This window comes from Meles meles, chromosome 15 (assembly GCF_922984935.1).
Source record: "Meles meles chromosome 15, mMelMel3.1 paternal haplotype, whole genome shotgun sequence".
In the NCBI taxonomy this organism is placed as follows: domain Eukaryota; kingdom Metazoa; phylum Chordata; class Mammalia; order Carnivora; family Mustelidae; genus Meles; species Meles meles.
In genome coordinates, this window is record NC_060080.1 from 25,118,169 (window position 1) to 25,262,347 (window position 144,179).

The 144,179-nt window shown below is 45.5% G+C and overlaps 1 protein-coding gene and 1 pseudogene across 2 annotated transcripts; both read right to left on the minus strand.

The window, feature by feature from the left end:
• Positions 1-11,825: 11,825 nt before the first annotated feature.
• Positions 11,826-76,178, minus strand: XDH (xanthine dehydrogenase). Of its 2 annotated transcripts, none has more exons than XM_045979360.1 (36): positions 76,023-76,178; positions 69,798-69,855; positions 64,066-64,162; positions 62,771-62,879; positions 58,865-58,991; positions 58,646-58,707; positions 55,088-55,156; positions 54,678-54,764; positions 53,485-53,626; positions 50,828-50,920; positions 50,109-50,260; positions 49,031-49,124; positions 47,364-47,473; positions 45,123-45,307; positions 43,463-43,637; positions 41,658-41,741; positions 40,017-40,186; positions 36,243-36,366; positions 34,164-34,283; positions 33,403-33,499; positions 32,505-32,629; positions 32,045-32,178; positions 31,547-31,634; positions 30,270-30,356; positions 25,387-25,578; positions 25,050-25,195; positions 24,166-24,247; positions 23,519-23,614; positions 22,041-22,169; positions 21,299-21,373; positions 19,640-19,692; positions 17,825-17,939; positions 16,981-17,046; positions 16,122-16,310; positions 14,616-14,792; positions 11,826-12,964 (listed from the first exon to the last, which is right to left on the minus strand). In XM_045979360.1, the coding sequence occupies exons 1-36, from the start codon at positions 76,062-76,064 to the stop codon at positions 12,914-12,916; spliced, it is 4,002 nt and encodes a 1,333-aa protein (XP_045835316.1). In that variant the 5' UTR covers positions 76,065-76,178; the 3' UTR covers positions 11,826-12,913. The 2 variants fall into 2 exon arrangements, with proteins under 2 accessions (XP_045835316.1, XP_045835315.1); XM_045979359.1 differs by having other exon boundaries at positions 54,678-54,767.
• Positions 76,179-80,781: 4,603 nt separating this feature from the next.
• Positions 80,782-81,942, minus strand: LOC123925849 (annotated as a pseudogene).
• Positions 81,943-144,179: the final 62,237 nt, after the last annotated feature.

Consider the following 144,179-nt stretch of genomic DNA (forward strand, 5'->3'; position numbering starts at 1 on the left):
GTCCCCAGAAGAGCCCTCCAGGGCAGCTGGATCGAGGGAATGACAAACACACCTGGAGACAGCCAAGAGCCCCGGATGAAGAAACTGGGCAAGGGGCCATGCACCCTAGCAGCTGGGACTGCACCCAGGCCCCCCTCTGCAGACCCGCGGAGGGTCTCATGACATCCTATGCCACGTGTCCTTACAAACCACCCTTGTTGTGTTCATCTCAGAGCTGTTTATGATAGTAAAACAGCTAGGCCCCGAGCCAAATGTCAACATCGGGGGACTCCTTAAATAAACCACCGTGCCACCCATACAATAGCAGACCACCTAGCCAGTAAAAATATCATCGAGGGAGACTATTAACAGACCTGGAAAGCTGGGTGCACATATCGCCAACTTTTAAGGGCATCTCTCAAAACAACATAGCGTTTACAGTTCTGTCTGAGTGCTCGGGTGATGGGTGCTTGTCACATCCTTCTGACTGCCAGGACTTTGGGCAACAGATATGTAATAATACATAAAAGGTGCCCAGCTTTACGCTCTTCAGTCACGAGGAACAAAGCCTATGCAGGAAGCATAGAGATGCTACAACAGCAATTTCACCCCAGGGCTGAGGGGACGGCCCCCTGCACTCCCCAGGCCCTCGGGGCAGGGCCACCGGATGCTCATTCGGAAGGTCTTAATCTGCCCAAGAGCCTGCATGTATCTCATCATTTGGAAGAAACTGGCCCGTTTGCACCCGAGAAAAAGCCAGCTGTGCTCACTGCTCCGTGCACGTGGTCTCCGGCCTCCTTGGCCTGAGAGTTCTGGCATGGCCCAACATAGGTAAATTCTACCCTCCCGAGGCAGGCCTGTAATGGCCCGCCCAAGATGCCCACGCCCTCATCCCGGATCCCGTAAGTACATTCCTTTGCAAGGTGAAAGGGAGCCTGCACATGGAGGGCAGACTCCAGACCCAGAAACAGGGAGTCTAGCCTGGCTTCTCCAGGTGGGCCGAGGAGAATCCCAGGAGCCCTTAAAAGCAGAGAGCGTGCTCCAGCTGGGGTCCGCAGAGATGCGGCAAGCGAAGTCGGAAAAATCCACAGCACGAGAGGCGCTCGCCTCCCGCTGCTGGAGGTGACCGCATGCAAAGCATAAAGGGGAGTGGGATGGTCTCTGGGAGCAAAGACAGGCCCCCAGCTGACAGCCAGCAGGGAGACAGGACCTCGGTCTTGCCACCACAAGAAACTAAACAACTTGAATGAGCTTGGGGGTAGATTCCTCCCCAGAGACCCTGAGAAGGAATGCAGCCCTGCCAACACCCTGATTTTGACTTTGTGAAACAAAGCAACGGACCCAGCAGAGCCATGCTGTACTCACACTTTGTTGGGGCTTACAGAGCTGTGGGGCACTCAGTCTCAGCAGCTTTCAAATAGGCGAGACGGTATTGCTACCTCCAGTCCCAGGCTGTACCTTACAAGGTGTTGTCTCAATGCACTAAACTTGTGGGCAACAACAGAAAATGAACAAACGATCCTTCAGCTCCAGTACAAAATGCCACTTCCATGAAGCCTTCTCTGATTTCTCCAGGGACAGGTGAGGTCTGCTCTGAATTCTCAAAGCATTCTGCTCCTGAGTTTCTTCAGCCATTACCATGGTCTGTCTGTGTCGGGGGAATATTTCTCCCACCAGACTGCATGCTGCTCGGGGCAGTAGCTGAGGATTCTTCATCTTTATTTTCCTTCCAGGGCAGAGCACATACATCATATGTAGTCAGTGTTAAATCTTTGTTGGAAGGATGTCTCCTAACCTATATGGGTGGTTATTGTTTAATAAAATGAACTGCTGTGGTGATGGACCTGAGAAGTGTTTGCAAATATACGAAGGTATAGCTGACTGATGATGGGAACTGACAGCGTAAGAAAAGCCAGAACGTGCAGAAGTAGGATATGGTAATTTTCGGATGCCTGGAATCTGAGCACTCTGGCAGTTGGCTCTGAGATGTAAATTCATACACAAAATAAACAGGATTGAAAGCTGGGATTGAAAATGTTTTAGAATATAACTTCTTAAAACATTCAACTTCTGGCACCATGAAGTTTTAATTAAATGAATGTTCCTCTTCTGCTTCAAATGGTTAGAAATTTTGTCGAATGGGTAAAATGATGGAACACCCAGCTGAGCTCAAAAGAAGGAAAGGGAAACCCCCAAGTTCCAGAGAAGAAGAGGGAACTCAGAGTCCGAATGTCCAGAGCACGAGCTCCCGAAAGAGCTCCTGTCCTTGTCGGGCAACTGCTACCAGAGGAGGGAGCCTCGGCTAGCCTTGGTCCCTGAGTGACTGTTTCAAGGACCCCCCACCACCCCATCCTTCGATGTCCGCACAGGAATGAAGAAGCAAGTGGATCCCAAGCTTAATCAATTAAAAGTTTCTCCATACCTTAAAAATAAAATACTTTCACAGAAGAAAAGCAGCTGCTGAGACAGAAGTTATGTTACTCACAACGGAATGGCTGTTGGACTGACATCAGAAAGCTATGGTCCCAGGACGGGGAGAAACCAGCTGCCACCTACCGTTCCACACCCAGAGAAACCATCCTCTGAGGAGGAGGGGAAAGTAAAAACGTTTTGACAAAAGCCAGAGCTGACCATTCACAAATTCTGACTGGAAAACTGCTAACAGATATGTTTCTGATTGAAGGAAATTGAACCCAGAAGGAAGAAGGGGGTTATAAAAGCACAGATGAGAAAAACAAAGGTAAACATTTGAGTATAACTAAGTACGCGGCTGCACAGGCATCACACGACCGACGACTCCCGGGAGCCTTACCCCGGTGCGCAGGGTTGAAGGCAGAGCTCGGAGTGCATGCCGTCCAGGGCTCTTCCCCTGTGTGGTGAGAGCATGTAAACGTTAAATAAACGCAGGCTTTGCTAAATACAGTGGGCAGGTGGAAAATGTACTAATGACCGTTATGGAGTAGAAAGGAAATGCAGATCTTCCAAACTAGCAGAGAGAACACAGGGAGGAACGGGCAGAGAAAGCTCGATGCCAATGGAAGTCCGTGAGCAAAAGAGAACGTGGTCAGTAGAGAAACACCAAATGGTGTTGTTTGTAATCAGGAAAGACTGGAAATAGCATGAACATCCCTTAGCAGAGGGATGAAAAAATATATTTTGACAACTACGTTTAAGAAAACACAATGTTGGGGCGCCTGGGTGGCTCAGTGGGTTAAGGCCTCTGCCTTCGGCTCAGGTCATGATCCCAGGGTCCTGGGATCGAGCCCCGCATTGGGCTCTCTTCTCCGCGGGGAGCCTGCTTCCTCCTCTCTCTCTGCCTGCTTCTCTGCCTAGTTGTGATTTCTCTCTGTCAAATAAATAAAATATTAAAAAAAAATTAACTTTAAAAAAGAAAACACAATGTTACCGATAAATGACTGAACCAGATGGAAGGGGCCAAGATGGCTACATATCAAAAGAGTAATAATGTTGAGGGGCGCCTGGGTGGTTCAGTGAGTTAAGCCAGTTGACTCTTGATTTCAGCTCAGGTCATGATCTCAGGGTTGTGAGATCGAACCCCGCATGGGGCTCCGTGCTGGGCATGGACTCTGCTTGGGGTTCTCTCTTTTTCTCCCCTTGCCCCTCCCCCAACAAATGCACATGCACCATGCACTCTCTCTCTTGAAAGCGGGGCGGGGGGGTAATGTTGAATAGAAACTCCAGTTGGAGGAAGCTATCATCATACGATATCATGGACATAGTTCACGATAGTTCATGAAAGCGTACAAACTGTAATGGACTGGTGAGTTTTCACAAAGTGACTGACCCTTGTACCCAGCACCCAGATTAAGACCTACCACATTCCCAAGCATCCTAGAAAGGCACCCTCACTCTCCTCCAGGTACTAGCCCCCTCCAAAGATAACTACTACCATAACCCCCTAGGTTAGTTTTGCCTAGTTTTGAATTTATACACATGGGCTCATGCACAGAAGAAGTCTGTACTCTGTGTCTCGCCTCTTTCCTTCCATATTATGGGTGTGAGTTACGTCATTACCGAAGCACGAAGCTACACCTTAGTCACTCTTGCCTGGGCTCAGGTCCCCTGCATGGATACACCACCATTAATTTATGAACTCCATTATGATCTACCCTTGGGGAGTTTCAGTTTGGGACGTGACAAGCCACGCTGCTGTGATCAATCTGGGACTTCTCTTCTGCTGCCCATGTGCATGCGTTTCCCTTGGAAATGGGAAATGACCCCTTGCTGGGCCAGCGGGCATGTGTGCTTTCCACTTCTGCACAGACTCCTAGTTCTCCAAAGTGGTTTTACCAATTTACTTCCTTAACATAATATGAGAGTTCCAGGGAATCTGTGCCTTATTTACACTTGAGTTTTTAGTCTTTCAAACGTGTGCTATTCTGGTGGTTAATGGGTGGGAATTTTAAAACACACTCATATCCAAGTACTGTACCTTGCCCGTGAATATATGCATATATAGACTAAAAATATAAAAACATGAACGGGGAGGATAGACACCAACCTTAGGATACTGATTACCTCAAAGGAGAGAGGAAAGCCTGAGGCTGGGAGATGCATTGAAAGGTTTCAACTGTACTTATAACGTTAATTTTTTAAGTATGGGAAACAAATATGGGCAAACAAACATTTTTACAACTGGGTGGGAATCATATATTTGTCTTTAATTTTTCTCGACATTACTTATGTTTGATATATACTATAATTAATTAATTTAAGACAAAAGTTCTTAAAGGAAAAAATAGACAAATTCACAGTGTATCTGTAAAATATAACACTTGAAACTTGACTAATAGACCAGACATTCCCCCATTCCTGTTATGGATAGATACAGATATAGATATAGATATGAGATACAGATGTATATATAGATCTATTTACCTATATTTTGCAGGGAGAGTAGTTCCTCGTGCTGAGCGGATACCTCTTCAGTGTCCATTTAGAAATAAGAACTTCTTGTTATGCTCTTGTACTAGGAGGTTTCCATTCTACAAGATTATTGTCACACGCTTGCTACATAGAACTGAAGCCATAACACACAGAGACAGCAGGTCTGTAGAAAGAAGAAGCCAGGTTTTAAGTCTGTCACTGCCCCCTCCAGAGCCCTTAGTCACCTCCCTAACCCTAACCCTTTATCAAGGTGATCAGATGGACCGAGGTTTCTCAACTTCAGCAATGTTGACATTTGGGTGTAAGTAATTCTTGGCTTCAGGGGGCTTGAGGGAGCTGCCCTGGGCATTGCAGGATGTTAGTAGCACCCTTGGACTCTACCCACCAGATGCCAGGGTTCAACACCCACTCCCTGGTGGTGGCAACCAAAGAGGTCTCCGTATATTGCCAAATGTCCCCTGAGGGACTAATCCCTCCCACGTGAAGACCATGTGAACATATAAGGAACCAACCATGGCAAGGCAGAGAGCCCTGGTCACTTTTGTGTGAAACTCATCTGCTGTCTTAGGAAAAGAGGACGATTCAGTGAACGTTAGAGGAAATTGATGATGCTTTGACCAGAGGACATTTTTGTGAGAATGGGGCAAGCGGCCCTGGTTCGTGACAGAGACTCAGGAGAGACTCAAGGAAGTGTTAAGATCAACCAAGCACACACACACCTGATCTCGTTTGACTGACTGACTCTAAGCTCCCATAAGCTGGGAATTCCCAGCCACACATTATCTCGCAAGACAGGTGAGGATTCCCAACCATACAACACCCAGAGGGCAGGGATGCAAGTATGTAAATAGGTTTTTAAATGATGGAAGTAGAAAACAACATATGACCTGTCCTATGGTGGGTTCCCAAGAAGCAAGATTTAGAAGACATTGATTGCAGTGATTTGGGGGGACGGGGAAGGGAGCTGCTCTCAGGACAAAGAGAATGAGTGTCTTCAGGGGGCAGGGGAAGGTGCAAAGCAAGGCAGGGGACTCAGCAGGAGTCTAAATTCAGCCTTGTCCCCTAGACAGCAGCAGCAGGAATTGCACCACCAGGACAGGTGGCCAAATCTTGAGGCAAAAGCGCCCATTCTTGTGCAGCTGCTGACAGTCAGTGCTTGTCTGTGAGCTGCCCTCAGGGGTGGGCGTGCAGAGGGCTTCTCCCCTCCCAGGTGAGGCCGCTGCTGTTCTAGCTGAGAGCAGCTCTCCAGGTAACAGGCCGCAGATTCCAGCCACCGGCAGCCAGCACTTAGAGAAGCTGGGAACTCACAGCCTAGCAAGAGGATTTCCAACAGCGTCTACTACAAGGACACAGTAGAAACACGTTAGCCACTGAACTTACATGTCGTCCAGAGGCTGGGCGCGTCTTGCAACAGCAATGGGCTGACTGTACGGAGCAGCCAAGCAGGGGCCAAGAGCAGCGCTGGGCGCTTTTACAGCTGACCTCACTGAGTGTCAAAATACTGACAGCGGATCCTGCTACCCTCCTTTTCTCAGTGAGGGAGACTGAGGCTCAGAGGGTGGGTCACTGACCCAGAGAAAAGAGAGCTCAGATGCTGACCCAGGGCCCACCCCCAACCTGGCCATTAGGAAACACAGTGCGCATGCCCCAAGCAAGGAGCCCACGTGGGATATCTGCAGATGGGGGCGGAGCTCCGCGCAAGCCAGTGATCTCATCAGCCAAGGGAGGGTGGGGACCCCAGCTCCCAGAGAGGTGGCACTCCCGGACCCCAGGGCAGGGTGGGAGTGAGCACGGGGGAGGCAGCCTGTTGCCAGATTTGATAGGAAAGTACAAGTACAAAGATTTGAGCAATTTGCTCAAGCTCACCCAGCAGCTAAGTGGGAGACCCAAGATGGGACCGTATCTGCGGAGGTCACAGCTAGTGCTCTTGACGGCACCGCCACCTTCTTGCCTTGAGCCTCGGCTTTCTCATCGGTAAAATGGGTATGATTGTAACACACACCTGGTAGGTTTGAGGCAAGAGCTCCATTACATAATAAAAAGTCAAGTGCCTTGCAAATCGCTTTAAGAATGTAAGTTGTCATGGGGCGCCTGGGTGGCTCAGTGGATTAAGCCGCTGCCTTCGGCTCAGGTCATGATCTCAGGGTCCTGGGATCGAGCCCCGCATCGGGCTCTCTGCTCCGCGGGGAGCCTGCTTCCTCCTCTCTCTCTCTGCCTGCCTCTCTGCCTACTTGTGATCTCTCTCTCTGTCAAATAAATAAATAAAAAAAAATCTTAAAAAAAAAAAAAGAATGTAAGTTGTCATTATCAGACACGATTAAATGGCAGAGATAACAGAGGTGAAGGACTGTCTCCTTCCAGCCTTTTGATAAAGGCCTGGGAAGAGGCCAGACGTGCTCCGCCCCCACTCTCTCTTAGCCCTCCACTTTAGGCGCCTGGGCACGGAAAGTCCCGTCTGTGTGAAAAGCTGAGACAGGCGAATCAATCATTTTTGTCATTTGCGCCAAAATATAATGACACGAAACGCTCTAACTTGCTTTAAGACCACAGCCATCTGGGTGCTGGCGGTTCCCCCTCAGCCCACACCTCGTTATGGTCAGGAGTTTGACCTGACTCATTCCTGCAACCTCCCTCACACCCGTGTTTCAGAAAGCTCACACAGGATCCTCCAGCAGTCTGTCCCCTTTAAGGTGTGCTCAAGGCCTAGACAATACACCCGTGCACTCTTCGAACTGCTTTCTAGTCCATTCCCTCTTTCATGGCACAACAGCACAGCAGAGGAGGTATGATAATCCATGCCCATCGCATGGATGGGAAGACTGAGGTTCCAAGGAGCTAAGCGAGTTGCCTAAGAGAGAAGAGGGAAGAGAAGCAAAGGGTTTCAGCCCCCGTGTGTTATATATAGCTCCTACCTAACCCAGCGTGCGCCCAGGCACGCAGCCTGTCACCGCCCCAGGGCAGAAACTCAGTCCAGCCTAGGCGGGAAGCGAGGAATGGCGGTGCCCCACAAGGCCCGCATGCAGCAAGGAGGAACCCTGGACCACCTTATGGGAGGAAGAACACAGGGAAATACGTGGGCCAGTTCGGTATTTGTCAAAAGTTCGAAGGTTAGGACAATTGGTGGCACAGGGGAAGGGACCAGGGCTCCCCCACAGGTAGGATGTGTGGGAGTTGGGGAGGTAGGGGAGGGAGGGAGGTATATGCTGCTCTCAGACTCTTAGCAACATGCTCTGAGCTCCCCAGGCTGAGGCAGGAGCCCATCAGAACGATGGACACTGCCTGGGCCCAGCCTCCTTATGCTTCCTACTCCCAACATTCAGGGCTAAAGGTGAGGAAAGGGGACCTTGGTCTTATTCTCGGGCTGTCACCGAGGCACAGGACAGAGCTCTGCTACCTTCCTTCCTGCAAAAAGGCCTGCGTGTGGTGGGGCTGGGTGGGGGCAGGGGTATTAGAGGGCGGCTGGAGGGATGTCTGGCTGGATGGGGGAGGCTGGGCTAGGGGGTATGAGTACTTGCCGTGGGCCATACCAGAGAAAGCTCAGCCGAGGCCATTTTGAGCCCTGGGCATAAGACTCTCCCACCCTCTCCAGGCAGTCCTCCTGGGTGACATCCAGTGGGGCCTTGACACTGGAGAATGTGGGGCTCACTCATGCTCCCTTCCCATCACTCTCCTGTGGCCTCTGGCTCATTCAGCTGCAGCTTCTCCGGCAACTTTCATGGCTTGGGTCTCTGAGTGGTCCCTTTGATGCTCCCTCTCCAATGGCCTGGCCAGGAAGACCTTCCCCCCAGAATACAATCTCTCTTTCTCTGTCTCCTCCTTAGCCGAGTGGACGTACAGCTTGCTATCTTCAGAGAAATCCTCTCTAATTTTTCAAACGCCATGTCAACCCTTTATTTCCTTGGGGTAGGGCATGAGTTGCAGGTGGCCCAGTTCCCAGCGACACCCTCTACGACCCTTGCATAGACGACTTAGCATCTCTGTCTGGGATGAGGGGGTGTTTTCCACTTACTGTTTTGTTCCCGTGGGTGGGGCTTAAGAAAGCCCATTGCAGGATCCTGCCCTAGGACTTTAGGCCACAGTGAGGCATACGCCCCCTTGGCCACAATGTTCGTATCGGGCCCTGAGATCTCTATCTTCTTCCCAACCAGCATAACTAGATTTCTGTCAGATCCCCCCAGCAATCTGACCCAATTGCCTAAGAGAAGGCCCACCATGATTTACAGAGGCTGGACTTGGAGTCAGGCATCCTTGTCTTAAGCCTGCCCCTCTCACTGAAGGGCTGTGGGACCCTAAACAAGTCAGGAACCCTCTCTGGGCTTAGGTTTCTTGGCTCTGAAACAAACCGCTTGAGCTGGATGATCTCCACGGTCCAGAATACTGAGTCTTGGGGAATGTAAAGCGCCAGGGCTAGGCCAGTTCCAGGGCAAAGCCTAACATTTGCTCTCCCATTGGTGGGCTGCTTTGTTCCAGGTGACAAGCTTGTCATACGATCTGTCTCCTGCCTTAGGGGAACGCATTTCTGCAGTTCAGAATAGAGACAGAACAAAGGGGCAGGCCCCCGGGATCTGGGGGCCCCACTGCGATATCCAGCCTCAGCCAAGGAAGCCACAGGTTCCAAATAGCCTTATCCCAGGATCTAAAATAGGCAGCCTATGGTTTCCAGGCTCCCCTCCACTAAAGATAAAAATATCTTGGGCTCAGGGACTTCCCAGTCATAAATCAATAAGCTAGGACTATTTCTGTCCTCATCCTTTGCCTGGGGTTTCTCCTGCACCCTCCATCCATCCTGTCCTCCCCATCCTGGCCTTCCAGTCACCCCAGCTCTGGAGGAGGATGGCAGTCCTCAGCTGCCTTCAGACAGCAGTTGGGCAGACTGGCCACGCCAACGTTAGAACCCAGCCCTGCCTGCAGGTGGATAGACAGCATTCCGGGGCCTCCCACAGCCTCTGGGAGTCTGCTCAGCCCCAGTGCACTCTGGCAGGCTGGTCAGCTCCTGGTCTACACCAGCTTCCTGACTGCTCTCCAAGAGTAAACACCACCGGCCGAGGAAGTCCTCTGTGTTGCTGTGGGTCGGTCTTCTCCTTCATGTGGCTGCAGAGATTAAATGAATACCTCTTAGGGCCACAGGGCGGGTCAAATGACACCCTGTAGGTAAGGCACTAAATGTGGCACCTGGCCATTACAGACACTCACAAAAGAAGACGCGCCCTCCCCGCTCCCCACACAAGCCGTTCCTCAAGAGCTCAGGCTGTCATGGCTGACCCACATCCTCTAAGGGCTCTTCTGAGATTTTGTCATTCTGAAATCCTAAGTCAGCTCTAAGTCCAGCTCGTGGAGAGGGCTTTGGAGACACGCTGTCTACACTGAGATCCTCAGTCAGTTTCCTGGAAACTAACCCCAGATGCAGTGCAGCTGGGCCGGTTGAGGTTTTGGTCTCATGTCCAGTCTTCCACCGCCCTCTGCAGGTCTCAGTGGGTACTGCAGGCAGTGTTGGCCCCATTTCTTGTGCAATACCAGGAAGACCAAGCACCCTACCCTTGTGGACTCCAGATTGTTTATTTTTTTAAAGCTTTTATTTATTTTAGTTTGACAGAGACAGAAAGAAATCACAAGCATCAAATTACCGGCATCAAAGGGAGAAGCAGACTTCCCACTGAGCAGGGAACCTGATGACTCTGGGATCATTACCTGAGCCTAAGGCAGGTGTTCAACCGACTGAGCCATCCAGACTCCAGACAGTTCACAGATTAAGATGGCAGGGGGAGGCCAGCTGTCTGAGAAAACAGCCCGTCAGCATAACACAGTGATGGATTTCCATAACCATTCTGCCTGGCCTCTCTTCCTAAGCTCAGAAGAAAATTCACACAGCCATCGTTCAGTCCTTGCAGGCTCACTAATGACAGTGGACACATCTCAGTCTTGGGTTAGTGTCCTAATATCCTAGAACATTCTAGAAAGCCAATGAAATGGATGTGCATGGATCTCCATGTAAGTATCAGTTCAATTTCTAATGTTCTCTACCCTTCCTATGCTACAAAGCAGCTGGCATATCCAGAATACTCTGATGAAGAGAATTTTGTAAGGAAGTGTGTGGGACACCTGGGTGGCCCAGTTGGGTAAGCGTCTGACTCTCTCTTTTTTTTTTAAGATTTTATGTATTTATTTGACAGAGAGAGACACAGAGAGGAAACACAAAGAGGGGGAGTAGGAGAGTGAGAAGCAGGCTTCTCCACTGAGCAGGGAGCCCCATGCGGGACTCAATCCCAGGATCCTGGGATCATGAGCCAAGCTGAAGGCACATACCTAACAACTGAGCCACCCAGGCACCCTAAACATCCGACTCTTGATTTTGGTTCAGGGTCGTGAGACAGAGCCCCAAATTGGACTCTGCACTGGGCGTGAAGCCTGCTGAAGATTTTCTCCCTTTCCCTCTGCCCCTCTCTCTTCAAAGAAAGTGCACACGTGTGTGTATATGTGCATAGATGAGTGTTTAGTGTGTGAGTTCTCTAGCAATGAAGTCTGGCTATGATATGGCAGGTATTAGCGCTCGTTGAGGTTACAATGAGTAATAAGCATTTCTCACAGGCAAAGCAGCTGACTGCTTCATTGCTCAGTGCCATCAAACACCAGGCTCAGGTGCATGGCCTCCACTATTCTCTTTCCGTAGAACTACAGCCCCATCGGGCAGAAGGTTGGGTGTTTGAAACAGTGAAGGCACAAGACAATGCCACATCGTGCACCCCTCACCATACAGTGATGAAATCACCTGTTGGAGTAACTAGAGGGATGTTTGCTCCTCTCCTGTTCTCCTGAACAACCTCAGGAGCTTGGGAGGAACTAAGCAGGATTCTGGAATCCCAGAAAGTACATCTCAGTAAGGAAGCCAGGCCTCTGATAGCTGCAGACCCCTTATATAACTGGAGTTTTCAGGTCATCTATTTATAGACTTCTAGAGCTGGAGAAGGCCGTAGAGACTATTCCAGTCCAATCCCTCCATTCTGCAGTAAAATAAAGCACAGAAAAGAGAAATGACAGACCAAGGTTGCACAGATAGACACACAGCTGGCAGGAGAACCCAGGCTCCTTGACTGCTATCCCTCTGGCTGATCTTGATTTTGGCAGCATGATTTCTAGATGGAAGTTACTCTGCTATCCAATGAAGATTTTTCAACCTGATTTTTTTAAAGGTTTTATTTATTTGTTAGGGTGAGCAGGATAGAGAGAGGCAGGCAGAGGAAGAAACAGACTTCCCCACTGAGCAGGGAGCCTGATGCAGGGCTTGATCCCAGGACCCTGGGAGCATGACCTGAGCCGAAGGCAGAGGCTTTAACCCACTGAGCCACCCAGGCACCCTACCTGATTTTTTTTTTTAACATACAAAGGAGAAGAGAAAGAAACCTAGCACATTGTGGGTGCTCAATCATCAGGTTGATTGGTTTTGGATGGTATAGGATAATTTATTTTCTGCCACTTCACAAGATTAGATTCAATTATCCTTGAATTTGTTTCATTGTTCATTCTGTTCAGTGACCCAAAGGCAGTTAGAGGTTTGAATCTCACCCCACTGTCCCACTGCAAATTGGAGTATGCACCTGAGGTTACAATGGGATGTTCATTGGTTTGACGGGGAGGCTTTCTGAGGAAGGCACGTGGATTTAGAATTTAAGCTTCCGGAGGATTGCGGACACCCTCCTTGAGGGACAGAGACAGTCAGCCCCTGAGGTTATACAGCCTGTGAGTTAGGATATGGTACAAATACTTCTCAACCCTATTGTAAATACATGATTAAAGCAGACATATAAAAGATTCCAATACCATATCAGTTACATGAATTGGCTTATCATTAAGTTTGTGAAGCAGGTCTTTATCCACGTCTTCCAATGGATTCAGTGTTCTTCCAAACACCGTCCTGATGAGTCAGGCAGGGTCATCCACGACATGGGCAGACTCATGTTCTGCGGAGCATGTCCCACACTCCACGGAAGCTCCGGGGTTACGTAGGACAGCTCTGCTGGGGGCCTTCTCTTCAGACCCTCACAGACCAGGGCTTGCAGTTTTCGGGTACGCCAGTGACACACTAGGAAGGAAGGAAAGGAGCACTCATTGCCGGGGTCTCCCCACAGCACAGGACGCGTGGCCCCCTCTGACGCACACGCCACCTCCCACCGCTGCCAACCACCCTTCCGAGACCAAACACCCTTCTGCAGTCCCAGCTGTTGGGCACACCTCCAGGGCAGGACCCCTTAATCTCCCAATCATTCATGTATTTATGCGAAGCACTCAGTGTGGTGGGCACTCTAGGCTCTGAAGGCACGCGGATGTCCAGATACAGAAGTGGTCCCTTCGCAGATGCTACTCACAGTCCTGGAAAGCATGACTGGTCCCTAGAATCAGCTACATGTGCAAAACCACGGCAGGGGTGTTAAATCACTAGTTTGTTATAACAGAGTAAAGGGGCTTGGATCGGAATCTTTGCTTTGGGTATGAGGACCTGGAGGGGCTCATTAAATCAATGAGTTCTGCGTCAGACTGTTGGCAAGGAGCTAACCTGCAACCTGTGTAACCTTACGGGAAGCCACGCAACACCTCGCCTCCCAGGGAATGGAGTTTGGGGAACTTGTCAGTGTCGTGGCCATGGTGGGAAGGTTCTGGGCTGTGGGAAAGTCACTGTGGAGCCGTGGGCATGCCTCACTGTCTGGAAGCTCCACACAGACTGGTGGTCTTTACCCCATAGCTAAAGCTATTGGCAGAGGAGGGTGGCCTGCCTGGGGTCCCGTCGGCCCCCCGCCCCCTCGGTGCTGAGACCTGGGACGGCAGATCTGTCTGCTCTGGAGACTGCTGGGCCCTCCCCGTCCCTGGAACGCGTTGGGTCCTTCAGTAGCCATTTCACCTCTAAACCCAAACCCCGAAAGGCCTATCAAATCTCCTGTCACATGCCCAGGGGGAAATCCAGCTTGGGCCAGCAGGAAGAACCGGGTCCTACTAAGTCAACAGAGGCTGCTGTCGTAAAGGCCGCTGGAGAGTCCCGTGTGGGCGGCACCCACCGGAGCTCAACCCAGAGGTGACAGCGGGGGAAACTGTCCTTGCGTGGTCTCCTTTTGCTAGGCATTGTCCACTATAAGTATCTTCTAGGGGTTTCCCAAAATGATTCCAATGACCACAGAACCCCAGCTACACTCTGCTACGCACACGAGGTAGTAACCCATGACGCTGTAATGCGCTCATCTGGTTTCCTGAAAGATCGCCCAGTCTTTACACATACCCACGCGTGCCCACATCTGCACACAGCAATCAGAGAACAAACGTGCTGCCTCTAATTAATTCATTAACACCCATTTCTGTCCCTGACTCCGCAGTCCTCACACAGCGGCCTTCACAAAGAAAGGTCTCAAATGTGCCAGGGATGGACACGAGAGATTAGGCTCTTGGGGACTTTTATCCAACACACCCTCATCTTCTTGGCAAACAATGAAATCTGTGCATGATACTGGGCACTGAGGAGTCCTCTTCTCTCAAAGAAGGCCCAGCTGTAAGCTGCAGCTTGAAGGGGATTTCTTCCTGTTTTCCAGCAAGTTCGAGGGGCCGCCTCAATGGTAGAAGGAAGGCAGCCCGGACCCAAGGCTGCCCAGTGGAGAGAGAGAGCCTGCCATCCCACTGTCCTTTCTGTAGTGCTCAGGCCTCTGCCCCAGCCTCCCCCAGACTGAGTGGGCACTCGAGGGGCCTCCTACCAGGGTGGTGAACTTGTCCACACAGGCATTGCGGATCCTCTCCGGGGTGGCAGGGCTGTCGAGCCGGAAAAGCTTCTCCATCTTAAAATCTGGGTTCCTAGCTCGAGCTGCACTGATGGCGTCTTTGATGGCAAAGAAGATAGAGGCTGCCAGAAAGAGGGGCGGCTCCCCGACGGCCTGGACAGACAGAGCACAAGACAGGGAATCAGGCAACGAGACCCCAGCCTCCACACCCGGAGGGCCGGTGACACCTGGAACCCCAGCTGGCCCCAGCAGGTTGCTCCCAGTAAGGCAGGGAGGATGGTCAGAATCCTTCAGGAGCCGAGAACAAGCAACCCGAGGAAATGACTCAACCTCATTGGCATATTTCTTTTAACTCTCACTACGTGATTTTCTCTGATGCCATCATGCAAATAAAAGGTACCATTAAAAGTCGTATTAAATAATTATATTTTAGGGGCATCTGGATTGGCTCAGTCAGTTAAGTGTCTGCCTTCGGCCCAAGTCATGATCCCAGAGTTCTGAGGTCGAGTCCCACTTTGGGCTCCTTGCTCAGCGGGGAGTCTGCTTCTCCCTCTGCCTCTGCCTGCCACTCTGCCTGTTTGTATGCGCTCTCTCTCTCTCTCTCTTGGATAAATTAATTGATTAATTAGGTTGTTCTGTTTTGTCCCCCAAAGCATAGATCAGAAACTTCCTGCATCAAAATCCCTGGGACACTTGTTAAAAATGCACATTCCAGGGCCCTACTGCAGACCTACTGAATCAAAATTTCTAGGGATGGGCCCCACAGAAATGCATTTTTGTCATGCATCCTCAGTGAGCCCGATGCGTGTCAAACCGTGAAAGTCAATGGCAAGGATCACAGAGCGTCCAGACTCAACCACAGTAAAGTAAACCATGAGATGAGCAAATGAGTGTGTTTCACTGGTTACAAGTGATCATCTGTCTTCCTTCTTTGATCTAGGACTGTATCGGTCAGCTTACTTGATTTGACCATTTTTCCATCCTTACTGGGGACGGCAAGGAAATAGAGGATGGCTAGAATCTTTCAGGCATGCAGATCAAGTTTAAGGTCAGGTGCCAGCCACTGAAGGGGGCAAAGGGTTGGCACAGAGGTGTTGCCCAATCTGCAACGAATAGGCTATTCTTGTGAGATAATGGCGGGGGGGGGGGGTGGGTATCTGTGCAATCGTCTTTAGGACCAAGCATCACAATGCACACGTGAGACATGGGTGGAGGTCAGGCTTTGACCTATAGGACCGGATTAAGGAATCCTTCTGAGTGCTGCCAAAGGAGCTAGCTTTGCCCACACAGAAGTAGTGTGATCCTAGCTCTGTTTTCTTGGGCAGGGACTGCCCACCCTTCTGCCATCCTCACCAAAGCTAGCGTCAAGCCCTCTGGTCCTTCCAGACCAACCACCAGCAGACCTGTGGTGGAGTCCCTCCTTGCCCCCAGAGCCTCCCACCGTGCAGACCAGAAGGCAGTACAGACCCAGGGCAACGGTACCTTGGATGCATAGATGGCCTTCTTGTTGGGACAGTCACGGAGGAGGGACACCCTGAACTCAATGGGGATGCTGCCAAATGCAGGGATCTTGTAGGTGCTGGGGCCACGGGTGTGTAGGCTCCCCTCTGGGGAGTAGTGCAGCTCCTCCAAGGTGAAGAGGCCGAGGCCCTGCACAAAGGCCCCTTCTACCTGCAAGGCAGACAGAAAGCACCGTCACTCTGTTTCCCCCTCCCCCGCCAAGAACATATACAGCTTGCCCCACCAGGCACCAAGCCTGATGGAAAGGAGTAGAAAACATCCCTCCACAGCCTACCTGGCCCCCGCCCAGCCTGGGATCACCCCTCTGGGCCTTCGCCAGGCACTGAGGTAGGCAGGGAGAAGACATCAACACTAGAGATTAGTTTTAGAACTTGTCAGTGATTCCAGAAGACTCATACCATAGTAGGCAGAATTTTTTCATTAAAATCTGCCACAGAGTGGGTGGAGCTGTTCCCCCAGCGCTGTCACTGGGGAAATAGCAACTCGGAGCTGAGAACCAGGCTCCCAGGCTGATGGTTGCTGCGTGTCCCTCGGGGGCCCCATGTGACTCCCATGTGCCAAGTGGGACCATGCGCTTGCAGGCAGCCCCGCAAGACAGGAGGAATTTCTGGGATGGTGGATTTAGGCTTTGTGAACTCCCAGCCCTGCCTGGCTCTAGGAGAAGCAGTGACCCCGCTGGGGCTTATGGATTTCTCAGAGGGCACCTGCCACACTCTGCGGGCCCACACGTCTGTTCTCCCAGCCGCCCTGCTCACAGCGGAACTCGGGGGTCACACCCGCGGCCGAGCCCATCACCCCCTGGGTCACCACGGTGCCTTACCTGTCCAATATCAATGGCAGGGTTCAGACTGGAACCGACATCCATGACAATGTCGGTGCGGAGGTTCTGGAGTGGGGGGCGGGGGGAGAACAAAACGCAGTGTGAGAAGAAAGGAAGGTGTGGGATGACAGATGGGGCTTGGGGACCCTTGAATCACTGCATCAGCCAAATGGCACTTTCAGAAGCAGAGGACCCTGGGCGTGCTCAGGCAGGGTGTTCGTGGCCCTGCCGGTCCGCACTGGCATCGTGATGCTCAGGTTTGAGTTGGGACAGGCTGGGCAGGGGATGGCGGCGGCTATGCTCGGCTGTGATCAGGAGTCACGTGCGCACACCTCCGAGTGAGTGGGAAGGCCGATTCCCAGGTCCCTGGGCTCTGAACCCGAGTCTGGGTGGATCGTGTCAGGAAGGGGACAACAAACTACGTTCCATGGGCTGATTCCAGCCTGAGCCCCGTTTTGGGGGGAACTGTGAGCCAATAATAGTGTCTGCCTTTTTAAGGGACTGACAAAAATAAAAGGAATATGGTGTGACACGTGACAATTATGTGAAATTCACAGTCAAGTGTGCACAAACCGCCTCCTAGGAGAACACGGCCATGCCCGTTCCTTTGCGTTCGTCTGTGGCTGTTCTGCTTCCGTGATGGGGGGCAGAAGAGGTGAACCAGAGTCTTTGGGGGCCCAAAAAAACCTCAAATATTTTCTTGCTGGTCCTTTCTAGGAAGTCTGCCAGGCTGTGATGTCAGACATTATTTTCCAAGCCAGAAAGTGCGTTCTTAGTGTTTGCAAGTCACTCGTTTCTCCTCCCTTCCCCCTAACTTAGTACAAAGGTTTTGCAACCCCCTTACTTTGTGATCCCCTGTTAAGCAGTCGATTTCCACTTCGGAGCAAGCCACCCCATAGGAGAAGTAGTGGAAGGGGTTCCCTGAATTTGTCTCAAAGCTGTAGCCAAGGTTGGGTGTCCTGGGAGAGAGAGGAGAAATCATTACACACGCACACGTGCTAAGATGAGCATTGCCCCTCACCACACACACACACACATACACACACACACACACACACACACACCCCTTTATCCACAAAATCCTAAGACTCCAAAGGTTTTTTTAATTCAGCTGTTCTTCATAAAAGCCCATGTACTTTTAATATTTTGAACCTGTTAATGAAATCCGGGTGTTCCAGAGCTTCCCGCCTCCTGTCTGCTCAGTTGTGCCCAAGGCTCTTATGAGAATCATTCTGCACAGCTGAGCGGCATATAGATCAGTGTGCTGGCCTCTACATGGTAGAAACGGGACACACTTGCCCAAGCTCACGAAAAACACGAAGGCTGCACTCCCAAAGGATCTGCTGAGCTGGTATTCCGGGTCTCGGAACCAGAGAGCCGGCCTGTGCTGAATCCTGGGCCGCTCACCTTTCTCCAGGTGAGAGCTGAGGTCAGCAGCTCCCGCAGCCTGGGTGCACACGGAACCACTTGCCTGCATGACTCCTTGGCTATGGGCCCCTTCTTGGTTCCAACAAAGAATCCGAGGAAAGTGTTACCGATAAAAGCAGATGCTTTCTTATATTTTTTCTTCTTCTTTAATCTTGGGTATCTTACCCAATTCCAATTTCACATGAGTCATACGTGTGTGTGTGCGTCTTCTCACACCTGGAGTTTATAGTCTCCTGCACCCGTGTTTTTTTTATTCATGACACAGAAAATCGTGAGTGATGGGATCGGAGTCTGCGTGAGCACAAAACCAGTACCGAGTTGAGGGGAAACGATTCCCCCAGGAGAACCTGCCACCTTCTCTGACCTCAGATTTCACCTTCTTCACTTGGGTGTTCCTTTATATTACCCAGTTTTATCAACCTTGAAAACGAAGCAAGAACGTCTGAGAAAACCCGCACGTGTGCATGTTTGCGCGAGTCAAGTATCACGAAACCCGGGGGGCACTGGCAAAATGTTTGTTTGCCATATTGAACTTTTTCTCCAAACCCGTTGATGTGCAAAAGAAGAAGTCCTAGTTAGACTTCCCAGAGAAAGCTGGAACATCACGGCCGGTAGGAAATACCGTCGCATCTTTTTACAGCCTTGGAATCAAATCGGCGAGGTCTCTAGCTCTTCGTGTTGCTACTGAATTTCAAAGCAGCAGAAGGTATGTGCTCTTTTCTGAATCTCACTTTCAGCACCACTGACGTCTGCATTTTGAAACCAGACCACGCACTCTAACTCCTCCCCTGGTTCTTTCCGAGGAAAGCCTCCATGCAGAAATCTGACGCATGGTACAGAGGAAGGGACACGGGTAACTCGGCCCCAGGTTCTAGGAGAACCCCAAGGGAGGGGTGGCTGGGGATGGTCCCACTAGGTTGTTAATGAGGAAACAGGCCCAGCAAGATCCCCGATCTCTCCAAGCGCAAGAAGACGCTTCCAGACCAGAACCAGAGCACAGGTCTTCGGATACGAAGGCTCGTGCTTCTGCCTCCTTGGCACACAGATTGGCGATGCCGGGCACTTTAGAGCATCTTCAGAGTGAAATGAGCCGCAGTCCATTGAAGAGATTAGAGTTTCAGGGGAACTGCTCTCTCCCGACCGAAGGCCGGGAGCACCCGGTGCTGGGGGGCACTTCAGAGGTTAGGATGAGAACACATGGTGAGGCGGGTGAGACCAGCTCCATACTTACTTATAAAACCCGGTCGCAGACAAGCTCACTGCGTCAAAGTAGGCAGCTAAGACCTGAGGAGAGGAGAGAGACAACGGGAAGGGCTTAGCATGGTTTCCAGGAACGCTGCCCCAGCACTGAGGTTTCCCGGGTTCACCCTCCTCAGACCAGGTCTATGTACCAGCTCTCCCCAACCCCCCCAAAACTTTGCCTCACGTGCTCCTGCGTGAGGAGAGGGCACAGGACGCCTGTGCTACGGCAGCCTTTGAGCTGGTCTTTGCCCTTCGAGGAGCCTCCCCAGGCTACTGGGGAGCCCAGCCCAACCACAGTGAGCATCTCAACCTACTGCCCACGTCACTCCCCAGCTCTAGAGCTTAGTCCCCCCATCATCTCCAAAGAACATGCTTGACATTCAGGACCCCAAGGTTCTCTCTGCCGTCAGGTCTCACACACATCCACGCCAGCCAGACTGGAGGGGCAGCTCTCTCCCAGCCCCTCCGTGTCCCCACAGCTCTACACACTTGTTCACGCAGTTCCTCCACTGTATCTGCCCAAATCCTTTCCCTCCCTCAACGCCCAGCTCAAGCTTGCCTCTCCGTGTCTCCATGTGGAAATCCAAACTACCCAGATCAACCTAGTTCCATGTGGTATTAACATGTGTGGTATCTGTGAGGGTGGGAAGGGAAGTGGATGGGGTCTGAGAGAAATAGCTTGTTTTCTTGGGGTCTCTAGAGGGAAGCGTATGCTATCTGACTTGGGTCATGCAGGGCTCACTCTGTACGTTACTGTTGTGCCCACTTTTCCCACCCCAGCGCTGGGAGATAATAAAGCGAGGCTGCCATGGAGGTGCCCGCTTGTTGGAAGAGATGAAGTCTCCCTCCAGGGAGAAACCTCCCCGCGGCTTCCCGCCGAGGGTCCCCGACACACACGCCTCCAAACCAAAACCCAGAGAACTGGGCTCCTTCTTATTATGAGTGCTTGCCTGTCACTTCTAAAAACCACAGGAATGATATAAACTCTTGGGAAATATCTTTTTCCCCCACTCCTTCACAGATGGAGCCTCGGTGGACTCCAGAGCTGGAAGGGGAAGGGCAGCTAGGGGTAGCCCTCCCACAGCAGGAGGTTTGAAGAAAACCAGGCTCATCAAGACTGAGAATGAGGGGCACCTGGGTGGCTCAGTGGGTTAAAGCCTCTGCCTTCGGCTCGGGTCGTGATCTCAGGGTCCTGAGATCGAGCCCCGCATCGGGCTCTCTGCTCAGCGGACAGCCTGTCTCCTCCTCTCTCTCTCTGCCTGCCTCTCTGCCTACTTGTGATCTCTGTCTGTCAAAAAAAAAAAAAAAAAGACTGAGAATGATTGGGGTGTGGAACCAGACCCAGAGTCAGGCCCATTCAGCAGTCACCCTACTTTCCAAGGCTCAGGGCAGCCCATCTCCCAGTCCTCACAGGGTTGTCAAATCCTGGATCAAACTTTTTCCTCAAGTGACTTCCCTCAACTATGAAAACCACAAAGAAAGGGGCCCAGCAAGGTGGAGCCTTTATTTGTCCTGTGAAACCATACCCACCACTTCAGCTTCTCTGCCTGTGACTAGATCTTGACCCTATTCCTGCTGCAGAAGGGACAGAGAGCCTGCCTTCAATGTCTCTCATTTTCAAAAGCAACTTGGACCAGCTCAGACTTACCCAGTCTTCCCAGGTGCCAGTAGGATTCTTTTTCTTGAAGGGTTCCAGCCTTTTCAGGATGGTCTGACAAGCTTCCTAAGAACACATCCACCGCATACCAGACACATTAATCTTCTGCATCTCCTGGTCCAGGCAAAAGCCCAAGGGCCTCAGCAAGGCCACCTCCAAGTAATGCTGTGCCCACGGTGCCCTTCTGACAGCATTTCCACCCTCTCAGGAATGACTGAGGCCCAGGATAGAAGCCATAGGACCCCATCGAAGAGACCAGCATTGGCCTTTGTGGGAGAACACCCAGTTCTTAGGCTACAGATGAAATATTTGAGGGATCCCAAAGGAGATGACTTCTCCCATCAAAACGCTTTTCTTAATTACATCTTCCACATGGAAACAGAAGCCAGTGGGTCTGACCTGGCCAACCCCCAAATCCAATTCCAACCTTGTCCATAGTCTTTTGACCAGTTCTAACACTGGGGGGTGTATCTTTCCAGAATGCTCCTTGTGACCCTCCAAATCTCCTCCCCATCCTACACTCAACCTTCTTGGCTCTGATGGAAGGGATTTCGGCTATTAAGCCTCTCTTTCAGCTTGGTGTCAGGAGGAGTCCCTGGATAAGAGAGCCAAGGCATGGCCACAGCCAAAGAGCCAACAAGGACCATTCCAGCTCCCACCCCAGGGGGCTCTCTGGGCCCAAAACCCTGGGCTGGCCCTCAGCTCTGGGGGCTGGGCTGCCCAGGCTCCTCACATAGACAGCCTGTCCGTTGAGGTCAGCGCTGACGGAAGCAGCCGTGGGAGAGGTGTTTGGCACGGTGTTAGTGCTCGTCTCGCTGATGTAAATCTTAGAAGTGGGGATTTTCAGAGCTTTGCTGGCCACCTGGGAAAAGAGACAACATCACTTTCTCAAGGAGGGGTTAGCATGGGGCTTGGCTGCCTTCTCCCCAAGACAGACTCAGGTTCACTCTTGTAGGCAACAAAATAATTTTATAAACTATAGTCCTATTGAAACTGGGATGTTCTCATGCCTATCTCAGTTTGAAGCAGAACTTTATGGAGTGACTTTGTTGGATGAAATAAGTCAAGCAGAGGGAGTCAATTATATGGTTTCATTTACTTGAGGAGCATAAGGAATAACACAGAAGACATTAAGAGATGGAGAGAAGTGAGTTGGGGGAAATCAGAGTGGGGAGACAAACCATGAGAGACTGTGGACTCAGAAACAAACTGAGGGTTTTGGAGGGGAGGGGAGTGGGGGGTTGGGTGAGCCTGGTGGTGGGTATTATGGAGGACATGTATTGCATGGAGCACTGGGTGCGGTGCATAAACAACAAATTTTAGAACTTGAAAAAAAATAAATAAAAATCTGTAAACCCAATGGTGACTCACAGTGCTTTTTGAAGCTAAACTTGGCTTTTTTTTTTTTTTTTTTTAAATTCAGTTTGGGCAGTCGGTGAGCCAAGCAGGTGTGCCAACTCTAATCCAGTTCCAATATCTGAGCTCCACTGCGTGGGGGAAACTGGTTACCTTCATACCCACAACACACCCACTTATTCACAGTTGGGCGAGGGCACATCCAAAAGATGTGACCCCCAGCTGACCCTTGAGCCCGACCTGGTGGACTGGAGGCTCCTCACCCCTCCCCTGTCCTTGGAATATGGGTCCCACTTGCCTTTCCTACTCCCAAAGTCTGCTCCAAGGTCATGACCTCCAAGGATGATGACGTGGCATTGAGAACACCTGCACATGACCTTGACCAAACCCAGTTAAGGCCTCTCTCTCTATAAACTCTTAAGATTCGGTGGAGATCATTCATCTTGCCGCCTCCCAAGGCAAGCCTCTTACGTAAGTTCCCTTTGCTTATGAAAACTGTAACCTGCCAACCTATGCCTCGTTTTTCTGTCTCTGGGTAGAGGGACCCGTGTCCGATCGCTCCTGGGAAGCTCCCTCAGGAGCTTGCAAACCAACACAGTCACAGAGCCCTAGAATGTTGGCAACGGAAGTGACCTCGGGGGTCACCTGGCCAAGCCCTTTGCACAGATGAGGAAACAGAGGCCAGGAGAGGAGAAGACTTGCCCGAGACCACATGTAAACAGAAGGCAGAGCCTGGCCAGAGCTGGGGCCTCTTCTGCTTGTGCGGTGCACTGCCTCTCAGCATCTCACCACACCCTCCCCCACCACCCGGGCACTGCGGGGCCAGAGAGGGCTCCCAGTGTCCACGCTGCTCACCTGGACCATCTTGGTGTGCAGGCCTTGGCCCATCTCCATGCCCCCATGGGTCAGCAGCACGGAGCCATCTGTGTACACATGAATCAGGGCTCCTGCCTAAGGGAAGGATACCAAACACGAAATTCAGTAAATTCAACCCCGACTTGAGGCTTGGGACCAATGGGGCTGGATCCCAGGAGAAAGAAAACCAGAGGCAGCATTTCAGTTAGAAACCTTACATAAAACCTGCAGCGGTTGTCAATCTCGTGATTTAATGATGTAGCCCTTCAACAGTTTGCCAACATTTTCTGATTCCTCTACATGTCTCCTGTCCTCAGAAAGAAGGAGGTCAGATAAATGTCTTTGTGTTCACTCTACAGAGGAAGCCAAGGATCAGAAAGGCAGAGTAGCTCTCTGTAGCCCTACAACCAGGAAGAGGAAGAACTAGGACTTGACCCCAGATCTCTGAGTCCCATGCTGCCCTCACTGACCTGTGACATTCTGGACAAACAGGAATATGCAAGTTCAACTTCCTTTAAACAGCGGAAAGCCCCTCCACTCAGCTTTGTTACCAGTGACAATGGCCCTTCCTTTGCATTACAGCAGACAGAGGGGGAAATTGGGGCCCCAGCCCAGTGCAGAGGGACAAAATTATATAAAGCAATTACCTGGTTCAGAAAAGGAAGAGTGAAGCTTATTCCAAACTTGGTAGGAATGATGCATAATCCTCTCTTCTTCCAACAATTCTCCCTGGAGAAAAAGAAAGATTCTCATAGAACTTTCTCTACCATGTTTGTGCCAGCTCAGACATGGTGTCAGACAACAATTTTGCAAAATTGGAACAAGGCATTCTTGAAACAAGGTGAACACATAGTGTTCACCATAACTGAGTTGTGCCTCAGTTGGGTAAGCCAAATAAGAAAGGTCAGATCTGGGTTCTGGGTCCTTCTGTGCAGCTGAAGCAGGGCCCACCCCCGAGAGCCTGGACTTAGAAGTATTGTCACTTCCCCTCAGAGTGGAGTTCAGATGGGGTCAGGGTGCCCCGGTGATCTTGGACTATGACTGTCCCAGGGATGAACTGCGTCACACCTTGGTGATGATCCTGGTAACACCTTCCCTGTGCTTTCTATTTGGTTTTCTGGGTAACTCGGTAAGGAAACAGAGTCAGTGTAATTATCCCCACTTTACAGATGTTGAAACTGAGGCCCAAGTGATGGAGTGATGGCAAGGTCCTGTTTATAGATTCACGTCGGAGGCAGGCGTGTAACTGTGGTGTTCGGGGTTCTGGACTGGGGTTCCCCTAAGGTGGGCGAACGTGGAGACGGACCATACTGATGGGCTAGGATGCTGAGGGCCGGCTGTAAGCCCATCTGCCCCCAGGCTCAACATCATTTCAGGATCTTAAAGAGATGGCCACGAAAGGGGCCCCAAACTCAGCCCTCCCGCGAGTTATCTGTTATTAGCCTGGTATTCTGAGTTCAGCCAAGAGGCTGCAGAAAATGAGACCCGAGAGATCCCCAGAACATCGGACTCCTCCCCTCCCTGTGCTTACTCATTGAACTTGTCAATTTCGCTCCTCCGGGCATGATACTGAGAGCTGGCTAGGCATTCATCCCAGCACCTGGACAAGGTGAACCCCTCAAGCTTCTGGTTGAAGTGTGTCAAGTCCCCTTCCTTATACAGGTTTTTCCTCCTCACCTTTGCAAAGAGAGAGACATTGAGGGTTCGCTGGTGGCAATGGATGAAGGGGTACAACCTCGAGGTAAGCTTCCGACCCCCTCCACAGCACGTGCCTCTCCTCTGCCCCCACCGGGAGATGCCCAAGACACAAAGCCACTGTCCCCTCAAAGCAGGGGTGACCAGCGCCACCAAACTCCCAGCTGACTTACTTCCTCTGCCGGCAGCCCGCAGGTCAGAGCGACTTCACTCATCCAGTACTCAGCAATGAGCATCCCCTGAGGCCCCCCAAAGCCCCGGAAGGCTGTGTTGGAGGCCAGGTTGGTCTTGCAGAGCCGCCCAGTGCCCAGGATGTTGGGGATTTTGTAACAGTTGTCCATGTGGAACAGGGCTCGTTCCATTATCTGCAGCAGAAGACGCCAAAATGGGAGAGAAGAGTGCGCCCATGGCATTGGCACTTCAAAAAAGGGACTTCAAGGGCTGCACGCCCTCTGCCTTTCCCAGCCCCCCTGGGTCCTCAGGCCCAAGTTATTTCTTGCATACCAGAGGGTATGCAACACAGGACTCCTTCCTGGGCTCCCGGCGTCTGTGTCTCTCCACCCTCTCACCTAACCCTCAAACAAAAATACACGGTCCTTTCGGGTCAACCACTTGCTTTAAAAAGCCACTTACTCTCTTTGGAGTGAAATCTGTATATCCTTCAGCATGGAATTCAAGACTCTTTACAACCTTCTCCAGGCATATTTTTTATCCTCTCTGCTGACTGTATGTTCCCTTTACCTGATATGCCTCTCCTCAACTCACCCACCTACTAACATCCCCACTCAGCTCCTCCCTGGGGAAGCCCTTCCCGGACTCTCCAGTTTGGACTGGTCTCTTGCCTCTTCAAAAAAAATAGATGATCTTATGATGAACTGATTTTACGTAGTTTGTGTTCCCATTAGAGTTGTATGGTAAACAGCTTAAAGAGTCAAATATTTCTGTAAGTTTGTGTTGTGCAGAATGGCAGCCCTCCCTGTCCTCCCTTCTACTTCACGTAGAGTTCTCCCAGCTCATTCGATCAGCTCTTACATGCTAACTTCCACATCTCTAATAATGCCTGACACTGAAACTTTTTTTTTTAAAGATTTCACTTATTTTTGAGAGAGAGAGAGAAAGTGAGAGAGAGAGGATAAGAAGGGAGAGGGTCAGAGGGAGAAACAGACTCCCTGCTGAGCAGGGAGCCCGATGTGGGACTCGATCCCAGGACTCCAGGATCATGACCTGAGCCGAAGGCAGTTGCTTAACCAACTGTGCCACCCAGGTGCCCCTACACTGAAACTTCTTGATGCGTTCAGTTATAGACTCTTATATTGTTTTCTTGTTATAGAAAATGGGGGTATCATTCTCGCCTAACCCCTATTCCTGAAATCACATCACCTTCCTGTCCCCCATCCTCCCCATATAGTCATATTTTGACCTGACCGATAGGCAGTTTGATATCATCCTGTAAACATTACTGACAGCTGAATCACCTGGTTACACTGTGATTACTTCTGTCTTTCTTGATAGCAACCCCCCCCCCCCCCGGAGCTAATGATTATCTTCACTTTTTCATTTTCTTAGTTTTCTTTTTTTTTTTTTTTAAGATTTTACTTATTTATTTGACAGACAGAGATCACAAGTAGGCAGAGAGGAAGGGAAACAGGCTCCCTGCTGAGCAGAGAGCCTGATGCAGGGCTCGATCCCAGGACCCTGGAATCATGACCAGAGCTAAAGGCAGAGGCTTTAACCCACTGAGCCACCCAGGTACCCCTCATTTTCTTAGTTTTCTATGCAATTATTACTAAGTCAACTTAAAGTTTTCCCCAGTGCTATAAATCTGCTCTCAGTATGTTGGAACACTTTAGACTTTCTAGTAGCCTTATCTTTTAGAAGAAATTATTCCTGGATACTTCTGGCTAACTGCAATTTCAACAGGGAGCCCATTGAGTCCCTGCGCCGCTGTTACCTTGGGATGTTCCCGCACATTCATCCCAGATTCTCTTTGCCTCTCTCCATATTAAATCTCCCTTTCCTGGAACCCATTTCTTCCCCTTCCCTAGTTTTACACCTTCATATTGTTGGAGTACATTCTTGAATATCTTCTCAAAAAAAATTAAAGGAGGAGCACCCGGGTGGCTCAGTGGTTTAAAGCCTCTGCCTTCGGCTCAGGTCATGATCTCAGGATCCTGGGATCCAGCCCCATATCGGGCTCTCTGCTCAGCAGGGAACCTGCTTCCTCCTCTCTCTCTCTCTCTCTCGCTCTCTCTCGCTCTGCCTGCCTCTCGGCCTACTTGTGATCTGTCTGTCAAATAAATAAATAAAAATTTAAACAAATAAAAAAATAAGAGGAGTATATAGAGAAGAGCATTTTTGAGACTTGCCTGCCTGAAATGTCTTTCTTATACTCTCATCCTTAATTAATGATTCGGCCATATATAGGATTCTAGGTTGGAAACAGGTTTTCCATTTTCTCTCAGCATTCTGAAGGCATTTTACTGGCAAATGCAATCAGGTGTCTTTCAATTCTTGGAAACAGTTCTGTTTTTCTCCTTCCTAAAAATTCTAAAATCTTCTTTACCCCCAGGTTTCTCCAAGTTTGCAGTGATGCAAAACTTAGCATAGGTCTATTTTCCTTCATTGTGCTGCTTACTGGAAAGCCTCTTTCAATCTCAAACTGTATGCCCATCAGTTTGGGGGGATCTCCCAAGTCACTGCTTGATAGCTTCCATTCTTTCTCTCTGAAACTTTGATTATTTGGATCTCCTGGATGAGTCCTTGAATTTTGTTGTATCTTCTCTCAGATTTTTTCTGTATTTTTTTCTTTACTTAGAGAGATTTGCTCAAGTTTCTTCCAACCCTTCTGCTTTCAGAGTTTTAATTCAGCAGAGTTCATTTTTATTCTCTGACTGCTCCATTTTTATGGCATCCTATTCTTCCTTGAAGGTATAATAACTCATCTCTCTGAGGAGACCAATGGCAACTTTTATTTGTTTGTTTCGTTTGGGATTTGGTTTACTTCCCCATGTATAGTCTCTCTTTCCCACAGGTTGCTTTTTGTGTCTTTGGTTATTTCAGTCTTAGTCATCCTAGATGCTTTTAGTATGTCTCAATTAATTCCATTTTTGCTTTCCCTGAGCACTCTATCAACTTGTACTTCTATTTTATTTTGTCTTTTATTATCTGTCTCCCCCACCACACTGGGAACTTCCTGAGGGCAGAAACAAAGCCGTATATTCTTCTTTACGTTGCCACTCTAGGCACTCAATAAATGTTTGCTGAATTGAATTTAAAAGCTTCTAAGATCTCTGGGGACAGGCACTGTATCTTTTTCAACCTGATTTTCCCTACAACACCAAAAGGCATGTGTTGCAAATGGTGAGAATGCTAAATGTGGGTTTTTTGAGACGTTTTCACACTAGATCTGAAGTGTGAAGTTTTCTAATTGAGTCAGTTAGCCCCTAGCAAAGAGGAGAAACACAGGCGGTGGGGATTCATGGGAACTTCTGTTTTTCCCTGAAATGTGACTTATTTTTACAAGAAGAATCTATGTGTATATAACTAATATGGTTATAAAATTAAGATTCTAAAAATTATAAAGAGTAGTATCACAAAAATAACTGTTAACTTCCAGAATTAACAAAATACATGTCTACATTAGACTTATAGGAGGGGTGCCTGTGCGGCTCAGTTGGTTAAGCATCTGTCTTCTGCTCTGGTCATGCTCCCAGGGTCCTGGGATCAAGCCCCACGTTGGGCACCGCAGCTCAGCAGGGAGCCTGCTTCTCTCTCTCTCTCCACTGCTCATGATTTCTCTCTCACACTCAAAAATAAATAAATAAAGTCTTTAAAAAACAAAACAAACAGAAAAGACTCATAGGAGAATGTTCAGAGTAGCATTATCCATACTGGCTAAACACTGGAAACGACTCAAATGTTCATTAAGTGGTGAATGGAAAACAAACCATGGTCTATCCATATGATGAAATACTGTCAACAGAAAAGAATGAAGGACAATTGCGTACTATAACAGGGGTGAACCTAAAAACATTAATCTGGGGCACCTGAGTGGCTCAGTGGGTTAAAGCCCCTGCCTTCTGCTCAGGTCATGATCTCAGGGTCTTGGGCAGCTCAGCGGGGAGCCTGCTTCCTCCTCTCTCTCTCTCTCTCTCTCTGCCTGCCTCTCTGCCTACTTGTGATCTCTCTCTGTCAAATAAATAAATAAAATCTTAAAAAAAAACTTAATCTGGAGATAAAAAGCCAGACACAAAATATGATGTAGTACATGAGTCTATTTACATGCATCGACTACAAGAGGCAAATCTATAAAGACAGAAGGTAGATGGTGGGTGTCTAGGCCTGGGGGTGGGGCGGTGAGAACAGGGGCAGCTGTGAGAGATGACTTTGGGGCCATGAAAATGTTTGAAAACTAGAGTATGATAATGGTTGCATGACTCTTTAAATTGACTAAAAACCATTAAACTATATACTTCAAATGGGTGAATTTTATGGTGTGTAAACTATACTTCAATGAAACGGTTACTAAAAAAAAGAATAAATTCAATTTATTCCTTAAAATTCAAACATCACAAAAATGTGTTATATAGGAAATGACAGTGAGTGCCCCCCCTTGTCCCACCCAATCACTGTTTAGCATATATTCTTTTGGGATTTTCCATGCACATCATTATATCTATTGTATGTACATATATACATATGTGTGTATATATATGTGTTTATGTGTGTGTGTGTATATATATATTATAAAGGCATACATTAATTTTAATTACATATACATGTGATGTCACTAGACCGTGCATCCAGTTTTGTAACTAACTTTGCTTGCTTGGCAAAGTATCTGGAAAAAGCAGGGTTTCCAATCAGGAAAGTAATATGATGATCTTTGTGCTTTGGAGATGAACGAAGGGTGGGGACCCGTGGGGAGGCTACCACCATGGTAACAGGCAGGAACTGAGGAGGCCCATGCCAGGGTGGCTGTGGGGCCTGCCCTTGACCCCCCAGTCACCCCCCACCCTACCCCCTCCCCCAGGATGCAGGGGTACCTCACACTTACGCTCTGGGACAGATCCATGGTGTTCCCTGCGTTGCTGTAGTGCTCCACCTTCAAAGCCACCACCTTCCCATTCTTCATGAAGCCGACCTGATGAGGAGAGGGAATTCTCACCAGTGCTCTTCCTCTACTAACCCGAGTCCTCCCCTCCCACCTAGGCTACCTGAAGGAAAGCGGACAGAACAAGACATCACACCATGAAAATGAGGTCACCAGAGCTTCACAGGTGAAGCAGAGAGGAACTAACTTCTTTCCAGTGACGTTCCATGTTCCTCAACCCTGCACACACCTTCTCCCCACACCCCTCCTTCTTCCTACCTACTCCTGGCTTCCAGTTGTGTGAGAGGAAGTGAGGAGGCAGAGAGGGGAGGGCCGGGCAGAAAAACTGAGGAAGATACTGGAGACGTCCCTTACAGCGTCTGGCCAGCAGACACCACGTTACATCCCCCACAAGCAGGAGTGTGCTTTCACATCCTTGACCTTATGTAGCCATCCATAAGTGAGGAACTGGGATTCGGAAGACCAAGTTACTTTCTTTGTAACCAAAGAAAGTAACCAAGTTATTTTCTTTGGGCCCACAAGAATTTGGGAATAAGGGAAAGAGGATCCCTTTGGGGGAATTCAATCGTGAAACAAAAATTAGAAGAGGTCAAAGTGGAGATACGCAAAGCCAGCTCATGGAGAGAAGGGCTCCCAGACTGGGATCTGGCAGGGTATACTCATGTTTAGGGGGACAGGATCCACGGTTATTCACAGGGACCCAGAAAAGGGGTGGTCTCACAGAGGAAGTGGCAGTGACCAGTCACACACAATCTGACGGAGCAGGTGCCCACCCTAACAACTGGGGCCTGTCCAGGCCCCGGGCAGTTTCCTTTCTCATTGTAAATTACTAAACTCTAAACAGCCATTCTGGTCTTTACCCCAGGCAGTGAACACATTAACATTAGGACATTCTGCAGGATGGATTTACCCCGGAGCTGCTGAAAAGTGATGCCATTCAGCCTGAGTGGACAAAGATCAGATATAGACCAGAGTAAACTCGCAAAAGGCATAAAAACCATGCTGGGACATCACTTGGGAGGTGGCCGGCCAGCATCACCCCTCTATGTTGCTGTCGGCCAATTTGAATTTTTCTCACGGCTATTTCTTCTTTGAACTCCTACAGGTAGTCATGAAAAATGTTCAGAGTACATCCCAGGATTCCTGGATCTACATCCCCAGCTTTCCCAATGAGACGGCACTGTCCCTCCCATCCCGGCATAGCCCCCAACATCTGGAACCTTGTATTTGGCCAAGAAGGGATGTCTGCCGCCGGTTATCAGCATGTCCTCATCGCGATCCAGCATGCAGCGCACAGGGCGGCCAGTCCTGAGGGAGGCATCAGAGGCTTAGAACCCCAGGGACTTCGGCAACCGCCCGTTCCTGTCAGTCCCAGGGATAAAAACAGCACAGGACACTCCTCTTTCCACCAGGACATGGAGACCTGTGCTGGGCTGCCTCACTGTCTAGCTATCTATGCACTGCGCTGGACAAGACGGGGAATAGAGGATGTAGTGTGGCCCTCAAAGCCAGGCAGGGGAGACAAGACACGAATCCATGTGTGGAACACAGAGGAACAGGTGGTATTACCCTCACCCCAATGCCCAAGAGTTCTAAAAACAGAAGGCTGGGAAAATTCAAAGCAAAGGGAATCTACTTCTAAAAGGGGGAAATCTAGAAAGCCTTCCTGGCAGAAGCAGCCTTATTCTCCTTCCCAGGAGCTGGCAGGGAGGACTCACTTGTATGCAGCCAGGGCCACTGCTGTGGACACCACAGTGCTCCGGGTCTCTTTCCCTCCAAAGCCTCCTCCGATTCTCTTCACTCGGACCAAAATCCGGTTTGCTGGAACTCCCAGCATCTTTGCAACAAAGCTCTGTGGATTAAAAAAAAAAAAATTACTTACACTTGAATGTATCATCTGGACTTACTTCAAGCCTGAGCTAGAGCCTGCCCAACATCCATGAGCCTAATTACTGCTGTGACTGTGGAGACATTCCTTGATTCCAGAAGCCCCCTATCCCCCACCTATCCAGGCAGCCCTTAAACTGGCAGTGCTGGGGTCCAGTACTCCAGACCCTTAAATCCCCTCCTGGACCAGCCCAGATCTCCCTTTCCCATGTCCCACACAGCCACGCCTGGTCTGCCTGACACTCCCCAGCGTCCTCCCTGGGCCCTGGAGCTGACCCACAGGATGCCTACCTGGGTCTTCATGGTGTTCTGCGTAGACACAAAAAGCTCCATCTCCCCCTGCTCGCCTTTCGGGACAGCGATGGTGCAGTGAGTCTCCAGGTAGAAGTGCTCTTGGCCACCAATGTACACCTCGCCTGGGGGAGCAACAAGACCCCCACAGTGACCCCAACTTCATTTAAGGAGAGTGCACGTGCCCTGAGCCCTGGGCAGGAACCAACCGCTCACAGATAACCTCCAGGTTCCCAGCATGGGTGGAAAGTGGCTCAAAGCCTTAGCCATCTGGGAGCCGAATCCCCCACCCCAAAAAAAGAAACCAGAATGATACCTAATGCATCGGGTATGTTAAACTAGTATTGTAAAATTTTGGAAAAGGTAAAGAAGGAATTAACAGATGTGAATGCAAAGCTGAAAGTGAAAACATCTTCTGAAACTGAAGGTATCCGGCCAGCTGGAGAGCTCACCAGTGACTTAGTGCATGAGGGACAGTGTAGGTAACAACTCCAAAAGGTCTGGTCAGCAGCCCTGCACCGTGTAGGAGCTATGGCGGGTGGGTGAGGAGGAGAGGAGCGGGAGCACCCTGGCTATGGATGGGTGAGGACTGACTGCGGGCCCACAGTTGGGGGCCAGGATCTGTGGCTGCTACCTTCCCTGCAGTCTTCCAAATTCGACACACCCCCAGCTCCCGAGAATCACTTAAGTCTAATCTAGCCTCAAGACAGAAGGGCAGAGATGAAGATGACAAGCGTCTTTCCCTGCCAACTGTCTATTATTTGGTTTCAAATGTCAGGAGGACTCTTCTGGTAAAAATTCACTCCCCTGCTCCAGGACCCAAAGTCCAGCCCTTGAATTTAATTCATACCCCAGGGCCAGCCCGTGCCCAGGACCCCATGGTAGGTACCAGCTGTACCTGAAACAACATTGTCTGCTTCTGAAAATCCCTTCATGAGGTCTCCTTTCCCCATCTTCAGCTCAGATCCATAAAAGGAGTTGTTTTTTATAGCATCCTGAGGACCAGAAAGAAGCTTCAGTGACTGGACTTTCAGGGAAGGAAGGTCCAGGAAGAGAAGTTCCTGGAACTCCCTCTCTCTTCTCACAAAGACATCTCTACAAACATCTGACACAGATTTAAAGTAAGCTTGCCTGTGACCTGGGGGCTTGCATTCCTCTGTTTTCTCAGAGACTAGGGGACAAACTTGGATCTTGAGGAAAAGTAGGGTCCCTCAGGGAACCAATGGGAGCTGGTACTGGGAAGGAGGAATCTCGTTTGGCCCCTGGTGGACTGAGTCTGAGACCATGATGGGGAAGGTGTTAGAAGATCACACAATCCCAGGATCAGAAGTCATTTAAAAATCCTCCCCAGGGTGCCTGGGTGGCTCAGTTGATTAACCAACTGCCTTCAGCTCAGGTCACGATCCTGGAGTCCCAGGATCAAGTCCCACATCAGGTTCCCTGCTCAGTGGGGAGTCTGCTTCTCCCTCTGAACTCTCACTTCTCATGCTCTCTCTCTCTCATTCTCTTTCTCTCTCAAATAAATAAAATATTTTTTAAATAAATAAATAAACAAATAATTAAAAATTAAAAAATAAAAATCCTCCCCAAAGGATCCCAATAAAATTTCCTCCAGGGACAGGGAGTTCACCCTTTTCTACGCCACCCTTTCTCAGTTACCTCAATTGTGATAATGGCTGGAAGTTCTTCATAGGTGATTTTCACCCCTAGAGCGGCTCTCTGTGCATGTTCTCGGGTGTCGGTGACCACAGCACCAATGATATGCCCAACACAAGTCACCTGGGAACAGAGCCAGACCATTAAAGGATATCATGTCTGCCTCACAAAACAAATTATTTTGGATTGCTCAAAAGGCAAAGCAAGTCTTTGCCCCCACAGTTTCCTTAAGGTACATTTTAGGAATGCCCTGGTGCCTTTCCATGTCTTTTCCTACTATGTGGGATTATGTGCTTCTTCATAAGTGTTTAGAATCAGTGGAACTGGAATAGGACTTGGTGATCACTAGTGTCAGGTTGGCACACTCACTTCATCTCAAAGACCAATTCTGATGATTTACTACTGGCAGTTTGCTGGGATAGAATGTGGCACTTGATTACTCATGTCTGCTGAGAACAGAAGTTGCTCAGGATAGAATGTGGCAATTGATTATTCATGTCTGCCGTGAGCAGCACAATGGGCTGTATGGCAGCACAAAGTCTCTCTGTTGACTCAGATCCATTCCAACACCCTTGTTCTTCAGGTGAAGAGATGCAGACACAGAAGGCAAGGCACATTCATTGCTACACCACGATCAAATCTCAGCACTGACTTCCAGTTTCATTTTCTTCTGCCACCTCACTCCCTTTAATCTTGTTTCCAGATTTACATCCAGAAGTTTCTCAAAAGGCAGCAATCATGTCTTATACTTCATCTAGATGCCCAGAACCAGCAGTTCCCAAATGCTGGTTCTTAGACTGGATGACCCATAAACCAGTTTTTTGTTAGATTTATAGAATAAGGATTGTCATTTTCTCATTACTTAATGATTCCATTCCTTCACAGGTAATCTTCCAACATCCCCCAAAACATAAACCAAAAATAAAATAAAATAAAAAATAAAATAAAATTGTCCAAGACCTCACTTTGGAATATGAGGTTTCTGACACTAAAAACCCATACTATCTCTAATCATTATCTCTTGAGGACCCAGTTAGGTTGTTGACTTAATTGATTAGTGCTCTGGTGGTTATACTGGCTGATTCTCACTACCCATTACGCTAGCAGGGGTCTTAGAGGTTCTTGAAGATTGTCAAAGTAATTTGTTCTTCTGTCGAACAGAGTCCTCATGTCTCATGGTGGTAGCTATGGTTGCTCTTCTTCACTTGTACATTAATACAAGTGAAGTGTATTACTTGTGTATTACAAAGTGAATTTGACCTTCAGCAACAGCTCACTCATCTCCAATTTGCATTTGATCTGTATTGGAATTGTAAAGTGACTGAGAACTATCCTAAAAGTATATTTTTGGGGCACCTAGGTGGCACAGAGGGTTAAACCTCTGCCTTCAGCTCAGGTCATGATCTCAGGGTCCTGGGATGGAGCCCCGCATTGGGATCTCTGTTCAGCAGGGAGCCTGCTTCCCCCTTTCTCTCTGCCTGCCTCTCTGCCTACTTGTGATCTCTCTCTATATATATATCAAATAAATAAATAAAATCTTTTTTTTAAAGTATATGGATTTTTGTAGCCACCCTCTTGAATGTTTGTAAAGTGTGTGTGTGTGTGTGTGTGTGTGTGTGTGTGTGTGTGTAACTCCATATATCAGTAGATGAATTTTTATAGAAGTGAATTATCAATACACATAGCAATGGTATTGTGATTTCTACTCTGGTTAGCTTGTTTGCCATATTTTTATTTTCTTTAATAAAGGAGCTTAACATCATATCCTTAAGAACATAACTGGCAGTTCAAAAACAATCACCAGTCTTGTTTAACTGCCCCTTTGGCAGGGAGTCATCCTACTGTGTGCAATTAGCAACCCTCAGTTAAAAAAACAAGTAAACACTAAGCAAAAGTTTAAAGTGCCACCAAACAGACTCTGTCCCTTTACTGGTTGTTCTGCACTCTGGTCAGTTGCATGATGACCACAGTAGGTGAAAATATGGAGTCTTTTCAAGTTTAGGGATCTGGAGGCGTGAGCATAAATTAAAGCTCAAGCATTCATTCCATTAACTTCATGTCTAAAAAAAATCCAAGACCTACCTCATCCTTTGCAAAGACCATTTCATCATCAAAAATTCCTGTTTTATTACTCCCAGGAACATCATCAGCAGAGATAAAGCAGACGAACCCTGGCACCTTCTGAGCTTCTGAAATATCTATGGACCTGCAAGAATGAGCACAGTGAGGGCCACAGGCAGGAAACCAAAGCAGAAGACCCACCAGCCTCCTCTGTCCTCATACTAACATTCCTCCCTTCTCCACCTCCTTGTCTATTCTAGTCTATCCTAGCCTATATTCTATATCCTATCTTATCCTATCCTATTCCACTCTGCAAAAACTGATTAAATGCCTAACCTGTGAAGACTACCATGTTGAGTGCTGTGGGGAAGAGAAGATGAGCAGGACAGCCAATCCCCATGGACCTTCTACTAGAGAACCAAATCGCAGTGAGTAGCATTGACTTTTTTTTTTAATTTTTTATTAACATTTAATGTATTATTTGCTGCAGGGCTACAGGTCTGTGAATCATCAGTCTTACACAATTCACAGCACTCACCATAGCACATACCCTCCCCAATGTTCATCCCGCAGCCACCCTATTCTTCCCCCTCCCACCCCAACCAGCAGTCCTTAGTTTGATTCCTGAGATTAAACCCAGTCTCATCTTGTTTCATTTTTCCTCCCTTCCCCCCACCCTGCCTCTCAAATTCCTCATATCAGTGAGATCATATGATAATTGTCTTTTTCTGATTGACTTATTTGACTTAGCATAATACCCTCTAGTTCCATCCATGTTGTTGCAAATGACAAGATTTCGTGGGGGTTTTTGATGGCTGCATAATATTTCATTGTATATACATACCACATCTTTTTTTTTAAAGATTTTATTTATTTATTTGACAGAGAGAGATCACAAGTAGGCAGAGAGGCAAGCAGAGAGAGTGAGAGGGAAGCAGGCTCCCTGCCGAGCAGAGAGCCCGATGCGGGACTCGATCCCAGGACCCTGAGATCATGACCTGAGCCGAAGGCAGTGGCCTAAACCACTGAGCCACCCAGGCGCCCCAATACCACATCTTCTTTATCTATTCATCTGTTGATGGACATCTAGGTTCTTTCCATAGTTTGGCTATTGTGGACACTGAGCAGCATTGCCTCTTAAAAGCTCAGGCTCAAACCCACATCACAGCTAATTTCCATACAGACTCAGCACATTGGGGCCCTTGCTGTACCACAAACCGAATGGCCCTGACTATCGTCACATGGCCAGCTTTCTCTCCCCACCTTCATGGAGCTATTCCAGAATGGCGGGACACCCTGGCCCCCAGGTCTCCCAGGGAGAATGTCTGAAGACTATCACTTATAACAACCTCAACCACGTACAGCTCACTCTGGCCCAGGCCTCCATGGGGAAACTGCCCCGAGACACCTCAGAGAAAAGTATGGAAACTATTCTGAGTACCAACCAACTTCCAAACAGGCAATCCACGTAAGAACGCCCCAAAAATCATTGTCATTATTCCCAGGTTAATTTGGGGAAACTCAGTGTGAGGGAATTGAGTGGCTTGTCCAAAGTCACCCGGCCAGAGAGCAGCACTGCTGGGGTGAGGGGAGAGATTAGGTTGCGAGAAGCCCAAGCCAGGTCCACTTCCATTGTACCTCCCTGCCTTCCCCACATAGGCAGCCCAGAAAGCCTGGACCTTTGCAGTTACTACAGAATCCCCTATCCTCCTACTATAATCACTCACACGTTGCTCGGATGGAGCCAAGTTCTCTGAATATAGCTACAATGTGGGTCACAGTCAATGCAGTCAGTATGCACTCAAGACATGGGCAGAAAATATGAACAGACACTTCTCCAAAGAAGACATACAAATGGGTAGCAGACGCATGAAAAATGTTCATCATCACTAGCCATCAGGGAGATTCAAATCAAAACCACTTTGAGATACCACCTCACACCAGTTAGAATGGCCAAAATCAACAAGACAGTAAACACCAAGTGTTGGAGAGGATGCAGAGAAAGGGGAACCCTCTTACACTGTTGGTGGGAATGCAAGTTGGTGCAGACACTTTGGAGAACAGTGTGGAGATTCCTTAAGAAATTAAAAATAGAGCTTCCCTATGACCCTGCAATTGCACTACTGGGTATTTACCCCAAAGATACAGATGTAGGGAAAAGAAGGGCCATCTGTACCCCAATGTTCATAGCAGCAATGGCCACAGTTTCCAAACTGTGGAAAGAACCAAGATACCCTTCAACGGACAAATGGATAAGGAATATATGGTCCATATACACAATGGAGTATTATGCCTCCATCAGAAAGGATGAATACCCAACTTTTGTAGCAACATGGACAGGTCTGGAAGAGATTATGCTGAGTGAAATAAGTCAAGCAGAGAGAGTCAATTATCATATGGTTTTGCTTATTTGTGGAGCATAAGGAAACACGGAGGACATGGGGAGATGGAGAGGAAAAGTGAGTTGGGGGAAACTGGAGGGGAAGATGAACCATGAGAGACTGTGGATTCTGAGAAACAAACTGAGCATTTGGAGGGGAGGGAGTGGGGAGTGGGATGAGCCTGGTGGTGGGTATTAAGGAGGGCATGTATTACATGGAGCACTGGGTGTGGTGCATAAATAAAGAATTCTGGAACACTGAAAAGAAATAATAAAAAAAAAAAGACAAGGACAAAGGCAAATGAATTTACCCTAGAGCAAACAACCGTATCATCCTAAACGAACTTTTTTTTTTTTTTTTTTTTGCCAGAGAGCTGGAGGGGTTTACGTATTTAGTATTTACGTTATCTGTTAGCTTGTATCTGTGTCCGTGTTCCTTTTCCCTGAGACTGTCTCCAGGTGGCTGGGAGCAGCAGAGGAAAACCCAATGATGAGGAGACTGGGTCGCTAGTCCCTGCAGTGGCAGCACCCAAGGAGTCTTTCCCTGCTCAGCAGGCTCTGCGTCTAATGCCCACCCGCAAATCACAGTCAGCCTCTGGCCTGAACATCCGGAGGTCATACACCCTGCTGGCCGAGGCTGCCTGGCTTCAAACCCTGGCTTTGCTGCCGACTCTGGCTTTGCCAGCTCTGGGATCTGAGACAAGTAACTGACCGTGTCTGTGCCTGTCTCCTCGTCTGGAACAGGGGGATAACAGGACCTGCCGGGAGGGTTGCTGAGAGGAGTCAATGCGCCAATCTATGCAAAACGCTTTAAACCAAGCTGCACTGATACTAAGTGCCACATGAGCATTGGGAATTATTATTATGATTATAGAGGTGGCCATCCTTTTCATCTGGGCTCTCCAAGTTCAACAAACAGGTATGAGTAACTATTCTCTGCTAGGTCCTTTGCAGACTCTATCACTGAGCCTCAGGAAAACATCCTGTGATGAATGGGGAAACTGAGAGCTTAAGCCTGCCTGCCAAGCTCTCGGTGGCAAAGCACTGGAGTGGCGACACAATCTCTAAGGCCGTGCTCTTCCCCTAATACTGACTCAGGTGCTCCTGGAACTCTGCGATGAAATTTAGCCCAACAACAAAGTGCAGGTCTAACCTGTTGCTGTTAAAAGCTCCTCGATGCTTTTCAAGCCACATGTAATCTCCCGGTTCAGCATCCAAGGCTTCCCTCCTTGGGCCCCTACCTACACGCCCAATGTCAACCCCTCACTCACCCTGACACCACTGAGCCCCTGACGCCTCCAGCTCCTCCCCCGGCTGGTTTTAAGAGGAATCCCCATGTTCCTCTCCGGACGGGAAGGCTCTGGGGGAGCCTCCCAGGAGCCCCCCCCGCCATGGGGTCTATTTCTTATACTCACGTGATCTTGGCATGGGCCTTGGTGCTGGTGACCAGGCGGAGGGACAGCTCGTTCTCGTAGCAGGGGATGTCATCACAGTATAGAGCCTCCCCAGAAGCCTGCATGGCCGCAGACAGGTGGGGCAGAGGCCGGCCCACCATGTCCTCCTCAGACTGACCCTCTGGCACCTCCTGGAACAACACGGTCACCAGTCAAGCTGAGCTGCGGAGGACACTGTTTCCCTATAGGCCCGGAGAAGCGCAGAGAGCTTCAGGCCGAAGCAGACGTGAGCAGTGAGGATGGAGGAGGCAGGAGGAGCAGGGAACAGAAAGGCAGATAAGAAGTCACTGAGAAGGGAGCTCATAGTATCACTCCAGGCAGGAACAAAAAATATATAACTAAAGAGGAACCTCTACGTCCATTCATTGTGGGGCAGGGCAGTAAAACAAATTCTGCCATATGCATACAATGGAAAAGTATGCAACTGTTAAGACAGACTTTTAAAGAATTTTAATGAGAAGGAAAGAATGCTCATGTGAAGTGTTGAAACAGGACATAAAACATTGTGTGTATGATCATTTGAATTCTGTAGGAAAAAATATGCATGTTATAAACGTCGTATATACATGTTTCTATATATGCATGGGAAAAAATGGAGAGAAGTAAACAAAAATATAATGATTTTCTCTTGGAGCTAGGATCTTGGGTGACTTTTGTTTTCTTCTTCATATCTTTCTGTTCTTTCCAAAATGTTCTAAAATGTATTTATAATAAAATCCTGGGTTTTGTGTTTTTCAAAGTAATAATAAAAATAATGGCTGATATTTTATTTGAGTGTTTAATATATGCCAGGAGCTATCTAAGTTATGTCCTTGTACTAACACATTTAATCCTCAGAGCCATCCTATGAAACAGATGCCAACATTCTGTATACTTGTAGGTAGGCATAGTTAACTTGCCCAAAAGGTACAGAGAGGAAATGACCTGTCCCAGGTTATAGTTATGACATGGCAGAGTCTGGTTTTAAATCTTGGCAGTCAGACCCCAGAGTTCACACTTTGGATCACCATACTCTAGTGCAGGGGTCCACAAATCGTGGCCTGTGGGTCAGATCTGACTCAGTGGCTGTGTTTATAAATAAAGCTTTATTGGTACACACACACACACACACACACACACACACACACACACACACATTCATTTATGTAATGTCTCTGGCTGCAACAAAGTTGAGAGACTATATGGCCTACAAAATCCAAAATGTTTATGGGAAAAGCTGATCCTTTACCTACTGCTTGTCAAAAAGTTGCTGTTGATAGAGAGTTGTTGTTTTGTTCTGTTTACATCATCAGGAGAAATCCTGGTTTTGCACATCAGCCCCACGGAGGAACCAGAAAAGACAAAGTGGAAAAAAAAAAAATTGTCTTTCCAGAGAGGTGAAGATAAGAGCAACACCAAGAGAGAAATTTAAGTAGGGAAGGGGGGAAATAGCTTCACTGACATTAACACGATTCCCATTTTCTTCACTTTCTATTTATGCAAAGCTTATGAGAAGTTTTGAGCACCTACATCCAATCCGAGTCGGACATTTGCCCATGGTTAGTGTCATCGGAAATGCCCTGCAAGGGCCCGTGATATTAGCCACACACCGTGTTTACTCACTTGGAAGAGCTGGATGCTGGCTGGAGGGTCTTTCTGAAAGAGGACAGTGGCACTGGCATCGGTGGGTTCGAGCTTCGCACAGTTCTGTGGAGGCACGACAACCATGGTGATCATGACGGTTTCTATCATTGATCCCACCCTTGGCTGTCCCCAGCGGTAAAAGAAACAGCTGTTCTAGGGGCGCCCGGGTGGCTCAGTGGGTTAAAGCCTCTGCTTTCAGCTCAGGTCATGATTCCAGTGTCCTGGGATCAAGCCCCGCATCGGGCTCTCTGCTCAGTGGGGAGCCTGCTTCCTCCTCTCTCTCTGCCTGCCTCTCTGCCTACTTGTGATCTCTGTCTGTCAAATAAATAAATAAATAAACTCTTTTTTTAAAAAGTTACAACTGTTTCCATCATCTCCTCATTTTGCATTCCTTCTAGATCTGGCTGGATTGATGTCGACATCAGCGTGAGGGCTCGAGAGCTCAGTACTTAATCACAGCCTCAACTCCTCTCCTACCCTTGCAGCCTGAACGAGGAATGGTTCGTTCTTTCTCCGACACACCAAATGGCTTCCCTCCCTCCTGCATTTATGCACTCCGCTCTTTCTTCTCCAGCCCTGCTGGAAAAGGCTTCTTCCTCCTCATCTCTGTGGGAAATATTTAATGATATGGGAAATGCACACGATATCATCTCAGTAGAATCAAGGGGGGCACAAAACTCTATATGCAGCCTGCCTGAACCTGTTTAGAAAAATGATATATTCCAGATCAAAAGCTAGGAAGACGGCAGTTCTATAGAGAGGTGGATGGAAGGAGAGATCGAGGGAGAGAGAGGAAAGAGAATGACAGACAGATAGACAGATAAATGTAGGGAAAAAAAGAGAAATAAGCAAAAATAGTAGCACTGGTTTTCTATTGGATCTGAGAGAAGAGTAATTTTAATTTTAAAAAAAGTTAATTTTAAAAAACTTTTTAAATTTAATTTCTTTAATTCAAAAAATTTAATTTTTTCCTTTCAATTTAAATTTTTAACACATTTCTGTGTTTTTAAAGTTTTCCACAATAAGTTTATTGCTTTTATTAATCAGAAGAAAATAAGTATTATGAATGTTTTTCAGAGGGGGATTTCAGTTAGCTTTCCCCACATCTGTGGAGCCTTCTCTCCTTTGTGCTCTCCACACCATCTTCTCAGTTGTCACTCTAGGCTGGCCTTTATTGACCAGGTTCTCTCCCACATGAGGCTATCCCTTGGTGCCTAGTCCAATGCTATACAAAAAAGGTACAAAATAAACACTTGGTGAACCCATGTGGAGAGGTGGGCTCCTGCTCAGCCACACCCCTTCCAGAGGACACACCCTCGCAGTGACCCCCGGCCCCTGGCTATGGCAGCCCCACCTCACAATCTCATTCCACAGTCTACCTTCTTGACTCACTCCACATTCTCATTCTAACTACAAAACCACAGTGTGTCAGCTAGCCCCTGGAAGGATCTTCTGGTCTACCTACCCCCTTTTGCAGATTTCGCATCGGAGAGTTCGAGAGACCTATTCAGGTTCTCAGGTGAGGTAATGACCCAGCCAGAGCCAGAACCCATGTCACTGATGCCCAGCCCGGTGCTCTGCCTCTCAGCCACCCTGTGGGCTCCCATCTCCATGTGGCTCCCTAGCTATGCATTTTTGGTCCTTTCTCCTCTGCCCTTGGGCATCAGAAGGGACAAGCAAATTTACCACCTGGTCCACAGGACTCCGCACTCACATTGGCTTCTTAAATCCTCAAACAAGAGTCCTGCAGGGAGTCTCTATCTTGTCCCCACCTCCACACTCACATTTTCCAAGTTTCCTTTGCCCAGTTTCTGAAGCACCGTCAGGTAGAACTTGAAGAAGAAGCTGAGGGTGAGGGTCCGCCGGAAATCCACCATGCCTCCCGGGGCATCAGGGGACAGGTGCAGCTCCTCCGCCAGGCCCGCACACACGTCCTGCAGCAGCTCCTCATTCCAGAAACTGCCAGAGAGCAGATGGTGGGAAAGTGCTCCTATCCAGCCCTCAGAATCATTCGTGTAGGGTGGTAGGTGCAGGGTGACAGTCATAGAAATCTTGGTTCCCAACTTGGCTCAGATACGTATCGTTTTGTAACTTTAGGCAAGTTACTTGCCTGAGCCTCAGTGTCCTCATCTTTAAAAAGAGACACAATAAGAAAAAGGCCACAAAAATCATAATAAAATCTATTGAGTCCTAGGGGTGCCTGGGTGGCTCAGTGGGTTAAAGTCTCTGCCTTCGGCTCGGGTCATGATCCCAGGGTCCCACATCGGGCTCTCTGCTCAGTGGGGAGCCTGCTTTCTCCTCTCTCTCTGTCTGCCTCTCTGCCTACTTGTGATCTCTGTCAAATAAATAAATAAAATATTTTTTAAAAAATCTATTGAGTCCTTATCATGTGCACTAGGCAATGTCCTAAGTGCCTTATATGAAACATTACTTTTCATTACAATTTAAAAGTGTAGCAGGGAAAATGTCTATACTCATTTTACCAGTGAGAAAACTGAAGCAATAGGAAGATTAAGTAACTTGACTTCTACAACCCAGCTGGTAAGTGTTGGAGCCAGGAACTGGAACCAAGGAGCCAAACGCCGTTGGTAAGCTTTAATTTATCCACATCATATGGACTACAGAGGACCGTCCCAGTGAGGTGCTTGGGTCAGCTGCTCCCCTACCCTAGCCGCGGTCATAGCAGTAGCCACTCTAGTTCCACAGCAGTAGTAACGGCCAGAAGCCACAGCAATAGTAGTGGAACTAATACTAGCAGGGGCAGACGCAGTCGTAGGAGTAGTGGAAGCAACAGCAATGGTAGTAGCAAAAGCAGAAGTAATAGTAGAATGAGCAGCAGTAGCAACAGGACCACCAGCAACACAGCAACAGCAGCAGCGATCCTACGATTAGTTGTAGCGGTAGTCACAGTCACGGTAGCAACCACAGTGGTAGCAATGGCGTTAACGGTGGCAGCCGCGGTCATACAATCAGTAGTAACAGCAGGAGTAGCAGCAGTACTAGTAACACGGGCAGTACAAGAGACCGCAGTACTGGTACCAGCAGTACTAGTAGCGGTTAGCCACGGCGGGAACGCTAGTCAGAGTAGTGATGGTCGTAGGAAGAGCAGGAGTCATAGCACGGGCGCTAGTAAGAGTAGGAGCAGGAACCGGAGGAGTAGCACTCGCTGTGGTAATTGTAGTAACAGTAGCACTACCGTTACTGGAGTAATAGCACCAGTAACCGTCGCTGTGGCTATAGTCGTGGCGGTAACAGTGGTCGTAACGGTAGTAACAGCAGAGCAGCAATGGTAAGACCAGCGCAGCGACGGCGATGCCATGAGGAACCGTGCCACAAGGAGCCATGGTAACCATGGCAACAGCAGGCACAGCACCGTGGTCGCAGCAGCAGTGGGACTACTAGCCGTGGGAGCGGCGGTGGTTTTCTTTGGCTGGTAGCTCTTACTTGGCCGTCTGCTTCTGCGTGGTCTTGAGGGCTGAGATGGTCCTGTCGGCCATTCCGCCATAGCACAGGGCCAGCTCCTTCACCTGCGCGGTTCCCGGCTGGAACAGGACCCTCATGCCGCAGGTCACCTTGGCTATGTCATCTTCTCTCCGAGAGGCCTGCTTGAATGCTGAGAAATACTCACCCTAAAAGAGAACAGAAGGGCTCTTGCTGCCCACTTTGTTTGGTGGGGCCCGCAGAGGGCGAAGCTGGAGCACGGGGACAGGGGGCCGGCTGAAGGGACAACGCCATTGCAAACCCGCAATGCCTGGTGTGAGGATTCAGATATCCAGGCAGAACTGACTCTCACATTCCTGGGAGAGGTTCCAGGTAAGATTCCCAGAAGCTGGGGAGGGTTGGCATTTCTCTCTGGCAGTCAGGAAGATTGAAAGTCAAGGACAAAGGAGAAATGGGTGCTCTCAGAGAGACCCCCAGCATCCACACCTTCCCATCCTGGTGCCCAGCATCCGAGCCCAGCCTGCCTCTCAGGGGTGACCTGATTGCCTCTCAAGCTGGTCCAGTGAGATGCCAGAGGGTGTCTGAAGCAGCCCTTCAGCAGGCCGCCTACGCACCTGCTCTCTCTAACTTGTGCCTCCCACTGTCTATTGTCTACAGTTAGAGACCTTGCTTCCCGAAAGAATGATTCACACTAGAAAGCAGGAGCCACCTTGGTGCTTTGAATATCTGTTTCCCTCTAGGTTCAAGCCAGGCTTTCTCTTTCCAGATAGGAGGAGAGAGTGAGTAACTTTCCAGGTAAGAACCATCTGATATCCAGCTCTTTGGCGGCCAAGTTCTGCTCGAGGTCTGAACTCTCCACAAATTCCAATTAGCATGAGAGGAAGAAGTTTAAGGGAAGGCTTATTAGAGAAAGCACAATGAGGCCCATTGTGGAGGTCCAAAGTGGCCACAGGCTTCTGTTCCAAGAAACCACAGGGACTCCTGCTGATCATAAAGCTAATCCAGATTCCTGATGTCAAACATGGCCCTGGGGCAGTGAGCCCAGAGCCTGAGCTTGGCTGTGGAACAGAGTTTCTAGCTGCTCACTTCCAGGACCGTACCAGTCCGTGGGGACATTTCCGCTGGGGTACCACGAAATGCCGGTGGCATATTGGCAGCTGTTCTTTCTTGAGAAGTCCTTCCTAATTCTGGGTATGAGGATCTCCTTTCTTTTATGAAATGTTTTTGTCATCAATGTTCCTATCTGGCAAAATAAAACTGGACAGTGCTATGCCTGTTTCCTCCTTTTCCCTTAACTCATAACTAAGCAAAAGAAAAATATCCTGGTCCAGGAAATACAAAACTTCTGGGAATCACTGCTCAAAACGGTCTGTAGGGACAAGCTAGGAAGTCACAAAGAAATCACCTCAGGGATGGAATTGCTCTAATTGCATTAGCATTCTCATTAAAGAGGCCAAAGTTAGCAAGAGCAAACATGCCTTGGAACACTCGTTCGAGCACTAGCTGGGGTGAGATCCATGATGCTCTCCATGATGGCTGGGTTCCCGGTCTCACAAAAATCACTTTTCTGTGAGGCCCATTACAGAATGTGTGGCTGCCGAGGGAGGAGAGAGCCATACCGGGTGAAGACACACGGCCCCACGGAACAACACAGCAAGGCAGCCAGAAATGCCCAGACCTGCCTGAACAGGGCAGGAAAACTGCCCATGAAGCAGAAATCCACCAAGCCAAACCAGAGCAAAGTCAGTGAACACCTCGTCAGCGCGTGAGGCCCTGACTCACAGGGAGTGTCTCCGCTCAGCATGCAAACCCTCTCCTCCAACCACCACAGCTGGATGTGTTTTTTGCAAAACCGTGTGGTTAGCTATTGGCTGTAGATCCCTACTGGCTCCCAGACATCTGCCTGGAACCTTATGAATTCTTGATATCAATCTTCACAGTAACCTGCACACTGGGTAACACTGTGCCCACTTTACAGAAGAAGAAATTGAGACTCAGAAAGAGGACTCGATTTGCTCAGGATCCTCTGGCCTAGCTGTTGGTTTCACAGTCCAGGGCACGCCTTCTGCCCCCTACCCTGAAACGCCTCATTGTGCAGAGAGAAATAGGGTTGGTCAGAGGCAATGTTCATAGACCATGTCAAAGCTGAGTGATGCTAAGTTTGGTCCCCAAGGCCGACTCTGGTCTCCTTGTCTGGAGTCTAGCCAGGGTAAGGGTAATTCGGAATGCTCCTGAGCAGCTCACCTCCCTGCTGTAGGGGATCTCGATGGAAAGCAGGATCTCCTCTGGAGCGAGCAGGGTCTTCCTGTAGCCAGGGAAGAAGGTGTGATCCATCCGAACCGTTCTCTTGGTGCCTAAATGGAGGCCAGAGGCAAAGCGGAGAAAGCAGTGTGAGAAAGCAAAGAACGATCCACCAGTGACTCCCCACCCTGGTCTCTGGCGCCCATGGTCGGGGAGATGGGGGTCACTGCTACAGCTGGGGCCAAGGTCTTCCGTCTGAAATCCTAACTCAAGGATGTGCTAGTGTGTGTCTAATAAGGGATGGTCAAGGGGCGGGCCCAGACTTGGGAGGATTTGCTAATTTCTACAGCATCCATACTCCTGCTGCTAATTTCAAGCTACCAGAGTGACATCAGTGAACATGAAGTTGGAAAGAGGGTAGCAAAGAATTGACCCAGAAGGCCGGCCATCCTCCGAAAGTCCTGCTTACAAGGTTGGCCGGGGGCTCTCCTCTGCGAACTTGGATTTCAGCAGACTTCCCACCATTCCCTGGTGAGAATGACTCAGCCTGTCTAAGCTGTTTATACAAATAGTATGGTTTATGCCGAATGGCTGCTTTCCTTGTGGGTGTCTGGGCTTTGGTTCGCGCCAGGCAGAGCTCCGTAACCACCCCCAACAGAAGCCCTGGCACTCAATCTCCACAGGGCTGCCCTGGCGGAGAGTACTGCACAGGCATTATCTTGGTGCAACTTGTTGCTGAGGGAATGAAGGGCGTCCCGTGTGACTCTCCCAGGAGAAGGCTCTGGAAGTCTGTGCCTGGTTTCCTCCAGATGGTGCCCCATGGCCTTCTGTACTTTGCTGACTTTGCTTTGTATCCTCCCACTTGTAAGTCAGAGCCATGAGTACGACAATATGCTGAGTCCTGTGAGTCCTCCTTGACCTCCTATGAGTCTTCCCTGAGCTCCTGTGAGTCACCAAAGCTGGCGGTGGTCTTGGGGACCCTTAGACAAGGGGTATATGGCAGCATACCATTATATCGCATTTCCAACCCACAGATAGAACAGATGGGAAGAACCATAAGAGCATGGGCAATAGTGAAATATTCAAATAATTAGGAAGGGATGAATTTTGAGTATTTAGTACCTTTCTTTTAATGTAATTTATTCTCTTGTAAGTTTATATAATTCAATTTTTAACAGGGGCCATGTTTAACAAACACTCACAGACTCCCTAAAACCACGGCTGTGGGCTGCAGCAAGCCCGTGCCTCCCAGCTCCAGCACACCAATAAATAAAGATCTGCATAACAGATCCTGTTGTGAATTCCTTATAAAGAAATGGTCCAGGGGCGCCTGGGTGGCTCAGTGGGTTAAAACCTCTGCCTTCGGCTCAGGTCATGATCCCAGGGTCCTGGGATCGAGCCCTGGGAGCCTGCCTCTCTGCCTACTTGTGATCTCTGTCAAATAAATAAATAAAATCTTTAAAAAAAAAAAAGAAAGAAAGAAAGAAATGGTCCAGCTCTCCTGGCCCCCAACTGGGTCCATCTCCATTGCAGTTTCCAGGGATCCAAACCCTAGGACAGCAGAGTCACTGAATTTTGGGCTGGCTCTGTCTCCCCAGAAAGTGATCTATCTTGTGAGACTTCTCCCCACCTGACCCTCTGTTCCAACTTTGACATGACGTTGCTCTCACCTGTGGACATGATGGTCAGCTTGGCTCCACTGGCCATGAGCACAGGGTTGAGGTCAGAGATGGGGCTGGCGGTGATGATGTTCCCTCCAATGGACTAGAACAAGCAGAGAGTGTGTGAGAGCCCAGCCCACCCAAGAAACCTTGCTCTCACAGCTGCCTCCCAAGCTGCCTCCCAACCACAGGACACAGGGGTGACACCTGCTGAAGGCACAAGACCAGCCTCACTTGGGCTTCTAGAACAACATGCAAAACTTGGGATCCTAACACTTGGGATTGGGTCTCAGCTCTGAAATTTAGCAGACAGTCGTGTGGGTCAGAGCCTTTAAATTTGTTCGATTTCACCCAAATTTTTCTGAAAGAACTGAGGTTGTTTATTACACAGTGAAGGCAAATGTCTCTGAGTTTCTGCCTCCTCATTCACAATCAGAGGTGGCAGGGGCTTGGGGTAGGGGGAGGAACCGGGAGTGGGCTGGTAGCTTTGGGTTGTGTTCTAACTGAAAACATCAACAACAAAATGGAATGGAAGGGTGGCTTTCTGCCCAGCACCATCAGCCATCGTGAGCCCCCAATGGCCCTGGGTGTGTGAACATGGTTAGCAAACAGGGAACTTGGGACTAGTCTGAAGTCTGGCTGTGAACAGTCAACGGCTGGGCCTCTACCTTCCTCTCGGAGGGATCTACCTCTCATTCTCCCCCAGTTCTGAGAGGCAGTTCCCGTCCCGATTTGGCTTCTCCCCAACTTATCTCTAATCCATTTGCTGATAGCCTCGTCAAGTCCAGGAAGAAACACGCCAGCCTCAGGTGTCAAGACTGAGTCACCAGCACATGCTTCCCAGAGCAACCCACAGGCCGCCTTCCTCAGCAGAACCTTCAGGCTCCCTCCCAGCCCCACTGAGTCAGAATCTCTGGGAGTAGGGCCTAGGAACCTGCATTTTAACAAGCACCCCAGCCAGTTCTAAGCACTGACAGTTGAGGCCTGCTGGGTCTTCAGCAGAAGCCACACTAGACCCCTCCGCCCTCCGCCTTGTGACAAAAGGCCTTATGCCCTGAGCCTTGAGGGCCCCTGAATAGGGACTCACCGCCACGGACTTGACCTGTATCCCAGCAAACCAGCGCAGCTGCTCCAGGACACCTCTGAACACCTCTGTTTTGTATTCAGGAAGTTTGTCAACCGCTTCACGCAGTGTCTTTTCCACAGAGCTCAGGGGGCACGAGGCTCCAAAGGAGATACCTGGAAACACAAGCTCAGAATAACAGCGAATCCCCTCATAGCTCAGAAAACACCTTCATATACAGCCCCTAGGGCACTTTACTAGTCCCTGAGGAGGGCTGAACCAGATCGCATGTCCTTATATGGATGAGGAATTAACGCCCAGAGAGGTCAAGTGACTTGGCCAATGCCACACAGCTAATATAAGAGCTAGGACTCAATCACAGGTCCCTTAGTCCTACAACCAGAATGCACTGCTCTCTCAACCAGTGGTTCTCAATGCAATAAAATCAGGTCTCTGAGGGTGAAGTCCTGGCTTTTTTTTTTAAAGCCCCCAAGACCTCTCCACACTGACTCCGTGCCCCATGAGTGATTCTAACATGTAGGCAGGATTGAGAATGAATATTGAAAAATCACACAGCCTCCCCTCACCCCCTGCACCCCACCATGGATACTCAGTGAATGAAGGCAATGAGGGGACCCCCTCTCCCCATCCAGGGAGGCTTTCCTGGCACCCAGCATCCCATGGGACCCATCCCCAGCAGCCCAGCCCCTCCCTCCGGGGGCTCCAGGCACACCTCCCCTTACCCTCGGGTCCATGCTCCACTGAATTCAGCTCAGGGATCCAGGCTGGGCAGACGATCATAGGAAACAGTTTGTTCTTGAACTTCATCTCAATGCCTTGAGAGAAACAAGAAACCTGAAGTTAGAGGCTCCCGCCAGAGCAGGCCTTGGCACTTTCCTGCCGCTCACACAGGATCTGTGACATGTTCACAACAGCATCACTCTCCCTGGTGGGGTCGGGGTGGGGGCGTCTCAGGATTAGCAGACACAGGGGACAAGATAGGGGGCTCCATGTGGTTTCCACACGATCAGTCTGAGCACCATGTCTTTCTCCCCCTCCCAAAAAAAGCTCTATCAGAATTCAAATGAGATGAACTCTTTTTTTGTTGGACCTTTGATTTTTTTTTTTATTACTCAAAAAAGCTTCATTTTTTCTCACTTAGCCTGCTGAATCTGTGCTTGTGCCTTCGACACCGTCCCAACAATTTCTGCTCACTTGATCCTGTCACAAACACAGCACACGCGGAACCACCACAGATCTCGCTGAGGTGACTTTTGGTTTTAAATAAGATGAACCTGGGCGCCTGGGTGGCTCAGTGGGTTAAAGCCTCTGCCTTCGGTTCAAGTCATGATCCCAGGGTCCTGGGATCGAGCCCCCCATGGGGCTCTCTGCTCAGCGGGGAGCCTGCTTCCTCCTCTCTCTCTACCTGCCTCTCTGCCTACTTGTGATCTCTGTGTGTCTGTGTGTCAAATAAGTAAATAAAATCTTTAAAAAATAAATAAATAAACGAGATGAACCTGAATTATGTGTGTGTGTCTGTGTGTATGTGCGTGGGTGTGTGTGCACGCGTGGGTGTGTGGCAGGGGAGGAGGAGATAATATAGGAAGGCACAGCATACTAACATATGTCAGGAGCCCACTGAAACACCTCACGTATTTTAACTCACTATATCCTCACAATCGCCTTGTGAGATATTGTGATTTTCTGTTTGTAGATGAAGCGGCTGAGGCACAGGAAAGTTAGGCACTTGCCCAAATTACGCAGCTAAGAACAGGCATGTTTCGGTCTGTGCGCAATTCTTACAAGTCGGTGTATCATAGTAACAATAGCGTGAACATCTAGCACTCAGACAAAAAGGAAAACTGTCTCACAGAGAAAACATCAAGTCTGCCTCCCCGTCCCCAGCATCCGCTTGCACCCTTCCAGGTGCGTGGCTCTGTGGGGCCGCACGTCTGTGTCCAGTTTCTGGTCTCGGCGAGTCTAGGGAAAGGGCTCCGTGAACAGTCTCAACCCTGGTCCTCAGGCCCCGTTCCACTCGGCACCTCTCCCAGCCCGTCCCACAGAGCTCCAGATGGGAAGGTTCAAAAAGAAGAGTCTATGCATCCTCCCACTTCTCGTGTGCTGTGGAGAGTCTCAGAAGTGTGGTCGGGGCTTTGAGGAGTCTGGCCTGTTTGTGTGCGGGCTCCAGGGACAAAGAATGCAGGTGGAAGGCAGAGGTGGGCCAGTCTTCTCAAGGCTCTCTCTCTGCTCAGCTTCCCCCAAATCCCTCTTGGGTGTATATATAAGGGAGAAGGGGTGAGCCGGATGAAGTCATCTTCAGAAGTTATTTCTAACTTGAAGCTTATAAAATATTTGTGGATTCATTCCCTTCCATTAGAGTCTAATTGTGTCCAGGATGTTATGTTATGAACAGGATGTTATGTTATGTTATGTTATGAACATGTCATGTGACTGGTTTTCCAAACAGTCATTCTTTACTTTAACTCATGCCACCCTGGACCCCAGGGCCATGGCCACACAGGCTAGCAGGGTCACATTACAGGAGGCAGAGCTCCTAGGCCACCTGGCCACCCTGGTGTGTCACGTTTCTGCAGCTGGAGTCTCGGTCGCACACCTGTGTTCATGAGGGCAGGGCCTACTCTGTCCCCTGCCAGCACGAAATCAATCAGACCCTCCTCTCTGTGTCTACAGATCCAGCAAGAATCCAGAGCTCAGGGGTTCCTTCCAGAACCAGAGCCAAGAGCCCTCCACAGGACTGTCTGGGGCTGCTTAAAACCATGTCAAGCCCCCCCCCCCCCACACACACACCAGAGGTCCTCTAAGGGAGACCTCAGCTACACCGCGATCCTTTCTTCAGAGCCTCTCTGGGCTTGGAACCCAGCAAAGTGGAAACGGGTCAATCCAGCTCCAGAAATTCATGGATTTCTGTCCCTTCGAGCACCGGGGAGTAGAGCAACACAACGTGAGTCTCCCGGGCTTATTTGCATATGGTGAGCCTCACGTCCCAGGTGCTGGCACCAACAGGGTCGGTGGCCACATCACCCCAGAAAAGGGGAGGGGCAAGAGAATGACAGTGCTGGATCCCCTGATGTCTCTCAGGCACCGGCCTAGACACGTGATCCCCTTCGCTTCCTCCTGAGACGGGGAGGTACTCTGGGGAAGGAACAGTGACAAGGGATCTTGGTACCTGAGCTCCTCCCATAGCACCTGGCACAGAGCCGGCGTGCGATGTGCCTATGGAGAGTCAGCAAGCATCTCCTTAGGACCCCTTGAGGAGCTACTAACCCCTCCCCCCAATAGGTGAAATGGGAAATGAGGGCAGGGCAGGGGAAGCCAGTGTTCTGAGGACACACGGCCAGCGAGGGGCCACCCCCGGGCACACTGTCTGCCCCGCTCTCACCGATCTCCGTGTTCCCCACCACCAGCTTGGCCTCGGGGTACTGGGCTTTGAGATCCAGCAGCTCGGTCAGGGTGGAGGCCTGGATCCAGGTCACGCGCTCGCCTTCAAAACGCAGCTGTTTCTGAGGAACATCCTTCAGCCTCTGGAAAATGTGGCTCCTTACCGCACTGTCTCCTGTCCACTGCAGCTCCCTGATACGCTGAGGTCTGGGATGGGATCACCTCTCCCACCAGTTTGTTGAATACGGAATTCGGGATGAAGAGTCAGGTCGGGGAACGGAGGGGAACGTCCTCGTGTTGAGGCAGGGTGTGTGTTGCAGCTCTTAGACACATTATCTTCCCTAGTCCTTAGGGGACCAGGAGGTGATGGGACCTTCACCTGCCACAAGGGGACCTGAACTGTCCTGACCAAAAGCCCGGGTTTCGAGCAGTGCCCCACCCCCCACCAACGCTACTGTCTCCCAGAGGGGCAGGGGACAAGCTGCGGGGGGGTGGGGGCAGAGGTGGCAAGGGAAGGGTGTCAGGAGAGAATGCAACAGAGGCCGGTTCTAGCATGTGAGAGGTGACATGGGACTGGGAGAGAAAACCCCCAGATCAGACTGACAGTGTTCTCAAGGTTGCACCATCCAGGGAAAGGTATGCCGGTGGCCTGCTGCCATGCCGTTCTTTCGGGCCCGCTGGACTCACTAGGCTGTCCTCATGTGCTCAGCACCCCCCAGAATCTGCACCTGAAGCCTCGGAGTGAGGCTTGATTCTTCCCCTGCCATAAATGTTGCAGCGAAGGAGCAGGATCCCAGTGCGAGGGTGGGTGTGGGCGGGTCCTCAAACAGAGCAGCACTCCCCCGGAGTGTGCCCTTGGAGCACAGCTTGGTTTCTTTGTTAAACAAAGGGACTGCTTACAGAGAGAGAATGGGTTGCTTGGGGGTTCTACTTTAGATCTAGCCAGGAGGTCGGGAGATGCTTCTGGAACACTCTACATGGAGTAAAGTGCCAGGGAGATCCTCTCTCAGTGCTCAGAGGGACATGTGTGAGGGAAGTGTGGGTCCCTTTGGAATATGTGACAGAGGAACTTGACCTCTGGGTGTCAGAAAAAGGACAAGGTCACAAAGGTCCCAGTTGGTATGAAATAGAGCAGGCCTCCAGAGGCTCATGGCACAGAGACTGAGTCGGGCCTCTCCCTGGGGCATCACCTACCAGCAACTCCGGGGGGAAGATGGGCTCCTGGGTGGGATCCAGGGGCATGAACTCCTCGGGGTTGAATAAAGGTGGTGAGAGAGTGACCTGCTGGAAAAGGGGACAGTTGGGTGATACCATATCTCCTCCTTTAAAATGTCCTGTAGGATCTACCCAGGCCCTTGCCCAAGCAAGCCTGTTTGCAGCCCCCATCCGGCTTGGTGGAGGGCCAGGAAGCTCCTGGAAGGCAGGATAAAGAGGTCTTGCCAGAGGACCCAGGGCTAACTTGCACATTCATCACCCTCACGGTCTGGGCATAACCATTTCCTCTTCCGGCCACACTGCCGGGAGTGTGAAAAGAATCTATTGCCTCCTTTCATCTGAGACTGGCCCCCAGGCTTCCATGGAGAGGAGGACGAGGACCCACTCACCTTGGAGTCTGTCTTCTGGTTCATGCAACAGTTCGGGCTGTCGCCACTTCCTCCGCAACACCCGCCATCCTAGAGAGATGACAAATACACAAAAAATATTTGCAAAGAGCTTTCCCAGAAGCTTTAACAAACCTGGGTCACTAATATCCAATGAAATCTAGCTCTGCTCCTACCCCAGCACCAGGGGAAACAGCTCCCCATCCCACTCACGTCTGCATGGACATAAGAACACTTTAACCACTTCCCCTTTCTTGGTTGATGGAAACTAAGAAACTCATGCAAGAGAAGCAGGAGGAAATTTTAATTTTAAGAAAATTTCTCTCCAGGGGCACCCGGCTCAGTCAATTAACCATCAGACTCGATTTTGGCTCAGGTCATGATCTCAGCGTTATGAAATGGAGCCCTGAATCAGGCTCGGTGCTGGGTGTGGAACCTGCTTAGGATTCTCTCTCTCTCTCTCTCACTCTGTGCCCCTCCCAGCCCCTTTCATGTGCTTTCTCTCTCACTCTCTCTCTCTTTCTAAAAAAAGAAAATTTCTCTATAAAAGTTAAGTCCTATTTTATCAAAACATATCTTTATGCCCGTTTTCGCTTCCTCCTTAGGAAACCTCTCTGAAAGGAATCCCCATGGGTGCTCTCGGCACTCGAGAGCCTCTGCTTGGGCATCGGTCAAGTTCTAGGAGGCCTGGCTGGGCTCCTTCCAGGCCCCGGTCTCTGTGGGGCTCCTTCCAAGCAGGTCCGAGACCAGCGCTGGCTTCAGAGAGGTGTCCAGCCAGTGTGCCCGATGACCCCACCACTGCATATCAGGTCCTTCTTGCCAGAAAGCTAAACACTCCTCCTTCCTCACTGAGACCCTGTGCTAAAGGGAGGGTACAGGTCCGATGACCCACCACCCCTGGGCAAGAACTGACTCCGCACCGCTCTGGGTGCCAATGGCAGAGCAGGGAGTAGGGTTCGGATCGCTGCCTCCCAGAACCGAGGCGCTGAGGATGGGGAAGGGTGTGTTCTCCTGACTGATGTGTGCCAAGAAGGCGGCAGTCTCTGCTCAGGGTCTGGGAGACACTCCAGAATCCCGGAGATATGCTGAGAGGCAAAGGTGGGAGCAACTCCCAGGCATGGCTCCAAGCCCATGTCCAAGGCGGTCAGCTCCTGCAGAAGCAGGTCTGGGGCAGCCCTTCTGCCTCTGAGTCACGGGAGACACATTGCCCAAGGGATGAATCACACCGTGATGACTGTGACCAGGAAAGCCCTCAAAGGGCCCGGAGGCTGACAGGATGGCCTCAGAGCATCTGAAAACACCGTCAGCCCCGTCCTCAGGAGAGGAGCCTCGGCTCCCTCGGCCTCCTGCCCACGTCGCCCCGTGGGCTGACCCCAGCCCCCTCCTGCACCCACAGCCCTGCTGCCGGATCTCCGAGCACTCTACTTTGGACCTTCTCACCATGGCCTTGGCCTTCTCCTCTGTGTTTAGACAAAAAAGAAGAGGGAAATAAAGTTCCCCTAGTGTCTCTTCTCATCTTTCTTCTTGGAGACGGTGACCCAGGGGACTCGCCAGACCCCACCTGAAGGGAGGGAGGCCGCGTCCAGCCAGCCATCAGCCTCACTCACCCAATCCTTGTGGGGAAGGACATACTTCACAGAAGTACATTTTCCAGATAAAGTATTGGCACAGTCTTCCTTAGATCTTTTTACTTGATACTTTATGGACGTGGCCATGACACAAATTACTGTGATGTACAATAACGTGCCACTGCCCTCCATACCCACTGAGCTTGGATAAAGCTGGGTTGTTTTTTTTTTTTACCCCCCCTGGAGAGATTTCTCCTTTTCTCAGCAGGCTGGACAGCCAGGCTCATGCTCATTTTTACAGTTCCTCCATGCCCTTCTTTGCTGCCAACCGGACATCATCATTTCTTGCTGTGAACAGCGTGCCCCCTTCTAGGAAACATACCCCACTTTCCTAATGTGCACGGCGGGCTTAAGAATGAGCTAAGCAGGTTCGTTAGAGCTGTATGTGAACTCAGAATGCAGAGGCTCCAAATAAGGCCTTGGGTTGGGGGGTGTGTCTCCAGGGAGTAAGGTGCATGATCTCTGAGCACACTCTCTGTCCCAGTCACTTAGGGGGCTCTGCTCTGCTCCTCGAGGCCCAGCAGCTTGATCCAGGGAGGCAAGGCCAGCACAATGGAATCGGGAGCCCTTTCAATGATGATCAAACTCCAGCCCGGCAAAGAACCATACCATCCATGGATTACATCCACAAGCCCTTCTCTTTTCAGAAAATAGGAGGGCTGGTAAAATTGTCTCTCTCGAGAAGCCTCTTCAGAAATAAATACATGGACAAGATGAACAATCCTCTATTCTCAGGAAGCCTGAGCAATTGATGAAAGTCAAATAGCGAGAAATGGAAGAAACATACCAGCATCGTAATTTAGAGTTGCCGTGTATCTAATACTCAAGATGTGCCAGTGTTTTAAGGGCTTTAGGAGGGAGAAGTACTTCCCACAAACACCATAAGAATAATTGTAGGTATTATTACAATTCTGTGATATTATTATAATTACGTATATTTTATTACAGTTATAGATGTATTAATATAACATTGTAATATTGTATTATTATAATCCCATTTTAGAAACAAGGGAATATACCCGAGGTCATGCATCGGTTCAGTGAAAGGATGAGATTTGAACCCGGGTCTGCACACTCCAGGTCTGTGCTTTTGGTCATTTTCCCTTAAATCCACACCTCCTCATTCTTTGTCATCAAAAGCATTCAGCAGGATGGGGTGCCTTCCCTCCCTGTAGACCCCATCCCTGTGGCCACCCTCTGGGGTCATCTGGATACAACGCTCCTTTTCAGAATGGAGCAACCCTCAAGGTCCGTGAAAGGAACAGGTGTCTGTGACTCTCCCTCTCAACCCAGAATCAAACTGAGAAGAGATGATTTGATTAGAGTCAAGGTTAACTTGCCCCAGTTGGAGAATCAGACGAAATCTGGGGAGATAAGCCAAGAAGGGAGAGGCCAGCCCTCTGTCCTCCCTGAGGGATGGCAGGCGTGTGTCGGTGTGAGTGTGATCAGGACCTGCGCGCCCAGGCTGTGGCTTCTCCCCCAGAGGTATACAAACACGGCAGGGAGGCGCCAACTGACTGGAGATCTAATTAGCAGTTTCACAAGCCTCACGGAGTGCCACTTGCAGACTGCGGCGGCTCGGAGCTCAGGTGCTGTGGCTGTTGTTATTTAACACCAGGCTCAGCATCTGGGCCACCGGAGCGCATCAGACCCGAATGCCCGGAGGCAGTTAGCTCTGGGACTACATGCCTCTTCCAGGAGCCAGCCTTCCCTGGAAGGAGGCTTTCGGCACTCCTGCTATTGCCAAGAACCCTCTGAACAAGAGACAGAGTCCAGTGCCCGCTCCAGGTACCAACAGAGGGACAAACCGGCCAGGTGGCCCTGCTGTCCTTCTCCTCTTTCTTCCAGAGGCCCTTGGCATCCCTCCCACTGTGATTCCTGAGTGTTGCTCCTTTAGGAGCAGGGCCGCAGCCGCCCCGGGGCCCCCACTTACCCTGGCAAAGGTCCGGAAGCCCTGAAGGATGGGTCTGTAGCCTGTGCAGCGGCACAGGTTTCCTGGGGGCAGAGGAAAAAAGGGTAGTCTGAGCCTTTCCTCCGGAGGGCAGTGCCTCGCTCTCTTAGCCCATTCCCGACTTGGGCTCTGGCCCTGCCCTAACTCCCACCACACCCCGTTTGCTATGCCCCCTCCTAGGCGGCGCCTGAAGGCCCCTACCTTGGAAGCCATTCTCGATCTCCTCAATGGTGGGCTCAGGCTGGTTCCGAAGCAGCGTGTACATGCTCATGACGATGCCGGGGGTGCAGAACCCACACTGGGAGCCATGGCTTTTGGAGATTCTCTCCTAAAAGGGACAGATGACATAGACCCACATGCTGGCAGAAGCTCTCTCAGGCTCTCTGGATGACCCACGGGAAGCCCGAGCATGCCAGCAGGGAGGGTCGGTGAGCAGTCCCTGCATGAAGTCGGTCCTAGGCCCAGTGGTGGCCTTGGCCAGCCACCAAGCCTCTCCGGGGCCATGGGTACCTCACCTGTACGATGAGGTCCACCCTAGTACTTATCTCTGGAGCTGGGGTAAGGATTTAGAGAGATAAGTCACGTTAAACTCCTAACATTATTATACCTGACACATAGTAGGTGGTCAACCAACGTTGGTCATTCGTAGGAAAGTCTCGTCGAAGAATAGTGACCATTAAAACCAGAAGGGCTTCTCACCCTCCATTCTCTGCACTGAACAGAGGAGGAAGGAGGCCCAGAGCTTTAAGAGATTTAACCAAAACCACACACAGTGAATGGAAGAGCAGACTCACGTTCTTTTCATACTCTAGCCTGCAATCCTGCAAACCAGCATTTATTAAGAACTAAATGAACTTTTTTCCCCCCAAACTAGAATATCACTACATTCTTTTTTTTTTTAAGATTTTATTTATTTATTTGACAGATAGAGATCACAAGTAGGGAGAGAGGCAGGCAGAGAGAGAGAGAGAGGAGGAAGCAGGCTCCCCGCCAAGCGGAGAGCCCGATGCGGGGCTCAATCCCAGGACCCTGGGATCATGACCTGAGCGAAAGGCAGAGGCTTTAACCCACTGAGCCACCCAGGCGCCCCTAGAATATCACTACATTCTTAAATGAAGGCAATGCCAGGAATCCATGGGAACATAAGAATCTGGAAATATGCCATAGAGAATTTGCTATATGCATCGAATGTCATAGAATTCTCATTCGAACTCTGCCAGATTTTTTTTTAAAGATTTTATTTATTTACTTGTCAGAGAGAGAGAGAGCAAGCACAGGCAGACAGAGTGGCAGAGGGAGAAGCAGGCTCCCCGCGGAGCAAGGAGCCCGATGTGGGACTCATCCCAGGATGCTGGGATCATGACCTGAGCCGAAGGCAGCTGCTTAACCAACTGAGCTACCCAGGCGTCCCTCTGCCAGATTTTTAGTACCAGGATATTCACCATGTCCGCATTACTATTATTATTGTTATTATTACCATTATTTTGTCTCCTGGGAGTCTCTCTTGGTACTTAAGTAAAATTGCTGAAGTACTGTATTTCCAGTGCCTAGGATATACAAATGTTCCTCCACTTATAAATATTTACTGAGAACTTATTCTGTGCAATGACTGGTAAGGTCACTGGAAACAGAGCAATGAAGAAGAGAGACAAGAAAAATACATTATATGTTTATAAAAAAATAAGAAATAAATAGAAAATTAAAAAAAAAAAAAGAAGAGAGACAAGATCACCAGTCTCGTGAAGTTAGTAGGGGAAATACTGACAAAAGAAACAGGAAAATTCCAGGTGGAGATAAATGCCGTGTAGAGATTTAGTACAGGCTGATGGGCCCTGGAGCGACCAGCGGCCCTTTGGGAGTGCTCCGAAACAGCCTCTCTGAAGAGGTGCCTTTTAAGTTGAATTTAATAACATGACTTGAACCAGGGAAGAGTATATATGATCTAATTATGTTAGTTAAGAATCACCCCAGGCAAGGCCTGGGTGGCTCGGTGGGTTGAGAGTCCCACTCCTGATTTTGACTCAAGTCACAATCTCAGGGTCATGAGATAGAGCCCGATGTCAGGCTCTGTGCTGAGCACGAAGCCTACTTAATATTCTCATTCTCCCTTTCCCTCTGCCCCTGCCCTGCTCTCTCTCCTTCTCCCTCTCTGCCTCTGATTCTCTTTCTCCTTCTCTCTCTGCCTGATTCTCTCTCTCCCTCTCTCTCTCTACCTCTGATTCTCTCTCTCCCTCTGCCCCTGCCCTGCTCTCTCTCTCTCTTAAAAAAATTTAAGTTACTCCAGCTGTGGGTAGGGAATGAATAGGTTACAGGGGACAGAGTAGAAATGGGGACCAGGACACAGTGGTCCATGTAAGAGCAGAGGGTGGCTCAGACCAAGCAGTAAGAGGGTAAAGGAAATGAAGCCTTCGCCGTAGGGTTGGAAATAAGGTAGACAGCGCTTCTGGATGGATTGGGTGTGGTGCAGGAGAGAAAGAACCAAAGGTGACTCCCAGATATTTATCTCGAGCAACTGGGCAGATGCTTTTGCCATTGACTCAGATGGAGGAAGACTGGGGAAAAAGGGCAAAAATAGGGTTTGTGAAGTCTGAGATGAACCATCCATATAGTGATGTCAAGGAGGCAGTTGGAATTATGAATCCAAGCTCTGAGGAGAGGTCAAAGCTGAAGACGTAAATGGGAGTGCCGTTGGCCCATAGATGGTACTGAACTCGCCTGGGCATGGGGGTTGTGCAGAAGGCGAGGGGAAGGGGCCTGGCTGGAGCCCTGGGATGCTGCAGCAGTTAGGAATTTGGCAGGCCTAGAGCCAGCCCCAAGGACCAGCCTGGAGGGAGGAACGTGAGTAAAGTGTAGTGTCCTAGAAACCCCAAGGGAAAAAACCAATGGACAAGGAGAGGTGGAATCTGGCTCGACAGCTAACTCAGGGTCCAATAAGCACATGGGGATTATGAATCTGCACCACTGGAAAGGGAGGGGTTTGGTGGATTATTCAGATACGGTCCCTGTGTTTAAACTCTTCCGTCTTTCATCTGCTTGTTTCCAATTACAAGCCCGAATTCACCCTCTCACCTCTCCTGCAGGTTGGACAAGTTTAGTAATTTCCCCTTTTGCTGCCTAAGAAATGAAGCACTATGGGTGCTGTGATCTCATGTGACTCGTGCCAGCTGCCCTGCCCCTCCCCCGAGAACAAGCAGCTCGCTCAGCCCTAGGCCCTAGCCCAGCACCCACATCAGGTGCCCAAAAAGGCATGATCTGAGCAGTGGGTCTCCTCAAGTGGCCAACAGGTCTGCCTCTGGCACCTTCTCTGACTGTAACGTCTGGAAGACCCACGCCTCAGTTTCCCCATACGAGAAGCACTGGAAACGATGGCCTTTCCTTAGCACAGTACTCTGCTCCTGTATGTTGCCATGTTGCCTAAGAATATCCTGATTCTTTCCACAAAACCTCCCAGATTACTGTCCGCTCTTGGTTCCTAATTTCAATCCATTGCCGGGCAGCCTGATACCATCAGAAAAAAAAACCCTCAGTCCGACACTCAGACGCCTCTATTCTCTCATTAAGCCCTTACTAACCTCCCTGTTAGTGGGGGTAGAGGCCTAGCAGCCCACATCTATATCCCCTGCAGGGGGCCGTTGAGAGGAGTCATGGGATTACCATTCCAGCAAGCAGGGAGTAGGTGGGCTTTTAATCAAGGGCACAGAGCATCTGGAACCTTGAACCCGGGACAGCGGGGGTTTCCTAAGCACACGCGGGGGTGGGGGTGGCGGGTGGGTGAGGCGCTCCCTTGCCCTCCTCCCTCCAGGTCTGGCATAGGCAGCCTGCCCGGGCCACCCAGTCAGGCTGACCTCGCGGTTCCCTAAGGGTCATGCCATGTCACACCCACGGTGGCCACAGGAGGGAGCTGCAGGCCTGGGGCCCATCTTTCCGCCTCACAGCCCCCCCCCCACTCCCCCTCCCTCCCCACCCCGCCGCTCCCTGCCCCGCCCCAGGAGAAGGAGATGAGGGTGCGGCCAGGCCACAGTGCCTTCTGCCCGGGCAGTGACTCTCCGCCTCACAGCCCAGATCAAGTCCGCGGCCCTGGCTTGAGCCTCCCTGGCCTCCGGTTACCTGCACGGGATGCAGCCTCGACTTCGTGCTTCCGATTCCTTCCACCGTCGTCACAGCAACATGATGCAAAGAGCAGATGGGGGCCAGGCAGGCGTTGGCAGAAAAGTGGCTGGAGCCCCAGATTAAGGTCATTCCGTTGTCCACTCGGGCCACCGGAGACTTAGAGGGGCTTTGTCTGACCCCTCCCTCTACATTACATTCTGGGCTCTTCCCTGGGTGTCCTCGCCTCTCTACCCTGGCCTCTGGGCTAGCAACAAAGGAGGCTCCCCCCACCCCGGTGAAGCATGAGCCCCTGCAGGGTCCTGCGGGGCACTGGGCCTCCAAGTTGGAACACGAGGGTCATCCTCAGTCACCTCAGTCACCTCCACCCTGGAGGCTGAGTCAAGAGGAAATTTCTGGCAGGTTCCAGGCCCAGTGTTTGCTCCTCTGCCTGCAAGACCCTTCCTTAGCCTCTTCAATTTCAGAACCTCCAGGCATGTTTACCCCCCTGATCTCACCCCCTTGTCTCCCATCCTCTGTGGGGGAAAAAAGAGGAGGCGATCCCCAGGAAATATGAGACACCAGCCCCTTAAACAGAGCTTCTTGATGTCCATTTTTTCTATTCACCATTCATCCATTTATACAAGCAGCATCAGTTTCTGAGGGCCAGTCACATGCCAGGCACTCTGCTGAGGGCCAAGGAAACAAAGGTGAGTGAGATGTTCTTCAATAGCCCACGGACAACCCAGGAAAATGTGTGAAGCCATTGTGAAGGTGCAATTTAAACAGCTTATGGGAAGTGTTTCAGGAGGGCTGAGCATAGAACACTGTAGGACCAGCACAGACATGGGGTACCTAACCCAGTCTTGGGAGGTCAAGGAAGGCTTCCCGGAGGAGGTGTTATTTTGCCCAGTCCTAAAGAGCTAGCAAGAGCTGGCCAGGTGGAGAAGTCCTAGAAGAAAGGACATTCAAGACCTGGACAACAGCTTAGGCAAAGACCGAGAAATGAGTAGGCCAAGAGTGTCAATAGTCCACAGTTGTCCCTGCAAGGATGGAGTGCTGGGCCCATAGGGAGAGATACCTGGAGAGGAAACATGGGACATACTGTGAGGGGCTCTAAGCACCAAGCAGAGATCGGACTTTACTCCAAAGGCAATGGAGTCTGACCAAAGGATTTCATGGGATTGGAAATGAGTCTGGATCTAGAAAGTTTACGTATGTGCGCACACACACACACACACACACACACACACACTCCCAACATGACCCCTGCCTCATAGTCCTTGCGTCACAACCAGCCAGTGGGCAAAGGATACACAATCTTGTTCTGGAAACGATCATACTTGGAAAGCATCACGGTGCAGGCCCCACAGCCGCCTTCTCCACAGCCCAGCTTGGTCCCGCTTAGCCTCACTGGGTGGTCGAGGGTTAAGGAACACAAATTCACAGAAGGATCTTTGCTGGGCTGCTGGGAAGTGCGTGCGCACAGCTGTAAGTATAGAGCCATCCACTGGCGCACACAGGCTCGAGCCCTTCAACCCAGGGAGGCTGCAGACCCACATGGCCCCCTTCATCCTGGAAATCTGCACTGTGACCCGGAAGTCGGAGAATGGGACCATCTCCACCACACAGATGAAGAAAGGCATCAGGGTCCCGTCAGACAGCACCCAGGTATTCTCCAGGACTGGAGTCCTACCGCTCTCCAAACCTGGAGATGTTTCTTGGCATCCGGGGCTTCCTGATCTGGTCTTAGGGGCTCCCAACCCTGTGGTCTCACTGTGCAGGGGGATCAGGCACCTCAGAGGCTGAGCACATGAGGCGACCCTCATATCACCGCAGCTGGGTGTACAATGAAGCCACTCAGGCCAGACAGAGACATTGATCTGTTCTGGGACCCACCGAGTCCTGCTTGTCACCTTGAACCTTTTGGGTTGCTGAAGTCCAGGAACCAAAGTTAGAGTTGGACCAAGGGCTTTTGAGTATCCACCCATAGGATATGTGACTAGAAATGAAAATAAAGATAATCTTTGACGTTGGTGGCCACGAGTAGCAACATCTCTTACATGTACTTGCAGAAGTAGTCTGATAACTTTGAGTCTGCTAGTGTGCCTAAGTACTAGGCTATTCTAGAGAGCAGCACTGACTGTGGCCCCTTTCCCTGAGACACATGGGCTCCGTGGCTGCTTTTCCCGCAGGCTCTAGGCCTCTGAGCCATCCAGCTCTCTACCAAAGGTGGAGGTCAATTATCGCCGGTCGCGTCCCTCATTTGCAAGATGAAATGAAAACTTATCATGAATTCTGGGCAGCCATTCATGGTCTGATCATTCAGTCCTTTAAGTAATATTTATTTCTTACCTTTAATATGCTGGACATTAGTCTCTTTAAACATATAGCGTCTTATACTTGGAAAAGAGTTACACTCGTGGACCCAACTGATTTTCATAATAATTTCATGAGCAGGTGAGGCAGGAGCTACTGCTTCTCTCCAGATTAAAATAAAACAAAGCAAATTGAGGCCCAGGAGGGAAGGTGGGCCCAGAAAGGCAACACAGTCACTCAGGTCACCTTGTGTGAGGGCCTAGACACAATCATACGATTCCAGATTTGGGGACTCCTCCTTCACCACATGGCTCCCTCTTCTAAAACACAACTGGGAAGAGCTCGCTACACCCTAAGTTATTTCTCTGACTCCTCAGAGTATATGCAATGAGCAATAGTTCAGACAACCTAATAGTCCAAAGTCTAGCAGAATCTTCCAGCTGGGGGATTTTTTTCAGAAGCCAGAACAGCAGTCAGGCCTGGGGTTTCTCCTCTTTCCCAGAACTCTCAGAAATGAACTCTCATGGCGGTCAGCCAAAAGCCACCTGACCTTCACTTCTGTGAAAACTTTTGGTTTCAGATTTCATTTGAGATTTGACCTTCAAACCAGCAACTGCCATGATCAGGAATATCTGAGTCTCTGGGGCCTTCAAAACTTCATCAGTCTTCCATCTTTTTGTGTCTTCTTCAATTTCTTTCATGAGTGTTCTGTAGTTCCTCGAGTACAGGTCCTTTACTTCTTTGGTTAGGTTTATGCCCAGGTATCTTATGGTTCTTGGTGCTATAGTAAATGGAATCGATTCTCTAATTTCCCTTTCTGTATTTTCATTGTTAGTGTATAAGAAAGCCACTGATTTCTGTACATTGACTTTGTATCCTGCCACGTTACTGAATTGCTGTATGAGTTCTAGTAGTTTGGGGGTGGAGTCTTTGGGGTTTTCCATATAAAGAATCATGTCATCTGCGAAGAGAGAGAGTTTGACTTCTTCCTTGCCAATTTGGATACCTTTTATTTCTCTTTGTTGTCTGATTGCCGTTGCTAGAACTTCTAATACTATGTTGAACAAGAGTGGTGAGAGTGGGCATCCTTGTCGTGTTCCTGATCTCAACGGGAAGGCTGCAAGCTTTTTCCCATTGAGGATGATATTTGCTGTGGGTCTTTCATAGATAGATTTTATGAAGTTCAGGAATGTTCCCTCTATCCCTATACTTTGAAGCGTTTTCATCAGGAATGGATGCTGGATTTTGTCAAATGCTTTTTCTGCATCAATTGAGAGGACCATGTGGTTCTTCTCTCTGCTCTTATTGATGTGTTCTATCACACTGATTGATTTGCGAATGTTGAACCAACCTTGCAACCCAGGGATGAATCCCACCTGGTCATGGTGGATAATCTTTTTAATGTGCTGCTGGATCCTGTTTGCTAGGATCTTGTTGAGAATCTTTGCATCCATATTCATCAGTGATATTGGTCTGAAATTCTCCTTTTTGGTAGGGTCTTTGCCTGGTTTGGGGATCAGGGTAATGCTGGCTTCATAAAAAGAGTCTGGAAGTTTTCCTTCTGCTTCAATTTTTTGGAACAGCTTCAGGAGAATTGGTGTTATTTCTTCTTTGAAAGTTTGGTAGAATTCCCCAGGGAATCCGTCAGGTCCTGGGCTCTTGTTTTTTGGGAGGTTTTTGATCACTGCTTCAATCTCATTACTAGATATCGGTCTATTCAGGTTGTCAACTTCTTCCTGGTTCAATTTTGGGAGTTTGTAGCTTTCCAGGAATGCATCCATTTCATCTAGGTTGCTTAGCTTATTGGCATATAACTGTTGGTAATAATTTCTGATGATTGTTTCTATTTCCTTGGTGTTAGTTGTGATCTCTCCCTTTTCATTCATAATTTTATAGATGGAAGACTGTTCCATGCTCTTGGATTGGAAGAATAAACATTGTTAAAATGTCTATACTGCCTAGAGCAATCTATACTTTTAATGCCATTCCGATCAAAATTCCACCGGTATTTTTCAAAGAGCTGGAGCAAGTAATCCTAAAATTTGTATGGAGCCAGAAGAGACCCCGAATTGCTAAGGAAATGTTGAAAAACAAAAACAAAACTGGCGGCATCATGTTACCCCGATTTCAAGCTTTACTACAAAGCTGTGATCACCAAGACAGCGTGGTACTGGCATAAAAACAGACACATAGACCAGTGGAATAGAGTGGAGAGCCCAGATATGGACCCTCAACTCTATGGTGAAATAATCTTCGACAAAACAGGAAAACATATTCAATGGAAAAAAGACAGTCTCTTCAATAAATGGTGCTGGGAAAACTGGACAGCGATATGTAGAAGAATGAAACTCGACCATTCTCTTACACCGTTCACAAAGATAAACTCAAAATGGATAAAAGACCTCAATGTGAGACAGGAATCTATCAGAATCCTAGAGGAGAACATAGGCAGTAACCTCTTCGATATCAGCCACAGCAACTTCTTTCAAGATATGTCTCCAAAGGCCAAGGAAACAAAAGCAAAAATGAACTTTTGGGACTTCATCAAGATCAAAAGCTTCTGCACAGCAAAGGAAACAGTCAACAAAACAAAGAGGCAACCCACGGAAGGGGAGAAGATATTTGTAAATGACAGTACAGACAAAAGGTTGATATCCAGGATCTACAAAGAACTTCTCAAACTCAACACACACAAAACAGATAATCATATCAAAAAATGGGCAGAAGATATGAACAGACACTTCTCCAATGAAGACATACAAATGGCTATCAGACACATGAAAAAATGTTCATCATCACTAGCCATCAGGGAGATTCAAATTAAAACAACATTGAGATACCACCTAACACCAGTTAGAATGGCCAAAATTAGCAAGACAGGAAACAACGTGTGCTGGAGAGGATGTGGAGAAAGGGGAACCCTCTTACACTGTTGGTGGGAATGCAAGTTAGTGCAGCCACTTTGGAGAACAGTGTGGAGATTCCTGAAGAAATTAAAAATAGAGCTTCCCTATGACCCTGCAATTGCACTGCTGGGTATTTACCCCAAAGATACAGATGTAGTGAAAAGAAGGGCCATTTGTACCCCAATGTTTATTGCAGCAATGGCTACGGTCGCCAAACTGTGGAAAGAACCAAGATGCCCTTCAACGGATGAATGGATAAGGAAGATGTGGTCCATATACACAATGGAGTATTATGCCTCCATCAGAAAGGACGAATACCCAACTTTTGTAGCAACATGGACAGGACTGGAAGAAATTATGCTGAGCGAAATAAGTCAAGCAGAGAGAGTCAAGTATCATATGGTCTCACTTATTTGTGGAGCATAACAAATAACATAGAGGACATGGGGAGATGGAGAGGAGAGGGAGTTGAGGGAAACTGGAAGGGGAGATGAACCATGAGAGACTATGGACTCTGAAAAACAACCAGAGGGTTATGAAGGGGCGGCAGGAGGGGGGGGGGGTGGGAGGTTGAGGAACCAGGTGGTGGGTAATAGGGAGGGCACGTACTGCATGGAGCACTGGGTGTGATGCCAAAACAATGAACACTGTTATGCTGTAAATAAGCAAATAAAAAAAAAAAAACAACAAACCTTCATCAGAAAACTAGCATTGGTGACCACAGTCTCTGAGAATGTGCCTGTCTCCCCAGACCCCCTACCCCCCCAAGGTAGAGGGGCTGGCAGTGGAATTCTGTGCAGTCTCCCGATCCTCCTGAGTGATTTCACCAGGTTCACGGGCCGTGAAACTCCAGACTCGCCCTCTCTCGTTGGAAAATCTAGGACAAAGTATGCTGGAGCTGGACATCATCTGATAAGAAGTACGTGAACCAGAGGGAAGGCCATGGACTTCAGGCTTGCTTCTGTGGGTACGGCAACTACGCTCTGCTGTCCTCAAATAGGGCACCTGAATGAGCCACTGGACATTCCTGACTCTGGGAGTGAGAGGGATGGGTTAACAGAAGTCGGGACGAGCGACATCCCAACAACCAACCCTGAGGAGTTTCCAGCATGACTAGAAGGTAAAGAGCATGCCTCTAGGTTTCAGTCAGGCTCTGCCAGGATTGGCCCAGAATAGACGAGCAAGAAGCAGGCCTCTTCTCATGTGTCAAACTCACTTCCTCCTCTGTCAGAGGCATTGCTGTGGGGATCAATGAGCTCACCTATGAAAATTACCTTGAACTCTACCTATGTACAGTAAGTGCTCAGGAGTCCCCTGTCCCTTGCCTCCCACTGTCCGCCATCTCCACATTGGATGGCACTCCACACACTTCCCCACTCAGGAATCCTTTCTCAACAAACACACCTTCCTCTGACATTCCTTCCACCTTCACAGAACTGGAAAGATTCTCTGGAAAGCCTCAGTGAAGATCTCCTGAGGGAGGCCCACTCCTCCTGAGGGGAACAGCCACACAGTTCACCAGGGCCAATGAGGGCCTTTCACAGATACTCATTTTACAGGCCTGGGATTAAGCCTTAGCATCACTGGAGTCTTACCTGGAAGAAATCCTAAGAAACATCAAAAAATAATCCTCTCATTCGACAGTTGATAATTTTATACCTGGAGAGCTCAAAAGATGTCCCAGGGTCACACAACTGCTGAGTGACAGAGAGCTCTGTCCTCCACACTTTACTGGCTTCCCACAGTCACTAGAAAATGACATAAGGCCTAGAGAATGAAACCTCACTGCCCTGCCCCACACTCTTACCCCAAAGTCAGGATACATTTTCTTCTCAGGTAGGCCAAAAGGGTTGTTTCTGGATCTGCATTTTTCTCCACCACCTATAAGAACAAAAACAAAAGAAAAATGTATCCTAGGTATACTTAGCCACTCCCTCACCCAAGAGTTTGTCGAGTTAATAGAGATGTGCCCAATATATCATGGAAATGAAGGTCTTGGGGTGCCTGGATGGCTCAGTCAGTTAAGCATCTGTCTTTGGCTCAGATCATTATCTCAGGGTCCTGGGATTGAGTCCCTCATTGGGCTTTCTGCTCAATGGGAAGCCTGCTTCTCCTTCTCCCTCTGCCTGCTGCTCTGTCTGCTTGGGCTCTCTCCCTCTCTGTCAAATAAATAAATAAAATTTAAAAAGAAAAAAAAAAACATGTCATCTCATTTCCAGCTGCTGGATCTCACCAGGAACAACAGAGGAGAGGAGGTATCTGCCTCACACCTCAAACTTCATGAGGAGGCTTCCATAGCTCTACACAGTAAGCTAATATACAGCCTTTTTGAGATGGGGGATATGGTTGTCTGGCATATCTAAAAGCTTGAGATAGGCTTACCAGAGAAGCTGAAGAAGAAATGGCAGTGTTGGGATCGGTGCACACTCCCAGAGTCTGGGAGGGCAGAGGATGTGAAGTGTTGGCTGTGGACCTGGTGTAGGTCATGCAAGAGAGAGTGAGCTGATGTGGAGGTGTTTAAATCATCCCCCAAACACTGACTATGAAGGCTTTGGACCTCCAATAGGGTCTATACGGAGTGGACCTCCCACAACTGGAGGCTGAGGAAGGGCCATGGGCCAGAAAAAGCACATGCCCCATGTTATGAGACTTACAATGGAATGTTCCCAGTGGTGGGAAGCCATCTTCCACCAGCACTGACTTAATGAGAACTTTCTTCTAACCCCACCTCTCTATTCTGAACTGAGGCTGTGTAAAGAAACTTAGAAATGACCATAGGATTTTTTACTGATTAAGAGCAATCCAGGAAGTCATAAAACTGCCAGAATTTGCCCCCTGAAAAAAAAGTTTAAAGGAAAGTAGAAAATCAAATTAGTTTCCTTTCATGGAAACACCCCACAAGTCCAGTTTGTTCAAAGTCCTAGTTACAAAGTTCACACAGGAAGCTATTTCTTTTCTCTTGGAGAACTCATAAATGCACAAATAAAGATCCCTATCACTTTGCTTGGAAATGACAGGAAGAGCCTCTTAGCTTACTGCCTTCCCCCTGAGCTGTGCCTTCCTCATCTTCTATCTCAGCTTCCATCACATCCATCCCCTGCTCTGTGCCTCCCATGACTTCCCACGTATGCCAGGTAACATTCAAGTTCCCTGGGCTATCTTCCAAGGCCCTTTTCCATATGTCCACAATCTTCATTTTCAGCCTTTTCCCCTCCTACTTCCATATGAACCTGGTCTTCACATCCCGGAGAAAATACAATGTATACTTCTGACTCTGTACCTTCAACTATTCCATTCTTCTTCCACCTGCACTTTGACTTAGAAGACCCCAAACACTTCCCCAGCAAAGGCTTTTATATCATCCCAGCCGTGAGTGGTCCAACCTTCCTTGCATTCCTACAGAGAATGGCTGTGCCACTCTCACAGTATGGCTGCAGGGTTGGCCCAGCAAACACCTTGGAACCCTCTCTGAACAGGACGTCAACAGGTATTCCATTGGACAATTCCAACAGGACAAACATTTTGTGGAGATATGAGCTTAGGAAATGCTGGGTTCAGCATATTGTTCTGATAAGACTTAAGCATCAAAACCAATAATATCTCTAATGGATTATAACCCATTAAATAAGATTAAAACTTATGAGTCCAAAGTGATACCTAATGAATAAACAAATTAGAGAAATGGATAAGTTCTTCCTGATGGAAGAATGCCAACTAATGTATCCAGTTAGCCATCCTGCAATCAGCACAGTAAATGATCCAGTCTAGAATCATCCATGGGTGCTAAAACTACTGGGTGAGAGTTTGATGATCAAGATACTCACCTAGACTCAAAGGATCTTCTCACAGATTATTTGCTGACTATAAAGGATAAAAAAGTTATCTTCCAGTAGAGAAAACTGATGGATGCCACCTTAACCAAGTGGTCGAAGTTCACATTCCAAATAATGGAGGAACCTGACCTCACATGTCTCCCGACGTAATGTACTGAGAAACACTTACCACTTCTCTGGCATTCCTGCCCAAAATTCAGACTCTGAATCTAATTATAAAAAAGCATAACACAAACTCAAAATGAGAGACATTCTAAGAAATAATGGCCTATTCTCTTCATAAACATCAATGTCCTAAAAGACAAGGAAAGGTAAAGCGCCGTTCCAGTTTAAAGGAAACTTAAGAGACATGGCAACTGAATACATAGAATGACCCTGGGTCCCAGGCTTGGGGGAAAAGTTACCAATGACGTTATTGGGGAAATTGGAAAATGTTGCAGAAGGGCTATAGATTAGGTAATAGTATTATATCAACACTTCATTTCCTGATTTTTATAGAGACTAGTTCTATAAGAATGTTCTACTCTTGGTTTAAGGGTTAGAAGGACATGATGTTGGAAATTTATCCTCAAATGTTTCAGAAAGAGAATTTTATACTGTGTATTTATTTCTATTAATTATATACATAAATAAATATGTAACATTATGTAGGTACTTATACACATCTATGTATCTACGTATATAACTATGTGCCATATATGTCTAATGCACGTGCTTATCCCATAAACACCTATTTGTTTTGTGTGTGTGTGTGTGTGTGTGTGTGTGTGTGTGTGTGTGTGTACAGGGAGAGAGAGAATGAAGGAGATAATGATAAAGCAGATGTGGTAAAATGTGAACAGTTGGTAAAGGTGTGTAGCCTATTGAGTGTTTCTTTGTATGCTTCGTACAACTTTTTTGTACACTTAAAATAATTTCAAAAAGCAAAAAAAAAATTTTAAATAATTCTCTTCAGTAGAGGATTTCTTTTTTTTTTTTAAGATTTTATTTATTTATTTGACAGACAGAGATCACAAGTAGGCAGAGAAAGAGGCAGAGAGAGAGAAGGGAGGAAGCAGGCTCCCTGCTGAGCAGAGAGCCCGATGCGGGGCTCGATCCCAGGACCCTGGGATCATGACCTGAGCTGAAGGCAGAGGCTTTAACCCACTGAGCCACCCAGGCGCCCCCAGTAGAGGATTTCTAAGGGCATTTAATACTCATGCATTCATTCTGTCCTCATTAATTGGATGCCTGCTGGATGCCGACACTGCGCTAAGTGGCTGAAGAATATCTGAAAAGAGAGAGGGTACATGGGTGGCTCAGTCAGTTAAGACTCGTGGTTTCAGCTCAGGTCATGATCTCACGGGTTGTGGGATGGAGCCCCGTGTCCAGCTCCACACTCAGAGGGGAATCTGCTGCACAGTCTCTCCCTCTGCCCCTCTCCCCACTCTCACATGTGCACATTCTCTCTCTCTCTCCCCCCTCTCCCTGTAAAATAAATAAATCTTTAAAAGAAGAATATCTGAAAAGAGCATTTTGTGGGGCTAGTTTTCTGTAAGATACATTTTATAACATATTTCTTTGCCTAATTATAATCCCTCTCTTTAACTGGTCCGTAAGGTCCCGAGGGGCAGGTGCCTGGCCTCTTCTCAGAGACCATACTCACCCAGTGCCAACGTACCCCACAGGCGCAGGTCTGGGAGGAGCTCGTAATGTGAGTGAGTGAGTCAAAGCCACTATGAGGCTCTCTGTAGCTGCCCCTTGCTTCTGTGGGAATCACCCCCGCCTTTAGCTGTGCCCCTCACGCCCAGTGGGCCAGACTCCTCCACGCACCACAATCTCCGCCAAAAAGAAAGCTACTGCTGAGACACTCTAGAATCCCGCCCACAAAATGACTGTCACTACAATAACACCAAAATCCTGGGCAGCTCTTTCTTTCCCTCCAACTCTGACTCTAGAACAGAAGACATGGAAACGATCATCATCAAGGCCCATCACCACCACAGAAGTCCCCTGAGGTATTTGATCGTTGGCCTCAGGACCTCTCCAGAACCCCAGTCAGCAGAGACAGAGTCCTGGACAGCCTGAAACAGGGAGAATAAGAGAATAAGGCTTACACTGAAGAATGAGTCACCCATTCCAACAGCTTCTTTGGTAACTTCTCTGCACAATATCCAGTAACAAAAGATCTAGCTCTAGCAAGATCTTGGAAATAGAAACGGGAACTCATATACTCACAGCCACCTTGATCTGACTGGGGATTCCTGCTTGGTCTTGTGTACAAAGCACGGCTTTTACTTCATCATCACTTCTTAGATTGTCTCTCCACCTTTCTAGCACTTTCTCAAGAGGCTACAAGCTTATGGCATCAGAGCAACTGACACTAGGAAAACTTCCAGAGATAGTGAGTTTGATATGACGATACCATCTAAAAATGTTAAATTGCTTTTCTGAAGTGGATCTGAGATACAGGGGGAAACAACCTCGCCAGGCCAGATTTCCCTCGAAACGCGCCTTGTCGTGTCCAGTGCGTCACAGCACACCATCCCTAAGGAAGAGCACAACCTCATCCTGTCACATATGAATTGATGGCATGGTAAATAAGAGAATCTTAGAGTAAGATGTGGCCCTGGAAGTCACTGAATCCGGCTGCTCACTCAATGTAAAAACCGTTTAGAAAAATTCCACCGAGATGCTTCGTGTAAGGAATACTTCTAGAAAGTCAATTCAACCGTTTCTTGGATCTCTCCAAGGCAATTGCTGAACGCAGCAAAGTTGTTGGAAGTGCTGGGTGTAAAATTTCACAACCATCAACAGGGAAGCTGTGCCCTACCTCTTGGCTTGCCTGCAGATGCCAGTCCTCAAAAGAAATTGACATGGAGAGACACACGGAACCCGGAAGAACATGGCTGACCCCACCCTCAGCACCTCACATTGAACCCAATGGTCTTCAGAGCACTGATGTTGCCGTAGCTCATGGAATTCCCTTGCTAGTCACCCAGACACATCCTGACCATTTAAGCACCAGATGTCCCACGAAGCTCATTTTAGCTCTTGAGAATTACCTCAAACGTCGCCCAATTTCTCAACTCAAAACCACCCGTAAAGCAAAACAAATAAAATTATCCTTCTTTGAGGGCCCCTTGGCACAGTCACCCCTCACACTCTCCACATGGCCATTTGCAAGGTAGGACTACGGTGGTCCTTTCACTGTCCCTTTCATTCCTGACCACAGCTGGAGCAGACTGGAACAGCTCAGCAGGGCTCGAGGGAGGGGGACTGGGATGATGCAATGTGCTCCCATGCTCCCTCCCAGCTCCTGTGGTGAAATTTGCAAAGATTCACACCCTTGCAGGGCCTGGAGGACTGGTCCCCATGTCTGAAGTCCCCTTCTGCTCAATGCACCCTCCCCCGCCACGCTCCTGTGTCCCTGCGTACCAACAAAGTTCATCCAAGTGGGCAATTTTTATCAAAATAAGAGACTCAAAATATTTATATGCAGTATTAAGTGGAGGGAGGGGGAGAAACATGCCCCTTACGAAAACAAAAAACAAAAAACAAAAAACCATCGTGGCTTACACAAGATGTTAGTAAACGTCCTCACACAAGCTAGTTGTCACATTAGCCTTGAAATGCCAGAATCAAACACTAAGTCCATCTTACACTCTGGTATTAGCAAGAAAACAAGTTCCTGTTCTTTCTCTCAGCAAAGAGAACAACAAAAGCCAGAGCACAGGGGCGCCTGGGTGGCTCAGTGGGTTGAGCCGCTGCCTTTGGCTCGGGTCATGGTCTCAGGGTCCTGGGATCGAGCCCCGCATCAGGCTCTCTGCTCAGTGGAGAGCCTGCTTCCCTTCCTCTCTCTCTCTGCCTACTTGTGATATCTCTCTGTCAAATAAATAAATAAAATCTTTAAAAAAAAAAAAAAAGCCAGAGCACAAATCGGATTAAACACAGAGATAGAGGCGTGGTGAGTGACCTCCAGTCTCTCGCTCGCCTCCCCGGACACGCCTTTGCCCCTGGAGCATGCTGCCTGTGTTCCAGCTCTGAGAAGGTTTTCTTCCCCCCAGTGTTACCCAAAATGCAGCAACACTTTGGAGGGAGGGAGAGAGAAGGAGATGGGGAATGAGTGAGAGAGGAGGTGAAAGAGAAAGAACAGAGCCAGCGTCTTCCAAAGAACCAACATCAGGCCCTGGGAGGGGAGCAGAGAAGACGGACCTGAGGCCAGCTCCTTCTTACCTTCTTGCCATTCACAAAGAAAACCAACTCATCTGCTGTCATTGTTGCAGGTGGGGTCCCTGAACTCCAGCTACTTCACTCCCAGAAGCCACTGACACACTGCCTGGCGCAGCAGCTTGAAAAACTACACCTCCCCCCCCCAGAAATGAAACTCGGCCAGCCAATAGGAGAAAAGCTGCCTAGAGCTCCAGGGCACAGGGAGGGCTTGGCAAAAGCCACGCGGTTTATGTAATGAGGAAAACGCAAACAATCTTGGGCAGGAAACCACACCTCCAACAGCTGTGTCAAAGCGCACGGAGGAAGGCACAGGCAGATAATCAGCCTGGGGGAGGGCCTGGTGGCCAGGTGACCCGTGGTCTTAAGCACCACCTTCCTGGAACCTGTTCCATCGCCCGAAGGAGGAAGGGCCAAAGTCAGAGCCCTGGGATAAAAAGAATGCACACCTTCCCCTCCACACTTGGCATTTTCCCATTCGGGTATACAGCAACCCCGGGCTCAGCACTTACACGGGGGACGCATTCTCACAAGGCCGGGAGGAGCTGCCACGAGGTCATGAGCCATGGAGCCCAGCGATCCAGAACCAAACCCTGGCATCTGACCTTGGCCATGTTGTCTCCAGAACTGTCGTTTCCATCCTGTAAATGGGCCTACAAATGGCACCGAGAGCAGAAGGCAGAGAGACAAATGATATATTTCGGGAGTGTGTTGTAAGTGTGCCAAGGACCAAAATCTTTACTACTGTCGCGAGTGTATTCTCAGAGACACAACAAAAATTATCCTGTTGACACACCATTTCTGAGCGTCTTCTTCTGTTTGTTTCTCCCAGGAAAAGGCCCCTGGTAAGTGATCAGAGTAACTCATTAAAAATATTTCAAAATATCGAATAAATTAAAACACCCACACCTTACAGGCCCGGGCCAAGTTGACACAGAGCTGCAAACCTTCCCCCTCCAGTACCCATTACCTGCTGGTGGGCACACACATGCACACGGCCCACCGGACAGCGCCAGTGAGCGCTCCGTGGTCAGCCCCCAGCTGTGCCTCCCCCATACACACACAGGCACACCCCCACCAGCATTCCCTCTGGTCTTTAGTCCTGGAACAGCCAGCCTCTCTGCAGTGGGTCACTCCCCCTGTGCCCCACGCAGGCCACATGGGGAAAGAAAGGAGTCTTAGGCACATGACCTCACGGGGGGTGGCCCACCAGGACATTATCAGCACAGTGCCTTCTCCTTCCACACACTTTATCTAAGTAGGAGGTAAGATCTCACCTGTAGGGAGACAACCATCTTCATTTGGCCCCAACTCTTCTGGTTGAAGCACTGAAACTGTGACCAGTCTCTCAGTGCATGGCAAACTGGGATGGCTAATCACCATAAACCAATGGTTCTTAACTGGGGGATTGGGAGACATAGAGGAAACATCCCCATGTCATTATGCTTCAAGGTCATGACTACAGGTTTCTAGTAGCTAAGAGGATAGGGACGCTACTAAACACCTCCCAATGTACAGGACGGCCCCCCCCGCAACAAAGAATTATCCGGTCTGAAGATGTCAATAGAGCCAAGACTGAGAAACCCCACTCTAAAAAGAAGAAGAGAGAAGGAGGTGGGGAGAAGCAGAGCGGCGGATTGCGGGCAGTGTTACATAGTAGCTCCGTCCTCCCTGACCACACTAACTCACTCCTCAGTGGCAGGGACGCTTTTCCTCCATCCACTGATCTGCCCAGTTTTGCAAGCCCCCTGCTTTCTCCTGGCTCAACTCTGGCCATATTCCCAGGAAACTCTCAAGATCCAGAGGGAGGACTGAGAAAGAAGTTCGGGTTGGGGGTTAAGTAGTTTGGCTTAAATAACAGCTCTAGCACTTCTGTGAGACTTTTGGCAAAAATCGCTCTCTTCGCTTCAATCTGATCTACGAAAATGGGGTGACTGCCCCCTTTGTAAGAATCCTGCCAGGTAAGGATGAGAGAGCCATAGTTTAGGCAGCCGACCTTCAGCCCTTCTCGGTCATCTGGAGGTCAAATTCTTCTCTGTTATTGTGGAGCATTAAGAAAAACAGAAGTGAGATAAATATTGAACAAGGGCTTCTGTTGTTTAGATTTTATTTCTGTGGTAACTGTGGTAACTCGGTTATTTCTGTAATACGGAAATTTGGCAAAACGCTGACTTTGTATGATTATTGATTGTTTGTCAAAATATCAGTGACCATTTCCTTCTCTGTGATTTTCTAAAATATTACAAATTAGAGGAATCATCTCAAAGAAGCATTTTTCCCCAAGCTGAAGACCTCCTGCTTTTGCTTTTAATATTGAGACAAGAATTCTCAAATTTGGGCTGAATTCATGGATTTCATGCTTTGGGGATTGGGCAACTGTAACTTACAATACATTAACTTAACCCATTTTTTCCCTAAGGAATGCCTTAGTTTATAATAGACACTGTATTGGCATGGGGTCTCAAGTCTGCAGGAGAGCCGGATAACCCCTGAGACCTCCCGGACAGTCCTGGAACAATTTCAGGAAATCAAGAGTTAAGAATGAAAAGGGCAGAATCCTAATTTCTGGAACAGTGAGCTCCCTTGGGGCCAAGTGCTTCCAGCAGGAAGTGATGGAGAAGCAGAAGGCTAGCTGAGGACAAAGCACAGCTGACATCCTGAAACCTCCTCCCCACCACCCCCCCTTCCTGGGTGGATTTGTGTAACATTCTTCCTGGAAGCTCCCAACCCTCTTAAAGTTAAAGCCTTGCTAGAGGAAAAAACAACCTGAACTTGACAATGGCAAGACCTCTGGGATCCCAATCAGCCACCCCTCACTAACCCCAGAGGCAGCAGCTCTTTCTGCCCGTGAGTCCTGTCCCTGTGTTTTAATAAACCACCATTTTGCACCAAAGATGTCTCAAGAATTGTTTCTTGGTCATCGGCTGCAGACCTCACCCCACTGAACCTCACCTATACTCCAAAACTACACCAGAAGAACAATTCAGGAGAACTTCTGGAGTGTTCCCTGGAGGCCCGGTCAGGGCCAGGTGACTGCTGTCCAGACTTCCCAGCTCTGCGGGGCTCACTCCCTTGCTTTACGTCTGAATTTGCATTTTCACCTGTACCCTACGGCATTTTTTGTTCATTTTCTTCACTTAAAATAACTTTCACTCGAAAGGAAAAAAAAAATCAACTTGCTTTCAAACTATTTCATTACTCACTTTTTGTTGAGGTTTTTTCTCTACTAACTTTGTTCTGTTTTGTTTTTCTAAGCCTGGTTTCCCTGCTACAAAGGTCCAGGCCGGATAAAAGATTTTGCTGTGTTCTCAGAGCATCCCTGTGTGGCGGCACCTATCTTCCCTTGTTCTCGCAGACATCTAGATATTAACTAGTCCTAATCATAGTTCTTGGCACCTGAAGAGCATGACATGATTTCATTTGATCCTTATAATAGCCCTGAGAGATGGGCAGGGAAGTCATTATTATCTTCCCTTTCTAGACAAAGAAAATGAGGGTCAAAGAGATCAACTTGCCAACAGTCTCACAGCACACCAGCCTCCTACCCACTCCACAGCAGAGAAATTGGTTCTTGGATGGTTCTTCACTAACTGTGGAGAATAGACCCGGGATTGTCAGCATGGCATTCATGGTCCTTCTCAGTCCAGCTCAAATCCAGCCTCTGGATGGCGAAGTGTCTTTCTTCCACGGCTAGAGGGTGAGCCCTGGAAATCAGGAGAACTGTGCTTGCTGCTCTGTCACCGGTACCCAGCCTTGTGCCAGGTCTGCAAGAAGGATCAACAAACGCTTACTGGACTGAGTCCACAATGCAAGGAAAGAGTTGAATTTTCAGAAATGTCTCAGCCTCTGATTTTTTTCTTGATTCTTTTTTTTTTTTTTTTTTTTTTAGCATAGCTGGCACAGCCTATTACATTGGTTTCAGGGAAACAACGCAGTGATTCAACAGTTCTAAATATTATGCTAGGCTTATCCCATGTGTGGCTCTACCTGCCACCATGCAACACTATTACAATATCACTGACTCTATTCCCTGTACTGCACCTTTTGTCCCCATGACTTACTCATTCTGTAACTAGAAATCTGTATCTCCCACTCCCCTTCACCCGTTTTGCCCATCTCCCTATCGCCCTCCACTCTGGCAACCATCAGTTCTCTGTATTTTTAGGTCTGATTTCTGATTTTTGTTTGTTTGTTCATTCATTTGTTTTGTTTTTTAGATTCCACATATAAGTGAAATCATATGACACGGTATTTGTCTTTCTCAATCTGACTTATTTCACTTAGTATAATACCCCCTGACTCTCATCAAATACAGAAATTTCCCCCATTATTCCGGATATTATTGGCAACATTTAATTCCCTCACCAGCTCCTTTCCTACTCAACTTCTATCACTGATATTAGGTAACCAGCTAGTATTCCTCAGCAACAAGTAAGCCTTTATTACTATGGCAGAAATCAACCCTTGATATTCTAGACACATCTGGGAAGTAGATCCTTCTAGAATCAAGAAGCTGGTATTACTGAAAAAGAGACACAGAGTCAAAACGTTTAAAAGCATCTGAATTTCAACCTGGGTCAGTTACTATGGGTACACAAGAGTTCAAGGAATAGAAAAATCCCAGAAGCAATTTAAACTCATTTTATCTGTCTGCATCTACTATGTTTTTTGAGAATGTCTTTTTGTACTCAGTCAACTCTGTAACCCCGGAGACATTTGTGGTGATAATAATGTGTGCCTGTCTGGACACAAAGTCAGGTCTCTCTTTCTTTTTTTTTTTTTTTTTGGGGGGGGGGGTAAATTGTAATTTTTTTTTTATTGGAAAACAAATATACAACTTGGAATGGATTTGAGGCAAATTGTGCCATAAGCAGATTTTCTTTAAGTGGCTAAACAAAGTTTAAAAAGCAAGTAACAATAAAAGAAAATGTTTCTGGTACAGGACCAGCAGTACAAAAAAATAGCGTACGAGTACCTGGATAATACACCCGTTTTGCGATAGTGCAACTTTTAAGTACATATTGTTGACTGTCCATAGTCCACGCAGAGTTACAACTCCACACTTCAACAACATGCTGACAGTTCCTAAAGAAAACTACTTAAAAAAAAGGCATAACCCAGATGTTCCCTCATTTGACCAACTCCATCTACGTTTAGATGTGCAGAAGGGCTTAGATATATCCAGAGTCAGCCACACGCAACACGTTACTTGATCAATTTTCTAAAATAAGGTTTCAGGACAATGACAGTAAGATAAGGGAAGAAAACATGGAGGAATGAAGTCCTAATTACTATACATGCATAGTTTTTTGACAGCAGGGGGGAACCTTTTACAGATAAGTTACAAACAAAGAAAAGGCAAATAACCAATTTTGTACAAGAAATTGAACACATCCTGTACAGTCTTCACTTGGCTGTCATCCTTTGTACAAACTCTCAGAGTTTACTTGACCAGCACCATCAATATCTGCTTCCCTGATCATTTCATCAGCCTCTTCATCTGTTCACTTCTCTCCTAGGTTTGTCCTCACACGGCGAAGCTCTGCTGCACTAATATAGCCATCGCCATCCTTATCAAACACACGACATGCTTCTCGAATTTCTTCTTCACTGTCTGTGTCTTTCATTTTTCTGGTCCTCATTGTCAGAAATTCTGGGAAGTCAATTGTGCCACTACCATCAGCATCTACGTCATTAATCATGTCCTGTAACTCTGCTTCTGTGGGATTCTGCCCGAGAGACCTCATTACAGTTCCCAATTCCTTTGTTGTTATAGTTCCATCACCATCCTTGTCAAATAGTGAAAAAGCTTCTTTGAATTCTGCAATCTGCTCTTCAGTCAGTTGGTCAGCCATGCTGCAAGCGCTACCGGTCTCCAAGAAGCGACCACACAACCACTCAGCTCGCTCGCCCCACTCAGACTCCAGGTCTCTCTTTCTAATCCAAGTTGCTTCAGCACATTTAGGAAGGAGAGTCCTTACCTCTGACTCATGCAAAAGATCAACTCTCATTTGCCCTGTGGACAGGATGGCCCAATGAGTAGCCACTGAGGAAAATTATTTTCACAACTTATTTACACCCCCTATGCCTCTCACCTGACTTTTTTCTTTTTATCATCTGAAATAGTATACAATGCACTCACTTAAGATATTTATGGTTACACCCATTCTCTCTCCAGCAGAATGTAAGTATGGCAGAGATGTCTACTCTTTCACCAAATATCCATGCCCTCCTTCTCTAATGAAGAGTTTCTGCTGGGAGGTCACTGCCCTGCCAGGAGAACCATTTCCCACCTTCTTATAGGTGAGAAAGGCCTCTGACTGAGTTCCGATGAATACAATGTGGGTGAATGTGATGTTCACAATATCCAGGCTCCTGTTCTCTCTCTCCCACTGTCTGATCACTAATGTCAATGCCCAGGATGACCTGGGAAGCCACACACTGAAGATGGCAGAGATTCCAGTCAGCCCAAGTGTTTAAAGAAACACAATGATCTGAGTGCTCTCTTCCCCTACCCTTGGAGGTCTTGGGGAAGGAAAATATTTTCCCCTGCCCTTCAGAGTACTTCTAGATGGTCTAAGAGTTAGACTGACAAGAGATAGATAAACAGGAGAAAAAGAAAAACAAAATTTAATTACATGTACACAGAGGCCCAATAACAAAATTGAGACCCAAAGAAATGACCAATTCAGGCAGTTTTTATAATTTTTTAGACAAAGAAACATAAATCTGTGAGGAATGGACAAGACAAAGAAAATGTGTGTTCAAGAGCTTCAGTTGGTAAGGAATTCTAAACAGAATTTGGACTGGGGGAGTTAGTTGGTAAAAGTAGCAAGGTTCATCCACACAACCTTCTTTGCCTAGAATTCTCTAACTCTGGTGACAAAGATGACCCTTTACCTCTGGGTACATACAAGGAGGGTACCTTTCACAGGGATGATTTATTTCCTTTCTGAATTCAAAGGCCAGGGCTGCGGATGCAGTCAGGTTATTCTTCTTATATTGGTTGTTTCTTAAATAACTTTAATTTAAAATAAAATCAAAACACAAAGTGAGGGGTGCCTGGGTGGTTCAGTGGGTTAAGCCTCTGCCTTTGGCTCGGGTCATGATCTCCGGGTCCTGGGATCGAGCCTGTGTCAGGCTCTCTGCTCTGCAGGGAGCCTTCTTCTCCCTCTGTGTCTCTGCCTGCCTCTCTGCCTACTTGTGATCTCTCTCTCTTTCTATCAAATAAATAAATAAAATCTTAAAAAAAAAAACCACCAAAGTGGTACAATTTGGGGCAGACTGCCCTAGGCTCCCACATTGTCTATATGACTTTATAGAAACAAGAAATAAATTTGTATTATGCTCACCCGTTGAGATTTCTGGGTTTGTCTATTACAGCACTTAGTATTACATTCACTAATACAATAAGTTCTCCAAGGGCAGAGATGTTTATCTGTCTGTCTTCGGTGCAAAACACTACCTGGACATGATAAACACAATATTTACTCAAAAAATACTTGTTGAATGATGAACGAAGAATAAATGAATGAATGACAGCAAGGCCAGAACCTGGTTTTAATTAAAGGCAAGAAAGCATGGCTTGAATATCTGACTTGGTCCCCTTGCAAAGCTACATGTGCAAATGACGTCACCATGGATCATGGCCTCCTTGGCCTTAAGTGTCCCCATCCCCACACTTGGTATTAAGGATGGGCTCCAGAGAAACTTCTATGCTGGGCAATGGTCACATATCCATTCATTTATCAGTTTTAGTGGGACTCTGCCATATCCTAGGCAGCATACTGGGCATTGATTAACTATAGGGCCAGAGAGGCTTAAAGGGCATCAAGGGCAGCTCATTGCACTTTATATATTACCCAGGATCTCTGAGCCAGCATTGCAGACCCACAACTTACCTTCCTCCTAAATATCACCACTCCCCATGGCAGAGATGCAGAATTCAGACTTACATATTGATACCTTCAAAGTAGTTATCACATGAAAACTTGAGAGTTTCCTTCAGCCCTCCCAGGGCTGCCCCCCCCCACCCATTTTATTACAGTAGTCTTTGGAAAATCAAATTAGGGTACAGGCATCTACAGGGGAGATCACCCACTATTCCCGTTCTAAATTTGTTTTGGAACCAGCATGTTCCACGGGAACATAGTGTTGTTAATGCTGTTATTTGCTTTCTCTTTCAAAAAGGAAGCAACTCCTCCACTTATGAAGGAAAAAAAAAAAGAGCTGATGAAGCTGCTATTAATATCCTGGAGCATACAACCCCAAAAGGGAACAGAGTCCCCAAAGTAATCAGGGGCAGAAGGCAAGCTAGGCACCTCAGAATTGTTATCTAGAAGCTCAGGTCCCTGATGCTCACAGAGAGGATATGGGAACTGGACTGACCTTCTGCATTGAGGCATCTCTCCCTGTGGTCTGGTCCCCGCCTGGACGAGGTTGCTGTCTACTGACGGCATCGTCCTCTCCTGTGTCACACTTCTAGAAGCAGCCTGCCCTTCTCTCCGGAGCCACAAAGGCCAGCTGATCATTGCATTAGAGGATTGACACTTGCGATGTTGGCCGCCCACGGGTAACCCCCACGTTTGGGGACCTAACACTTGCCATTTTTCTGAAACCACCGTTCTGAACTCCTGAGCTAGAAGTCTGAATCAGCACACTGACCACTTCTCCCTGAGGGATCTTAGGGGCTGCTTCCACTGGTAGTTTTGTTCTCATGCATTTGTGACAATTGGGGAAATTAGGACCTCACATCTCCTTACGGATTCAGCAACTTAAAGCTCATTTAGGAGAATACAGGGCTCCCGCTATAAATCCTGCCATGGGAGGCCCCCAGTCCTGAGGCTGGTCTACTGGCCAAGGCTAAATCACTTCCACAGTGAGAGACATTTTAAAGAGGACAAGGATTTATGAAGATGCAAATATGCGCCGGGTAGATCCTAGGCCAGTCGTTCTGTACGGACCTCATTTACTTGCTACAATACCCCTCTGACAGATATAATTTCTTGTTTTCTATGTGAGGAAGCTGTCTGGGCTCAGAGGGGTTCCGTAACCCCCATGCCAGGGAAACCAGGATTTGAACGAAGTTTCTTGGAGTCTAGACTCTCTGACAGCAATAGAGAGCAGAGGCTGGACTTTCCCTCTGACACCTCCCCAAGAACGGCTCTTCCCAGAACTCGGAGGCAAGGGAGAAATGGCTTCCTTGACAAAGTCCTCCCTTCACGCTGAGGAAGAACCAGGAGGGAGAGAGTCAGCTTGGTGTCAGCAGAGGAAGAAGCAGCAGGAGTGCGGCCTCCCTAGGGCTGTGGCAGCACCAGCCCTTCCGGCGTGTCTTCCGATCAAACACGCGGAGAGGCTCTACAGCTGTTTTCACTCTCACAGGCCATATGAAGTGCTCTGAGGACCGAGACCAGCCAGCGTGCCTAAATCAGGGAGCTGACTATAACCGCACTGGGAAATCCTGTGATCCCAAAGAGAATATAAAATGGCACAAAGTTATAGGGGGAAAGAAGAATAAGACTGGGAAGTGAATCCAGTCTCAATGGTCACCCATCTGACACTGACTCCTTGGGGACCTAGAAAAGGGCCTAGGTTCCAGCCTCACTCTGCAGGAGGAGCAGATGAAATGGAACTTGTTACTCAGCTTGTTACTCCTCTGCCACGGGTCCCTGTAGGACCCCAGGCCCGGGGCACACAGAGAAGGGAGAAGGCAGGAGTGCTCATACAGGGCCTACCCAGCAGGTGGACTTGGCCCCTTTGCTCTCTGGAGAGCCAGAGGTACTGATAGACTTAAGAACCTGTGGGCCTGGGGCGCCTGGGTAGCTTAGTCGGTTAAGCAGCTGCCTTTGGCTCAGGTCATGGTCCCAGGATCCTGGGTTCAAGGCCCTCATCAGGCTCCCTGCTCAGTGGGAGGCCTGCTTCTCCCTCCTTCTCCCTCTAACTCCTCTCACAAATAAATAAACAAAATCTTAAAAAAAAGAACCTGTGGGCCTGAGGCATCCCATACGGGAGTTAAAACCTTTCCCTCTGTGTTCCAGGAAGCTACCAAGTCTATGAGTCATAGACTTAGGCCTAAGCATATGAGAAGGAAGACAGAAGACCCAAAGGGAGGGAGTCTAGGAAAGGATTCCAAGGATGGGGAGCAGACAATGGCAGGCACAGTTGCCTTGTGGATGCTCCCTGGCCCCTTAGCAGGTGTCCGTCCTATCCCTGTGATTCTGGGCTGCCTCCTCTCTCCAGCTGAGTAGCCAGACCAGCACAGTTCACAGCCCTTAGTGACCCGGAATGTGCAACTGTGTGGTTTCGATCCCTATCAGGATTCTCCCTATACAAAACGTCCCCTATTCTTCACGTCTATCTTATCGTCACCATTATTCTGAGAATCTCACATGGAAGCAGGAACTGGGGTGACAAGACTCTTGTGACTGGGTAATGCAGCCCCAGGAGCCCCATCTATGGTGCCAGTGAAGAAGCAGCTCCAGGAAATGCATGAAACACCCTGCCTGGAGCTAAATAAAGAGTGCTTCCCTGATGGTCTATGAGCAGAGCTTGGGGACTTGCCCCTCCCCCACCACACACACACACACACACACACACACACACACACACACACACACATATATACACACATACGTACATACACACAAATATATATATACATAAATATATAAAATACATAAATATTAGGTCTGCGTATTTATAAATATAAATTATATATACACATATGTGTAAAATCTTTTCCTAGGCAAAATTTCGCAAGCCTCCCCATGACTTTGTTAGGAACAGACAGAGGCCCCACTCCACTGGTCTAGAGGATTTCGGCAGCCAAGCACTGAGTCGAGATGACGCCACAGAAGGTGTTCCAGCGTGGGAGAATGAGGGGCTCAGGTGAGAGCCTCGGATCTGCTCTTCTCCCTGACATTTCTCAGAAGACCCCTTCCCGTCTGTGTAAGTCCACAGACCCTTCCCGCTCTGACAGTGCTTGGGATATGCTAGGACTTTCTTGGGGGGAGAGGGGAGACCTTCATTCCAAAGACAAAGCCTGCCCACGTGTGCAATGGCTCTTTTTATTCATGTCCTCTGAGCCTTGCCCAGCTCTGAACAAGTTGTCCCTTGCTCACAGGACACTGCCATTTCTTGCCTAGCATCAGGGCAGCCAAGGAAAAGAAAATATTATCAGGGGATGGAAATGTTCTAGTTCATGTTATTTCATTTTCATAGGTAACTGTTTGGGCCAGTACTTCCTACTGGGGACGATTCTTGCATCATCCTCTCTTTAGCAAGCCTCTGAAATGTTCAGAATGTTTTTGCTGTATTGTGAAATATGTTGTCAGCCTGAGACTCTCTTAAAAGATCCTCCGGTGGATGGGAGTTTCTTGCTGGCAAGGTCTGGTGCTCCTACAGACTCCTCCTGGTAACTCTGGCAGCAGGACTCCCCAAGGACAGAAGATGACTCATCTTAGGCCCAACTTGAGGCCAGGCGGGAGGTGGTCCTCCCCTGGCCCTGCCCCTCCGAGGGCCCTGCTCTCACCTCCCTGGGCATCTGTCCTTCCACACTGGCTGAGAAGTCCTTTGGGCCTAAGGAAAGCGAGCACTCATAGCCTACGTCACTCCGCTTTGCAGCATGCCCCCACACACCCAGGTTCCTGCCAAATCGGTTTCCAATTCATATCCAAGACCCAGCCTCACCATTTCTCCTGGCCTGTCCCTCCAAAGGAGAGCCAAGCTCCTGGTATGGCCACCCTCTGGCTTCTATGTGCCACCAAGACTAACATCAAGACCCAGCTCACCTCACAGCCTCATTTCCAGCCACCTCACCCACACCATCCATTTTTGGCCACAACAGACTACTCTATGCTCCCTGAACTCACCACCAAACCCCAATGCCTTTGCCAGGTCAACCCTCAGCCTGGAACTTCCCTTCCCCATTCCTTCCCCAACTGAGCCCTTTAAAGCTCCACTGAGAGACAACCAGTTCCTCCAGGCTGGTGGCCTCAGCCTCACAGCCACACCCAGGACAATTCATTGTTCCCTCCCTGTTTCCATTGTATCGGCTGCCTACCTCTGCCATGGCATATAACACAGAGATCTGATCGCGCTTCTTTTCATGTCCCCAGTGACACACAGTAGTGGTCCGTAAATATTTGCTCAGTGACCTCGGCTTGGCTGGGGAGGACGGAAGGAAAGGCACCCATTCTTCTCATAGAGTTTGCCTGAGTCTACTTCCTTCCCATCCAGGACAGAAGGTCATTTTGATCTCAAGTTTATTTGTATCATTACTCTTCTCCTCTTTTCTTCCTTTTCACCATGATTGTCATTATGCAATACGGTTTGTACGGTATATTGATTCTTTTATATACATCGCTTCGTGGTATCCTCAGGAATATCTGATGTCATAAGCCCCATTTTCATCTGAAGAAATTTCATTTTCAGACGAAGGCCCTCTTTCGTTTTCACCTGAGATGGAGTGAGCAGCAGTTTGAACTTGAACCTCAGCCTCTAATTCCAGAGTCAGTGCTCCTTCTACTCTACTAGATCCCTGAGATTACAGCTAACACCGGTGTTGTCCTCATGACCGAGAAGCCCGTATAGACCCTGGGAACTGACCAGGGCAGAGATCTAGTCAACAACAGATTTGGACAAGCAAGGAAGAGTTGGGATGGAAATGCTCCACATATGTAAAACAAAACGGCAACCACCAACAATGAAAATTACATATTGGGAATGAGTAAACCGCAATCATCAAAAATGCTGCTTTAAGTGAAGCAAGACTTTCCAGGCAACTGCGGGTCATATGGGAATCACTCACGGGTTGATGCTCTGCCACAAGCAATGATTGCTGAGTGCTCTCTCATGAGGAACATTTCAGTGGGATCTGGAAGGAATGTTTGCTAAACAGATGGAAGGGATCCAGAAGTGGGTGAATAAAGACTGTAAGGCTAAGGAAGGGACAGATGGGAGAACTGGTCTGGCAGAGGATGAGGAAGGAATCCAGGAAGTTGCTCAAAGAAAGCCAACCCTGGGCAGAGGGAGGATGAGCTGTGCACACCCACCCACCCCTGGGGCCTTGTGGTTTCCATGAGCATGACACCAGCATACCCGTAGCCCGGTGGCTCAGCTCTGGCCGGAAGGGGCCAGACTGGGCTTATCTGCCCCCACCCCAGAAGAAGCCCTGGAAAGCTGACAATCTTCTCTCACTTCTCTTCTGGAAAGGAATAGCTATTCTGTTGGCTGCTGGAACACAGCCTCTTCTTCCCTCCAAAAGCTTTCCTGGGGTCCCACCATGCCCCCTCAGGAAGCACATGCCCCCACACTCAAGTCCTCTTCTGCGTGGACACGGTGGGGAAGCTCTTCCTCCCTTTTACACTGCGTAGGAAGTGACATGATGCTGCACCGGCCTTTGTAGAATGAGATAAGGAAGAGGAAAATGCCAAGCCCCTGTCACCAATGCCAGTTTTCCAGGGTATAAGCAGTAGATATCAACTTCGAGAAGCAGTAACTGCATGGCCTGAATTAAAGAGGCCAACTTTGCACCTGTTTTCACACACCTTGTACCTGCCTTCTCCCTCAGCAAGGACCCGGAGATCCGGCCCTGTCCTACCAATATCCATGGAGCGGAAAGGAAGCATGGGGGAGGAAGACTGGAATGTTTGCTGCTGAACAAAGCTTAACATACACAGATAGGCCATTCGAATTCCCTCCAGGAACTTTCTGGAGGCCCTGAAACTCCCGGCAGGGTCACCACCTGCTGATTCGTTCCCTCTAAGAGCTTCAGACCAACTTCAGGACAGACATGGCAGCAGCAAGTGGCAAGAGTGGGTGCCTCTGTCTGAGCTGCAGGTGCCTGCAGCTGCCCCAGCCAACCCCCCCAGTTAGGGTGTGTTCTCCAACTTGAGAAGAGCACAGTTAGTTCTGGGAAGCACTCTGGGGAGAGAGGCCCGCAGCCGGCCTTCTGTGGAGCAGCTCACCGTGCTCATATGGACACTAGGCCATATGAGCATCCAAAGTGTCCCTGAGAGGACTGTCCTGGGCTGGGAGCTCTGTGAATCTCTGGTTTCCCACATCAGCCCATCATAGCTCATGCTAGAATAACCAGCAGGAGTAAGGAAGGAAGGTTTTGCTATTTTGATTCCTAAAGTTTGCCCCCTAGTCTTTTCCGTTACACTTCAAAGAACTAATTTTTATCACATAGGATAGATTTCCAGGAGATTGAAAAATGTGCTTTAATACCAAGCCAGTAAGGAAAGCTTCCAAGGAAAGAGATTCCAGGATGAGATTTGGAGAGGGAGCTCTTAAGAGGATAGCACTGGGATGTGCAGCGTCACTCACATTCTGTGAGGGAGAGACAAAGACAGAGACAGGCAGAGAGAGAGAATAGAATTCAAATATCTGTGTTCAGATCCCAGGCTCTTCACGCACACTCTCCACTCATGGAGAAAATCCCTACACTCTCTGAACCACAGTCACCATCCGCCTAATGGAGATAATAGTTTCCTTACCTGGCGGTTATAAGGAAATAATGTCAATTGCCAGGAAGACAGCAGGTATTCAGGAAATGTTTCTTGAAGCAGAAGTTGGAGCGTGGCAGCATTTTATAAGGTATTTTAGCCACTTTCCCAAGAACCTCCTGGCCATGGGCATCTAGGAATAAACCTTACATCCATAAGGGGCGCATGGGTGGCTCAGTGGATTAAGGCCTCTGCCTTCAGCTCAGGTCATGATCCCAGGGTCCTGGGATAGAGCCCCGAGTCGGGCTCTCTGCTCAGCAGGGAGCCTGCTTCCCTTGCTCTCTCTCTGCCTACTTGTGATCTCTATCTGTCAAATAAATACATAAATAAAATCTTAAAAAAAAAAAACACCTTATATCCATAAGGTACTTCCTCGGAGTAAGTTCCTGGGTCCCACACTGAGACACACCAGTGACCACCAGCAGACAGGGAGAGAGTGGGGACTCCTCCTGGGAGCTTGCCTTGGGCCAGACCACCTCAGTAAGAACACAAAGTTCCTTCACCTCACCTGTGGGGAACCAAACAAAGATGGTACTACATGGTCTCTGACGTCCAGGACTTCCCTATAGGTTGGGCCCAATCCCAGAAAAGCAAAGGCAGCAGTAAGGATTTGGATAAGAGTCAAGGCGCCTTTGAATCAGGCCTTTGAGGCAATCTCAAGTTCTCTCTATAGCGAGTCATAAATCTCTAATTTTCTTTCTGTTTTATACCTGCCGTGTGACTGCGCCAACTGCATTTGGACCTGAAGGCATGACTTCAGAAACCTGGGGAGATGTGATACACGTCACTTCTATCACAGTGTTGACTGAAGCTGTCACATTGGCCACATCTAACTTTGAGGAAGTGAATCTCTCAGGCAGCTTAGGTTGGGTTAAACTGTGGCCACAATCAACCCCCAAAATCTCAGTGGTTGACCGGCAATTTATTTCTTGCTCACAGGACATGCTCCCTGTGGGTCCCCTAAGGCCCTGGGACCCAAGCTAAAGGAGCAGCCCCTACACGAGACATTGCCATTCTCAGGAGAGATAGAAAAGAGAATCTGTGGATTGACGCAGGGACTCTAACGCTTCTGCCAGAAGTGGCACCCCTCTCTTTCGCTCGGGCCAAAGTGAGGCCCGTGTCCCATCTCTGGTATCAGAGGAAGAGAATCCTTCAAATAGAGAGGCACCATGGGTCCGATGAGGAAGCTGATGAGGAAGCCGAAGGTTGGGAGGTGTACTAAGCTTCTCACACGGAGCACCACAAGACATTGGAAAATATAATCTCACCTATAACTCAAAGTGGAGGAGAATAGAATATTAGTGCATACTAGTCACAGCCACCATTAGTAGCAGGGTAAATGTAAACACAAAGAGCTACAAACGAGCACTTCGTCAGAGGGAATGATACATCCCGCCTGAATTAGGGATGAGGGGATTCGAAATAGTTACGGAAAAACGGACAGTTGATCCTAGCCCAGGCCTGGAAAAATTATCATCATTTATATTATATGAAATGATAAGTTCATTCAACAAATACTTACCGAGTATCTACTGTGGGTCAGAAACTGTACTCACTGATACATAGGGGTGAACAAAACAGGCCTGATCTCTACCATCACGGATATTAAACATCTTTACAAAAAACTGGCATTAAGTGAATACACACACAAATAAAGACATATTTACAAATTAGGTCGCTACAGTGGAACATACTGGGCTGTCAAGAGACAGAAAAACAAAAGGCCGTACTGAGGAAGCGATGTTGGAACCGAATGTACTGAGCTGGAAGTGGCCAGACAAGGCCTTCACCACTGGTGAGGTGAAGGAACTTTGTGTACTTACTGGCCCATGCAGAGGGAACAGGGTGTGCAGACTCCCTGAAATGGAAGAGACTGGTTATTCTCCATACTAATGTGAAGAGACACATCAGTATAGTAAATAAGTGGGAAAATATTTCAAGGAGAGGTTGGCTAGAAAATCTACATCATGTGGGACCTTGAGACCATGTGAAAGGTTTTAGGTTGTGTTTCGCTGGGGGGGGGGGGTTGGTTGGTTTATTTGTTTTTTTTTAAGATCTGTATTTATTTATTTGAGAGAAAGGTGGAGAGAGAGAGAGCACACACAAGCAAGGGGAGGGGCAAAGGGAGCAGACTCCCTGCTGAACAAGGAGCCAGACACGGGGCTTGATCTCAGGACCCCTGAGATCGTGACCTGAGCCGAAGACAGACGCTTAACCAACTGAGCCACCCAAGTGCTCCCTAGATTGATTTGTAAGTGAAATACACCACTGATAGTTTTCAGTGGAGTCTATGAGTGAGTGGGAGATATTACCTTATACTCATTTATTTAATCATTCTGGCTGCTATATGGGGAGCAGATGGAAGGGGGGCAAGAGATGAAACAGAAAGACCAACTGGAGGTTAGGCAGGAGTCAGAGAAGAGGTGATGGTGGCTTGGGTTAGAGGTAAGAACAGGGTTATGGACATGCCAGTAATAATTTCAAGTTATGTTTTAGAGACAAAATCCATAGGAATTTGTGATGAATTAGAAAATGTTTTGGGGGGAGGGGCCAAAAGAAGAAGGTAGCAGGAAAGATGGAGCTGGTTCTGCCTCGGTGTGGTTTACCCAAATGTGGAAGAGTGATGGAGAAGTGGAAATGGGGAAATCAATTGTTTACTTTGGGACATATTCATGTTGAGACTTCTGTGAGCCATCCAAGTTAGCAACACCAAATAAGCCATTGAATACAAGAGTCTGGGGACCAGAAGAAAGAGCTGGGCTACAGATGATCATTTAAGGGTCATACTATGTAAAATATGAAGGCATGGAATAAGGATTTATCCCCTTATTCTCACGTATTAGAATTCAGGCAGGGGAGGAAGTACGGGGGTATTGGCAAAGAGCAGGGAGTTAGGAGAAAATCAAAGGAGTCTGGCATCATGGAAGTCACGAGAAGAAGCATAGCATTTCAAGAAAGAGGTGGTGGTTAATATTCTAGAGTGTCACAGGAAGTTCCAGTCAAAGGAAGAAGAAGAAATCACCGCTGGCTTTGGCAGCTTGAAGTGACCTAGCAAGATCAAGTCCCAAGGAATGGAGGGAACAGAAGCAAAATTGAATACGCTGAAGAAAAAAATAAGAGGTGAGAATGAGACACAGGAAGCTCTTATGAGCACAGCTAAATACGGAAGTGAGAGTCATGCTAGTAGCTGGAGATCTGAACACAAAGATGGTGTACAGAATTGGAGTATTTATTGGATGGATCCAGTAAGAGCAAAGGGTTAAAGGGAGTGAAGTCAGAAGCCCAACAAAAGAGCAAATAGTCTGATAAGACAAAAATAGGATGGGGTCCAGAGGACAAATGGGGAGCCTGACTCAGTGGAGAAGTGGACACTCCTTCCAGACACAGGAGAGAAGGAAAGTGGGGTGGTAATGCCACCAGGTGTTTGGATTTGGTAGTGGGGAGACATGGATTATATGCTCTTTGGGGTTTAAAAAATATATATATAGGAGACAGTGTTTAGCTAAGAGGAACACAGTATATTCAGTGCAGCTAGAAACTAGAGAATATTCCTCAAGGAGAGCAAAATAAGCTTATCTCAGCAGTGAGGCTGGAAATCACAAGCTTAGAATAAGATTGGTTATCACAGGGCACCTGGGTGGCTCAGTAGGTTAAGCATCTGCCTTTGACTCAGGTCATGATCCCAGCGCGCTGGGATCAAGCCCTACATCAGGCTCCCTGCTTAGCAGGAAGCTTGCTTCTCCCTCTCCCTCCGCTGCTCCTGCTTGTGCTCCCTCTCTCGCTGTATCTCTGTCAAATAAATAAATAAATCTTAAAAAAAAAAAAAAGATTGGTCATAACATCTTAATGATGGGAAATAAACTGAGGGTTGCTGGAAGGGGGTTGAGCAGGTGTGGGTGGTAGGGGGTGGAGCAATGGGGTAACTGGGTGATGGACATTAAGGAGGGCATGTGATGTAATGAGCCCTGGATGTTACATAAGATGAATCACAGGGGACCTGGGTGGCTCAGTGGGTTAAGCCTCTGCCTTCGGCTCAGGTCACCGTCTCAGGGTCCTGCGATGGAGCCCTGCACTGGGCTTTCTGCTCAGCAGGGAGCCTGTTTCTCCCTCTGCCTGCCTCTCTGCCTACTTGTGATCTCTCTCCTTCTGTCAAATAAATAAATAAAATCTTAAAAAAAAAAAAGACTGATGAATCACAGGCCCATACCTCTGAAACCAATAATACATTATATGATAATTAATTTAATTTTAAATATAAAAATTAAAAATAATAATAAAAATTTTTTTAATTTATTTATTTTTATTTGCTTATTTACAGCATAAAAGTGTTCATTGTTTTGGCATCACACCCAGTGCTCCATGCAGTACGTGCCCTCCCTATTACCCACCACCTGGTTCCTCAACCTCCCACCCCCCCCCTCCTGCCGCCCCTTCATAACCCTCTGGTTGTTTTTCAGAGTCCATAGTCTCTCATGGTTCATCTCCCCTTCCAGTTTCCCTCAACTCCCTCTCCTCTCCATCTCCCCATGTCCTCCATGTTATTTGTTATGCTCCACAAATAAGTGAGACCATATGATACTTGACTCTCTCTGCTTGACTTATTTCGCTCAGCATAATTTCTTCCAGTCCTGTCCATGTTGCTACAAAAGTTGGGTATTCGTCCTTTCTGATGGAGGCATAATACTCCATTGTGTATATGGACCACATCTTCCTTATCCATTCATCCGTTGAAGGGCATCTTGGTTCTTTCCACAGTTTGGCGACCGTAGCCATTGCTGCAATAAACATTGGGGTACAAATGGCCCTTCTTTTCACTACATCTGTATCTTTGGGGTAAATACCCAGCAGTGCAATTGCAGGGTCATAGGGATGTTAAGGGCTTCACATGAATTAAAAAAAAAAGAGAGAGCTTGGTCATCACAGAACCAGAGGCACATCAAGCTACTCCACAGTGGGATTTCTGCCCAGAAACACCCAGCTGCATGTGGGCAGGCATGGAACAAGCAGAGGCTTGCTTTATGCAGGGCTGGGCTGCAAGAGGTAAATAGAATAGACAGAAAAGAGGCAAAAGAGTCAAGGTTAACTACAAGGGAGCAATAATATTAATGGGCCATGGACCTTATCCTGGATACATGGAAGCGAAGAAACAGGAGCTGAGGGGTACAGAAAAAGGGGCAGGCCACCAAGGTGGATGAGGTCAGGGAGGATGTAGTCCCAGTGCTGGATGCTTCAATTTGTAATGTAGGAGTTGGTGCAGTTTCTGGTGGTTACCATGCAATAGAGTCCTTTCTTTTTCTTTTTTGTCTGTTGTTGTTGTTTTAAGACAGAGAGCACAGGCTTTGGACAGGGGGGCGGTGCAGAGGGAGGGAGAGAATCCTTAGCAGGCCCCATACCCAACCACAGTGCTTGATCTCACAACCCTGAGCTCATGACCTGAGCTAAAATCAAGAGTTGGCTGCTTAACGGACTGAGCCACCCAGGCACCTCCTTTCCTTCTTTTTAATTCGCATACCACGGAATGCACAGATCTTAGTTTGTAGGTCAGTGAGTTTTGACAAATGAATCCACTTGCCTTTCCCCCATAACTTCTATCATCCTAAGAAATTCTTTAATGCCCCTTTCCAGTCAAGTCAGCCCTCCAAAGTGGCAACCACAGTTCTGATTTCTATCGCAATAGAGGACTTTTGTCTGTTTTAGAGGTGGAGCCATACGGTATGCACACTTTTGTGTACGTTTGTATGTGATTTCTTTCACTCAGCGTACGGTCTCACTCACCATGCTGTTGTGTGCTCTAGTTATCTACTGATTTTCATGGTTGAACGTTATTGCCTTGTCAGACTACACTACAATTCACTTATCCATTCTTCTGTTGATAATATTGGTTTTTTTGGGTGTTTTGTTTTGTTTGTTTGTTTGTTTACAGTTTAGGGCTATCCTGAATAAAACACCTCTGAACATTCACGTGCAAATCTTTATTATGGACTATGTTTGCATTTCTCTTGGGTAAATAACCAGTGGCAGAAATTCTGGAGAGAATTCTGAAATAAGCCTATGTTTAACTTCCTAAGAAACTGCTAGATGGTTTTTCAAGGTGGATGTAATATGTTACACACCCCCCGGGGGGCATGTACAGAAGTTACAGCTACTCCACACCTTAAAGATGTGTCAGTCTTTTTAATTTGAACCACTTAAGTAGGTGTAAAGTGTTACTTTATTGTGGTTTTAATTTTTCACTCCCTGGATAACTAATGACATTGAGCATCTTTTCATAAGCATACTGGACACTTGCAATTCTTCTTTTGTGGAGTGCCTTTAATTGGGGGCTTTTTCTTTGGATTACTGAGCTATGGAAATTCTGTATCTATTCTGAGGTTAAGTATCTGTAGTCCTATCTGCACACATACATCTCAAATACATCTTCCCAGTCGGCAGCTTCTCTATTCATTTTCTTAATGGTATCTTCTAATGAGGAGTTTGTTTTGTTTTTTAAGAGAGAGTATGTGCATGAGCACACAAGCTGGGAGGGGGTGGTGGGCAGAGGGAGAGGAAGAGAGAATCTGACATGAGGCTTGACCTCATAACCCTGAAATCATGACCTGAGCTGAAATCAAGAGCCAGATGCTTAACCAACTGAGTCACCGAGGCGCCCCTAATAAGTTTTTAAATTTTGTTTCAGTATAATTTATTATTTTATGGTTAATGAATTTTGTTCCATTTAAGAAAACTTTGCCCACTCCAAGGTAACAAAACTATTCTGTTTTCTTGTAGAAGTTTTCTAATTTTAGCTTTTGTGTTTCTATATATGATCTGTTGCAAATTAATTTTTTTTTTTTTTTTGCACGCTATGAGGTAGTACTGGGGTTCATTGTTGTTTTGTTTTGTTTTTCCCCCAGGCAGTAATCTGATTGTTTTAGCACCTTTTGTAAAAACTTTTATATCCCAGGGTCACCTGGGTGGCTCAGTGGGTTAAGGCCTCTGCCTTCGGCTCAGGTCATGATCTCAGGGTCCTGGGATCGAGCCCCACATCGTGCTCTCTGCTCAGCAGGGAGCCTGCTTCTCCCTCTCTCTCTGTCTGCCTCTCTGCCTGCTTGTGATCTCTCTCTGTCAAATAAATAAAATCTTTGAAAAACTAAACAAAACAAAACCTTTCATATCCCATTGAATTCCTTTGGCAACTTGTTAAAAATCCATTGACCGAGCATGTGTGGGCCTATTTCTGGACTTTCTATCCTATTCCATTTGTCTATTTGTCTATTCTTCTGCCCATGCCACTTTATCTTAATTATTGTACATTTATAAGTTCTTAAAGTTAGGAAGCAAAAACTGTTCTTTTTCAAGATTGTTTTGGCTATTCTAAATGCCTTTTCTATTTTTACGTAAGTGTTAAACCCAGCTTAGCAATTTCTGCCAAAAAAAAAAAATCTACTGGGATTATATTTGGGGTTATATTTCTATAGAACAATTTGGAGAGAATTCACATCTTACCAATGTTGAGGCTTCTCATCATGAACATGGCATATCTCTCCCATTTACTCACATCTTTAATTTCCCCCCACAGTTTTGTATAATTGTGAGGACAAAGGACTTCAATGTCTTTAGTAAGATTTATTCCTGAGTATTTTATATTTTTGGTGTTATTGTAAATGGTAATGCTCTTAAAATTTCATTTTCCAATGCTTCATTGCCGATCTATAGACATACAATCGATTTTTGTACAACGACCTTGTATCTTATGACTTTGATAAATTTACTGGTTCTACTATTTTTTATTTGTCTGAGGATAAAGCATTTTAATTATTAATCTCCAATATTATGCCTTTCACTTCTCTTAACTTCCACCGTATTACATGGATTCTTATCTCGAGAACGATGTTAAGCACAGGTGACAAGAGCAGGAATCCCTGCCTCGCTCCTGTTTTTAGGGAAGAAAGTTAGTTTTCATATCACTCTGAGTCCTCCCACTCCACAGTAAGATCCTCCAAAGTAGAAATCACGACTAATTCATAGTTGTATTCTCCACCATGCCTGATATAGAAGAGTTTATGGCGTCTAAGAAGAACTTAGTAAGTATTTATTGAGGTATCACATGAATGACAGAAGGTAGAAATGCCTCGGGACCTCTGTTTTAAATCCTGGCTACATTTGGTGCTGATCTCCTAAAATGAAGAGTCAGTTCATAGACAGCCACTGATGAATTTTTTTTTTTTTTTAAAGGAGTTAGGGGCACCTGGGTGGCTTAGTGGGTTAAAGCCTCTACCTTCAGCTCAGGTCATGATCCCAGCGTCCTGGGATCAAGCCCTGCATCGGGCTCTCTGCTCGGCGGGGAGCCTGCTTCCCTTCCTCTCTCTCTGTCTGCCTCTCTGCCTACTTGTGTATCTCTGTCTCTCAAATAAATAAATAAAATCTTAAAAAAAAAAGGCGTTAATAGTTTCATAGTGTGAGTTTTATGCAAATATCTTGTTAGAATATCTAGACATGTCCTGGGTAATGTGATCATTTTGACCAGGAGGCAAAGTAAGACATATTGCCTTGATGCAGGATCATTGGTTGAACCCAATAGTCCAAAAAGAATTCTTGAGACATTTTATGGCATTTTTAAAAAAAGGTGTTTTTATTATAGCACAGGGACAGGACCTGTGGGCAGAAAGAGCTTCATCTGAGACTGGTTACATGGAGTTTCACCTTCATGAAGGTGACATTAGAGCTCCAGGAAATTCAGTCTATAGGCTCCTGGAGGCCTGACTATATTAAGATCCTGTTTTCCTTGTAAATCATTAAGACAGTTACAAACTATTGTAGAGTTTCATGTCCTACCTGACTGCGATTTTTATCAGCTGACCATTTGTTTTTCCTCTGCCTTTGCTCTGAGGCAGTTGCTAGTACCTGAAAAATGTTATCTCTATGCCACCTTAAGTGGGGGCGGGAAGTTTACAGGTATCAAGTGTATCCTGCCCTCAGCTTGTAGTGGGCATTGCACCCATTTTCTAGATGAGTAGATTGAGGTTAAGCTACTGTCCCCAAACACACAGCTCCTAAGACCCAAACCGGATCTAAGTCCATAATATGTGAACTCCACCTCCAAACTCTACCCATGCCATGGTGAGGGGGCGTCCTGGCCACCCTTCTCCAGACTGCCCCCTGGGAGCTGGGCTGAGTCAGCAGATCGGGGACCACACCTGTGTGTCACCACTGTCACCCAAAATTTAGACTAGTGCCTAACACTAAATTTTGTAAGTGAAATGACATGTTTTCCTGGTGAGTTCCAACCATGACGCTGATACTGGTCTATTTCACGTTGCAGTAACTGAAAAAAATTTTTTAAATGAAATAGTTTAGGGGCGCCTGGGTGGCTCAGTGGGTTAAGCCTCTGCCTTCAGCTCACGTCATGATCTCAGGGTCCTGGGATCGAGCCCCGCATCGGGCTCTCTGCTCAGCAGGGAGCCTGCTTCCTCCTCTCTCTCTGCCTGCCTCTCTGCCTACTTGTGATCTCTCTGTCAAATAAATAAATAAAAATCTTTAAAAAAAATAAATAAAAATAAATGAAATAGTTTACTCTGATACTGAATTCACCCATTTCTCCTGAGAATTCCAGGGAACTTATCAGTTTTTGTTTTATGTTTTTGAAACTGTGTTGAAGCATCTTTCTAGTAATTTAAGCTTTTTAAATACTATGTAGAGACCACTGTACTCCGGAAGATGCTCTTTGTTTCATGGTCTGTTTTTTTGAAATTAATATATTGTCTTCAGCCTTGTTTTGTGTAAGATTTTTGTGGGCTTTATCTTTTTCTAAACTTTTTACTTTTAATTTTCACGTGACTCTAAGTTTGTGGCCTAACTTTTGTAAAAGCACATGGCTGAATTTTGTGTGACTGTTTCAAAACCATTCTAAATGTGGGCGCCTGGATGTCTCAGTCAGTTAAGTGCCATTGGCTCAGGTCACTACCCCAGGGTCCTGGGATCAAGCTCCAGCAGGAAACCTGATTCTCCCTCCCTCTCCTTCTGCCCCTTATTTATTTAAGAGAGAGAGCATGCTCTCAAATAAATAAATACACTCTTTAAAAAGAAAAAAAGAAAATCATTCTATCTTAGCTAGTATATTTAAGTCATTAACATTTTACTAATTATGTCAAGATGGGCTTGTTCCTGCCACTTTACTTTGTGCTTTCTTTTGTATGATTTTTCTTCTTCTTTTTTTAATATTCAGTTTCTGGCCCATTTGTTTTCTTATTCCATTTCTTTCTCTTTTCTCTTTTCTGGTTTAGAAGTTTTATATCCATTTCAATTCTTTTAATGGTTATCCTTAAATGTTGTTATTGATAGGTGTTTTTAAAACTCTGCTTTGTTTCATTTTTAAATGTTCTATTCTCTTTCAAAATAGCTGAAGTTTTAAAACTTCCATCTTTTCTAAGAACAATCTGTCAAAAGCCTGACAATAAACTTAACAGAAAAACAACAGAACTGTTAAGTGTTCTCTGTGAAATACACTGTATGCAAATTGCAGATGCTTATAAAACAGGAACCATCTAGACTTCAAAACCTTCATAAAGTAAAGACAGAAATGTTGATTTGCTGAGAAAAAAAAAAACAGAAAATTACTCCTTTTATCTGAAAAAAAGTGGGGGCACTTTTTAAACCAGAACAACCTTTTGCAACCTAATCCAAGCTCTTTAATTTGGAGATGGGAAATACAAATTCCAGAAGGTGAACATAATTTGCCCAAAATGTCAATTTGTGGACCTACGATAATTTGTTTTTCTGCAACTTTCCTGGATGGAGATGCAAAAGAAAGTCCAAGCATGAAATAAAAACTAAGAAAGCAAGACCTGTTCTTACATCAGCTCGCCACCCAAGTAGGACTAATAGACCACTTACATCAGTCAGGGTAAAAGTAAGCCTCTGGCAAATAAAAGAGCCAATGTGGGGACAGTTGCTGCCACCTGACTGGTTTTTTTTTTTTTTTTTTTTTTTTTTTTTTTTTCAGATTTTATTTATTTATTTGACAGACGGAGATCACAAGTAGGCAGAGAGGCAGGCAGAGAGAGAGAGAGGAGGAAGCAGGCTCCCCACAGAGCAGAGAGCCCGATTTGGGGCTCGATCCCAGGACCCTGGGATCATGCCCTGAGCTGAAGGCAGAGGCTTTAACCCACTGAGCCACCCAGGTGTCCCCCCTGACTGGTTTTTATTTGCAAATGATAGGCCTGAAAACTAGAGGGCTGCTGCCAGGGTGGCAGTGGGGGCCTCCAGTATTAGCAAAATCCAAATAACTAGTTCTCGAGAAGGGAGGTCAGAGAAGACCTTTCTACACACTGAGAGCTTTTAATTTATGGTCTCTTTATTGAACTAACAAAGCATTACCTATTAATCACTAATGGTGAATTATAAAGGTCATTAGCTATATCCATAAAAATTTGAGCTTCCAAAGTCCATGAAGAAAACCAGCCATCGCTTTCTAGACACAACTCCTATACAGATCAGAGGAAGACTTAAATATTGTGTTCTAGACCGATATTTTGCAGAATACCAGTTCTAACAGGTGTTTAAGGGGTCTCTGGGAGAAGGTGTTTTAGGATCAAGTACACATATGAAATGCCGATTAAACAAAGCTTAATCATTTTCAATGCAGGCCTTATCAGAGGCTCTTCTGTGCTTAACATGCTTCTTTACATATAGAGGGTTTTCTAGCTGATTTGAACAACAGAATCTTTTTCTCACAAGTGCATTCGTGGAACACATGTCGAAAACCATGCTTTAAAGAACTACAAACTTTTGCAAACAACACAATATCTTTCTCACTGAATTTCCTTATTATTGTGGAAAATGCATGCCATAAAACTTAACATCATCACTATTTTCAGGTGCACAGTTGAGTGGCATTAAGTAAATTCATGTTGCTGTGCAACCATTTCCACAATCTATCCACAGAATTCTTTTCATCTGGTAATACTGAAACTCTGGACCCATAAAACTGTTCCCCGTAACCCCCAACCCCCGGCCCTGGCAAGCGCCATTTCTGTCTCTGTGAACTTGACTACTCTAGGTACGTCACATAAGTAGGATCGTGTAGTATGCTTGTGACTGGCTTACTTTACTTAGCATAATGTCTTCAGGGTTTATCTGTTTTGGGGTGAAGCTGGAGAGTGAGGCTCTTGTCTCACAGAGTCAAAGAATGAATCTCATGGACGAAGGAGAGTGAGCAAAGCAATAGGAGCTTATTAAGCAAGGATACAGAAAAAGCTTTCTGTGAGAGGGGTCCCAACAGGGTTGCCACTGAGGGCTTTTAGGATTGATCTTTTAGAGAAAGCTAACCAGGGAATTTAAATCTTCTTGACTTCTATACTGGGGGCACCATTGATTAAGGACTAGTGATAAATCTTTAATGGCTTACTTCTTTTTACCATCTAGTTATTTTCTGTTGACCACAGAAAACAGTCATAAGTAAGACTTGCCCCTCAGACACCTAGGGCCGGGTGGTCTGGAGTGTTTCTATGAGTCTGATCAAGGAGCCCCCTATGTCTCCCTACCTAGCCCTACTGTCTCTAACTCGGAGACATGTGTCAGACTCCCTCCTTTGTAAGGTCAACCGACATTCCACTGTATGCATATACCACATTCCCTGTCAATGGACACTGGGCTGCAGTCTTTTGGCTGTCATGAATAATGCTGCCATGACTCACCAAGATTTATTTACTATACATCTTACTCTAATTCTATTCATGAAGTTGAAAAAACTTAATCCAAAACTTTCCTTTCACCCACAAAATTCTTCCTGATGAACAAGGTCTTAGGATTCTACTAAGGCTCTTAAAAAGCTTTAGCTAGCCCACTGACAAAATTTCTCACAGAAACTCTGTCCCACTCTTCAGAGGGAAGCCTCTGGTAGCCATATAGAACCTTCCAGAGAGCACGCATGGCTGTCTCAGTATCCATACTCCCCTGCTCCACTTTGTCCTTTTCCACAAGAAATGGCTCCTGCTCCATATCTTCAATCCCAGGTGGAAATTTCTCAGAAGCCTTGTGTAGGCACCAGGTAGTGAACTGTGTGAGTTCACCTTGAGGATTTGGGTTTTGTTTTGTTTTGTTTTGTTTTGTTTCTAGTTGGAAGAAGATAGTCTCCTTTTAAGGGAAAGGGCCTTTCACCAAGTATTTAAAACCCTGCAATTAGCTTCTTTAGTGGGATGGAATTTTATTGCTCTCCATCAAAGTTCTTTTAAGACCTTAAAGAACAAAGAGGAGGAGCATGTGCTTTTTAAAGGCAGAGAAACATGAACTGGCATGACCTCTTGTCATGGGGAAAGAAAGCACAGGGCTGCTTTTAGGAAATAGCAGGAAACCATGTTGGCCAGTCAGACAACACAGTGAGGGAGTGAAGGAGTCTAAGAAATATGAGGGAGAGACGAGCTTCCCTCTCCAGCTTCTGGAAAGTTAAATTAGCACTTTCCAAGAGCACAAAAGGAATTTCAGAAGTTGAGGCATCTGTTCCAAGTGCAGGACACGAAAATCTAATCAGCTGTCTTGTCCTTGTTACCCTCCTTTTCTTTAAGCCCAAATTTGCAGCTCTGGACTGCCCTGATCCCAGAGGCCTCACACTCTCCATCCACCCAGCATAAACTGTTTTGAGATTTAAGTAAAAGTGAATTGAGCTTGATCCTGCCTAGAAGAGCGCTCAGAACTCTCCTTCCATTGCTGTTGCTGGGAATCCTCAGAGGCTTGATTTTTCCTGGTCCTCACTTGATCCAGCTCCTCCTCTCACAGAAATCTTGCCCTTTGTGACATCTTCCTTCCTATAGCATTTTTTTTTTCTCCACCTTGCTGCCACCCTAACCTGGAGTTCAGTCCCATTCCCTTGTTTTCCCCAAGCATCACCATACAAGCAATTGTGAAGAGAGTTTTGTGAAGATCTTGGGACATTGCAAGGAGCTAAGAGCTCCCACAAATTCCCCAAGGTTGGATGCAAAACTTTTCACGGGTCTCTTCTCAGCCATGTCGGTCTTGCTAGGTCCTTTCCCCAACACACCTTCTCTCTTTTCCTGAGGTTTTTCCTTGTGTCTTTGGTAGAAGGCAGAGGATGGAGGGGATGGAGGCTGTCCTTGCCTTGTCTCTTCTGTGGCTGCTTTCATCATTTGTGCAAAATAGTTTAGCCTTCTTTTACTGATGCCCAATCCAGGAAATTCTCCAAGAGCTACTCTTTCATGTAAAAAAATTGTGCATTGAAATGTTTTACTAAATGTAGTCCATTCCATAAGAGCCAGAGTTTACTCTTTATTATCAATAACAAGCTTACTTTTTTCAGTAAGAGTTGATCTTTGCTCAAATGTTGCATACTCTTCTAAAGATAACCAGGGTTGGGCAGAAATTAGCACAAAGTCCTGGGTGAGCCTCTTGCTGGTAGATTGCCTAGGCAGATGTAATCTATGTTCACATTGCAATTTCCCCCTTGCCTGCCTGTACTTCTGTGTCTTATCTTTGTGCCAACAGTTCCCAAACTGCTCTTAGAAGCCCAGTTACTTTTTCCCAACAAGCATGGACTCTAAGGGCCACTGATTAAGGTTACTCCCTTCTGTCCCTAAGGCAAGGTTAAGATGTTAGAGATAGTGCTAATATTTACACCCTGATAACACATAGGATTGGCTTCAAAAAGATGTGCAATACCAAAAACCAAGTAAGGGAATTACAAGAGAAAGTCTATTCTTTTGGTGTAGCCTATAGAGTTAAAATTCCATGTGGTAATTTTTGAGTTTTCTTATTGATTCATTTGAGCTCCCCTCCCTATTCCCTGCAATTCTTCACATTTTCACAGTAAACATTCCACCTGATTGGCAAACAGCATTAATACAGCTAGAGAGAGGGGCACCTGGGTGGCTCAGTGGGTTAAAGCCTCTGCCTTCCGCTCAGGTCATGATCCCAGGGTCCTGGGATCAAGCCCCACATCAGGCTCTCTGCTTGGCAGGGAGCCTGCTTCCTTCTCTCTCTCTGTCTGCCTCTGCCTACTTGTGATTTCTGTCTGTCAAATAAATAAATAAAATCTTTTAAAAAAAATACAGCTAGAGAGAAAAGAACTTCTGCTCCGGGAGGATCTCAACTCTACTTGTCAGCACTGACCTCTTGGTTTTAGGGTGTAGCCGACCAGAAAAACTCTTAAAGTCTCAAGTGCTAAAAAGATGGCAGAGCTGTATTTCCTTGGTGTTTTTCCTGATCGTTTCTCTTTCATTCACGATTTTATTAATCTGAGCCCTTTCTCTTTTCTTTTTGATGAGTCTGGCTAGGGTTTATTGATCTTATTAATTCTTTCAAAGAACCAGCTTCTAGTTTTGCTGATCTGTTCTACTCCTCTGGTTTCTATTTCATTGATTTCTGCTCTAATCTTTATTATTTCTCTTCTTCTGCTTGATGTAGGCTTTATATATTCTTCTTTCTCCAGATCCTTTAGTGTAAGGTTAGCTTATATATTTGAGATTTCCCAATTTTTTTTTTTTTTTGAGAAAGACTTGTATTGCAATATACTTCCCCCTTAGGACTGCCTTTGCTGTATCCCAAAGTTTTTGAACAGTTGTGTTTTCATTCTCACTCATTTCCGTAAAGTTTTAAAATTCTTCTTTAATTACCTAGTTGACCCATTCACTCTTCAGTAGAATGCTCTTTAAGTGTTTACATTAAACTCTCATGGTTTGTCTCCAAGTGTTTATATTCCTTCAAATTTCCTCTTGTAATTGAGTTCAAATATCAAAGCAGTGTGATCAGAAAATATGCAGGGAAAAGTCCCAGTCTTTTGGTATTGGGTGAGACCTGACTTGTGACCCAGTGTGTGAACTATTCTAGAGAATGTTCTGTGTGCAGTTGTAAAAAATGTGTTCTGTTGTTTTAGGATGGAATGCTCTGTTCATATCTGTGAAGTCCTTCTGGTTCATTGCATCATTCAAAGCCCTTGTTTCCTTGTTGACCTTCTGTTTATGTGATCTGTCCATTGTTGTGAGGGGGGGTTGAAGTCCCATATTATTCATGTATTATTATCAATGTGTCTCTTTACTTCAGTTCTTAATTGGTTGGTATAACTGACTGCTCCCAAGTTAAGAGCATAAATATTTATAATTGTTAGATCTTCTTATTGAATTAACTCTTTAACTATGATGTAACATCCCTCTTCTAGTATCCAAGATCTATAAAGAATTTATCAAACTAAACACCCAAAAAACAAATAAACCAGTTGAGAAAAGGGCAGAAGACATAAGCAAACATTTCTCCTAAGAAGACATACAAATGGCCAACGGACAAATGAAAAAATGCTCCACATCACTTGACATCAAGGAAATACAAATCAAAACCACAATGAGATACTACCTTACACTAGTCAGAATGGCTAAAAATAATTAGGCAGGAAATAACAAATATTGGCAAAGATGTGGATAAAGGAAAACCCTCTTATGCTGTTGGTGGGAAGGCAAGTTGGTACAGCCAGTCTGGAAAATGGTATGGAAGTTGCTCAAGACATTAGAAATAGAGCAACCTTATGATCCAGCAATTACCCCAAAGATACAGATGTAGTGAAAAAAAGAGGCACATGGACCCCAATGTTCATAGCTGCTATGTCTACAATAACCAAACTGTGGAAAGAGCTGAGATGTCCTTCAACAGATAAATGGGTAAAGAAGATGTGTGAGATTATATATATATATATATATATATATGGAATATTACTCAGCCATCAGAAATGGTGAATACTTACCATTTACATTCACATGGATGGAACTAGAGGGTATTACACTGACTGAAATAAGTCAATCAGAGAAAGACAACTATCATATAGTTTCACTAATATGTGAAACATCAGAAACAGGGCAGAGGACCAGAAGAAGGAAGGGAAAACAGAATAGGAAGTTAGCAGAGAGGGAAATAAATCACAAGAGACTTTTTTTTTTTTTAAAAGATTTTATTTATTTATTTGACAGAGAGAGATCACAAGTAGACAGAGAGGCGGGCAGAGAGAGAGAGAGAGAGGGAAGCAGGCTCCCCGCCAAGCGGAGAGCCCGATGCGGGACTCGATCCCAGGACCCTGAGATCATGACCTGAGCCGAAGGCAGCAGCTTAACCCACTGAGCCACCCAGGCGCCCCATCACGAGAGACTCTTAACTGTGGGAAACAAACTGAGGGTTCTGGAGGGAAGATGGGCGGAGGGATGGGGAAACTGGGTGATGGGCATTAAGAAGGGCACATGATGTGATGAACACTGGGTGTTATATGCAACTGATAAATTATTAAAACTATATCTTAAACTGATGATGTACTATAAGTTGGCTAATTGAATTTACATTAAAAAAAAAAAAGATAGCAGACCTGTCCCTGCCCTCCTTTTTTCCCAAATGTTAAGTGTGCATGCCTGTTGAATCTTTAAAACACTTATTTCTATGGATGCTATACATGCTGGTGAATGTTTGGTGAGGACCAAGATATTTAAATGTTCTCAAAATATCTTCCCACAAATTATTTACTAGTTACAAAGAAAAAAATAAACAACTTCACAACAGAGAAACTTGACAGATACCACCTTAAGCCAGTGATCAAATCAAACATCTGTGATAATGGACAAATCAGTATCCTGTGCCTCCTAATACAATGCACCAGGAAGGACACAACATCATTTTGGTGGTGTTCTCATCAGAAATGCATCATCTGACTGAAAGGACACATCAGACAAACCCCAACTGAGAGATGTCCTTCAAAACAACTGGTCTGTACCCTTCAAAAATGTCAAGGTCATGAAAGAGAGAGAAAGGCTAAGGAGCAGGTCCAAGTTAAAGGAAACTAAGATGGCATCACAACTACATGCAACCTGTGATCCTAATTGGATCCTGGGTTGGGGAAAAAACAGCCATAATTGACATTATCAGGACAACTGGCAAAAATGCATATGGATTGTGGATTATATCAATGTTAAATTTCCTTATTTGGATCATTGTACTGTGACACAGAGAATATCCTTATTCTTAAGAAACTCACACTGAAGTATTTAAGGAAAAAAGCATATGATATAAACAGCATTCTCTTGAATGGTTCAGAAAAATAATAATGTGTGTGGGAAGGGAAAAAGCAAAGGGAACAACTGTTAAAAAGGAAAAGTTTGATATACTTCCACACATCCAGGGAGGCAAGATAGCAGAAGAGTAGGGGACCTTCTTTCATCTGGTCCCTTGAATTTAGCTAGATGACTATCAAACCATTCTGAACCCCCATGAATTCAACCTGAGATATTAAAAAAAAAAATCTGGAACTCTACAAGTAGAAAAGCAACCACTTCTTACAAGGTAGGAGTTGTGGAGAAGTGAATCTGAGGGTAGATATCAGAAGATAAATGGAGGGTAGAGGGAGCCTCCATAAGCCAGCTACTGGAAAGTGATAGAGCCAAGGAGGCTAAAATCAGAACCCTTAAAAATCTGCTCCAGTGAGAGACATCCCTGCCTAAAAGGTGCTCAGGGGATGAAATAGGCAGAATTCTAGGTGAGTCAGTGTGGTCTCAGGATCCCAGGAGTCACAGAACTAACAGGGCTGCCTGTTAGTAGAGTTACTCAGTAGAGTTACCATGCAGTAGAACAGGGAAACTGGTTATGGTCAGTGAGCCCAGGAGGGGTCTCTCAGCTAGGTTTGCCATAAACTAGGAGCCAGGCCAGATCAGGTAACCAATCTCCACTTGGAAATACAGTAGCGGACTGGAAAGCAGGGACCCTCTGCCATCTCCCAGGAGGAGCAGAACAGGTGCATGCACAACTGGGCAACAGCTCTCAGTGTGGTGGCCCTGTAAAGGACAATATGGGGCAACCCTTCCCCTTCCCCTGGGAAGGGCAGAGTGGGTGTGCACACAATCCAGCCACCAGTCTTAGCACCAGGACCCTACAAAGGGCAGTAATCTAGGACCCTCTGACTTCCCCCAGGAGGATCACTGTGGGCATGCACTGCAGGAATCTGCAGAGTTTGGCCCACAAAAGTAAAGACCTTCTATCCCAGAGGGTTTACTATGGGGGAGATGGTGATATTTTGTTCTGGAGCTAGAGATTGGGGAATGGCCATTTTCATTTTGACCCTCTAAAGAGGCATGGAAAGCCTTCAGAGAACACAAGCCACACAGAGGATAAGCATACAGAGAGCCCAGTCCCCTGGCAAGGAGCAGTGCAACTCAGCCCAGGCAAAGATACCTGAGAAGGAGTGCAGCCAGCCCCTCCCCCAGAAGACCAACTGGAAGAACAAGTGCACAGCACATTTATGGATCCTACAAGACCCTAAAACTCCAGCACTAGGGGAAATGAGTATAAAGAATTTAAGGGTTTTTTTTCTCATGATTCATTTATCTTTCAGTTTAAAATTGTCTTTTTCTTTCTTTTTTCCTTTTCCAACTAGTTTCTTATTTTATAAATTCTTCACTTTTAAGTTGTTTTTTAACTTTCATTTTTTAGATCTACATTTTACAGATATACTTTTCATTTTTGACCTCCTATCACTCTATTGAATTTTATTTTTGTCTATATATAAATTTGGTTTTCTTTGCAATTTGGGGATTTAGCATCTTCTAACACAGGGACAAATGGATCACCCTGTTTTGTCCATCCTATGAGATTACATTCTCTCCCCTAACCCCCCACTTTTTTTCTTTTCAGTTTTGATTTCTGACTGCTCCAGAATTGTCTAGTGTGTATTTTGCTTGGGTCGTCATTGATATTTTGATTCTGTTCACTCATTCATCCATTCTTCTCTGGGTGCAAAATGACTAGAAGGAAGAATTCACAACAAAAGAAAGAACCAGAGGTAGTGCTCTCTGCCACAGATCTAATCCATATGAATATAAGTATGATGTCAGATATGGAATTCAGGATAACAATTACAAAGTTAATAGTTGGGCTTAAAAAAAAGCATAAAAGACACTAGAATATCTCTTAGTACAAAAATGAGATATAATCAGACCAAAATTTAAAATGTTCTAGTTGAGATGCTCTAACAGTTAGGGTAAATGAGGCAGGAGAGAGAGAGAGTCAGTGACATAGAAGACAGGTTGATAGAAAGGAGGGAGGTTGAGGAAAAGCGAGAAAACTAATAATGCATGAGAAGAGGCTTCAAGAAATCAGTGATGCTATAAAACGAAACAATATCAGAATTATTGAGGTACCTGAGGAGAGAGAGGGCCAGAAGGAATATTTGAACAAATAGTAGCTGAGAACTTCCCCAATCTGGAGAAGGAAACAGGCATTCATATCCAAGAGGTAGAGAGGACCCCTCCCAAAAATCAATAAAAATAGATCAACACACCAACATATAATAGTGAAGCTTGAAATTTTCAGAGAAAATCCTGAAAGTAGCTCTACACAAGAAGTTCCTAACCTACAGAGGTAAGAACATCAGACTAACATCAGACTTATCCACAGACACCTGGCAGGCCAGAAAGGGTTGCCATGATATATTCAGGGTACTAAATGAGGAAAACATGCAGACAAGAATAATTTATCTAGCAAGGGTGTTATTCAGTATGGAAAGGAGAGATAGAGAGCTTCCAGGACATACAGAAACTGAAAGAATATGTGACCACCAAGCCAGCCCTACAAGAATTATTAAGGGGGATCCTGTAAGCAAAGAGAGACCCCAGGAGTAACAGATCAGAAAGGAAAAGAGACAATCTACAGAAACAGGAACTTTATAGGTAATACAATGGCACGAAATTCATATCTTTCAAAAGTTACTCTGAATGTAAATGGGCTAAATGTTCCAATCCAATGACACAGGATATCAAATTGGATAAAAAAGCAAGACCTATCCATATACTGACTACAAGAGACTCATCTCAGACCTAAAGACACCTCCAGACAGAAAGTGAAGGGTGGAGAACAATTTACCATGTTAATGGACCTCAAAAGAAAGTGGAGTAGTAATCCTAATATCAGACAAATTATATTTTAAACCAAAGACTGTAGTAAGAGATGAAGAAGGACACTATATCATACTTAAAGGGTCTATTCAACAAGAATATCTAACAATTGTTAATATCTCAAGCTTCTAACTTGAGAGCAGCCAATTATATCAACCAATTAATAACCAAAGTAAAGAGACACATTGATAATAATACATGAATAATAGGGGACTTCCACCTCCCACTCACAACAATGGACAGATCACCTAAGCAGAAGATCAACAAGGAAATAACGGGTTCTTTTGTTTGTTTGTTTGTTTAAAGATTTTATTTATTTTATTTGACAGACAGAGATCACAAGTAGGCAGAGAGGAAGGCAGAGAGAGAGAGAGAGGAGGAAGCAGGCCCCCTGCTGAGCAGAGAGCCCAACGTGGGGCTCTATCCCAGGACTCTGGGATCATGACCTAAGCCGAAGGTAGAGGCCTTAACCCACTGAGCCACCCAGGCACCCGTGGAAACAATGGTTTTGAATGACACGCTGGACCAGATGGACTTCACAGATATATATAGATTTTTCTCAAGTGTATACAGAACGTTCTCCAGTATAGATCACATATTGGGTCACAAGTCAGGTCTCAACCAATACCAAAAGACTGGGATTTTTCCCTGCATATTTTCTGACCACACTGCTTTGATACTTGAACTCAATCACAAGAGGAAATTTGAAGGAATGTAAACATTTGGAGGTTAAAGAGCATCCTACTGAAGAGTGAATGGGTCAACCAGGCAATTAAAAAGAATTTTAAAACTTTACAGAAATGAGTGAGAATGAAAACACAACTGTTCAAAACTTTTGGGATACAGCAAAGGCAGTCCTAAGGGAGAATTGCATTGCAATACAAGCCTTTCTAAAAAAAAAAAAAAAAAAAAATTAGAAAATCTCAAATACATAAGTTAACCTTTTGCTAAAGGAGCTGGAGAAAGAATAGCAAATAAAGCCTACACCAAGCAGGAGAAGAGAAATAAAAATTAGAGCAGAAATCAATGAACTAGAAACCAGGAGAAGAATAGAACAGATCAATAAAACTAGATGTTTGTTCTTTGAAAGAATTAATAAGATTGACAAACCCCTAGCCAAACTCATCGAAAAGAAAAGAGAAAGTACTAAAATTAATTAAATCATGAATGAAAGAGGAGAGATCACACCAACAGCAAGAAAATACAATTTTAATAACATATTATGAGCAACTATATACCAACAAATTATGCAATCTGGAAGAAATAGATGTATTCCTGGAAACTTACAAACTACCAAAACTGGAACAGGAAGAAATAGAAAATCTGATCAGACCAATAACCCACAAGGAATTTTAAGCAGTAATCAAAAACCTCCCCCCACAAAAAAGGGTCTAGAGCCAGATGGCTTCCCAGGGCAAATCTATCAAACATTTAAAGAAGAAATAATACCCATTCTACTGAAGCCATTTCAAAAAATAGAAATGGAATGAAAACTTCCAAACTCATTCTATGAGGCCAGAATTGCCTTGATCCTGAAACCAGACAAAGACACCATTAAAAAAGATAATTACATATCAATTTCCCTGATGAACATGGATGTCAAATTACTCACCAAGATACTAGCCAATAGGATCCAACAGTATATTAAAAGGATTATGCACTACAACCAAGTAGGATTTATTCCTGGGATGCAAACGTGGTTCAACATCAGCAAATCAATCAATGTGATAATTTACATAATAAAAGACAAGAGCCATGTGATCTTCTCAATTGATGCAGAAAAAGCATTTCACAAAGTACAGCATCCTTTCTTTTTATTTTTTATTTTTTTATTATTTTTTTTTAAGATTTTATTTATTTACTTGACAGACAGAGATCAGAAGTAGGCAGAGAGGCAGGCAGAGAAAGAGGAACGGAAGCAGGCTCCCTGCCAAGCAGAAAGCCCGATGCGGGGCTCAATCCCAGGACCCTGGGATCATGACCTGAGCCGAAGGCAGAGGCTTTAACCCACTGAGCCACCCAGGCGCCCCGCATCCTTTCTTTTTTTTAAAAAAAGATTTTATTTATTTATTTGACAGACAGAGATCTCAAGTAAGCAGAGAGACAGGCAGAGAGAGAGGAGGAAGCAGGCTCCTGCTGAGCAGAGAGTCCAATGCGGGGCTCAATCCCAGGACCCTGGGATCATGACCTGAGTCGAAGGCAGAGGATTTAACCCACTGAGCCACCCAGGTGCTCCTACAGCATCCTTTCTTGATTAAAACTCTTCACAGTGTAGGGTTAGAGAGAACATACCTCAATATTGTAAAAGCCATCTATGAAAAGCTCACAGCAAATATCCTTGATGGGGAAAAATTAAGAGATTTCCCCCTAAGGTTGAGAACATGACAGATGCCCACTCTCACCACTGTTGTTCAATACAGTGCCATAAGTCCTAGCCTCAGTAATAGGCAACAAAAAGAAATAAAAAGCATTCAAATTGGTAAAGAAAAAGTCAAACTCTCACTCTTCACAGATCACATGATACTTTATGTGGAAAACTGAAAAGACTCTATCCCCAAATTGCTAGAACTCATATAGTGATTCAGTAATGTGTCAGGATACAAAATCAATGCACAGAAATCAGTTGCATTTCTATACACTAATAATGAGACAGAAGAGAGAGAAATTAAGGAGTTCATCCCATTTACAACTGAACCCCAAATGATAAGATACCTAGGAATAAACCTAACTAAAGAGGTGAAGGATCTGTACTCTATAAACTACAGAACATTTATGAAAGGAATTGAGGAAGACACAGAGATGAAAAAACATTCCATGCTCATGAATTAGAAGAATAAATATTGTTCAAATATCTATGCTACCCAGAGCTATCTACACATTCAATGTAATCCCTATCAAAACATCACTGAAATTTTTCACAGAGCTGGAACAAACAATCCTAAAATTTGTATGGAACCAGAAAATACCCCAGATAGCCAAAAGAATTTTGAAAAAGAAAACAAAGCTTGGGGCATCACAATGCCTAACTTCAAGCTCTATTACAAAGCTCATCAAGACAGAACAGTCCTCTCACAAAAACAGACACAAAGATCAATGAAACAGAAAAGAGATCCCAGAAATGGACCCTCAACTCTGTGGTCAAATAGTCATCAACAAAGCAGGAAAGAGACAGTCTCTTCAACAATTGATGTTGGGAAAATTGGACAGACACATAGAGAAGAATGAAACTGGACCATTCTCTTAAACAATACATAAAGAGAAACTCAAAGTGGATAAATGACCTAAATGTGAGACAGGAGTCCATGAAAATCCTAGAGGAGAACAAAAGCAACAACCTCTTTGACCTCAGCTGCAGCAACTCCTTGTAAGACATGTCTCTAAAGGCAAGGGAAACAAAAGCAAAAATGAACTATTGAGACTTCATTAAGATAAAAAGCTTCTGCACAGCAAGGGAAATAGTCAACAAAACTAAAAGACAACCTATGGAATTGAAGGAGATATTTGCAAATGACATATCAGATAAAGAGCTGGTATCCAAGATCTATAAAGAACTTATCACACTCAACACCCAAAAAATAAATAAACCACTCAAGAGATGGGCAGAAGACATGAGCAGACATTTCTCCAAAGAAGACATACAAATGGCCAACAGACATGAGAAAATGCTCCCTATCACTTGACATCAAGGAAATACAAATCAAAACTATAATGAGAAGCCACCTTACACTAGTCAGAATGACTAAAAACAAGAAGACAGGAAACAAAAAATGTTTGCAAAGATGTGAAGAAAGGGGAACCCTCTTACACTGTTGGTGGGAATGCAAGCTGGTGCAGCCATTCTAGATAATAGTATGGAGGTTCCTCAAGAAGTTAGCAACCCTATGATCATAGGGGATCATAGCAACCCTATGATCCAGCAATTACCCCAAAGATACAAATGTAGTGAAACAAAGGACACATGCATCCCAATGTTCATAGCAGCAATGTAAACAATAGCCAAAATGTGGAGGAAGCCAAGATGTCCTTCAACAGAAGAATGGATAAAGAAGATGTGAGATTATACACACACACACACACACACACACACACACACACACATTCATATCTCCACACAATGGAATATTACTCAGCCATCAGAAAGGATGAATACCTACCAGTTACATTGATGTGGATGGAACTGGAGGGGATTATGCTAAGTGAAATAAGTCAAGCAGAGAAAGACAATTATATGGTTTCACTCATATGTGGAATATAAGAAATAGTGCAGAGGATTATAAGGGAAGGGAGGGAAAACCGAATGGGAAGAAACCATGAGAGACTTAACTCTGGGAAGCAAAATGAGGGTTGCTGAAGGGGAGGTGGGTGGAGGATGTGATGAGCATTCGCCATTATATGCAACTGATGAATTATTGAATATTACATCTGAAACTAATGATGGGCTGTATGTTGGCTAATTTACTTTAAATAAAAAAAATAAATAAAAAAGAAAAAGAAAAGCTTATTCCAACTGTGATCTTGTCTATTTGGTTTCGGTTTTGGTTTCGGTGCGCAACTTTGCAGGTTCCCTGAGCACATGCTTAGTCTGTTTCAGTAATCCATCCAGGTGTCAGCTAACAGTGCCCTTCTGCCCCCTCCAGCCTAGAATATGGTATAGCTTTGTCAGGCCTGGGTTTAGGGTGAGGCAAATGAGGCACTCAGGCTGGGCATGTTTAATAGGGTGAAAAACTCAGCAATCAACACAAAAACTATTTTAGTGCAATATTTTGAAATCAAAATTAATGGCAACTTTTATGAACAAAATATGAAAATTTTAAATAGACAAGATCTAATACTCCCATGCTGAGGCAGAGTTTTTTATGGTGAGTTTTTTTCCAGAAGGAGATTTTGGAGATGCTATTGATGACTCTGCTTCTGTCAAGCCAGGAAAGTAAAACTGTAATAAATTCTTTTGACAGACATAAATAAAATATTTAAACTTAAAATCCTGTGAGTTTTAATGCTCTTGTTTATCAATTTTCCAGTATTTCTTCAACTCCTTTTAATGTTCTAGAACAACAACATTAAAAGATAGGGAAAAACATGTTTGTGGGCTGGACATTTTTCCTTCAGCACCAGGTATGGAGATCCCCAGCTCAGTGAGGTGCTGGCTTTGGTTAATAAGGAAGAATGTAACTCAGCTTTGACCCCCAGGACCTGGGGATGGTAGAGAGAGAGAAGAACAGCTCAGAAGACTTCAGAAGCCTGGCTGTGCTTCTTCACACAGCACTGAGTGGAACCAGAGGAGAGGAAGACAGAGTAAAAACTACAGAACAACCGAACGGATAAGTAAGGCACCTGCACAGATGGACTAGGAGCTTCCCGGGAGGCCGATGGTGCATGATGGGAAACGAGATCAAGAGCTGCAAGATTGGGGCACCTGGGTGGCTCAGTGGATTAAGCCGCTGCCTTCGGCTCAGGTCATGATCTCAGGGTCCTGGGATCGAGTCCCGCGTCGGGCTCTCTGCTCGGCAGGGAGCCTGCTTCCTCCTCTTTCTCTGCCTGCCTCTCTGCCTACTTGTGATCTCTCTCTCTCTCTGTCAAATAAATAAATAAAATCTTTAAAAAAAAAAAAGAGCTGCAAGATTAAGTTTCACACTGATGAGACAATCAATTTACCATAGTAGGACAGCGAGTAGAACAAGCCCATGCCACCTAGTCTGGGTCTGGTTTCCTGCCAGATGTAGGTGATGTAGTACCTTCCAAACAAATCCTCTTCCTCTTGAATGTCTGACTCTGCAGGTGGAAAAGGAGCAGGATGGTTTAGTCTCAGCAGCTTTCTCTGTCACTTTCCTTTCTTACAAATTCCCACCACACCCAATTTCCTTCTCTTCTTTCATTGTAACCCTCTGGCCTCCATATCTACATCCTTCATTCTTTCTGTGGGGAAAACAAGAGTAGAGTGGGGGTCAAAGTATGTTCCCATTGTGCAGTCTCAATAAAAAATTTCAGTAAGGGGCTGCCTCAGTGACTCAGGAAGCCTCTGCCTTCAGCTCAGGTCGTGATCTCAGGGTCCTGGGATCAAGCCCCGCGTCCGGCTTCTGCTCGGCAGGGAGCCTGCCCCCTTGCCCCCCGCCTGCCTTTCTGCCTTTCTGCCTACTCGTGATCTCTGTCTGTGTCAAATGAATAAATGAAATCTTTTTAAAAAAAAGTCAGATCCTTAAATTTAATTCTTTAATCAAGACTTTTCATGTTCCAACCCTAGAAAAGCATCTTCATGGAAATGGCAGGTGGAGATTGATGTGGAAACATAAAACCCCTGACTTGCAATTTTTAAAAAAAATACTCTTATTTGCAAAACCTCTGCAGAAAGGCAGATGATGAGTGTTTACTGGATTAAGGCATTGACTACCACACCCTTAACACATCAACCTTTCCTTCCTTTATAAATATAATCAAAAATCCCCTGAGAATATCCTCGAAGTCATCAAGGGAAGAGGACCTAAAAGGGGAGATCAGACCTCATGATACTCAGTAGGATGGTGGGATTAGATTTTTGCCATCATAAATTAGATACTTTCCAAATAGACTATTTGAAATGTGTGTGGATAGCATACATACAAAAGAGGACATATTTACCCAGCAAATATTAAAGATCTATAAGGGTTCACAGCATTTGTCCAAGGGAGAAATATATTGTAACTCTATAAAAGAATCAAGGTGAAAAGTCAATATCCATTCATGATAAAAACTCTTGGCAAATTAGGCATAGATGTAATGTATCTCAACAAACAAAATTCATTGATGACAAGCCTACAGCTATTATCACTCTTACTGGTGAGATGTTGAAAACTTTTTCTTTAAGATCAGTAGCAAGATAGAGGTGCCCACTCTCACCATTCCTGTTCTACATAGTACTAAACATCCAGCTAAAGTAATCAGGCATGAAAAAGAAAGAAAAAGTATCAGAATTAGAAAGGAAGAAACAAAATTGTCTCTACTTGCAGATGACATGATTTACTTTATATACAGGAAATTTTAAAGATTCAACTAAAAAATTATTAGATTTGGGCACTGGGTGTATCAGTTGTTTAAGCACACTACTTAGGTCATATTTAGGTCATGATCTCAGGGTCATGAGATTGAGCCCCATAACAGAATCTGAGCTGGTCATAAAGTCTGCTTAGGATTCTCTTTCTCTCTCTCCCTCTCCCTCTTCCTCTCCTCTCCTTCCTTGTGCACAAGAGCACATGCTCCCTCTTTCTCTTTCTTTCACAACAAACAAAGAAAACCCAAAAACTTGTTAGAACTAATGAATGAGTTCAGTAAAGTTACAGGATATAAAATTAACACAAAAATCAGTAGAATCTCTGTACATTAACAACAAATATTCTGAAAAAGAAATAAATCAATCCCATTTACAATAGCATCAAAAATAATAAAATACTGGGGCGCCTGGGTGGCTCAGTGGATTAAGCCGCTGCCTTCGGCTCAGGTCATGATCTCAGGGTCCTGGGATCGAGCCCCGCGTCGGGCTCTCTGCTCCGTGGGGAGCCTGCTTCCTCCTCTCTCTCTGCCTGCCTATCTGCCTACTTGTGATCTCTCTGTCAAATAAATAAATAAATAAATCTTAAAAAAATAATAATAATAATAAAATACTGGAGGGGGAGAAGTCAAGATGGCAGAGAAGGAGCAGTCTGAGATGACATCAGGTAGCAGGAGATCAGCTAGATAGCTTATCAAAGCATGTGAACACCTCCAAATCCAGCAGGAAATCAAAGAGGAGAAGAGCAACAATTCTAGAAACAGGAAATCGACCACATTCTGAAAGGTAGGACTGGCGGAGAAGTGAATCCAAAGCGAGGGGAAGATAGACCGCAGGGGGAGGGGCCGGCTCCAGACAAGTAGCAGAACAATTGAGCACAAAATCAGGACCTTAAAAAGTCTGCTCCACTGAGGGACATTGCTCCAGAGGCTAAACTGGGGTGAAGCCCACGTGGGGTCAGCATGGCCCCAGGTACCGCAAGGTCACAGAAGGATCAGGGGTGTCTGAGTGTTGCAGAGCTCGCAGGTCATAAAGCAAGAAAGCCGGCTACAGAGTCAGAGCTGAGGAGTGAGCTCTCAGCTCAGGGTTACCTTGAACCATAATCCATGGCACAGGCCACTGCTCTGTGATTGTGGTCCCCACAAGATCCAGGAAGACACCTCCTGGAAGAGCTCAGGGATCTGCGGGGTTCAGAGACTCCAGGCAGAGCTGTGTGCCAGAGACAGAGACACTTGGTCACAGGCTGGGTGAGCATGGAGCACGGCCAGAGGCCAGGGAGAGGGGAGAAATTGAGCACTTTTTTCTGAAGGTGCACTGAGGAGTGGGGGCTTGAGCTCTCAGCTCCTCTGGGCCAGAGATTGGGAGGCCGCCATTTCCATTCCCGTCCTCCGGAACTCTACGGAAATTGTTCAGGGAACAAAAGCTCCTGAAAGTGAACCTGAGCAGATTACTTATCCTGGCCCCTGGTAAGGGCGATGCAATTCCACCTCGGGCAAAGACACTTGAGAATCACTACAACAGGCCTCTCCCCCAGAAGATCAGCAAGAAATCCAGCCAAGACCAAGTTCACTTACCAAGGAGAACAGCAGAATTCCAGAGGAGGAGAAAGCAAAGCGTGGAATTCATGCCTTTCTCCTCATGATTCCTTAGTCTTGCAGTTAATTAATTTTTATTTATTTATTTTTAATTTTATTTTTTTCCTCTGCTAATTTTTTTAACTTTTACCTTCCCTCTTTTAATGTTTTTTATTTTATTTTATTTTTCAAGATTTTTTTATTTATTTATTTATTTGACAGAAATCACAAGTAGGCAGACAGAGGGAGAAGCAGGCTCCCTGCTGAGCAGAGAGTCCAATGTGGGGCTCGATCCCAGGACCCTGAGATCATGACCTGAGCTGAAGGCAGAGGCTTACCCCTCTGAGCCACCTGGGTGCCTCTTTTAACGTTTTTTAACTAGTTTATCTCAATAATACCTTTCATTAAAAAAATAATACTCTTTTTTGAATCTTCATTACTATAGTCATATTTTATCCTTCATTATATCTAACTTTATTTTTTGTATACCTATAGGGTTTTTTCTTCTAAAAAATTTGGGGTATAACTTCTTCTAATAGATCAAAATCTACCCTAAATCTAGCTCCGGGCTTGTTCTAGTCTCCAGCCTGAGCAAATTCTCTCCACTTTCTTTTTTTTTTATTCTCCCAACCAACTTACTTTATCAACTCCCTTTTTAGAAATTTAAAACAAAAAAAAATTTTTTTCAACTGTATAGGCATATTCCATCCCTTCATTGTGTTTACCCTTATATATTTTTTTCATTCTTTAAAATTTTGGGAGGTAGTTTCTTCTAAGAGACCAAAACACTCCCAAAATTAAGTGGGTGACCTTGTTCTAGTCACCAGTCTAATATATATATATATTTTTCTTTTTTATATTTTTCATTATTTGTTTTCTTTTTTTAATTTTTTTTTTTCTGAACTCATTTTATCCCTTTTCCTCCCAAGATTTGGGATCTCTTCTGATTTGGTTAAAGCACATTTTCCTGGGGTCTTTGCCACCCTTTTAGTATTTTATTTGCTCCTTTATATATTCTTTTTTTTTTTCTAATTTTTTTTCCATTTTATTTATTTTTTCAGCGTAACAGTATTCATTCTTTTTGCACAACACCCAGTGCTCCATGCAAAACGTGCCCTCCCCATTACCCACCACCTGTTCCCCCAACCTCCCACCCCTGACCCTTCAAAACCCTCAGGTTGTTTTTCAGAGTCCATAGTCTCTTATGGTTCGCCTCCCCTTCCAAATTTTGTTTTTTTTTTTTTTAATAAACATATAATGTATTTTTATCCCCAGGGGTACAGGTCTGTGAATCGCCAGGTTTACACACTTCACAGCTTTATATATTCTTATCTGGACAAAATGAGAAGGCGGAAAAACTCACCACAAAAAAAAAAAAAAAAAGAAGAAGAAGAAGAGGCAGTATCGAAGTCTAGGAACCTAATCAATACGGACATTGGTAAAATGTCAGATCTAGAGTTCAGAATGATGATTCTCAAGGTTCTAGCCAGGCTCGAAAAAGGCATGGAAGATATTAGAGAAACCCTGTCTGGAGAAATAAAAGTCTTTTCTGGAGAAATAAAAGAACTAAAATCTAACCAAGTTGAAACCCAAAAAGCTATTAATGAGGTGCAATGAAAAAATGGAGGCTCTTTCTGCTAGAATAAATGAGGTAAAAGAAAGAATTAGTGATATAGAAGACCAAATGACAGAGAATAAAGAAGCTGAGCAAGAGAGAGACAAACAAATACTGGACCTCAAGGGGAGAATTCGGGAGATAAGTGACACCATGAGACGAAACAACATTAGAATAATTGGGATTCCAAAAGAAGAAGAAAGAGAGAGGGGAGCAGAAGGTATATTGGAGAGAATTATTATAGAGAATTTCCCTAATATGGCAAAGGGAACAAGCATAAAAATCCAGGAGGTGCAGAGAACTCCCTTCAAAATCCATAAGAATAGGTCCACACCCCATCACCTAATAGTAACATTTACAAGTCTTAGCAACAAAGAGAAAATCCTGAAAGCAGCCCAGGAGAAGAAGTCTGTACATACAATGGGAAAAATACTAGTTTGGCAGCGGACTTATCCACAGAGACCTGGCAGGTCACAAAAAACTGGCATGATCTATTCAGATACTAAATGAGAGAAACATGCAGCCAAAAATACTATATCCATCTAGGCTATCACTGAAAATAGGAGCAGAGGTAAAAAGCTTCCAGGAAAAACAAAAACCGAAAGAATTTGAAAACACCAAACCAGCTCTACAGGAAGTATTGAAAGGAGTCTGCTAAGCAAAGAAAGACCCTAAAAGTAGTAGATCAGAAAGGAATAGAGAAAATATATAGTAACAGTCACCTTACAGGCAATACAATGGCAATAAATTCATATCTCTCAATAGTTACCCTGAATGTAAATGGGCTAAATGCCCTAATCAAAAGACACAGGGTATCAGAAAGGATAAAAAAACAAAACCCATCAATATGCTGCCTAAAAGAAACTCATTTTAGACTCAAAGACACCTCCAGATTTAAAGTGAGGGAGTGGAAAACAATTTACCATGCTAATGGACATCAAAAGAAAGCTGGGGTGGCAATCCTTATATCAGATCAATTAGATTTGAAGCCAAAGACTATAATAAGAGATGAGGAAGGACACTATATCATACTCAAAGGGTCTGTCCAACAAGAAGATCTAACAATTTTATTTTATTTAAAGATTTTATTTATTTATTTCACAGAGAGAGAGATCACAAGTAGGCAGAGAGGCAGACAGAGAGAGAGGAGGAAGCAGGCTCCCCACCGAGCAGAGAGCCCGATGTGGGGCTCGATCCCAGGATCCTGGAATCACTATGGGAGCTGAAGGCAGAGGCTTTAACCCACTGAGCCACCCAGGTGCCCCTAACAATTTTAAATATCTATGCCCCTAACATGGGACCACCCAACTATATAAACCAATTAATAAAAAAATCAAAGAAACACATTGACAATAATACAATAATAGTAGGGTACTTTAACACTCCCCTCACTGAAATGGACAGATTATCCAAGCAAAAGATCAACAAGGAAATCAAGGCCTTAAATGACACACTGGACCAGATGGACATCACAGATCTATTCAGGACATTCCATCCCAAAGCAACAGAATACACATTCTTCTCTAATGCACATGGAACATTCTCCAGAATAGATCACATCCTTGGTCATAAATCAGGTCTCAACTGGTATCAAAAGATTGGGATCATTCCCTGCATATTTTCAGACCACAATGCTCTGAAGCTAGAACTCAATCAAAAGAGGAAATTTGGAAAGAACCCAAATACATGGAGACTAAAGAGCATCTTTCTAAAGAAGGAATGGGTCAACCAGGAAATTAAAGAAGAATTGAAAAAATTCATGGAAACAAATGAAAATGAAAACACAACTGTTCAAAATCTGTGGGACACAACAAAGGTAGTCCTCAGAGGAAAATATATAGTGGTACAAGCCTTTCTCAAGAAACAAGAAAGATCTCAAATACACAACCTAACCCTACACCCAAAGCAGCTGGAGAAAGAACACAACGAAAGCCTAAACCCAGCAGGAGAAGAGAAATAATAAAGAACAGAGGAGAAACCAATGAAATAGAAACTCAAAAAAACAATAGAACAAATCAATGAAACTAGGAGCTGGTTCTTTGAAAGAATTAATAAGATTGATAAACCCCGGGCCAGACTTATCAAAAAGAAAAGAGAAAGGACCCAAATAAATAAAATCATGGATGAAAAGAGGAGAGATCACAACCAACACCAAAGAAATATAAACAATTATAAGAACATACTATGAGCAACTCTACGCCAACAAATTTGACAATCTGGAAGAAATAGATGCATTCCTAGAGACATATAAACTACCACAACTGATCCAGGAAGAAATAGAAAACCTGAAAAGACCCATAACCAGTAAGGAGATTGAAAAAGTCATCAAAAATCTCCAGACAAACAACGGCCCAGGGCCAGATGGCTTCCCAGGGGAATTCTGCCAAACATTTAAAGAACAATTAATTCCTATTCTCCTGAAACTGTTCCAAAGAATAGAAATGGAAGGAAAACTTCCAAACTCATTTTATGAGGCCAGCATCACCTTGATCCCAAAACCAGAGAAGGATCACATCAAAAAAGAGTACTACAAACCAATATCCTTGATGAACACAGATGTGAAAATTCTCACCAAAATACTAGCCAATAGGATTCAATAGTACATTAAAAGGATTATTCACCATGACCAAGTGGGATTTATTTGAGGGCTGCAAGGTTGGTTCAACATCTGCAAATCAATCAATGTGATATAATACATTAATAAAAGAAAGAACAAGAACCATAGGATACTCTCAGTAGATGCTGAAAAAGCATTTGACAAAGTACAGCATCCTTTCCCGATAAAAACTCTACAAAGTTTAGGGATAGAGGGTACACACCTCAATATCATCAAAGCCATCTATGAAAAACCCACCGCAAATATCATTCTCAATGGAGAAAAACTGAGAGCTTTTCTACTAAGATCAGGTACACGGCAGGGATGTCCACTATCATCACTCCTATTCAACATAGTACTAGAAGTCCTAGCCTCAGCAATCAGACAACAAAAAGAAATTAAAGGCATCCAAATCGGCAAAGAAGTCAAACTATCACTCTTCGCAGATGATATGATATTATATGTGCAAAACCCAAAAGACTCCACTCCAAATCTGCTAGAACTTGTACAGGAATTCAGTACAGTGTCAGGATATAAAATCAATGCACAGAAATCAGTTGCATTTCTATACACAAACAACAAGACAGAAGAAAGAAAAATTAAGGAGTCAATCCCATTTACAATTGCACCCAAAATCATAAGATACCTAGGAATAAACCTAACCAAAGAAGCAAAGAATCTATACTCAGAAAACTATAAAGTACTCATGAAAAAAATTGAGGAAGACAAAAGAAATGGAAAAACATTCTATGTTCATGGATTGGAAGAACAAATATTGTGAAAATGTCTATGCTATCTAAAGCTCTCTATACATTTAATGCAATCCCTAACAAAATACCATCACTTTTTTCCAAATAAATGGAACAAATAATCCTGAAATTTATATGGAACCAGAAAAGACCTCGAATAGCCAAAGAAATATTGAAAAAGAAAGTCAAACTTGGTGGCATCACAATTCCAGACTTCGAGCTCTATTACAAAGCTGTCATCATCAAGACAGTATGGTACTGGCACAAAAACAGACACATAGATCAATGGAGCAGAATAGACAGCCCAGAAATAGACCCTCAACTCTATGGCCAACTAATTTTTGACAAAGCAGGAAAGAATGTCCAATGGAAAAAAGACAGCTTCTTCAACAAATAGTGTTGGGAAAATTGGACAGCCACATGCAGAAAAATAAAATTGGACCATTTCCTTACACCACACACAAAAATAGACTCAAAAGGGATGAAAGACCTCAATGTGAGACAGGAATATGTCAAAATCCTTGAGGAGAACACAGGCAGCAACCTCTTCTACCTCAGCCACAGCAACTTCTTCCTAGGAACATCGCCAAAGGCAAGGGAAGCAAGGGCAAAAATGAACTATTGGGACTTCATCAAGATCAAAAGCTTTTGCACAGCAAAGGAAACAGTTAACAAAACCAAAAGACAACTGACAGAATGGGAGAAGATATTTGCAAATGACATATCAGAGAAAGAGCTAGTATCCAAAATCTATAAAGAGCTTAGCAAACTCAACACCCAAAGAACAAATAATCCAATCAAGAAATGGGCAGAAGACATGAACAGACATTTCTGCAAAGAAGACATCCAGATGGCCAACAGACACATGAAAAAATGCTCCACATCACTCAGTGTCAGGGAAATACAAATCAAAACCACAATGAGATACCACCTCACACCAGTCAGAATGGCTAAAATTAACAAGTCAGGAAATGACAGATGCTGGCAAGGATGAGGAGAAAGGGGAACCCTCCTACACTGTTGGTGGGAATGCAAGCTGGTGCAACCACACTGGAAAACAGCATGGATGTTCCTCAATAAGTTGAAAATGGAGCTACCTTATGGCCCAGCTATTGCACTACTGGGTATTTACCCTAAAGATGCAAACATAGTGATCCAAAGGGTCACGTGCACCCGAATGTTTATAGCACCAATGTCCACAATATCCAAACTATGGAAAGAACCTAGATGTACATCAACAGATGAATGGATACAGAAGATGTGGTATATATATTCAATGGAATATTATGCAGCAGAGAAATGAAATATTGCCATTTCGACCATGAAGTGAAATAAGTCAATCAGAGAAAGACAGCTATCATATGATCCCCCTGATATGAGGACGTGGAGATGCAACGTGGGGGGAGTTTGGGAGTTAGAAAAAGAATAAATGAAACAAGACAGTATCAGGAGGGAGACAAATCATAAGAGACTGTTAATGTCACAAAACAAACTGAAGGTAGCCAGGGGGAGGGTATAGGGATAGGGTGGTGGTGTTATGGACATTGGGGAGGGTATGTGCTATGGTGAGTGCTGTGAAGTGTGTATAAACCTGGCAATTCACAGACATGTACCCCTGGGGCTAATAATACATTATTTGTTTATAAAAAAATAAAAAAAACAAAAAAGAAATACTAAGGAATAAATTTAACTAAGGTGATGAAAGATTTCTACTCTGAAAATTACAAGACACTGATGAAAGAAATCAAAGATACATATAAATGGAAAAGTATTCCATGCCTATCGATTGAAATGATTAATATTGTTAAAATGTCAATACTATCAAAAGCCATCTATAGATTCCATGTAATCCCTATCAAGATTCCAATGGCATTTCCAAAGTGGTGGGAAAAAACACCCCTAGAATTTATATGAATCCATGAAAGACCCTGACGAGCCAAAGAAATCCTAAGAAAAAAGAACAAAGCAGGAGCCATCACATTTCCTGAATTCAGGCTGTACTATTAAGCTATAAGCATCAAAACAGTACAGTACTGGCATAAAAATATGCAGACCAATAAAAGAGAACTGAGAACCCAGAAAGAAACCCAAGCTTATATTTGACAAAGGAGCCAAGAATATTCAAAGGAGAAAAGGTTTCTTCAATAAATCATCTGGGGGGGAAGCAAGATGGTGGAGGAGTAGGATACCTAAATATCATTGCGTCCCAGAAGTTCAGCTAGATAGTTACCAAACCATTCTGAACACCTACAAACTCAATAGGAGATATAAAAGAAGAAGAATAGCAATTCTAGGAACAGAAAAGTGACCACTTTCTGGAAGGTAGGACATGTGGAGAAGTGAACCTGAGGCAACACATGGAAAGATAGACCATGGGGAGAGGGGTGGCTCCTGGCAAGTGAGAGAGCAGCGGAGCACAAAATTGGAAATTTTAGAAGTCAGCTCCACTGAGAAATGGAACTTTAGAGGGTAAGCCAGGGGTGGAGCTCTCACAGGGACAGTGTGGTCTCACGACCCACAGGGTCACAGAAAGACCAGGGGTGTCTGAGTGTGGCAAAGCTGTCAGGATCAGAGTGGGGAAGCCAGCTACAGAGACAGAGCTGAGGAGTGGGCTTTCAGTTCAGGGTTACCTTAAGCCATGATCCACAGCACTGTTAGGCCACTGCTCTTCAAGCAGGGACCCCAAACGTGGCAGATCTGGACAGATCACCACCTTTCTTTTCCAGGAGGGGCAGCACAGGAGCACACAGCAGGAATCTGCTCGGTTTGGAGACTCCAAACAGGGCCATGCACCAGAGATAGAAATGCTTGGTCAGGGGCCAGGTGAACATGGAGAATGGCCAGAGACCATTCTTGGTCTCATTCAAGACCATTCTCTTGGCCAGAGACCAAGGAGACAGGAGTGATTGACTGCTTCTCTCTGAGGGCGCACTAAGGAGTGGGGCCCCAAGCTCTTAGCTCCTCCAGGGCCAGAGATTAGGAGGCTGCCAACTTCATTCCTGTCCTCCAAAGCTGTATGGAAAGCATTCAGGGAACAAAATCTCCTGGGAGTGAACCTGAGCCAATTGTTTAGTCTGGCCCCTGGCAAGGGCAGTACGATTCTGCCTCAGGCAAAGACATTTGAGCATCACCGCAACATCCCCTCCCCCCCAAGAAGATCAGCAAGAACATCCAGCCAAGACAAAGCTCATTGATCAATGAGAACTGCAGAACTCCAGAGATAGGGCAATGCATCACATAGAATTCATGGCTTTTCCCCATGATTCTTTAGTCATTAAAAGTTAAATTCTTTAAATTTTATGTTTTCTTATTCTATTTTTAAAATTTTTCCTCTTTCCTATTTTAACCTTTTTACTTATTTTATCTTATCAATGCCTTTTTAAAAAATCTTTTTAAATTTTCATTGTTATAGTCCTATTCTATCCCTTCATTGTATTTAACCTTATTTTTTATATACATATAGGTTTTTCTTTCTTTAAAATTTTGGGATGCAGTTTCTTCTAGCAGATCAAAATATGCCCTAAATCTAGCACATGGCTTTGTTCTACTCTCCAGCCTGACCAAATTCTTTCCTCTTTTCTGTCTTTATTCAACCAACTTCATATCCTATCAATTCCTCTTTAGAACCCTTTTAAATTTTCAACTTTAGAGAAATATTTCATCCCTTTATCATGTTTACCTTTATTTTTGTATATATATGTTTTATTTTCCTTAAAATTTTGGGAGGCAGTTTCTTCTAACAGACCAAAATACACCCAAAATCAAATGTGTGGCTCTGTTCTATTCACCTGTCATTCATATATATATATGAATGAATATATATGAAGGGTATATATATATATATATACATATATATATATATATTGCTCATTTAATGCTCTGAATATATCATGCCGGTTCTTTTGGACATATATATATTTTTTTTTATTTTTTTCCCTTTTCTTCTCCCCCACCCCCCACCGGTTTCAGGTCTCTTCCAATTTAGTTAGTGTATATTTTTCTGGGGTTGTTGCTACCCTTTTAGTGTTTTGTTCTTTCATTCATCTATTCTTATCTAGATAAAATGACAAGGTGGAAAAACTCATCTAAAACAACAACAACAATAACAACAAGAAGTAGTGCCAATGGCTCAGGACCTAATCAATACAGACATTAGTAAGATGTCAGAACTAGAGTTCAGAATGACAGTTCTCAAGGTGTTAACTGGGTTTGAGACAAGCATGGAAGATACTAGTGAATCCCTTTCTGGAGAAACAAAATCTCTTTCTGGAGAAATAAAGAACTAAAATAGAGCCAAGGTAAAATTTAAAAAGTTATTAATTAGGTACGATCAAAAATGGAGTCTCTTAGAAATAGAAAACCTGAACAGGCCCATAACCAGTAAGGAGATTGAAACAGTCATCAAAAATCTCCAGACAAACAAAAGCCCAGGGCCAGACGGCTTCCCAGGGGAATTCTGCCAAACATTTAAAGAACAATTAATTCCTATTCTCCTGAAACTGTTCCAAAGAATAGAAATGGAAGGAAAACTTCCAAACTCATTTTATGAGGCCAGCATCACCTTGATCCCAAAACCAGAGAAGGATCACATCAAAAAAGAGAACTACAGACCAATATCCTTGATGAACACAGATGCAAAAATTCTCACCAAAATATTAGCCAATAGGATTCAACAGTACATTAAAAGGATTATTCACCATGATCAAGTGGGATTTACTCCAGGACTGCAAGGTTAGTACAACATCCACAAATCAATCAATGTGATACAATACATTAATAAAAGAAAGAACAAGAATCATAATGATACTCTCAATAGATGCTGAAAAAGCATTTGACAAAGTACAGCATCCTTTCCTGATCAAAACTCTTCAAAGTGTAGGGATAGAGGGCACATACCTCAATATTATCAAAGCCATCTATGAAAAACCCACCGCAAATATCATTCTCAATGGAAAAAAACTGAGAACTTTTCTGCTAAGGTCAGGAACACAGCAGGGATGTCCATTATTACCACTGCTATTCAACATAGTACTAGAAGTCCTAGCCTCAGCAATCAGACAACAAAAAGAAATTAAAGGCATCCCAATCGGCAAAGAAGAAGTCAAACTATCACTCTTCGCAGATGATACGATACTATATGTGGAAAACCCAAAAGACTCTACTCCAAAACTGCTAGAACTTGTACAGGAATTCAGTACAGTGTCAGGATATAAAATCAATGCACAGAAATCAGTTGCATTTCTGTACACCAACAAGAAGATAGAAGAAAGAGAAATTAAGGAGTCAATCCCATTTACAATTGCACCCAAAACTATAAGATACCTAGGAATAAACCTATCCAAAGAGGCTAAGAATCTATATGCAGAAAACTATAAAGTACTCATGAAAGAAATTGAGGAAGACACAAAGAAATGGAAAAATGTTCCATGCTCCTGGATTGGAAGAATAAATATTGTGAAAATGTCTATGCTACCTAAAGCAATATACACATTTAATGCAATCCCTATCAAAATACCATCCATTTTTTTTCAAAGAAATGGAACAAATAATCCTGAAATTTATATGGAACCAGAAAAGACCTTGAATAGCCAAAGGAATATTGAAAAAGAAAGCCAAAGTGGGTAGCATCACAATTCCAGACTTCAAGCTCTATTACAAAGCTGTCATCATCAAGACAGCATGGTACTGGCACAAAAACAGACACATAGATCAATGGAACAGAATAGAGAGCCCAGAAATAGACCCTCAACTCTATGGTCAACTAATCTTTGACAAAGCAGGAAAGAATGTCCAATGGAAAAAAGACAGCCTCTTCAATAAATGGTGCTGGGAAAATTGGACAGCCACATGCAGAAAAATGAAATTGGACCACTTCCTTACACCACACACGAAAATAGACTCAAAATGGATGAAGGACCTCAATGTGAGACAGGAATCTGTCAAAATCCTTGAGGAGAACACAAGCAGCAACCTCTTCGACCTCAGCCGCAGCAACTTCTTCCTAGGAACATCGCCAAAGGCAAGGGAAGCAAGGGCAAAAATGAACTATTAGGACTTCATCAAGATCAAAAGCTTTTGCACAGCAAAGGAAACAGTTAACAAAACCAAAAGACAACTGACAGAATGGGAGAAGATATTTGCAAATGACATATCAGATAAAGGGCTAGTATCCAAAATCTATAAGGAACTTAGCAAACTCAACACCCAAAGAACAAACAACCCAATCAAGAAATGGGCAGAGGATATGAACAGACATTTCTGCAAAGAAGACATCCAGATGGCCAACAGACACATGAAAAAGTGCTCCACATCACTCGGCATCAGGGAAATACAAATCAAAACCACAATGAGATACCACCTTACACCAGTCAGAATGGCTAAAATTAACAAGCCAGGAAATGACAGATGCTGGCGAGGATGTGGAGAAAGGGGAACCCTCCTCCACTGTTGGTGGGAATGCAAGCTGGTGCAACCATTCTGGAAAACAGCATGGAGGTTACTCAAAATGTTGAAAATAGAACTATCCTATGACCCAGCAATTGCACTACTGGGTATTTACCCTAAAGATACAAACATAGTGATCTGAAGGGGCACGTGTACCCGAATGTTTATAGCAACAATGTCTACAATAGCCAAACTATGGAAAGAACCTAGATGTCCATCAACAGATGAATGGATAAAGAAGATGTGGTATATATACACAATGGAATACTATGCAGCCATCAAAAGAAATAAGTCTTGCCATTTGCGACGACGTGGATGGAACTAGAGGGTATCATGCTTAGTGAAATAAGTCAATCGGAGAAAGACAACTATCATATGATCTCCCTGATATGAGGACATGGAGATGCAACATGGGGGGTAAGGGGGATAGGAGAAGAATAAATGAAACAAGATGGGATTGGGAGGGAGACAAACCATAAATGACTCTTAATCTCACAAAACAAACTGGGGGTTGCTGGGAGGAGGTGGGGTTGGGAGAGGGGGAGTGGGGTTATGGACATTAGGGAGGGTATGTGCTGTTGTGAGTCCTGTGAAGTGTGTAAACCTGGTGATTCACAGACCTGTACCTCTGGGGATAAAAATACATTATATGTTTATTAAAAAAAAAAGATGAATACCCAACTTTTGTAGCAACATGGACAGGACTGGAGGTGATTGTGCTGAGTGAAATAAGTCAAGCAGAGAGGGTCCAGTATCATATGGTTTCACTTATTTGCGGAGCATAACAAATGACATGGAGGACATTGGGAGATGGAGAGGAGAAGGAAGTTGGGGGAAATTGGAAGGGGAGGCGAACCATGAGAGACTATGGACTCAGAGAAACAACCTGGGGGTTTTGAAGGGGTGGGGGTGGGAGGTTGGGGGAACCAGGTGGTGGGTAATAGGGAGGGCACGTGTTGCATGGAGCACTGGGTGTTGTGCAAAAGCAATGAATACTGTTACGCTGAAAAAATAAATAAATTAATTTTAAAAAATGGAGTCTCTTACTACTAGGATAAATGAGGCAGGAGAGAGAATTAGTGATACAGAAGACCAAATGATGGAGAATAAAGAAGCTGAGCAAAAGAGAGAGAAACAACTACTGGATCACAAGGGGAAAATTTGGGAGATAAGTGATACCATCAGATGAAACAATATTAGAATAATTGGGATCCCAGAAGAAGATGAAAGAGAAAGGGGCAGAAGGTATAGTGGAGCAAATTATGGCAGAGAATTTCCCTAATTTGGTGAAGGGAACAAGCATCAAAATCCAGAAAGCACAGAGAAACCCCCTCAAAATCAATAAAAATAAGTCAACACTCTGTCATCTAATAGCAAAACTTACAAGTCTCAGTGACAAAGAGAAAATCCTGAAAGCAGCTCAGTACAAGAGGTCTGTAACATACAATGGTGGAAATGTTAGATTGAAACATATCAACAATAATACAATAATAGTAGCTAAATTTAACAGCTCCCTCACTGAAACGGACAGATCATCCAAGCAAAAGATCAACAAGGAAATCAAGGTTTTAAATGACACACTGGACCAGATGGTCATCACAGATCTATTCAGAACATTCCATCCCAAAGCAAAAGAATACACATTCTCCTCTAGTGCACATGGAACATTCTCCAGAATAGATCACATCCCGGGTCATAAATCAGGTCTCAACCAGTACCAAAAGATCAGGATCATTACCTATATATTTTCAGACCACAGTGCTTGGAAACTAGAATTCAACCACAAGAGGAAAAAAGGAACTCAAATACATGGAGGCTAAAGAGCATCCTACTAAAGAATGAATGAATGGGTCAATCAGGAAATTGAAGAATTGAAAAAAATCATGGAAACAAATGAATAAGAAAACACAACAGTTCAAAATCTGTGGGACACAGTAAAGGTGGTCCTGAGAGGAAAGTATATAACAATACAAGCCTTTCTCAAGAAATAAGAAAGGTCTCAAGTATGCAACCTATCCTTACACCTAAAGGAGCTGGAGAAAGAACAGCAAAGAAAGCCCAAATCCAGCAGGAGAAGAAAAATAATAAAGATCAGAACATAAATCAATGAAATAGAAACCAAAAGAACAGTAGAAAAAAATCAGTGAAACTTAGGAGCTGGTTCTTTAAAAGAATTAATAAGATTGATAAACCACTGGCCAGAGTTATCAAAAAGAAAAGAGAAAGGACCCAAATTAATAAAGTCATGAATGAAAGAAGAGAGATCACAGCCAACACCAAAGAAATACAAACAATTATAAAAACATATTATGAGCAACAATATACACCAGCAAATTTGACAATCTGGAAGAAATGGATGCATTCCTAGAGACATATAAACTACCAAAACTGAACCAGGAAGAAGTGGAAAACAGAACAGACCCATAATTAGTAAGGACATTGAAGCAGTCACCAAAAATCTCCCAACAAACAAGATCCCATGGCCAGATGACTTCCCAGGAGAATTCTACCAAGCATTTATTATTTTTTAATTTAATTTAATTTTTTCAGTGTTCCAAGATTCATTGTTTATGCACCACACCCAGTGTCCCATGCAATATGCACCTTCCTTAGTACCCACCACCAGGCTCACCTCAACCCCCACCCTCCTACCCTCTAAAACCCTGTTTGTTTCTCAGAGTACACAGTCTTTCATGGTTCATTTTCCCCTCTGATTTCCCCCAGTTCACTGTACCAAACATTTAAAGAATTAATACTTATCCTCCTGAAACTGTTCCAAAAAATAGAAATGTAAGGAAAACTTCCAAACTCATTTTATGATCCCAAAACCAGACAAAAACCCCATGAAAAAGAATTATAGACTAATATCTTTGATAAACACAGATGCAAAAATTCTCACCAAATGACTAACCAAAATGATCCAAAAGTACATTAAAAGGTTTATTCACATGACCAAGTGGGATTTATTCCTGGGCTCCAAGGTTGGTTCAACATCCACAAATCAATCAATGTACACAATGCATTAATAAACGAAAGAACAAGAACCATATGATACTCTCAATAGATGCTGAAAAAAGCATTTGACGAAGTACAGCATCCTTTCTTAATCAAAACTCTTCACAGGGTAGGGATAAAGGGTACATACCTCAACATCATCAAAACCATCTATGAAAAACCCACAGCGAAAATCATTCTCAATGGGGAAAAACTGAGAGCTTTCCCCCTAAGGTCAGGAACACGGCAGGGATGTCCACTATCATTACTGCCATTCAACATAGTACTAGAAGTCCTAACCTCAGCAATCAGACAACAAAAAGAAACAAAAGACATCCAAATTGGCAAAGAAGAAGTTAAATCCTCACTCTTTGCAGGTGATATGACACTTTAGGTGAAAAACCCAAGAGTCCACTCCAAACTGTCAGAACTTGTACAGGAATTCAGTACAGTGTCAGGATATAAAATCAATGCACAGAAATCAGTTGCATTTCTATACACCAACAGCAAAACAGAAGAAAGAAAAATTAAGGAGTCAATCCCATTTACAATTGCACCCAAAATCATAAGATACCTAGGAATAAACCTAACCAAAGAAGCAAAGAATCTATACTCAGAAAACTATAAAGTACTCATGAAAAAAATTGAGGAAGACAAAAGAAATGGAAAAACATTCTATGTTCATGGATTGGAAGAACAAATATTGTGAAAATGTCTATGCTATCTAAAGCTCTCTATACATTTAATGCAATCCCTAACAAAATACCATCACTTTTTTCCAAATAAATGGAACAAATAATCCTAAAATTTATATGGAACCAGAAAAGACCCTGAATAGCCAAAGGAATGTTGAAAAAGAAAGTCAAACTTGGTGGCATCACAATTCCAGACTTCGAGCTCTATTACAAAGCTGTCATCATCAAGACAGTATGGTACTGGCACAAAAACAGACACATAGATCAATGGAGCAGAATAGACAGCCCAGAAATAGACCCTCAACTCTATGGCCAACTAATTTTTGACAAAGCAGGAAAGAATGTCCAATGGAAAAAAGACAGCTTCTTCAACAAATGGTGTTGGGAAAATTGGACAGCCATCCAGAAGAATGAAACTGGACCATTTCCTTACACCACACACAAAAATAGACTCAAAAGGGATGAAAGACCTCAATGTGAGACAGGAATCTGTCAAAATCCTTGAGGAGAACACAGGCAGCAACCTCCTCGACCTCAGCCACAGCAACTTCTCCTTAGAATCATCGCCAAAAACAAGAGAAGCAAAGACAAAAATGAACTATTGGGACTTCATCAAGATCAAAAGCTTTTGCACAGCAAAGGAAACAGTCAACAAAACTGAAAGACAACCAACAGAATAGAAAGAAGATATTTGCAAATGACATATCAGTTAAGGGCTAGTATCCAAAATCTATAAAGAACTTAGCAAACTCAACACCCAAAGAACAAATAATCCAATCAAGAAATGGGCAGAAGACATGAACAGACATTTCTGCAAAGAAGATATCCAGATGGCCAACAGACACATGAAAAAGTGCTCCACATCACTCAGCATCAGGGAAATACAAATCAAAACCACAATGAGATACCACCCCACACCAGTCAGAATAGCTAAAATTACCAGGTCAGGAAACAACAGATGTTGGTGAGGATGTGGAGAAGGGGGAGCCTTCCTACACTCTTGGTGGGAATGCAAGCTGGTGAAGCCACTCTGGAAAACAGTGTGGAGGTTCCTCAAAACATTGAAAATAGAGCTACCCTATGACCCAGCAATTGCAGTACTGGGTATTTACCCTAAAGATAAAAATGTAGTGATTTGAAAGGGCTTGTACACCCAAATGTTTATAGCAGCAATATCCACAATAGCCAAACTATGGAAAAAACTTTGATGTTCATCAAGAGATGAATGGATAAAGAAGAAGTAGTGTGCATATATATATATATATATATATATATATATATATATATACACACACACACACATATATATATATGGAAGAAATGGATGCTATATTCATATATATATATATATATATATATATATATATATATAGTGGAATACTATGCAGCCATCAAAAATGAAATCTCACCATTTGCAACAACATGGATGGGACTAGAGGTTATTATGCTGAGCAAAATAAGTCAATCAGAGAAAGACAATTATCATATGATCTCTGTGATAAGAGGAATTTGAGAGGCAGGGTGGGGGATTGTGGGGGCAAGGGAGGGTGAAAAAATGAAACAAGATGGGACCAGGGAGAGAAACAAACCATGAGAGACTCTTAATCTCAGGAAAGAAACTGAGGTTTCCTGGGGGTTGAAGGAGGAGGGATAGGATGGCTGGGTTATAGACACTGGGGAATGTATGTGCTATGGTGAATTGTGTGAGACTGAGGATTCACAGACCTGTACCCCTGAAGCAAATAATACATTATATGTTAATATAAATCATTCATTCAATCATCTGGGATTATTTAATATTCATATGTAAAAGAATGAAACTGGACCCACATCTTATATCACTCACAAAAGTCAAGTCAAAATGGATTAAGACTTAAATATAAGACCTGAAGCCATGAAGAACTTCTAGAAGAAAACATAGGAACAAAGAAGTTTGATGGGGTCTTGGTAAGGACTTTTTGGATATGACACTTAGAGCACAAGCAACAAAATAAGAAACAAACAAATGAGACTTCATTGAACTAAAAAGCTTCTGTGCAGCAAAAGAAACCATCAGCAAAGTGAAAAGACAACCTACAGAATGGGAAAGTATATTTGTAAATCATACACATCTGATAAGGGGTTTATATTCAAAATATTAAAGAACTCTTAAAACTCAATAACAAATAATGATAATAACCCAATTAAAAAATGGACAAAAAACCTGAATAGATCATTTCTCTGAAGAAGAGCTATGAAAGACCAAGAGGCAAATATGCCCAACATCACTAATCATCAGGGAAATACAAATTAAAATCACAATGAAATATCACCTCACACCTCCTAGAATGGCCATCATCAAAAAGGCAACAAATAACAAATGCTGATGAAGATGTGGAGAAAAGGGAACCTATGTGCCTTTTTCTTGGGATTATAAATTGGGGCCACTATCATGGGAAACAGTATGGAGGGTGTACAAAAAATTAAAAATAGAGCTACCATATGGCCCAGCCTTTCTACTTCTAGGAATATAACCAAAAGAAATGAAAACATTAACTTGGAAAGATATTTGAACCACCCCCCCACCCCATACTCATAGCAACATTATTTGCAATAGCCAAGATACAGGAAAAAACCTAAGTGCCCATGAATGGTTGAACAGATGAAGAAGGAGAGAGAGAGAGATACAATGGAATACTCTTCAGACATAAAAAAAATAAGGAAACCTTGTCATTTGTGAAACAAATTAGATCAAGAAAGACAAATATCGTATGATCTCACTTATCAAATTAGTGGAATAAAAACAAACAAACAAAAAACTTATAGAAAAAGATATCAGACTTCTGTGGACTTGTGGTTACCAGAGGTGGAGGGTAGGGAGAGGAGGAAATGGAGGAAGGTGGTTAAAAGGTACACACTTCTGGTCATAAGATAGATAAGCACTAGGGATATTATATGACACATGGTGACCACAGCTAAAACTGCTATGTGATATACAGGAAAAATGCCTAAGAGAATAAATCCTAAGAGTTCTCATCACAAGGAGAAAATTATTTTCCTTTTTTTTCTTTCTTTTCCTTTAATGTATCTATATGAGAAGATGGATGTTAGCTGAGCCTGCTGTGGTTATCATTTTATGATACGGTATCCCCCCTTATCTGCAGTTTTTAACTCTTATCTTCCAGAGAGTTCCTCACCACTTAGCTCCCTCAGCCCCCATCTGTGAAGCTCTTCCTGTCCCTCACCACTGCCTCTGTGTCCCTGAGCTTCACACACACCTCTCACCATACTTGTTTTTCTTCACTGCAGTCTGTGTGTCTGTTCCTTCCACTCCACGCTGGGGTGAGAGAAACTGTGACTTATTCATGTTCTCAGCACTCAGCAGAGTAAACACTCAGTCCAGTGGTCCCCTGCTTATCTGCTGTTTTGCTTCCTGTGGTTTCAGTTATTCATGGTCAGCTGTGTGGTCTGGAGGCAGATGATCCTCCTGACATACCATGAGAAGGTCAATAGTAGCCTAACTTTATGTTAGGCTAGTGCCTACATCACTCCTCTCATTTCATCTCATCACATAGGCATTTTATCATTTCATATCATCACAAGAATAAGAGTAATTATGGTATAGTAAGATATTTTGAGAGAGAGAGGGACTATATTCATGTAACTTTTATTATGGTATATTATTATAATTGTTCTATTTTATTATTATATTATTATATTACTATACAATAATAATATTATTATATCTTTCTTGCCTAACTTATAAATTAAGCTTTATCATGGGCGTGTATGTATAGGAAACAATATCATACATATAAGGTTCAGTACCATCGCCAGTTTCAGGCATCCATGGGGGTCTTGGAACATATCCTCCATGGATGAGGGGGACCACTATTGATGGATTTCAAATCATCACGTTGTACACCTCAACTTTGCACAATGATGTATGTCAATTATTTCTCAATAAAACTAGAAAAAAGGGCACCTGGGTGGCTCAGTTGGTTAAGCATCTGCCTTCGGCTCAGGTCATGATCCCAGGGTCCTGGGGTCAAGCCCCACATCGGGCTCCCTGCTCAGCAGACAGCCTACTTCTTCCTCTCCCTCTGCCTGCTGCTCTGTCTACTTCTGCTCTCTATCTCTCTGTCAAATATATATATATATATATATATATATAGAACAAACACCTAGGAAAAAAGGACCCAAAGTATTTTTCCGGGAGAATAAAAATATATGTAGGAGTGAAAGTGGTTGTCCAGGGGAATAAAAACATGAAGGACTTGGTGTTGATGGAGATTTTATCTTTAGAACCGACTGGGACTGGGCAAACTGGAATGTAAGGTCACGCTCCACACATACCACATTTAAGTGTGTCAGCTACTCTGACTCATTTACCAACAAAGCCATAGCATTGCCAGATTTTAATCAGGCTGAGAGAGTAAGAAAACATCTGCAATTAGTCCAATTAGTGAAAGCTGCTCAGCCACTTGCGCCTTATAACCCAGAAGATTCCAAGATGTGCACAGTGTCTGTAGCAGATAAGGACACTACATGGACTCTCTGGCAATCCTCAGATACAATACAGACCCTAAGGTTTTGGAGCAAAGCCATGTTCTTGTCCCCTTCAAGAAAGCTTCTGCCTTACTACTGAGCCCTGAATGCCCAGCCATGGGGCCCGAGGTACAATTCAATCACAGTAGCTCATTACGAATCAGGTATTCTCTGAATTTCAGTTTACGACTGGATGTGCCAAATTGAGCAGAAATGGTTCTGAAGCGTAAATAAGTTGGATGAACCCATGGCTCAGTCTCCCAGGACACCTACCCCAGCTGTTTTGCTGTTACAGTTGCAATCGCCTCTGATTAAGTTTGCAAAAATGCACAGTCATTCTCCGAGCCCCTGCTGCCTTCCAGCCAGGCCAACAGGCAAGTGAAGGGAAGATGTAGAAAGAGTCACCATCCATGCATTTTTCAAGTCTTTGGCGGTAACACTAACTACTGCACTTCACTCAGGCATTGGTAGCAGAGGAAATCCCAGCACCTTCTGTTTGGATCTTCCTACCTTAACAGCCATTGGTTCACAAGTCAGAGAGCCAACACAGTGATTTTGCCAGTTCCCAGTGGGTCTAGTCCAGCCATGCACTCAGGAACTTGGGAAAGAACCCAAGAGAAATTCAGACTTACTAGGCTTGTACGGGCCTATTTAGCCAGAGCGGCTCCATTTCAGTTGAACAGCCATTTTGTTGTTTATGTAGTAAAACTTAAACTGACCCTCCCCCCCCCCCCCCCCCCCCCCCCCCGGGGAACTTATTTAAAAGCAAGTCCAGGAAACCAGTAAAATGTGGTCACCAGTCCCTGATAACAGAGCCCAAATACAAGGGCGGGTCAGGTCAGGTCAGGTGGAGATAACAGAGGCAGAATGCAGGGATGAGTCAGGCCAGGTGGAGACATCCAATCAGTGGAGTGCGCATACTGTCTCCCTAGCTACCAAGGAGTGTGGGCCCTGCCTTTTGAGCCTTTTGGGTGCCAATTCTGACCAAGGTGATAGGCTAGTTCAAATAGCTACTATGGGGTGAATTTGTAATTCAATTGGCCACCCGTGTGTGACCTAGCATGACTGTGCAGCTTTCTCTGTGTGTTGCAATCTCATTGGCCACCTGTGTGTGGCCAGGCTCAACTGCATGGCCTTTGCTCTATGAAAGTTAGTCTGTGAGGCTGGGAGGGGTCGCCCTCTCTGTAAGAGGTGATCCCAAATGGTTGGTTTGATTCTGGATGCTTGGTGCAAAATAAAGCTTTGCTTGACCTTCGCTTTGTATCAGTCTCGCTCCTTTGATCACGCACCTATCAGGCTTAGACCCATACACCATTTATCATCCAACTTCCATAAGCCCCAACTCTCAGAGACTATGGATGCATTTCAGGTCCCCAGGAATTAACACTAATTCTGATTTACTGACTACAATTCCTAAAGATATTGCTATTTCTCTTTCCTTAATTCACCATCATCCTGATATATGGATCCAGGTCCTTTGGGGGAAACTGCAGAAGAATATTTATACTACACAATTGTGACAGCATCACTGCTCCTTCTTCAAGGAGACTCAAGTCTATTTTTCATTCAAGAGGCTCCAGATCAATGAACTGGCTTGACTGGGTTCACAGTGAGAGGACATGAGGCTATGGGGGCACCACAAGCTCTGCCCATGGTCTAGATCGCAAATATTTCTGACTATATTTGCTGCTTTACTTGGCTGTACCTCTACCAGTCCCAAGGACCCTGATGAAATAGCCACAAAGAGTCATAACATTCAGATTGCTGTTCCACCCATATTGACCATTTTAGGAGCTGGGACCCTATTGTCCCAGGCAGGAAAGTGCTCCTGCTTGGTCTCAGTCACTCTGAGGGTACATTACAATGGGGGCACCTATCACCCTCATCCCCAGCTAGCAGGAGATAGACAGTACAGAGCATTACAAAATTATGGCGTCTCATTCATCATGGCAGTTTTCACTACTTTCCGTCCTCTTGGAGACACAGTGGAAGCGGGGAGAGTCACAACTGCAAAATTTATTCTAATCTTCATCTCCCTAAGTCTTTGGATTCCTCCCTTCCCATTATACCAAGGAAGTTATGGCACTTCATCTTCATTGAGTTACGCCCCTGCTGAGTCAAGGCTTTAGTCAACAAAACAAGCAAATATAGAGTAACCATGCCAGCTGCTCAAGACACCACAGAGCTTTCAAAATTTCTGGCAATTGCACCTACATCAGCAAATGTAGTTCCACTCAACGGGATGTGCCATTATCATCATTGATAACAAATATTGGTGAGGATTTAGTCAGAAAAACAGAAATCACCTTAGACATTTTCAGCATGAAGAGATTTAATACAGGAGATACTATTTCAAAGTGTTAAAAGGACTAGAGGACTGAAGTGGGGAGAGAAGGAGAGAGGTACTGTTACCCAGAGATCAGTCACTGCAAAAGTTGCTACCGTCTGTATCAGTCTGCCTGGGCCACCATAACAAAGTCGGACAGCGACTGCCACCATCAAGGGGAATGCTCATGGCAGCTAGGATTGGGGTGACAGCTATGGAAATGCTAGAAAAGGGATTTGCTTGATGAATTGGATGTGATGTGTAAGAGAGAATTGTGGGTGGCTCCAAGATGGCCCTGTGGTGATTCTTAACATCAAGGCCAGAGTGGCCCTTGATCCATGGACCTCTCTACTCTCTCCACACTCACTCCCATAGTGATCTCACCTAATCTTGTGGATTTAAATACTATACATTTCTGGATAGACCTCCAGCCCTGATATCTAACTCATATATAGTATCTTCAGACTGCTACATCCAACCGTCTTCCCAACATTTTCACTTAAATGACTAACAGATTAATCAAAGTTATCATATACCAAGCTGTACTTCATTCTTTTTTTTACCTTTTTAAAAATGTTTCTGATATTTTTATTGGTATCCTCCCATCACAGTTTCAATCCATTTCTCATGCCAAATAAACACCGTGACATTATCCTTGACTTTGCATCTTTGTCTCACATCCAACAACCAGACTTTAGCTCTACTTTTAAAAGACAGTATAAATCCAGCCACTCCTCACTCTCTCCACCCCACCACTCTGGTTCTTGCCACCACCCTACCTCACCTAGGCCACTGCCCTAACCCCTGGCTGGTTGGCTTCATTCTATATTTGAGCCCTTATTGTCTATTGTCCACAAAGTAAGCTTAACCATTCTTTTCTTTTCCTTTCTTTCTCCCTTTTTAAAGATTTATTTATTTTAGAGAAAGACAGAGAAAGAGAGCCCCTGAGAGGGGCAGGGAGAGTGCAAGAGAATCTCAAGCAGACTCCATGCTGAGCGCAGAGCTGGATAGGAAGTTTGATCTCACAACCCTGAGATCAGGACCTGAGCTGAAACCAAGAGTCAGAAGCTTAACCGACTGCACCACCCAGATGCCCTGCAGATCTGTTAACACCTAAATCAGATCATGTCTGTCACCTGCCCACTTCCTGTTCCTCAATGGATAAAACATACGCCCTTGTCCATCACTCACTAAATCACCAGGATAAATCCATCACCAGGCTAAATCAAGGAAACACAAAATCCTTTCTAATACTCCCAAACCATCAAGACATAAGCCTAGGCATTTAGGAGGTTTGCCAGATCTCTCTGGAGCTTAAACTTGATTCTCAGCCTTTTAAAATGATACATCTCAGCCTGTTGTCCTCAACCCAACCCTTCAAGCCCTACACCTCCCTGAAATCAATTTCCCAACAAATCCCTAAAGTGAACAGGTCATAATCCATCAAACCTGTTTTTTCTCACTTTTCCTTATTCCCCAGGTAGTGATAGAAAGAACATGAGTTTGGGAAGTAGCCCACCAATCTCTCAGCATCTCATACCTTTTATCCACAGTGTGGACACAATACCTACTTATCAGGGATTTATGACATATAAACGAGATAAAATATACAAAATGCCTGGTTATAGTCAGTTCCCAGTAAATGTTTCCTTTCCCTCTCCCTTACCCCAATATCTGCTTACTTTCCCGTTCTTCTTCTTTTATCCCATTTTCTTCTTGAATCAAGTCAACTTTGTACTCATTTAGCCAAAGGAGATCCTGCCAAAACAAAATGGAAATTGAAGCAAATGGTCAAGTTTTGACACTCTTGAACCCTCCTTTTAATGCTGTGAAGTAATACTTTGCAGGTAAAGTAGCAAACAGTGCCATTTGGGACTAACTTAATTATTTGGTTTCACTTTACTTGAAGAGATCAGGTTTTTACTCCCCTACCTGTCCAGAGTGAATTACTGTAAGACTGACCAGTTTCTTCTGTTGCCAGAAGTAATAAGTTCTCAGAAATATGGTGGCTCAGATATGGGAATTCAATGTGGAACTGAATTCATTTAATAGGATACTTAAATTTCATTGCTTGTACAGAAACTCTGTTGTGTTGAAATATGAATGTATTTGGCTCATGCCATATTTTTATTTATAAAATATAGCTTAGTTGAGCTATATTTTATATTTTTTCGAGAAAAAAAATCATATATAGACCTTTTAAAAGTAACCTGGT

Excerpts from the sequence above, each read along its gene's own strand:
- XDH (XM_045979359.1), bottom strand. The coding sequence starts at position 76,064 with ATGACAGCAGATGAGTTGGTTTTCTTTGTGAATGGCAAGAAG. Across the intron at positions 25,579-30,269 it reads CCATGGATCTGTCCCAGAGC|ATAATGGAACGAGCCCTGTT; the intron begins GTAAGTGTGAGG and ends CTTCTGCTGCAG. Across the intron at positions 17,940-19,639 it reads TCTGCGACCGGGTTTTATAA|GACACCCAACCTTGGCTACA; the intron begins GTAAGTATGGAG and ends TCTCTCTCCCAG.